Source organism: Quercus robur, chromosome 4 (genome assembly GCF_932294415.1).
Source record: "Quercus robur chromosome 4, dhQueRobu3.1, whole genome shotgun sequence".
In the NCBI taxonomy this organism is placed as follows: domain Eukaryota; kingdom Viridiplantae; phylum Streptophyta; class Magnoliopsida; order Fagales; family Fagaceae; genus Quercus; species Quercus robur.
Window position 1 is genome coordinate 18517969 of NC_065537.1, and position 130936 is coordinate 18648904.

The 130936-nt window shown below is 32.1% G+C and overlaps 4 protein-coding genes, 1 long non-coding RNA gene and 1 pseudogene across 15 annotated transcripts; 4 read left to right on the forward strand and 2 right to left on the reverse strand.

The window, feature by feature from the left end:
- Positions 1-597: 597 nt before the first annotated feature.
- LOC126720753 (BTB/POZ domain-containing protein At1g04390) lies at positions 598-11177 on the forward strand. 6 transcript variants are annotated; one of them, XM_050423549.1, is made up of 11 exons: positions 599-859; positions 1306-1462; positions 1719-1845; positions 2777-3284; positions 3375-3508; positions 3602-4044; positions 4250-5398; positions 6245-6397; positions 6884-7419; positions 9147-9270; positions 10808-11177. In XM_050423549.1, exons 3-9 carry the CDS (start codon positions 1747-1749, stop codon positions 7326-7328), a joined length of 2931 nt encoding a protein of 976 aa, XP_050279506.1. In that variant the 5' UTR covers positions 599-859; positions 1306-1462; positions 1719-1746; the 3' UTR covers positions 7329-7419; positions 9147-9270; positions 10808-11177. The 6 variants fall into 6 exon arrangements, with proteins under 6 accessions (XP_050279504.1, XP_050279505.1, XP_050279506.1 ...); XM_050423550.1 differs by having other exon boundaries at positions 749-859; positions 1377-1462; XM_050423546.1 differs by lacking the exon at positions 1306-1462.
- A 160-nt stretch (positions 11178-11337) lies between these two features.
- LOC126720755 (galactomannan galactosyltransferase 1-like) lies at positions 11338-13148 on the reverse strand. The gene has a single exon (XM_050423552.1). It carries the CDS (start codon positions 12908-12910, stop codon positions 11585-11587), a length of 1326 nt encoding a protein of 441 aa, XP_050279509.1. The 5' UTR covers positions 12911-13148; the 3' UTR covers positions 11338-11584.
- A 16913-nt stretch (positions 13149-30061) lies between these two features.
- Positions 30062-45359, reverse strand: LOC126720756 (protein PAT1 homolog). Of its 6 annotated transcripts, none has more exons than XR_007653637.1 (6): positions 44865-45359; positions 44142-44287; positions 39690-39746; positions 36825-36888; positions 30748-33026; positions 30062-30543 (listed from the first exon to the last, which is right to left on the reverse strand). XR_007653637.1 is itself a non-coding variant. In XM_050423553.1 (5 exons), exons 1-5 carry the CDS (start codon positions 44947-44949, stop codon positions 30907-30909), a joined length of 2472 nt encoding a protein of 823 aa, XP_050279510.1. In that variant the 5' UTR covers positions 44950-45359; the 3' UTR covers positions 30062-30906. The 6 variants fall into 6 exon arrangements, 2 of the variants coding, with proteins under 2 accessions (XP_050279510.1, XP_050279511.1); XR_007653636.1 differs by having other exon boundaries at positions 30062-30576; XR_007653635.1 differs by having other exon boundaries at positions 30671-33026.
- A 4382-nt stretch (positions 45360-49741) lies between these two features.
- LOC126724668 (U6atac minor spliceosomal RNA) lies at positions 49742-49854 on the forward strand (annotated as a pseudogene).
- Positions 49855-63287: 13433 nt separating this feature from the next.
- Positions 63288-79026, forward strand: LOC126720757 (uncharacterized). The gene is made up of 11 exons (XM_050423555.1): positions 63288-63616; positions 64590-64778; positions 64941-64994; positions 68413-68523; positions 70334-70396; positions 70552-70806; positions 71872-72018; positions 72105-72132; positions 74885-74955; positions 76637-76696; positions 78563-79026. The coding sequence occupies exons 1-11, from the start codon at positions 63398-63400 to the stop codon at positions 78629-78631; spliced, it is 1266 nt and encodes a 421-aa protein (XP_050279512.1). The 5' UTR covers positions 63288-63397; the 3' UTR covers positions 78632-79026.
- A 15490-nt stretch (positions 79027-94516) lies between these two features.
- LOC126720759 (uncharacterized) lies at positions 94517-95185 on the forward strand. Its single transcript, XR_007653638.1, has 2 exons — positions 94517-94664; positions 94814-95185. It is a non-coding gene; the product is annotated as an uncharacterized LOC126720759 (long non-coding RNA).
- Positions 95186-130936: the final 35751 nt, after the last annotated feature.

The following is a 130936-nucleotide window of genomic DNA, read 5'->3' on the forward strand; positions in this document are numbered from 1 at the left end:
CTTTTGAAGACTTACTGTGGTTCACTTCATCTATAAATAGACAGACTTTGAAGACAAAAGACAAATCCAAATTCTCTAAGGTTCTAGTTCTCAAGTTTAGCTAACTATTTATTTTAATTCAAAGATTAAAAAAAAAAAATTACAATTTCTCTTACGAAATTTAAAACTATAACCTCTTATTCATATCCTATGAGGTAATTCATTTAGTACTCCTTTTTTTTTTAATCGTTTTATTACTTATATAATTTGATTTTTGCATATGATTTTGATTTATTTGTTTAGGGGAAAAAAAGAAAAAGAGCCTCTAAGCACTTATGTTAGTGCGTGCTTAGAGGCTAGTGTGTGTGATAAGGTTTTCTAAGGGTGATTTTGACTCCTCTCCCATTGTAACTATCCCATGTAACTATTGAACTTTTCTTTTTAATGAGATTTTTATTTTTTATTTTTTACAACAATCATATTCTACCAATTGGATAGTCCATTTTTATATATATATTAAAAAAAAAAGATAGTCCATGAAAAACAATTATGAAATTTGTTATTTACCCAAACTTATTCATACCCTATACCTTATTTGTTTCCACACGAGGCATGACAAGTACAAATGATTTGCCCTCAAAATTCATATTCCCCTCTCTCTCTCTCCTCTCCCTCTCCCATTTATAACCAAATTCTTGAAAAACCCAGTTCTTCTTTCTTGAAACTTTAAACCCATTACAAAAACAAAGCAAAAAGTTAAAAAAATGAGATCATCATCGTCTAAACATGGTCATGGGGCATCAGAGAACAATCGCAGTATCAGTGGTCACATGTACACTCTTCATCAGCGTCTCTACCATGCTCTCAATCTTGGTACCAGGTGCTCAACCCCCTTCAATTTTCTTTTTTGCTTTCTTCTTTCCTTTTTTAGAATACCCATTTTAAGCTTTCTTTTGCAAATGGGTCAGTGTTTGTTTCCTATTCTCAAAGCTTCAAGAATTCTGATATGTAAAAGAAACTGTTAATAGTTGAACAAAATTACACTGTTTGAATTGTAAAGAATAAAGAAAAGAAAGAAATCTATGGAAATTACATTGTTAATCTTTATGAATGTTTGAATTTCATTAATTTGTTGCAAAATTGAGTGATTGGCTCAGATGGGTATCTGTTATTTCCAAAGTTGTAGTCTTTAGAGGCTTCAAGGAGTCTGTAACTGTAAACAATATTTTGCTTTGGTTTATGAGCTCAAAGGAATATGATAACAAATGAGGTTGAAGTATGGCACAAGTATTTGTTGTGGGGTTTACTGATATGTTTCTATTGTAGTTCACCAATTGATAGTCTGTGTTAGAGATAATGGGTCATGTTCTGAATGTGGAAGTAACTATGGTCTCTAGCCTAGATGCCTCATGGGCAGAGCGGAGCGGAGTTTGGAGGCACTACACTGCTCACTCCTGTGGATGTAGGCACAGTGCCAAATCATGTAAATATCTGTGTTAATTTTCTCTCTTTTGTTCACTGACATTGCTAAGATATGAAATCTGCAACAGTTAGTTTATGATACTGGGCTTGACTTTCATGGTTATAGATGGTCATTTTACCATCTCGGGTTTGGTTGATTTTTTCATTTCCAGTTTTTCAATTTATAATTTTTTTTCCCCTTTCAAAATATCTATGTAATTCTGAATGACATTCTTGATGACATTTGTCTACTTCTGCAATCCTTTGTGCATTGGCAGATCTTATGATGACAAGACGAGGAAATGGATGTGCACAGATATTGAGGTGCAAAGACATGTGGTTCGCTCAATTGCTGCATTTCTTGATTCTATTTCTGGAGATACACTACACCATCCACTTGTAAAGGTATTCACATTTATCCACATTTAAAACATTTGATGGTAAACACGGTGTTTTGTTTGAATCTCTGTGCTTATGGATAATTCATAGTAATTGTTTTTACCTTTTGATTAATTTTGAGTATTGAAATCTTGTTTTAGTATTTTGTATTCTATAACTATATAATGGTAAACTAAAGCATAAGCTCTCACATTATCACAATTTTGAAGCTGTTGAAAATGTACACTTTGTATTTACTTCAATGGTGCTGCATATGCATGTATGAAGTCTTTATGTTGTTCTTATACCCTTTTGTTTATTTATTTTTTATTAGTAAAGAATCTATTATGGTAAATGTCTTATTTTATCAACACAAAAAAAAAAAGTATGGTAAATGTTTTAAAATTATCCCTAACAGTTTGTTTGGCATTACAATTTTATAATCCCTGATGTATACTTCCTGTATACTCAGGTGACACTTCTTTTTAAAATTTTAATATATTTTTCTTTACTTATAAAAATAAAAATAAAATATAATTCAATAAACAAAATGGATGCAGAAATATGGTATATGGACATTAACAAATTTATTTGTAACTAGAAAATATATCTTGGCTTTTTTTAGGAAGGTTGATAGTGTGTTTCCAAAAAAAGTCAACAGAGAAAAAATGAAGATAGAAGAAAAAAGAAGACAAAGAAAGAGAAAGACATATATGATATCTATAAACACGACATGACTCATTTAAATATAATAAAAATGAAAGTCTCACTGCTCACTCATGTTGTTGTTGTTAAGGAGTATGATATATATGAACACGATATGACTCATTTATCAAGGTCTCAAAAGCCAGGTCACCACAAATTTATTCTTATTTGATATGATGGGCTTGGGGTTTCTGCCAGATAATTTAAGTTATTCTTAAAGTATTTACATTCATATTTTGTGGTCCAATTCCAGGATTCAGTTGCTGATATGGTTGGGGCATTGGTATGGATTCTTCATTTTAAAAATGGAGCCATACTAAATATAGCAGCAAAAGTGGTAGTAAAGTTGGTTAATGTTTTACCCAGTTCAGTAATGCAGCCTTATTTGTTAGATCTTGTTCATCCTCTCTCATCCTTGTTATCTTTACAACAAGTAGAAGTGGCTGTATCATGTGCTACTGCTTTGAACCTGATTCTGTCAAACCAGAGTTCTAAAAGCGAGAAAGCAATTTGGGGGATTTTGAAAAAAACAGAAACTGTTGCTCATATTGTAAGCAACATACATGATTTTTCTGGACGCATAATACCAAGTGAATATTTCCAAGAGATGGCTTCACTTTTGAGTACAATATTGAGGCGGTGGCCTCCATCTAGGTATCCTGTTTGGAGTGATGTTAAATTGATGAAAGCTTTAGAGTCTATACACACAACACCAGATTCGTCTATTAAAGTTGCAGTTTTGAAGTTGTATTCTGCTTTAGGTAATGATACTTGTAATTTTAAATTTCATCCTTTTCCATTTATTAGTTTTGAAATTTGTAGTTTTGAAATTTTCATATTCTATTTACCAGCTTTATGTGGTAGTGCTGCCATGTATCTTATAGAAAATGGAGAAGCACTATTGCAGATGATGGTGCAATGCATGGACAGATCACACCCTCATTCTGTTCGGGTGGAGGGATTTAGACTTGCCCAATGTTTAGTGGTAATATCTGTAATTTTTTCTTCTTGCAAGACATGTTACTGAGATACTTACATCTTTATGATGTACACTTATTTTGTTTCATTTTTTGGTCAGAGAAATGAAGAAACGTGTTTGAAAGTGATGAGCTTTTGTTGTGAGCCTTTTGTTAAAGCCATAATGTGTGGGATCAGCCAACAGAGATCTCTTTCTGGAAAGGCTGCTGACGATCAAGTTTCTTTATTAGTGGAGGCATGCTGTTTGGCTCTGATAACTCGTTGGGCAGGGGAACATCACATTTATTTTTGGAAACAAGGGATTGACGGAGTCCTTCTTGGTCTTCTCTCAAAAGATTTTCACAAGAACTCATATCAAGAATTTGTGTCATTGGAACAGCAAATTTCCATAGCGCAGGAGATTCTCAGTGCCAATTATCTTCTTGTTTTGAGGGGATATGTCTGGGATATTCTTGGATGGCTTGCAACACACTGTGGGGAAGATTTCAATCCCAAAATATTTAGAAATGAACTCTATCTCGACATCCTTATTACATGTGCATGGTAATTTCCCCACATTAAAATTCATTAATTTTACTCAGATTAGATTTTTGCCCTTAATTTATGATGCCTTCTTTTCTCCTTGTCTTTTGGGATGAAGATATTGTTTAACGTTTGGTGTTTTACCATTTGTTTATTCACCTCTATTGTTTGGGACTTTGGATGCTTATTAATTTTTCTGATTTCTGTTCTTTTTGCTTCTTAATAGCTTGGCATTTGTGGATGCTATTTACAAATGGCGCCAAGTATGCCAAAACAATGATGTTGATACTTTCAAAAGTGAGTCTGCGTCAAGGGCAGTTCTGATGATGATTTATTCTCCCAGCAAGTACATTGCCTCAAAAGCCAGAGTTATACTATCTGAAATATTAAAGCCAAATGGCAAGGAGTATTTGATACATATATTACGTACCCTAAATTATACAGCCTCTCAGAGGAACATTGGAATGCCAAATATACTTAAACTTGTCATTAACTTGATAGGTTTGACTTGTTATTGTGGTCTGCCACAATATCGGAGGCGTCTTATCAAAAGTAAAGGGATAGAGACACTAATGGTCCTTGTAAAATGCCGCTTGGACAATGACATCCACATAAAAAGGCAGAGCTTTGCTCTTCATTTGCATAATAAATTCCATGATAGGAGTTGTTGCTGGGTTTGTACAGAAGAGTGGGAAGGTGGGGACGTTCCTTTGCTCTATAGTTTGTGGGGGCTAGCTGAGTTGCTGCACAATTCTGGTTCCATAAGAAATAACCTCAACATATTTGCTGATGAGATGACATATACTGAAACTGAACTAGTTAGCAAACTCCAGGAGATATGCATTCACACATCTTCTCCTGGACTCAGATGGTATGCTGCTTATGTCCTTAGTTACTTTGGAGTGTATGGTTTTCCAAGTAAACTGGGGAAAAGGATTGGGAAAGCACTTAATGAGAAGGAATATGCAGATATGCAACTCATTCTTACAAAGGGACAGTCTTTGAGTGTCCATGGTGTTGTTTTTGCAGTTCGATGTTCAGCTCTGCTGCCTCCTAAAGGACTGCCTATTAATGAGAAAATGTGTGATGGTTCTTCAATAAAAGACTTTACAGAGAAGGTGCATGGAGAGTTCCAAAAAGAAATTCGTTTATCTGCTCATGTTGATCACGATGCACTGATGAAGTTGTTGGAATATGTTTACTTGGGATATGCACAAGGGGGAGAGGAACTTGTGAAGAAGTTGAAAACTCTTGCTAAACGTTGTAATCTACAGCCTCTATTACAACTGCTTTGTAGAAAACATCTGAAGTGGTGCACTCCCTTCCCTAGCTCTGATCTTTCTCTGGCTCTTGGTCCAGCTGGATTTCAGTTCTCGTATGATTTTCTCACTGATCTTTTGGTTGGGGACATCTTGATTTTGCTCCTTAACAGCATTTCTTTTTATCTGGGTAACCCTGGCACTAACTGAATTTTACAAGGAGTTTGATGCTGGACAATATCAAACGGGGGATAAAGGGGAAAATTGAACAAGAGGGAAAATGATAAACCCTAAGAATCAGCACTTAGGGGCTTGCCTGGAATCAAAACCATTGAAAGAAAATTTAGGCATCAGCACCTAAAAGTGTTTGACATCAGCACCAAGGAAGGGGCAAACACATTCTCAACTCATATAATTCTTATTCAAATTCTAATGTCCATCACAATTACAAGAGCGTTAGTTTAATAGGGTTTTAGGGATTACACTATTATGAAAAATATCTAATTATATGCTATAAAATCCTCAACATTAAAGCCTAATTCAAAATTCAAAATAAAAGCAAAAATAATTTCAAATTCAAAATTAAAATCATAAATGATTTTGCTGCTCCCTGCATCAGAGTTTAGTTGAGGTCAACCCTCAGGTGGCCTACATATACTGTTTTGCCTCCTTGTTTTTCAATTAAAAAGCTCTCTGGATTGACAATGCAACTGTGGAACATCTGCCTGATGGATAACTGAATGCGGCTGAATATTTTGGCTGTAGTGATTGACTACCAGTTGTGTTCAGTTACCATATTGAATCATTTATAATGTGCAGTTTCTTTCATATCCTAGTGAAGTGAATCATTAGTATTTAGTAGGCTCTTGTTGATTAATAAGATATTTAATTGAATTTTTCCATTGCCACTATTTCATTTTTCTAAAAAGTAGGGGTTCTAATTAACTTTATTCTAATTTCAGGGACATCATCTTGGAAGCTAAAGTAACTGAACTGATGTGCTGGACATGCAGTTTTTGCTCTCTATCAGAGCCACATATACATGTTCACAAAGTTATATTGTCTTCAAGCTGTGATTATATGCGGGCTTTGTTTCAGTCAGGAATGAAGGAGAGGTGAATAGATGTTCATACTCTTTTTTTTTTTTTTTTTGGTGGATAAATGATGTTCATATTCTGTTAATTTATAGTCTTTCAAGGAAGGGAGTTAATGAAAATCCCTCTGCAGATTTTTACTAATGTTATTTTTCATATTCTGGTTGTGATGCGGATTATTAGTTTGTGTCAGGTATTATCTTGTTAGGGTACTTTAAGTATGTTAAGTATGTGTAACTTTTCTTTTTCTTTTTTCCTTTCCTTTGATGTTGAGGGTGTGGGGATGGGAAGGTGGGGGCAGCGGGTACTGTGTTTTTCTTGTATTTGATTTGATGTTGTTGTGTTTTGGAACATCCCTTAATGAATAAATACATGTGATTGATTCTTTTTTTTTATTTTAACACTAAGTGACAACAGATACTTCTCTTTTCTTAAGTTTTGTTATTCCTTTTCTATCTCTGTTCCTATTATTGGTCCCCTCCCTCAAGACATATTTTATGTGTGCAGCCATTTGGGAACCTTTAAGGTCCCTGTTAGTTGGGAAGCATTGGTGAAATTAGTGAACTGGTTCTATTCTAATGCGCTGTCAAGTCCTCCCTCTGGATGTTTATGGGATTATATGGAAACTGAAGAAAAGTTGTACAAGCTGCGACCATATGTAGAGCTTTGTTGGCTTGCTGAGTTCTGGTTTTTGGAAGATCTTAAGGAAGACTGTTCAAATGTCATTGTTTCTTGTCTTGATTCTGCCAGACCCTTGTCTATTAAAATAATCCAAATTGCTGCTGAATTTTCACTGTGGAAGTTGGCTGAAGTTGCAGCTAATTACATTGCTCCATTTTATCGCCAACTACGTGATGCTGGTGAACTTGAAGCATTGGATGATATGCTAGTCGACATGGTTCGTGTTGCTTCTGTTAGACTTTCTCAAGAGGGTGGTAGTAACTCTAGGTGATCTTGTCTGCTTTCAGATAATTTAAGGATTGGAGTGTTGACAGCAGTGTGGTTTGATGCTATTGAGAGCCTAAAATGTGAAGGGATGTCAGGTATGCTTTATATATATGTGTGTGTGTGTGTGTGTGTGTTGTTTTATTGATTATTATTACAGGCAGGTTCCTCTATGGTCAATATAAGGCTTGGCCTTTTTGGTGTAGGCCTTATATATATATATATATATGGTTTAACCTCTCAAATGTTCATATTTTCTTCTTGGTAGAATTCATCCCATAATTCTTAATTATGTAATCCTCATTTATTTGCCACCTAAAGCCATTATTAATTATAGAATTCATCCCATAACTATGTAATCCTCATTTATTAATTATCTATCAAAAAGGCCATTACTGAAAATTTCCCCATTCCTCCACCTCCTATCTTTGGAGGGCATAATCTGCAACTCTGGGGTGCAATAAAGCAAGCCAGTGCGGAGTATATGAGACTTCCTTCTTTAACTTTTGTATAGTTTGCTCCGGGGTACGCATTTTGATGTGCAAAGTAGTGGTTGTTGTTGTTGTTGTTGTGTTTTTTTTTTTTTTTTTTTTTTTCTTTTAAATAGTTGTGGTTGATGCATCTTTTTATTTCAAGAATGTGGGAATCAAGTTCTTCAATTTATGTATCTCTATAAGATTGCAAAAGTTATGATCAACTCAGTTTTTAAAAATTGTTTGTAAAGTTGCTAAGCATTACCCATTTATATTAGGAGATTTCTACACTGGTGCCTAAACAAACTATTGATTTAGGAGTTGTGAGTTTCTCTCTCATACTTCAATTTAATCAGCTGTGTATGTCATTATTGTCAAACCTTTACTTGTAGCAGAATTGCTACTGTGCTGGCCTCTTTTGTCTGTTTTTACACATTCATTGCAAGTTGGTTCTTTTTTTCTTTTTGGGTGGTTGTGAAGGATTGGGATTGTCTAACTCATGTTTTTTTGTCTAAAAGATGATAATCTGAGAAGAAAATGTTGAGAAAAACTTCCAGATTTTGTTAAAGTTGTGGATTTCTTTGGTTTCAGAAAAATAGGATACATTATTTTGTTTTGATGTTTTCAGGGCATGTTGGCATTCAATGGTGTTTGTCTTCCTTTTTTTTTTTTTTCTTTTTTTTTTTGGCGGCCTTGCTGGAAACTGTTGATCATATGGTACCTGAATACACACACTCTTAATTTCTGTTATCCTTAAACACTACGAAATTATTTATTGTACTGGGGCGAGGAACTATTCATCCCATTTAGCCATTTTGATGCGGGAAAGTCTACCAGAAAGTCAGAAAAAAACTATTTTAATTTTAGTTTTATTTCTTTTTGGACATCAATTTTATTTATAGTTTAGGCCCTTCTATTAATTAGGTTAATTACTATTTTTATTATAAGTCTAGGGTATTTTTGTAAAAAGGCAATTAGGATTTTCCTACGCCAGTTAGAATTAGGTTTTAGTGTTCCTATATGAGTGAAGTATCATACTTCTATCAAAGAGAGACAATTTTAATGTATAAAATATTTATGTTGAAATTGTCTCCATGGTCTAGTGCCTACTCCAAGTGGTTTTATATTCGCTTGGTGTTAACTCCAATCAAGCCAAGGTTCTGAATCCTAGGTCTATCCTTTATTTTTCTGTCTTTTGATTTTGTGTTGAATTGTTCTGGCTTGTCCTGCATCACATTACCTGTTTGATCTTGGTTTCTCCCTTTCTTCTCAGTACTTCAACAAAGTCCTAACTCCTGGGTTACAGTTACAGAGAAACTTATTCTCTCCCTTTTCTATGTTTAACCATGCAGATCTTCCCATTGAACTTGAACAAGATGGAAGAGAATTTCTGGAATCAGATAAAAATTCTCAATCACCACATCAGATTTGTTTTCATCATCTGCCATCAGATTGAAGCTCTCAATCTCTAAATCAGTTGAGTAGTTTTTTCAATTTTACTTCTTCAGTGAGATTTCTTAGAAAAAAACCTATGATTTTTTTGTTTATAACTTGATCGATGTCCTCCAAACTGGCACTTCCTCATGACGAATCTTCACCATCAGTGTTGAAAATATTACTCAAGATATGAATGAGAAGACGTGTTTTTTTTACTTTCCTTATGATTGTCTAGATTAAACTAAGGATAGGATTCATATGAAGCTATTCAATATGTTGCTCATTTGTACCATGGAATGGGAGGCTGGTTTGTCTCCTCTCCTTTTTCTTTGCTGCAAGACCTATAATTCCTCTTACTTCCCTGACCATACATGCTTTATAACAAGTAAATAAAGGTAGGCAAAATCCCCATGTACTTGGGTCTCTTTATTCATTAATAAAGTTATGTCATTTATCAAAAACTAAAAAAAGGGAGGAAAAATACCAAAATAAACAGGACTGTTATACTATTTGCACCCCTTTTGGTTCCAAGAAGTTACCTTTTCTTTTATTTCATGATAGAGTTACTTCTAGTTATTGTTTTTATTAACATGCTAATATAAAACTGTAACTAGAAGGAACTAACATTTCTATTGGGCTATTTGCTTGCAATCATTGGTGTTTTGGACTATGTAAATTCTACGTCAATCAACAATTCTGTTGACTTTTCAATAGAAGAACCCAATTAGACTAATATAGCTCTTTCAATATTTGTATGAATCAAATTATCAAGCGTTAAAATTTTTTAAGAAAATATTTCTTCATATCCCGCAATAATTGTTATTCATATGTTATCCGTTTTTAACAACTTTGCTACATTTTCTATAACTATACTAGTTTTTCTATAGAATTATTTTAGTATTAGATTTAATTCTGTTAATTTTTTTTCTTATAATGCTCTGGGTTCTTTAGGTATTTCAGATACATTATAGTTGTTGGGGATAGATTGTATACATAGAGACATATATATATATATATATATATATAAATGCATGCATATGAACATTCACACCAAATCTTTAACTTAAAGCCAGATTTATGGTTCAGGATTTTAAATTTCTATACCAGAAACAAGAAAAGAACAAATCTTGTAGAATCATAGGGTCACGGAGATTCTAAGTTCTGTATGCCTACTGATTTTGTTAAGTTTCATAAAGCATACTTCATGGCTTTTAAAATTCATTTTGTAACCTGAAATTAGACTCCTTTTGCAGTTTTGATGCACTACTGTGTGAGTGTCTCTCTTTTTAACTCTACACACACACAGATACATGTGCACACGCACAAACGCAAGTGTTCATTTTAGTAAATCTGTCTCATGTTTTTTGTCTTATGCAATATGCTTTGGACCATTGGAATAAATTTTTTCCGCTGTTCAGGTAGACAATCTCCAACATCAAAAGCTATGGATTGAAATATATTGAATCAAAATGGATGGCATAAATTTTTTAGGCACTCCTACCTTTCTTTTCGGCATGATTAAGTATTTGTTTATTTTCAGAAGTTGCAGTGTTTGATATAAACATTTTGTGGGCAGGTAATAACAAAGATCCCTTTCTTGCACATAAACAGCTGGGTTAACTAATAGAAGTGGACTCCATCATCTCAACTGCAGCCAAAAATCCGCAAAGGATTGGAATGTTTCAAATGGACCCTAGACATTGTATAAATGGATAGCTTCTGAAGTTAAAAAGGTTATACTTGCGACAAATTCAAGATGAGTGTACAGCAGTGCTTTAGGCATCAAAATAGATGAGTAATATGAATATACAGTGGCTGATAGTATAATGTATAGCAGCACTTTGGAGAGAGAAATGCCCAAAGTTTTGAGGGTTGTGAAAAATCTGTTCTTGATGTGAAAGCTTTCATTCCCCAATCTTTTATTAAGTGGGTGAATGCTTCTGGTCTCTTTTCTCTTGCCAATATGCTTGAGATGCTTGATAGTTGTATTTTTAGTACTTAACGCTGGTGTACCTTTTGTATACATCTTGTGTACATGGACTACACCCCTTCGCAATTAATCAATGAAATATTTACCTATAAAAAAAAAAAAATAAATAAATAAACTGTATACGAAGATCTTTTCACCACAGTTCAGTGATGTTCTCACTTGATTGATTGGGTGTGAATTGTAGTTGCTGCAACTGGCTAGCTAAGCTAATGCCAATACAGCTTTTGTGACTTATACTGCTTGCTGCTATAAAAACATGGGCCACAAATTATGTTACAATCTTTCCCTATAATGTGGTTGACATTATTACAAACATCCTAGGAAAACGAAACAATAGAAAGTGCAAACATCCATCTTGTTCATTCAAGCAAGGAGATCAAGCTCCTGGGGAGTCACAAGTGAATTCAGAAGGTCTGGATGCACGACACCAAATCTACGAAGCACTTGATTATCTGCGAAATTCAAAGCCTTCTGCATTCCTTTCACACAAGCATCTCCTTTATACATAGGATTGTGTTCTCCACTGCATGGTTGGCACCCGGTGAAGTGAGTAACAAATGGCCTTCTCCAGGTACTATTATTTAGGCCTGCATCTTCAAGATACTGCTCTGTCAGTGCACCATGGCACTCACTATCCACCTCTGCATGTTGCCGCCTCAACCTGTGCGCCCGTCTCTCCATCTTCATGTACCTGCTGGTCAAATTGTCTAGCTTATCCACTATTGCCAACCAGTATGCACTCAGAGCATACTTATTCTCCAGGTATATCTTGTCTGCCCATTTTTCATGCTGTTTCAGAATAAGATATATCAATGCTGCTTGATCATCTGACCCAGGAAACATCTTGTCTTTTAAGATTGATTTCTGGACCTGGCCCCACTTATAAAAGTCAGGGCTCTGTGGGCCCATGCTGGTCCACACATGCATGAAGTCCATGGACCATTGGCAATTCCTGATCAAAAACACCCCTGCATTGAGACCTGTCCAGCTTTTCTTCTCATAGATCTCACGTGGCCAACCATCCACAATCAGGTTGTGGTTTTTGTACTTTTCTAATGGGACCGTGAACTCCATGTCAGTGAACACTGCATCGGAGTCAATCCACCAGATCCACTCGGCCTCCGGGTGAGCCATCATGGCAGCTTTGATGACCGGGTACTTGGCCCAATAGCTATTCAATTTAGGATGAAGCAAAAGGTTGTTGTATAAGATGTCATAGCCATGAAGTCTGCAGTAATCAACTTTGTTCTTGAACATCCTCAAAAGCAAATGATCTCCAACCGGGTTTTTACATGGGGACGGTTGTGATCCAGTCAACATCAGGATTCTCCTGTGCGCACCAGCATTGAACGAGGGGTGATGCCTTAGCCACTCTTTTCTTTTCTTGTCCCAGTCTTTCATGGGTGTCTCCATATTGTAGCTGAGATTAGGGTCATCATAGAAAGTAGTATCAGGAGGGTCATGGCACTGGTTAAGGCCCTGAGAGTTTGTGAACCTTGTTTTGGATATGATGTTTTCAAGACTAAGGTCAGGGTCTAACATGGACAATAGGGACCAAACCAGAGTAAGAAGCAAGGATACACCACAAAAATAGACAAACCCATTAATGATTAAAATTGAGGGTTTGTTTTGGGCTGCACGTTTTGAAGTTGGAGATCTTTGAGATTGAAACGGATGTGGTACCCCCATTATCAAGAAAAGTTTCTTTGCTCTATGCGGGAGTGTGGTTGTTTTACTACTAGTAATAGAAGAGAATAGAGATAGCTTTTTTGTGCTTTTTGATTCTGATTTTCTGGGAAATTGAGCCTAGTAGAAGAGAGAGCTTGTCAATTCTAAAGAGAGATTGAAAAATTCTTGATTTATCCTGAAGTTAAGCAGAAAATACGGGCGAAGAAAGATGCTTTGATTGGCGTAACTGGTATCAAAAGTTGTCTATTATGAAGACTTATACGCACAAGTTTGAATAATTAGGTGGCATTCCATTTTGTTCAGCTCAAATCCGCATCGCGTGTCTTCTTGACTTTTGCGCTTATCTACTACATGACTTCTATAGCCAATTAGACAACTTTGGGGCCTCCTCACGTTTTTAATAGATTACATTTTTAATCTTTGTAAATAAAAAATATTATAATTGAATAAGTATTACTATTCATAAGCTGGTAAAAGATGATATATAAAGAAAAATTATATTTTTGAAAATATATTAATTTTAAAATCTATTACAACTATTTTAAAAATGAATAAATATTCCTCAATTTGAAAAATAGCTATTACAACCAAGTTATTACAACTTTTTTTAAAAAAAAATGAATAAGTATTCTTTTTAAATAATAGCTATACAACTAAGCTTTTCATATGTAACAACTTATGAATATTACTATTTTTAATGTAATCTTCATTCAGTGTATCAAATGTGTTCTTAGTAAATACTAATCTTCTATCCATATTTGTGTTCTATTTTATGATCCACTAATTAATTTTTGCCATATATTCATTTGACTTTCCTTATAAAATAACCAAAGTTAAAAATGGAAAAAAAAAATCAATACTATTTTTTTTCGACTTTAACATTTTTTTGGAAAATAAATCACTTTCTAAAAAATCTTTTCTAAAAATCTTATCTCATTTTTCTATGTTTGGTAGATACCTTAAAATAAGTTACATAAGATAGAATTGTTAAAACAACTTTAACAACTCTATCTCATATCAAGCTAAATAAAGGAAATTAAAAAATAGTTTTCATTTGAACCATTTCTTTTTATACTACCAAATATAGTAAAATACAAAAAATTATCTTCATATAAAGCTTAATATTGAAATAAACAATGCGTTAAATTAGGAAGTTGTCATTGAAAGAATATTATTTTTTGGGAGATGCTACGTCTACAACATTTTTACAACAAATCACAGGTGGTTAGTTGTTATTGGTTCAAATTTGAAATTAACACTAAGATTACTTTTTTGCCCTAATAATAACAACCAGTAACAACCTGTCACTTAAGATTTGTTGTAAAAATGTTGTAGACATATCATTTCTCATTATGTTTGTTTTGTTTTAATACTGATATCACGTTTATTATGTACCAATCAAATAAAAATACAGCAACAATCAAAAACAATAATAAATTGTGAATAATATTAACTAATGCCATCACTTATTTTTAACATAAGAAGATTCAATTTAGCAGATTATTGGTGGATTTGAAATGGTGTACTCGTTGAGATCCGCAATGACTTTTTTGTCTTTTGATTTATTTTTTTTTCTTTTGTTTGATGAGATCCACAATGACTTTGTAGCAAGGATTATATATCTTTTTTCCCCAAAAGAGTGTGAAGCATGGACCTTGATTTACGTAATCTGAGTGAGCATTTATTATGGCCCTTGTTTTAAGTAATTTTGATATAGTATTCTGAACCCTGCACATGCTGCTTTTAATCGATGTGCTTACCGTTAATGAATTTATTACTTGACTCGTGATTCGAGCAACTAGTGAAGTGATGCCAATCTACTCTTCTTTCTTCTTTTCTTTTCTTTTTCTTTTTCTTTTTTCTTTTTAAGAAAAAACCAAATTTTGAACAAAAGATGAGGTTTGGAAGTTCATTTTCATACTTTTCCAAGTGAACTTTTGTTTAAAATTTTAGGAAAAATATACCTGAAACTTGAACTTTTTTTTTAGTCAATTTAGTATATAAATTTTGATCCTATATAGTAAATAGACACCTTAACTTTTTCTTTCACATATTTAGAGTGCGTTTAGGAAGCGCGTTTTGCGCTTCCTAGACGCACATTTGCGTTTCAGAATTTTTTTTTTTTTTTTTCCTAGTCGTAACTTTTTGACTTTTCTTCTATGAATAGTGTTTTAGTGCACTATTCATGGGTCTCACAAACTATACTTTTCAGCAACTTTTTCATTAAAAATGAGTCTCACGGTACTACTTACACATTTAAAAATTATTTTACTACAGTATTTTTCATTTTTCAGTTTTCAGCTGTATCCAAATGGACCCTTAGTATATAAACTTTTATATTGTAGTAAAAAGACCCCCTTAACTTTTTTTTTGTGTGTGGCCAATTTAAACTCTCTTTTTTCACCAAATCATTAAAAAGTAATGAAAATGAAGGGGTTTTATTGGAACATCATAAAAGTTCTTTTTATTGGCTAAAATAAAAGTTAAGGGGTTTATTTTTTACTGTGCTAAAATTTACGTTCTAAATTAGTTAAAATAAAAATTCAAGTGGTGTAAGTGAAATTACTCAAACGTCTATAGGATGTCAGAGTATTTTACCCCAAAATTTATGAAGATTTTTGTCCGGCTTTAATGCCAAAGTCAAACGTCAAATAGTCAGTTTTTAATGTAACCTAAAAAATTTGTACTAAACCGTCCAAGAACGAAGAGGAAGAAACTCTACTGTAAAGCAATATTTTCTTCTACTTTTACATCAAAAATGTAAGACAACAAAAATAGTAAAATCCATTGTTTATTGGTTATAATTGCAAAGAAAACGATTTACTTAATTTTCTAATATCTTATGCAAAAAAAAAAAAAAAAAATTGTTATCGATGTCAAGATCTATTGCTAATTTGAGGTTTGGATAGACTTCATTTAAGAATGCCGCCGACCCTAGAATTAATAAGAAAACTAGTGCTTCAAATTAGTGAATAAATTGAAACAAAACAAGTGCTTCAACAAATTAGAGTTTTCAATGGAGCCGGTGAACCACACGGGGAAGGAAGGAAGAGATTAGCAGCATTCCAGCCAGCATACTTTTTTCCTAGCCAAGAATTTGTACATTCTTGAGTTGCCAACCATTCATAAGTTTTTCCTCATTTTTGGATAGCCCAAAAAAAAGCCAAAGATCAATAATCAATGTCAGGTGAAGCTAGAACCTAAAAGGCTATTGGGTTTCGATCTATGCCGTTCATGAGTAGGTTTTTTTTTTTTTTTTTTAAATCAAAAAATAAAGAGTGGATTTTGTTTTTCTTTACCAAAAAAATACACTTGGTGAGATAAGGATCAATGATACTTTTGAAACACATTATGTTAACACTTGGTTTTTATTTTTCCCCCCATCAAAGTCTCAATAAAATTTTTAGATATTAACAAATGCAAGGATTTTTAATGAGTTATATTACAGAAATTTAGGGTACAGATCCTATAGACAAATGCTCTAAGCTTTTTATCACACCAAAAGATATAAATATGGCTGTAAACAAGCCAAGTCAAATATTAAATGTTCAAACTTGTTCATTTCATTTTTTTGGAACATGAGCCGAGCTTGAACTTATTATCATACAAGATTTTATATTCAAGCTTGGCTCATTTTCTTGTCAAGTAAGCTTGAGCTTATTCACAAGCTACTTAATTAACTTATTTTTTTCCTATATGGTGTAAAATCATGACTAAAATGTTTTACCTTTACATAATTTTATAAATTTTGACTATGAATAGACTATTTATATCATTAATTAGTAGGTTACAAATAATAATTTAATATCGTATGAATCTATTGACAAACTTATACAATCCAATTTCAATTCTATATAAATACAATTTTAGACAAGTATACATATAAAAATATAATATTATATATAGTTAAATTGAGCTCTCATGTTCACGAGCTTGTTCATGTATACATTATTTTGTTTGAGCTTAGCTTGTTTAATAATCGAGCCTAAACTTAGTGCTTGAACTTGGCTTATTTTCTAAACAAACGAACATAAACAAACTTTTTTTTTTCGAGCCAAGCTCAAGCTAATTGTTCATAAACAACTTAGTTTATTTACAGCCCTAGATAGAGAAATGTTATTTCATTCTAACCAACTTGATGCTTTAAAATTTTTATATTGGTCTAACTAGGAAGAAAACCTTTTGGTGGTTTTTATTTTATTCAGCATGGTCATGACCTTTTGGATGGTTAATATATATTATGTTTCCTTTTTTTTTTTTTTTTTTGAGATCCAAACGATAGAATTGCATTAATACGGTAAAGAAATACATACAAAGGTGGGCCCAGGGAGGTGCCCAAAACAGAAATGGCTACAGTAAATTATGGAAACATAACACATGCAAGCACAGTGAAACAAAACGTAGAAGCCTAGTCTTGTCCCTGAGTGTCCATGAACCTCTGATACTCTTCAAGCAGTCCACAGGGTTTGCTAACTTAACTGGTCTAATATATATATATATATATATATATATATAGTAAATCCTACTCTTTTAAATGAGTATATGAAATATTCGGCAACAAAACAATTGACAACATTCAAATTAACAGAAAAATAAGGTGTCCAATTCATTTGAGTAATTTATAAAAACTGCTTACCATTAGGGAACTTGGTTCATTTTTCAAAGTAATAAGCATGGTCTCCACATAAGGTGAAAGACAAAGCAAGCTGTCCAGCAACTCTGGTAATAAGCCTCTTGATAGTGATATCAATTCAACTTGTAGATGCTTGAGATCTAACAATGGAGGAAGTAAGCTATTCCTCAACTCTTGGGGGAAAATTAATTTCTGAAGATATCACAAACAGAAAAGAATGTTATTTGCAAGGAGTATAAAAGATGAATAACTAGTATATTAATTATAGATATAATAGAACAGAATTAACAAACATAATATGCATAATGAATGAAATTCTAAAAACGAAATACCTCATCATCTGAAATTAACGATAACGTTTAGAAATGGCCAAAATATATAACCCAAAAGTTCTTCAAATTCATGTCCCACTCATCACTTGTGGGAGAATCTACACACAATGAAAGCTTTGAATGAGCTCAACTCGAACATAGCAAGGTAATCACTGGAAAGAAAGTTCCTGGATGTATCTTATAATCGAATGCAATTAGCTTTGGAGCCTCAATCTCAGCCTTCACAAGTTCGTCACAGTTAAGCAACGTAAAGCTCTTAAGCTGTTGATGACATATCTTAATTTCTTTCAGAAATCCGCTGCTGATTGACAGATTTTCAAGTAAAAGTAGTTTGGAGACAAGATCTTCAAGCCAGTCATCTGTAATGGTTTTGTTATGTAAAACTAAATTCTTCAAACTCTTACCATCAAGGTATCGACAATATTGATTTCAGAAGAGCTAGTTGTGTTGAAAAGTGAGAAAGATTGCAAGTTGAATGCATCAATCATAATATTCTCTAATCCTTCACAACCCCAGAGCTTTATAGTTTTAAGCTTGGCACTTGAAACAGGGCCGGCTCTACTATAGAAAACGATGCGGTTGCCTTAGGCTCCAAGTAGAAAAAAGACCCCCAAAATTTTAACCAATGGAGTAATTTTATTTTTATTGTAAAAGTATTAATTAAGCTCAAATATTAGCCAATAAATAAAATAGTATTTTTTTTGCCAATTTGATGGGTACTCTTGTGCAAATCTTGTGGGTGGATGGGTTTTCTTGAGTTAAACCGGTGGTGGTGACTGATGGGTTGTGATATAAGATTATTTTTTTCATTTTAGGTCACACCAAACACTTGAAAATGTTTTCAACTGAAAACATTTTACAACGAAACAAAAAGTGTAGAATTACATCTCTAGCCTTTTCAATGCAATGTTTTCTTCTTGGATACTATGGAGCTTATTTGCCAAAATAAAACTGCAATATACCTTTCCAAACCAACCACATTTTATAAACATCATTAAAGTGGTTAGTGTAGGTGTAAAAGTCATATAAGCTACAACTAAATGAGTAATTCATTTTGAGAATTTGGTGCAAATAGTCCCTCTTTTACACCCTCCAATGCCAAAATTTCTCTAACCAATAAATAAGACATGCAACACACGATCATTCCCTTTAAATACCTAAAATGAAACTACCTAAAATCTTGTAGCTCAACGGGCACCTCCTACATCAATCCTTACACCATCAAGGATTTTCCAACTCCATTAGCTAACAGGTTTTCAAAATTCTTGGTCTAATGGTTGAGAGCCTTGTAGCTCAATCGCCATCGTCCAAAGTTCCAATCCTTCTACCTCATCTACCAAAATATCAAGGGACAAAAAAATCAACTAATGAAAAACCTAACACCCACAATTGAAGAGTTGAGCCTCCTGTCTAGGGTGGTAAATTTCCCTCTCCCCACTCCATTTCACACTGCACGGGTTTTCCTCACTCCACAAAAGTGATAGGACGAGGATAGGGCAAGATTGTTTCCCCACACCCTGGGGTTGACCAGGGCTAAGTTTAGGCTTTTTAGCCCACCCTATTCTGCTCTATTAATGATATAAAAAAAACTTAGTTTGTATTTCTAAATATTTAAATGCATGAATATTAAGAGTTTTTTTTTTGTGATATTTCTTATTAAATACTTTGGATAATATTATTCAATCCTTACTAAAAATTAGTTTGATTTGATATAATAAATTTAATTGTAATTTCAAATATATTTATATTAATGAAACAACTTTTATAATAATAAAAAAAATGTTAATAGGTGTGAGGCAAGGTGTGACAGAATAGCAGAAAGTAAAATGTTGAGGGAAGGGGCAGAAAAGACGAGGTAAGAAAAAGCCAAGCGAGACAGGGGTGAAAGCTCCATCATTTGACCCGACCCTCCCCCTTTGCAAACTAAATCGTGATATGGCCAACTCACATGGAATAAATTATAATTTACCCTAATTTACCCTAATTTACCCAGCTTTGAAAACAAAGCCAACACAACTTTACATGCTTTTTCTTGAAAACTAAAGCATATTGCATCACCCACATTTGTCTTCTATGCCTATGAGAGAATTACCAATGCCCTCTCAAAGTGATCATCTCACCTCTTCCTCGAGAAATAATCTCCCAAGCCTCTAAAATACTTTATTAAGATCAAACTATTAAATGACACGATTGGAGGGGACTACCACAAGAAACCAGAAAGCCCAAGTATGACTTGGAGCCCAATGATCCCTTTTTGGGCCTGGGCCTATGGACGTACCCATGATTTGTTGGACATAATGCTGAGCACTTGGGCCAAACAAGATCCCATTCTGCCAAGACATAAAAAGGAACCAACCCAGCACCTCTTGTTGAAACTGCTCAAGCGGAACCAACGTCCATCTGACCGAAGGAACATGCTCAACATACCAATAGAGAGCTTCAAGACTTTGGCAACCGAGCTCCGACCAAACTCGATAAATGTGTCCAAAAAAAAAAAGGTCCACCTGCTAACTTATCCCCTCAGTCACTTGACTCACTTGAATGGGATGATTAAGGTGTCAAAATTCCCCACTTCATGGGGAACTACCCATCAAACCTACCAAGGTATGCATTGCAAACCTTTAGCCATTTCTGTTTGTCTTTGCATAAATGAAAAGAGAATTAAGAGATAAACCAACAATGAGTGTAAAGTCATTTACATAGTTAGCCATTTAAGAGATATCAACTCCAAAATTTAGTCAATAAATGCTCACTGGTGAACATCCGAAAAAATCCTGAATACCATTTCCAGCAATTTTGACTTGTAAGAAAGATGATCTTCCAGCTCTGTCTCCTCCTTTGACATATGTCTTCATTGAGGCTGCAAAACAAGATAAGCATTAGATTGCAACACATTTCTTGTTCCAGTAAAGTTAGTCTGTATTATTCATCATAAAACCAAGGAACTTTCTTAGCTTATCCAACAAAGTTATGTGCAAAGAGATCATGGTGAAGAAAGAAATGCTAACAAACCACAATGTTCCTTGAAGATAAAAACAAAGGTTGAAGAAATTGACAAGCAGAATCCTACTAGATTATACTGTAACAAGTAACTAGAATTCTAAAACAACACTTAGGAGCAGTTAAAGATCACAGGTGAAAACTGAAAACAGCATTTAAGAGCAGAGTACAACTGAAACTGGCAGCCAATAAAACATAGTTAGAAAAAAATGAATGCATGAAATATAGAATGTCTGAAAACTGTACGAATTTACTGTGTGATTCCTGGAGTCATTTTCTCACAGACAATGAGACAATATACTTTTTGTGGTGCCACTCCTAGAATTTTCGTTTTCAAAAGTATAAATAAATAAACAAAGCATTTGGTTATAATGTATTGTCTCAAGCTTTAATTGTATACCTAAGAGTGAAAATTGGCTAATAATTTCATGAACTCCTCCCTCATACTCTGTTGGATCACCTCCATCTGTCTATCACAATCAGCGCGCTCTACCTCCACCTGTTTAAGCCTCTCAGCACGCTCTGCTGCCAACTGCCTCCGCAGCTCCTGAACCTGGGCATTGAGCTCATCATTCCGCCTTCGTGTCTCAGCTGATATGCGAGTCAGTGCATCAAGCTCAGCACGTAAGTGCTCCACGGAAGTAGAAGGCCTTGCCATATATTCCTGCTCATAGACATGGCCTGATCTTGAACCTACAATTGACTGGAATATTTCATCCTGCTCATCAACAGGTAAAGCTCGGTTTTCAGCAACTTCCATCTCATTGATCCTGCAACTGAACTCCTCCTGTACTAGAGACATGAATGCATACTTCTTGAGAACTGAAATACAAAAATATGTTAACTCAAGATAATGCTATACATGCAAAAGGTAAATGTAATATACATACATATATGCATTTGGAGGTCTCATCAATCCATTTCCCTTTCGGACAATGGGTCAACAACCATAGTTCAGGATTGGCGGGCTCCTGCTGAGTCTCTAGAGCCTGCTGTGTTGTAAAACAAATGCAATCACATTAGTATCTCTTGACAACAATGATGAGCAAAAACAATTATACAATTTCTACAGTTTATAATTACAAAATCTGAAAATTTTCATAGCTAAATTGTGCAAATGCTTTGCTGCAACATCGTTTTTGGGATACCTGCTTACTCTTGTCCTCTGCATCTCTTTTACTAATAGTCTGAAATAAACATATTTCGTTACATATAGCGATCAAAAAACTCAAAACCTTTTATGTAATAATATATTGCATTTTATTTTTTACCTTTAATTTCTCTGATCCAAGAAACGAGATTAGATGTTGCCATTCCTCAATATCAATCTCCTTGGGCTTATGTTGAAGGCACTCATTTTCATCTTTGCATATTGCTGATAAGATACCCTTCAAGCCACTATGTCTAGCCGTAATGCTAAAAAACAAGAGTGAACTTCATGTTTATAGCATCAACAAAAATAGACCAAAAAATCACATACCATGCTGCCATACTCTCTATATGCAGCACATACCACTAAAAATAATAATACTAACAACATGAATTAATATAATTTTCCCGTTTGAGTAAATTTAAGGTTGTAGAATGACTGAATACCACTTCCTATCTAGCACAAATACAAATACGATACATGGTACAACATGATACGTAATATGGTAACACGGCATTTCTTGAAAAACCAGAATGCAATACGGAGAGGATATAACAATTAATTAATTAATTAATATTTATTTTTAGGAATATATCGTTTATATTTGGAATAACTTATGTTTATTTTGGATTTAAAAATATGTAACAACAATGAAATGTTTAGAAATATATCTAAAATTAATTTAAAGACAATAAAATATTGTTACAAAAAAAAGAGTTCGTTCAAATAAACTAAACACTCATAAAAAGAGTTCAAATAAACAACATTCAACATCAAAATAGAACAACTGAATTAAAAAATGATTATTTTTTTCTTTGTGAGTGTGTACTTGACATGTTTGTTTCTGTGTCGGATACATGTCGTGTTAGATATGTGTCTGACAATAGTGTCCAACACTAGTACGTTGGCAATTTTGCCGTGTCCGTGCTTCCTAGACTATTTCTCCAATATGAACAAGATTGACATAAAGAAAGAGAGGTTGAGGGCATTTTTTTAATCTCTAACAATGACATCAGAATTATTACAAAATCAATAGAACTACATATTTTATCAACAAAGATAAAACCAGTTGAGACAACCAATCACACAATGTCAACAGAAAATTCACTTCCTATCACATTTTTACATTCAAATTTATGAATAACGGCCCTACTGCATTGTAATCTCAACTGATTCTGACCTTCCTTCTAGTTCCCTGTTGGTCAACTTGCTCATAGTTGCATCAAACTATTACACCTTAACCCGTTTTCACAGCAATACAATAAAAGTCTCGGATTCACCTGCAAGTTCAGGTAACATTAGTAGATTAATCTACGAAAAAAAAAAACCCATTATATTAAAATTGTTCATGAAACCATTTATCTATGTGCTATTAATTATTTCATGAATCTCAAAGTTTCAGCTACCAAAACAAACATATAATTCAATAACAATATAACACACTAATTTATGTCATTATTACTCCACAACCAATTCAATAGTCACCAAAAATAGAAATACAAACAAATATAAAAGAAAAATCACCAAAAAAAAAATTTTCTAGAAATTTTTAAAAAGAAATAGAAAAACAAAAGGTTTCTGAGAAGTTGTAGGATTGTGAATTTTCTGTTATTCTATTCCAGGGAAACAAACAGAAAATAGGGTGCATGGAATTCGAAACTGTTACCAGCTATTCGAACTCGGATGGAAGAAAGAATGGAATTAGGGTTTAAGAGAGAGAGAAAGAGAAGCGCGGGAAAGGGAAGAGTCACGATAGCCAAACAATAAGAGTTGGAGTCGGCGGAATAAAATTTGAGACTTCAATATTATATATAGGGCTTTTTTATTAATATTTAAATATAAATTAAAATAATATTTTTTCAGATTTTATACTATAATAATAATAAAACTTTTTATTTAAAATATAAAATTATTACTTAAGATTTTGTATTTAGATTTTACCGATTGAGATTCTATAACAGTTTTTCATAAGCAAATTGATATTTTTATAGTTTACATTTATTATAAATTAAATATATTGATAAATAAAATAAACACTATTTATTATACAAAATTAATACTTTATGACAGGAAGAAAATAAATTTTAAACCAATGTAATTTTATCAAAAAACACTATTGTAACACGTAAATTATAGAATCGCGAATAATCCCAACCTACCTAAGGAAAGATGGATTGAGCACATAATGCGATAAATCAATACTAACCAAACAGGATTAATTTCATGTTGAGAATTAAATGTCATGGTTCAAATAAATAAAAAATAACAAAAAAGGATGAAAATGTATTATTAAAAAAAAAAAGTTTTTACCTTAGGCAATGCAATCAGGAACAAACTCAGGATTTTAAGCTAGCGGAAGCTAGAGTATAAAGAAAAAAAAAATCCAAATAAGCATCCATATGGTATTAAAAAATTATAAATACATAAAATCGCTGTTTTTAAATACATTAAGATGCAATCTAATGATGTACGAAAATCAATAGGCTGGAATGCTTATGACTACAATGATGGCTTTAGGACCTGAAAGGAAAGAAAAGACTGTTAAGGGTGACCAGTGTGACCTGGTCAAGGACCCTCCGACAATTAAGTTAGTTTTCTCACTAGAGCACAAAGGTGGGAAATTGTGAATAGTTGAACTTACCTCAGGTGAATGGGACTTTCTCCTCTTATAGAGAGTTAGAAGTGGGTCGACTTGTTTGGATCCACCACCATCATGGGTGATGTGTGTGGTTAATGGAAAAAATGGAGATAATGGGGTACATGGGGCGAATTACAGGGAATCCTCTCCACGTTTTAGGAGTAGTGCATCATGGTCTAATTATATAGAACCTTTTGAGAAGTTCTCATAGAATTCACTAAGTGTCATCTAGTCGTCCATGCCCTTGTGTCATGGACGACTATCCTGAGATTGAATGGTCTTGTTATCAATGGACAGGTACTATTCATGCACATGGCATCATTGTTGGGCTTCTCTCTTCTTAAGGTTTTCTGGACGTGGTTAGGTCATGGACGACTACCTTGGATGAGCATACCTTAGATTGATCTCCATCACAATCATTTACCAACAAAGAAAAAAACAAAAACAAAATAATGTTTTTTTTTTAAATACTAGATTCGCTAGGATTTTTTTTTTTTTTTTTTTTTTTTTTTTTTTTTTAAGTTTAAGCATTCATAGTAGTGGTGTTAAAAATTTTAACTTTTAGCACCTCAAAAAGCTACTTTATCTATTTTACCATCTTACTTTACAATACACCCAATATCAAATGTTCTATTTTTTTTATTACTTCATTTAAAATAATATAAACAACTCATTAAAATAATAAATGAAGAAAGAGAATTTAAATATTTTAATTTAAGGAAGAGATATAATCTTAATAAAATATTTTATTTTATTTTTAACAACTTACTACCGTCAACTGGTTTTATAGTTTACTGTAGTTGCAAAAAAATTAGCTTTAGTTTCTCCAATAACACATGATTTTTTGGTTCTTTGATGGTAAATAGTTTTTTTGCTAAAATACAATCACCATTATAAATGTTTTTATTGTTTTTGTTAAGTTTTTGGGTTGGATAGTTGCTATTTTGGTTAAGCTAGTTAGGCTAATTAGGGAGAATGGGAACTAAGATTTTGGATAGAGGGCCCAACTACAAAAATAAAAAAATAAAATATATATATATATAATAACTATAAATAAATAATTTGGACCCAAGGGGGCTCGGGCCCCCACCTGGGTCTGTCCCTGAATGCAATACATGGTGAAAGAAAGTTGGAATCTAATTTTCAATTTCGAAAACGAGAAAAAGAGGGAGAGAGAGAAAGATTTCTTGATGAGCAGTCCTCTAAGAGATTAGGTGGCAAATGTCATTTATTTGTCGAGAAAATAGTAATAAACATTAAAATTTCAAGCTGCTAAGGGAAAGTGGTTGTCAATAATGTCTTCTTTTTTTTGGAAATATTTTGGTTTCAATTGAATTGAATTTTTATTAGCTCACAATTTTGGGGCTTTGTTAGACTGGGAGAAAGATTGTATAACACGTCTATGTTCTTTTTTTTGTTAAAAAAAAATTTTAAAAAAAAATAATCAATTATATGCTAACTAGAAGCCTTTGTTTTGTTGGCCTTTTCTAAATGGGGGTCTTAGGCCAAGGCTTAAAGCCAACTCTGGTTTGTCTTCTTTTTTGAGCAACAAGTTTCAACTTTCAATTCATTGTAACGAATGTGGTTCATGCAATAGAATCGTGATTGGAGTTTTATATATATTTCAAATAGGGGAAGGGAATTTGAAGCTAAAGTCTCCATAGAAAACATCATAAGATGGTAGCTGATTTATTGATTATTGATGTTGCGATTATAGTTTTAGTGGTTTGAGAAAGCTATAAAAATATTGATGAATTATTTTACGAAAATAGATTCATATGCATCCTAGATTCTTTCTTAAATAACAAAAGACAATTTTTTCTCAAAACTTTTTTATATGACAAGTTACAATTTTTTTTTTTATTTAGAATATGACAACTTATAATTGATAGACAAGAAAAGTGATTATAATGGTTAGTGAGTCTATATAACAATAATATAGACTTATTTTATATAATCTCATGTAAATTTTGTTGTTATTTAATAAAAAATCTAGGATGCATACGAATCTACTCACGTAAATTGTTTCATCATATTTTCTATTAATCAAAATATGACTTGTATTTTATTTTTATTTTTCTTAATTCTAAGACGATGGCTTTTAATTTCACTCATATTGTTCTAATTTCAAAGGCAACTTTTTTAGAATGTTTGACACAATTTCGGCCAATTAATTTTTGCAACATACTTTACTAGATTGTCGCTAGTGTTGCCAACAGATTCAAAAACATACCCTATCTTATATCGGATAGTCAAAGCACTTTTATTCTAAGACGCTTTATCACAAATAACCTATTGTTTATTAGGTGCAAGGCTTTGATTTAGTGGCGAGAGTGAGAGAAACAATTGTTTTTATCTAGTAAAGAACAAGGATAAAGTCTCTGATGATTGTATAAAAGATTTGAGATTCAATTTCCGCTTATACCAAAAACTGATTGGTGTCTTGGTCTGATGATAAAAAACTATCATCAGGAACAGACGTCATAGGTTGAAACTCTCTAAAAAAAAAGGGTATATGCATAATAGTGCTCTAATTTTCAATTATTCATTTCATTGCACTTCCTCTTCTTCTTGGCTAAATTGTGACAGTTAGTTTTCTTTTGTATGGAATTTTGATACCTAGCACAAATAATTGTTAGTTGCAAATTAATTTTCAACATTGTTGGCATTTAAGGTGATTTACAAATAAGAGAAATAGGTGGCTCTTGTCATGGAATATATTTTATCAGTAATATATTCGACCATGTTAAATGGTAAGCATAAAGGGTATATTAAACCTATTAAACAGCTGAGACAGGTTGATCCGCTATCAAACTATATATTCCTTATTTTCTTATTATTTCAGAGGGTCACACTGCATTGATCAATCAAGCTAATAATAGAGCTAACTCAACACATTTTGTGCCAGATGCAACAATTTTAAGTGAAGCCTTTTATGAAAAGTTATTAATTTTTTCCAATATCTCATGGTATTACTTTTTTTTTTTTTTTTTTTTTTTTTTTTTGGAGAAACTCTCAATGGTATTACTTGTTGAACACTTCTTTGTAAAAAAGCCATCTATTTTTTTTTTTTTTTTAACAATTTTAGCCTTGATTGAATTGGTTTCTTTGTACTAATACCACTAAAATCATGCAAAAATCAAGAAGTATTAACCATGTCATGTTAAATGTCTTCATGCAGAATATGGCCACATTTCTATATAAAAAAAATTTCTTATGCGTAGATATTTTAAATATAAAATAGGGGAAAAAGCATTTTTTTTCCCCCTTTATATTTGAAATAGACCAATTTTTCCCTCTATGTTTGGTGAATGAGTAAATACCCTCAATTTGTTACTTTCTCAATTAAATCTAAAGAAATTGTTTAAAGAAATTATTAGTTGTACATCGCAGGGAAGAGAAAAAGTTGAAAATTATATTATTATTTTTTTAGATTGTATTTGTTATGATTGTAATTTCATTGGATTTAACTGAAAAATTAACGGATTTGAGGTATTTCTATTTCCCAAACATAGAGGGGGAAATTGGTTGGTTTGAAAAATAAGAGGAAAAATTGTGAACCACCCTAAACATAGAAGGGGAAAAATGTTTTTTCCCCAATAAAATAACAAGTTTTAAAAACTTGTAAATTCTAAATAATGAAATTTCTATTAAATATCTCAATTCAATTTCAAATAGATTCTTTTCAAAACCTTACTCAAATTCACGGTCCACAAAAATAGGGTTGACTCGACACATTTTAGGGCTAGACGCAAATATAAAATTTATCATTATTTAATAATTTACAAGCAATATATAAATTAAAAATTAACAAAAGTGTATGAAGAGGTCTTGAGCCATGCAGGCCTACATCCCAACTTGGGCTTCAGGACAAGATAGGCTAAACACGACCACAACTAAAAAAACAATAAAGAAAAGGTAGAAAGGCTGCCATGAAAACACTAATCCATTCATTGGTTGGCCATTAAAGATTTAATCTTGAAGTCTACTAAAGTTATTGAGGACTACTAACAAGCTAATACTTGCACGCGGATCTGGCTTTTGTCCAATGGCCAGTGCCACTAGACACGTTGAATTGCAGACACGTGTCCATATCCTAACAGATCCAGTGGCCACTAGCCACTGGACAAAAGCTAAATCCCTTGCATGCAAACGACAAACACAACATCAAATCAAAATGAAATTTCAAATCAAAATTCTCAGTCTTTAACTCTTATTATAATCTTATAAACATGTCTTCCATATTTAAAGCTATTTAGTTTCAGGGGACCACTTTGCCGACCACAACTCTCTCCACACTTCAAAATTGAAGTCTTTTCGTTTCAGAGTTCAGTTCCAAAACTTTCTCTAATCTATCACTCTCACTTTCTCTGATCTTTCTCAAATCCCCAACCCTATCCTCCTTGCTGCCGCCATCGCCAAGTTAGGCCCCATCACCGCCACCAACCATAGCCTCCTTCCCGATGTCGCCCAATTAGCTCTATGCCGCCATCGCTAATTCAAAGTTATCATTGCACTCGCCATCCTCTACTTGAAATTGTAGTCTTGAAACTTTTATTTGTGCAGTTTAATGGTAGGTCCGTAGAAAATTTTAATTAAAAAAAAAAAAAAATTGTACTGATGGATGTGTTGGTGGTGGGAAAAGGAGTGGTGATGGTGCTGCCGGTTTAGTCTTCTCTTTTTTTTTTTTTTTTGGTCTCATAGATTTGGGGTTTTTGGTTTGGATTTTATATTCTCTATTCTGGTTTTTTAAGAAGACTCTTCTAGGTTTTATTTTTGAAAAGATTGTTTTGGGTTTTGAAATCTATGTTGTTGTGCTTGAGACCCGAAATTACCCGACCGACTCCGACTCGCTCAACTGATGACCCGTGCCATCAAGTTCAACCCAAACATTCGGTCGGCCGTGGATCTATTTTCCGTTCACCCAATTCAATCGGGTCGGATGCGGGTTAGACCCCAATCTGATCCGACCCGTGGACAATCCTATTTAAAACTGTATTTTCACATAAAGAGAGATATTGTGTTGCACTCAAAAACCTCAATGGGGTTCAGGGTTAGGTGTGATGAGACCAGAACTGTCTGACTTACTACTACAAAACTAAAAAGCATCTTTGGCTGACTGAAACTGTGAACTTCCATAACAGCCCCAATGTAACTGCTGTAGCAATGCATTGACCAAGGCAATTGACAAAAACAGTGAGTGCCCATGTCATAGATGCATTATACAAGATAGTACAACCCAGAACCACTAGACGGGTCTCTTTGAAGATGGTTTAAAGTAACACCACAATATATGCTTTATTCTGGTTATTACATACTAACAGATGGCTTCAATATCTTTGTCAAAACATAACTTTGCATACCAGTAATAAGCACAAACTAGAACAATAACACTGTGGAAGAGCAAATATAAAAGCAATTTATTGACTAAAGTGCAAAACCCAAACCACAACTTAAACGGCTGACCTAGTACGGTCAGACCAATAAGGTAGACGAACGTAAAACTAGCCTGTAAAAGATTTATACAACTTGAGAAAGTACTAAAAAAAAAAAAACAGGAGAACAAACAGAATACAAAAACAGGTTTGAAGGAAGACCAAGAGAAAGTATGAATCATTACAGGTTTTGTTTTCCAATTCAGAAAGATCCCATAATCAACCAATCACCCATTATCACAGGCTGTCTTCAGCACAGAAACCTACTCCAACCATCAGCTCCATACTCGAGCACCATTTCCAACCAGGAATAGCATGCACCCTCTTACATATTGATGTGAACATAAAACAAATCCCACATCCTTGTTTATAATAGTAAAGGAAGATGGGACATCGACCTGTACCTAAACCTGTACATAGTAACTTCCTACAACTCTAATATCACCTGGACCACAACAGAGCATAAAAATAAGCTCTCCTGTCAATTTAAAAAAAAAAAAAAAAAAAAATAGAAAGCGTGAGTGAGAAAATATCAGCAGAGAGTTGACATAAAACACCAAGGGCCTGCTTACTAGTTTTCTGAAAGCACCAGTATGGAATGATGTGGTAAAAACAATTAAACACTAGCCATAAGGGACTACACTCTCACAAGCAGATGGTCTTCATGCTTCCACCTGATGCACTGCTGCCATGTGAAAAATGTGTTGCATGGAAACATGAGAGAAAAAGATCTCTGGACCCATGCATGACTATCCTTTTTTAAGATTAAGTCCCCCATTGGCTCTACTAGATATCCAAGCAGCTTCCATCAACTCAACACTGACTCAGAATTCATGTGACCACCAGTACTTCCCCCACCATTACTGTTAAATCCACCTATAGGCATAGAGCGCTGTGCGAATTCCCACAGTAGCTTTTTTTGGTGCTCATCAGTGTGAGGAAGACTTGCACGCAACAGCTCAACTGGCATTTCCTTACTAATAGCTCTTGCTGCATCTGACCCAATAGCAGCCATAGGGGTTTGTGCTTGCATAAGCCAGGAATCATATTTATTTATGCAGTACTTAGTGAGAAGGGCAAAGAATTCATCAAATGAAGCTTGCCAAAGTGACCGATTAGTTATATTATAGTTGCTAGCAGCACGAGGATCAGTTAAGAGTTCAGTTGCCCTCTCAAGAACAGATTTTAGAATCAGGGAAGCCCCATCTCCAGCTAAGCTTCCAAGAGGACGGAGTGGGGGCTGCTCAGAGGAACAAACTACTGCTGCTAGACAGGCACTGATTGCACTAAGATCCATGCTACGTACACACAGTGAAACAACCTTTGCAAGATTATTTGCTGTTTCTGCTGCTGCTGGATCAGATGGAAGGCCACCAAATAAGAACCTTAAATGACGGAAAATTGCCATGCAGACTATTCGCAAGAGCTCACCACCTGGAAGGAGAAGCTGAAGATACCTTGCAAGGAGCTTACGCCCCTTGGGAAGAGAAACCAATCGTAAGAACACAAAATCATCCTTATGAGCAAGCCCAACAGTATTGCCATCTTTGCTAAGTGGATCAACCAGTTGAAGCGATGCTGCCAGCCCTTCCAGCAGGACTTGCCGCCTCCGTCTCAACTGGGCTCCACCGTCTTGAAGCTGATTGAACTGTAAGAAACGGTCAATATCATCTACATCAAGAAGAAGACAAAGGCCATCCTCAATTGTGACTCTAGCTGCAAGCATCGGCTCTTGCTCCAGGGGCTTCTCCAAAGCTTTTTGCTCAGTGCCACCAGCAACAGATGAATTTGGAGGGTCAACTTCAAGAAGTGGGCGAGGCCTACGAATTGAAGAAAATGGAACTCTCCCAAGAGCATCAACTTGGAGAAAAGCATGTGGCTCGGCATTAGCACGGGCTCGAGGAGGAAGATCCCTCAGTTGATTTGGGCAGAAATGATGTCTAAGCTTTGCCCCAGCAGATTTTCTAGCAAGACAAGCCTGGTGATAATAGTCATCTACATATGGATCATTACTGTGTGTTGCCGCAAGCTGCATTCTAAGGATACTCTCTATCTCATCAGATGTCATATACTTTGATCTAAACTGCGGCCACCCAATATCACTCTTATGGCTACTGGTATCAAAACCCTGTTGGGAAAACCGGAGATTCTGTCTCCCTTTCTGAGCTGATTTCGGTCTTTGATCTCTTAGATCAGACATTCCAAGCATTGCTTCAAACTTGCTCATTAAGGGCGGGCCTGGAGAAAGATGGGGATTAAATAGGTGTGATTGAAACCCCGATAAATGGCCAAATGATGGCTGAACAGGGTGGTGCATCCTATGCTGCTGTGGCTGTGGTTGTGCCATTACTTGTGGTGGCATTAACCCATTCTGATGAGGTAACCGTTGTTGCAACAAATTGTTCACGAGGCTGGAATGGTCTCCAGGATAAAAGTTGGACTGGTTAACCCATTGATTTGGTGGTCGGCTACTCATAGAGGGACCATGACTAAACTGAGACATATTTCCACCAAAATTTGAACCATGGTGTAAACCAGTCAACTGAAGCTGAGAATTAGAGAAGGGAGACAAATTTGACGAAGATAATGCCATCTCAGGTCCACCAGCAAGATATGGCATATTCGGGTGGCCTGAGGGGTGGTTTGGTGAAGCCTGAGGAGACATGCCACCAGGGGGAGGAAATGACGTAAAAGAAGATTTTGGCACTAGAATTGGCTCGCTGGAGAAATGTTGGTGGTGTTGGTGGTGCTGCTGTTGTTGCTGCTCAGGGTATGAAGATGTTCTGTACAAAGACTTCGATTCTGCAAGGCGTCCAGATGGCTGCGACGACCATCGTTTGCCGTCCTGAGTGTTTTCGGGGTCAAATACTTGTGGATCCAACCAGTAAGGAAAATCATCCCCTTGTGCCCATTCAGCAACAGATGAACCTGAAAAGAAAGGCCACACACGGAAAAAAGAAAATTCAATTGACAAAGCCACTTGGAAGAAAAAAGTCATATTGTCACATAGAAGAAACTTTAATTTTTGCCAAAAGGAGAGGAAACAGGTCCCATTCTTCTGATTTAAAAGCTCGAGTACCCACCAATTGGCTCAACCAATAATTTTTAGCCCCTTGAAATGGTCAGCAAAGATGGATGGGATGGAGTTAAGTCGTGTTAATAGATATATTTTTAAAATTGGTAAGTTACAATCAAACCCAATGGGTCTTGAACCCATGGCCTCACCCTCCATCCCATTATTATGGGAGGAGGAAGTGCCAATTGAGCTAAGCTCATTGGAAAAAGTTAAATAGATTACAAAGTGCGATGAGCTACATCTTAGTGTGGTTAATCTGTTTCAATAAGATATCAGCCAAAATGTTTAACCGCCAGCAATAAGCAGAATAATTGTTCAGGGTTCATTTTCAAGCAGCAGTGAGATTGCACCAATAGTTTTGTTCCAGCATACAGCCAGTTCATCAATCCTAGATCCAACTGTTTGGTACAACAAAAATAATAATAACCAACCTTAGTCCAAAAATTTTTGGATCGGCTATGGATTCTCAACAAACCAATCCAGTAGCCACACATATTCACACTTTGTTACCTCCAGATCTAACTGTTGGTAAAAACAAATTTGGTTTGATATCAATTTTATAAGAAGTTGACTAAACCTAATGTTAGTTGGACATTTGAGTGGAAGCTTTGAATGTTAATATTACATAGTAGGACACGAGCCAAACGTGCATTGTCATTATAGCATGCTAATAATGTACAAATACATTTTTTTATATTGCATGCAGCAGACATAAGTAAACATTTCTCTCATACAATCATGATGGCTTTGCTCTAATGGAAAAAAATAAAAATAAATAACAAATTGTTAATAATAGCCATAAACTTTTTTTTTTTTTTAAATCCTACTAATTCAGAATGTAAAAGCGTCAATGTCACAAAATGAACATAAGACGTGGACACAATTACATACATACTTGACTCACAAAGCCATTGTCCCTATTTGGGAATGGGTACAGATTCCACTTCATCTAGGGCACATGCTTTGGAAACTTTGCTTATTTGCTTTGGCTTTAGACAATTTGGAAAGAGCAGATAAATAAATAAAAAGACAATAAAGCAAGTGGAAGTGAATGCAGAAACATCAGTGTAAGTCTATCTCCCTGAGAGCTTTATGGGTTTTTTGCATCTCTATTTAGAGAGCACTTCATCATTGGCTTTCTTAGGAATTCACAGGCTAACTAGGAGCTTTTAAAAAAAATTTACTGTTTTGCATGAGGAGCTATTCATTGGCACTATTAATGTATTCCCCGCTATTTTTTTATTGGCAAATTACACACCCAGTGGTTCTTGAACCCATCTCACCCTCCATCTTGCTATTATAAAGGGAGGAAAGACCATTTGAGCTAGGGCTCATTGGCATGTTTCCTGCTCTTTTCAGCTCTAGTCCAATTATTACCATCTAAATCATGTTTCTATATTTAAAATATGGTACATATTGGTCCCAAAACTGAGAAAAGAAAAAAACCAATTCTGGGCAGCATATTTCTCATATTCACATACATGCAAAATGGGTAAGCTGAAACCATACATTTTCAGTCAAAGTGCAACTTTCCAGCCAAATTCTTTTGAAGGCCTTTATTTCAAATCATGCTATGTATGTGCAGAACACGAACACTGGACTAGATAAAGAACAAGTTACAACAAAATTTCTTAACAAGGAAAGCCATTAACACAGTACTAGGTATCAGTCATTGAAGGATGTTAGCAAATGTGGATGGCAACAGCAAAAGTAGCAACAGAGCCAGCAGTGCTGACAGAAGCAGCAGTGACATGGTGGCAGCATGGTACTGGCAAGAAGTAAAGATATCTCAATCAAGACTAAACCCTTGCAGCCTCCAGCCTACTGGTACAGCCCATACTTGGGCAGGCTTTGAATAGATATCTCAAGGTTGCCAAGGCTGGTAGAAACTTCAGGCTTTAGGTCAGACATTGGTATAACAAATAAAGCATTAAAGCCTAGACCACCTTTGTTTACTTTTATTTGTATGCCCCCACCCTAATCACCGCTTCGTTTCAACCAACTTTTTTTCTTGCTGCAAGCATAGCCTTGCCCCTTAATTACCCCCCAACACCCCCCCCCCCCCCCCCCACAAACAAAAAAAGGAAAAAAAATACACACACTAAGATGCACTAAATCAACTGACATGGTTGAGATGCCAACTTGCCAATCCGACTCGGACTTCACTTGATCTACTATAATTTTAATTTTCTTTTGTACCTTTATTTTAAATACATAAAACATTTTTCTCTTAGAGCCCTTACATATATTCAACAATTACCTCCAGTTTGTCATAAAAATAATGTATGTTTTTTATATCACTTACCATGCTAACTACAGGTTTTTATACAATTACCTTCAATTGTATCACAGGTTTTTATTAGACTACAATCATCACTTAACATGCTAACTACAGAATGATCCTACCAATGTAAGAATTATCTCCCAATAGTATTCCTGTTTCTATCCGCCAGGGTGCAGCATAGTGATGGGAGGCTTGGGATGAGCTGTAGACCCAAGCATCCTTGGTTCTAGCAGGTGGGATTATGTATCCATGCTTTATTCCCCAAGAGTGGGTCCAAACTCCAAAGGGCCCTACGGTGGTGAGGTTCCACGTAATTCAAATATAAATATATATATATATATATATATTGATAGTCTTCCGGTTTTGATAAGTAAACTACCAATAGTCTTCAATAACAAAATAGTTAGGACCTGTCAGATTTACTTGATATAATTTAATACTTTCCACTTGAGTCAGGGAAGTTTCATTTTCATTATTACTTCCCAGCCTTCTTGGACTAGAACTTCCCGATATGTATTGGAATTGTTTGGTGAAAATGCATTTTCCCATTTAAAGAAAATCCCAAGTTGACAACAATATGACCAAACATTACAGGGGGATAGAGGACATCAACCAGCAAATGATTGATACCAACCAATAGTTCACAATGCTTCCACCAAAGTTCACCACACGCATGAAAATGGGAGCAAAATGCATTGACCACTATTTTTAACAAGCAAATATCCAAATACATTATCAACAAACTCCCAAAATTTTTACGGTTCAAATGATAGCCTAGGATAGTGGCATCCTTTGTGATTCCCTGTGTCAAAGGTTCAAACCCCAACCCCCCAAACTATTTACCTATCAAGAAGAAGGATAAACTCCCACAATTTTTTTTCTGATATGTAAAACTTCCACAAATTAACTCTAACCCTAAGCAACTGAATCTATATTATTGTATAACTCAAGTATAATGTTGTGACTTCAACTTGTAAGTCCTCCAAGTTCCAAGTGCATTTAATGATATTCAGCAAAACCAGAGGTTAAATGCTTTACCCAGAGTTCTGTGTTCCATCTAATGGCACAGACCAACAATAAATTATATCAAGGATCTCCCTAATTATATTTGTACCTATCCAGCTACCAATAAACGCTACCTTATTCATATAATGGTAATTGCAACGTTATAAGAACAAAAAGTTACATAGATTGAAAGAAGTCAGAAGAAGGTGAGAACAAATAAGAAGTTCCTATGACTTATGCCCAATTATATTACTCAAAAAGAGAGAAAAAGATGTGAGGATTCCTAAATAACCAAGTTTGACAAAAAATTCAAATTTTACCAGTAGTTAACAACATAAGATTCTGCAACTATTGAGCTCACCTTCTCTGGATCCCCTATCACCAATAACTCCTGTGCTTCTTGGTCCACTAACAGCCTTGTTCAACTGAAGCATAGAAGAAACTAGGGTCATACATACCAAGACTCATCATATAACAATGCAGGGTAAAAGATAAACCAAATTATAAGAAGGCAATATTATCATCATTTTGAACATAATACAAAATTACCCTATAGACACAAACATCCCACCACTAAGTTTACATGTAAACCAAATGCTAAAAGAATAAAAATCAACTCATACTTTTTTCTTAAAACTAAGTTACATATAAACCAAATGCTAAAAGAAAACTAAGTTACATGTAAACCAAATCCTAAAAGAATATAAATCAACTCTACTTTTTTCTTAAAAGTAACCATTTCCGATGTATTCTTTGCAACATGTTACAGTCAGGATACAGTCTTAATATTACATACACCACTATGGTATACATAACATTCTAACCCATATATTCATTACCACAATGGAACTGGAGGTAATGGGGGAAAGCAACTGGTATGGGAGTTTTTATTGGTGACTTACACATGCACATGGTCTTTAACTCTCAGACCCATAACCTTACCCTCCACATAGCTTACATAGGGAGGAGGTGCCATTTAAACTAGAGCTCATTGGCGCAAGCGGTATGCAGTAGATCCTAAGCACCCCCCCCCCCCTTTTTGTTAAAAATAACACGAGTGACTTGAACTTAACCTCAACCTCTTCACACCCTCTTCCAAGCTCTTACATGAGAAGGAGGTGCTATTTGAGCTAGAGCTCACTGGAAAGGTGGAAGTTGACAAAGAATGGGGATTTGACATCTGCTCGTTTTATCATAAGTTGCGAGATTCTTCTTCCGTTGTCTTTCCTTGGAAAGGTATTTGGAAGGTTAAGGTACCCCAATGTGTTTCTTTCTTTGTTGAATGGTGCATTAGGTTTTGTCGTTGTGGCGAGACAATGGACCATTTGATGCTACATTGTGAGAAGGCTCATTGGTTGTGGAGCTTTGTCTTCAGAACTTTTGGGATTTCATGGTTCTATCAAGATCGGTTTTAGACTTTTTGGTTGGTGGAATTGGCTGGTGAAGCACACGTCTAACATTTGGAACTTAGTTCCGCTGTGTATGATGTGGTGTATTTGGAGGGGGTATTAGGGCTGTCCACGGGTCGGTCTGGGTGGGGTTTGTGCCCAACCCGCAACCGACCCGATCAGATCGGGTGGAGAAGTTTCATACCCGCCGCAGACCGCAAAAAGCCACCAGTCGAGTCAGATTGGGCTCGGGTGGGTGGCGGTCGGCTTTGATTTCGATCGAAATATAAAGATCAAACACGTAAGTTTGATTCCTGAAGAAAAAAATCAACAGATCTACAACCCAAAGAGAAGATCTACAAACCCAAAGAACAAATCCACAAATCCAAAGAACAAAAATCCAAAGAACATCCACAAATCCAAAGAACAAAAACCCAAAGAACAAATCCACAAATCCATAGATAACCGAACCTAAGAGATGAAATAGAAAGATTGAATCTAAGAGATGGAGGTGAAGACGAGCTAGGACGTTGCGGACGAAGAGCGAAGGTCGACGACGAAGAGCTTAGATCAACGTCGAAGAGGCAGAGATCGACAATGGAGAGGCAAAGATCGACGATGAGCAGGATTGGCGAAGGGTAAACATCGGCAAAGAGCAAAGATCATGAGACTGAGAGGAGAGAGTGAGTAAGAACTAAGAGTGAGAGGATGATTTTGGAAAGTAAAGACTCAGACCTTTAAACCCATTTATATGGTGGTCAGGTCAGGTGGCTCGGGTATTGGAGGAAGAGACCCACACCCAATCCGCCAGAATCGGTTTTGAAAAGTAAGGACCCACTGCCGACCGCCAGAGTAGTCGGATCGGGCGGCAAACGGTTGGGTCCAGTCGGTTTGGCTAGGTGGGTCGGATCTGCGGGTTGTCTAGACAGCCCTAGGGAGCATAATCAGTGGACTTTTGAGGACTTGGACAGATCCAATGACCAATTGCTTGCTTCATTTAGTGGTTCTGTTTTTGACTGGTCTAGGGCTTGGGGACTCACATCTAGCGATTCTCTCCTTTTGTTCCTTAGTTCTCTTCTTCTTTGTAATTAATTTCCTTCTTCATTCTTTTTCTTTTCTCATTTTTGTAACCTTTGATTTGCTTTGAGCCCTTTTTGCATAAAGCAGCTCTTTTTTTTTAGTTGAGTTGACATAAAGCAGCTTTTTGAATATATATCTTTCTTACTCATTAAAAAAGAAAAAAAAAAGTGGTCCAAGGACCCAAGGATATGTGTGTAAAAGACATGTTGGAGGATTAAGAAAACCAATAAAGAAAAATGTCCCGCTTAGCTATGGAAATTATTTGACAGGATAATCTACAAGTGAAGTCTTTTTTTATTTTTCTGAGGAAAAATCCAAAAAAAAAAAAAAAAAAAAGGTTCACAAGCATAACCATAACCATAACTACAGATCATGAAATGTAATCAGTTTTAGGAGTCTGCCTTAGACTTAAAAAATATATCATCCAATTCCTAATCTGCTTGCTCTCACCTAAAAGAGCTTCGCTAGAAATTAAATATCCAACCTACTAGTTGACTTATTAGCAAAAGAAGATAAGGGATTCTGTATCTCAAATTGCAAAAGGTGAGACAGGCATCCTATATTCAGAGAAACCTGCAAAGGTTCCACGAGACTAATCTCCAGGCAGAGGCAGTCTCTGACAGTTTCAAACTCAGCTTTTTCCAAATAGATACACAGTAATATAAATCTTTAAGCCACTTCATATCATAAGTTTATAAATATAAAAAGTTACACTCTTCAGTACCAGCATGACCATTATCAATATCCAGTAATCTCACCTTTGAGAAAGTACTAGCAAGATCATCAATATCAGACAGAGATCGTAAATCCTCACCCTGCAAATCAGGACAGATGAGTCAGTTCCCTTGAATTTTTGCACTTAAAACAATAGTTATTAAAAATTACATATCTAATTACTAGACCACTAATGCAAATGGTTCAAGGCCAAAAGAGTAAACCAAAAAAATCAATTTTTTGCAATACACGAGATTGTGCTTCTTTCAAGAACTGGTTAATCATATAAAGACGCATGTATAACTAAACACCTCATCAGAGAAAGATGAATATTAAAACTACTCTAAAATAGTTTCTACCTCAATCCAGTGCATGTTCACCAAAATGCATGTTAGAAGCTCAAATGTTGCCATTGTTATTCACATAAAACTAACATGTTTTTTGGTTGAGATGAAAGGAGAGGGAAAGAGGGAATAGGAAAAGGCATGGAAGTAAGGGTATTTCCCTAATTTAATCAGAATAAAATAGAAGGAAACAAAATGTTGGACCCCCTCTCTTCCAATATCCACCAAAACCATTTCCCAAATCTCCATAACCATTTCCCTAGCAATGCTTGATTAAAACACACAAGCCTCCTGACCCCTAAACCACCAACCTCAATAGGTGAACAAACCTTATTCCATGCCACCAAAGCCCCCCACAAGAAATTCCTCCGAATTCTTTCTAGTCTATCAGCCACAGAATTAAGTGATAAAAAGAGATTAGTAGTATGTTGGAAGACTTGACAAGGTACTCTTCAACAAAGTGAGTCTACCTCCCTTTCATAAGTGAAGTCTCTTCCACTTGGAGGGTTTCTGAATTTCCATTCCATCTTCTCCAAAATGGGATTCCAAATGGAAGTTGCCTTAAAGGAGCAATCTAAGATCTTCCTACCTCCAACAAAAGAATTTTGAGCCTTACAAATGAGTTTGTCTAATATCACCCTCAATCTAGTAGCCAACACCTTAGACAACAACTTATACACGCTTCCCACTAAGCTGATAGGCTGCCAGAAATCTTTGATGTTTAAAGGATTATGTTTCTTGGGGATTATGGCTAGGAAAGAGGCATTTAGAGACTTCTCAAAAACACAATGTCAGTGGAAATGCTCAAAAAAAGAGTCATAACATCCCCTTCCACCACCCTCCAACTTTTTTGAAAGAAAGCCATAGTGAACCCATCTAGATCAGGAGCTTTATCACCCTCCATCTCCCTCAACATCTGAATGACCTCATCTTTAGAAAACTCTCTTTCAGGCGTATGCCTCTCTTCTTCCTCATTAGATGTAAAATCCAACCCATCTACAGTAAGGCACCAAGTTTCCGTCTCCTCATATAATTCTTGATAAAATTGGCTTGTATAATTCTTGATAAAATTGCTCCACCTGAATATGCACTTTCCGCGTCCTCATAAAACAAATTATCCAAATCAATGCCTCTAACATGATTAGCCCTTCTACAGGAGTTAGCTAATCTATGAAAGAAATGAGTATTGTTATCTCCCACTTTCAACCACAATGCATGGGACTTTTGTCTCCAAGAAATCTACTCCAAAGATGCCAACCGATCAATTTCAATTTAAGCCGAGTTCTATGGGTTTTTTCCTTATGCGAGAGACCCTATGACTCTTCTCTAGCATCCAAACCCAATAACTCAGTCAATAAGCTCTTATTCCAAAAAGCCAAATCCCCAATTTCTTCTTTATTCCACTTCTTCAGATCTTCTTTAAGTGCCTTTAATTTTTTAGCAAGAATAAAACTTGGTGAGCCTGTGAAGTGATAACCATTCCACCACTGTTAAAATCTCCCCACAAAAGCCTCTGCTGTAAACCACATATTTTCCAATTTGAACACTAAACCACCCCCCCCCCCCCAACTAATACCATGGTTTTTAACAAACCAGATCAGCTGGTTCAACTGGGAACCAGACCCATTTTTCAGTTCTTTGACTAGTCTGGTTTTTAAAACCAGGACTAAAACCACCAACTACCACCAGAAGAGGACAAAATCTGAAACAACACGTGGAAGAACCCTCTGAATGACATCTATAAAATGATCTTCCCAATCGACTACTACCAAATTCCAATCAGTTCTGGACGTAGATGGTGGATCAGAATCCCTAAACCATGTATAGAATGCCCCTTCCAAAGGTAAGTCAACCAAATTATTATTCTCAATGAAATTTAAGAATGCACACATGGTTGAGCTATAAGAGTCACAGCCAAGTCGCTCACCCAAATATCTTATTATGTTAAAATCCCCAATCAAACACCAATGCATGACCCACCTAGAGCACACCCTTTCAAGCTCCTCCCACAATGCGCCCCTGTGACTATCCTCATTAGGACCATACACTCCCACGCAAGCCCATTCAAAACCATCCACTACACCCTTCAATAACACTAACTGAAAATCGGCCTACAACAACATCAACCTTCTCAAAATCCCTTCTGTCCCAAACAAACAAAACACCCCCTCCTGTGTGATCAGCATCTAAAACAGCCCACACAACAAAAAGGCTACACCATAAGCTCCTAAGTCCTAACAATAGCAAGATTCAAAGAATCCAGTTTAGTTTCTTGGAAGCAAACAATATCACACTTCCACTCTGTGTAAATTCTTTACAACAACCCTATAAAGGGGATTATTCAACCCCTTAACATTCCATGATAATAATCTCAAACTCGTGCATAATCACTAACTGAACCCAACACACTGGTAGAGCCTCTTCCCCTACTACCTCAAGTGTAATGCCCATCATAATTAACTACAGAGATCAGCCCTTTTAGCTCCCTAATCCCCTTTTTCCCCGAATTAACAGGTCGCCAAGGAATACCAGATTTTTCTAAATCAACCCATTCTTGCTCAAGCAGCCAAAAAGAGCTAACTATTTTGCCTCCTGCTTCACAATTGGAAAACCCACAAATTTACAAAAACCTTTCATTTTCCAGGACACCCATTCCGAAGGCTCTAACTCAGCCTCCACAAGTTTCACCCTCTTCAACATCCTCTACCAATACAACCTCCATATTTTCCTTAGGATCCCACTGGTAAAAGGTGCACAATCCAAAGTCCCATACTCCTCCTCACAAGAGTGCTCAACATTATCACAGTCACTATTGTCCACTAGAAGAAACAGTAACTCAGAATCCTGTTGAATAGGCCCAAAGCGACGGTCACAATAGCAGTGGCAAAAAAAAAATTCTTCAGGCTATACTTATCTGATCATTCATTGTAGACATGTTCAAGTCAAAATCCCCACTGGTTCTTATTTCCCATTCATTCATAGCATACATTTACCAATATTCCAAATAATGAAATTTGAAGCTAATACAGAAGAAATCATACAGTGATTCCCAAAATATTGAATGAAGTATAGCAAATTAATTTGAGAAAAATGCATATCATAGATTAATAAGCAAACTCTAATGCCAAGAGGCAAGCCTTCTATTGCACTAATCACCTCAATGAACATCTATTGCACTAATCACCTCAATGAACACACAGATCTTTGAAGATTGACATGCATCTAGGCAAAACAGCCTCACATGAGCAGAGAGAGGCACTTAGGCTTAATCTGGTGCAGCACAAAGGCTTCATGGCTTCATCAGTGCCTCGCTCAGCATGGGCTCTTAAAAAATCTAGCCAGCTATAAATAACTATGGTCTTATTCAAATAATATTTGTATGAGCAAAACTTCTAAATTCTTTCACCCCACCAACAAAAAGAAGAGAGAACAAATCATCCTAAGAAAGTAATATTACATATAAAAAAAGCTAAGAATATAGTATTAAAAACACTTTGTTATAGAAAGTAGAGGACAAAACCTCCGGTAAACAGGATGCATCCACAAAGTTCACTAAAGAATTACAACATAGAGGAACACTATTTTAGATGTCAAACTCCCACACAAAAAATATCATAGATGGCCTTTGCAATGAAGAATTACGATTTTTTTATAGATAATAACTACCATTGACATGGAGAAAATACTATGTACACAAGGTGTACACTTGAATTACATAAAAGAGAGAATATATAACCTACAAGTAAATTTGCATCACTATTTTCCAAAGTGTGGGATTACTAGAAAAATGATCTCAAAAACAGGAATTTCAACTCAACAAATGAGACTTCCAACTCCAATAAAGGTGAGTGTTCCTTTTCTTCCATGTTGCCACATTAAGCCTATGGAATCCAAATTCCTTTCAAAAGAATTTCCAGGTTTACCAAATCAATTCCTTCATACAAGAAGCGACCCCACAACACCCTTAAGCATCACTCAATTGAAGGGGGAAAAAACGGATGTAAACTCTAAACCAAATAAATATCAAAACAAACTTACATTCCAAATGAACAGTTTCCAAGGTAACATTCAATCATCCAATACCATAAATAGAAGGTAACAAGAGAGAGAATATTCAAGGGGAGAGAGGTAAAGAAAAAAAAATTATTTCACCTCTTCTCGATCATACAGAAATTCCTCCTCCTCTATACCAGCCACAGGCAACATATCCTCTTCTTCTTCCAACCCGCCTAACTCAACTTCCTCAACAACATCTTTGCCAAAAAATGCATACTGTGATGCATCAAATAATGTACCTCCTGCATCACAGACAAATTCAAGTAAAAGACACATCAATTCTCCAAACTCTCGTTCAAAAAAATAACCTCCAAATATAAGAAAGAAATTTACAAATGCAATTAATTATTCACAATGATAGAACAATACACAAACCACATATGCGTATACAGTAGGGAAATCAGAAATTCTTTTAACCAATTTTTTCAATACAAACATGTTCCAATTTTCCCAAAACATAACAAAAATGTTTTGCTAACAAACACAGAAAAACACAAAACTGTTAAAACCCAAAACCCGCTGTCACATTCACTTAACAACAAAAATAAAATTCAAGTTGACCATGAATTAACAGTTTATACAAACAACATATGGCGTAACACAAAACATAGCCAGAAACTCAAAAACCCACCAAACTGAACCTTAAACTGACATTTGACTTGAACTATATTTTAAGATCCTCATTTAAAACATACCCAAATAATTAAACAACCAAACAGACAATTAATCTAAGCCAAACCAGATCTAATAAAAACCCAAGATAACAAAAAAAAAAAAAAAAAAGGCAGAACTTGAAACTGAAAAACATGAAAGCAAAACCTGAAGGATTGTTGTCTCCATGTTGATTAAGATCTTGAGGGTTGGGGGGCTCTTCAATACCACCCCCAATACCAAACCCATCCATACCCACAAAATTTTCTTTCTTTCTTTCTTTCTTTCTTTCTTTTTTTTTTTCTTTTGAACTATAAATCAAAACCCAGAAACTGAAAAACCCTGAGAACAACTAAATCTACAAATGAAAGGAATTAAAGTAAGAATTTTTCTAGGAATCTGAAAACGGTATAAATGGAAACCCTTCACAGTGAAAAAAAAAAATATGGGTTTTTTTTTGCTTAACGCTAACAAGGCAGAAGAGAAGATCTGCGAAGTGAAATTGAGTACTACAGTTATTTGTGAGAGAGAGAGAGAGAGGGGAACCCTAGAGAGATAACGATAGTGATATTATTGATAGGAGAATAAAGAATAGAAGTTGGACGGTGGAGAGGAGAGAGATTGAGAGAGAGAAAGAGGGAGATGAAATATTGTTGCCAAAAAAAAAAAGGGTGCAGTTGTTGTTGTTGTTAATTTGTTTCTTGTTGTGAGTAGTGATAGGGTTTACAAACTTTTTTTTTTTTTTTCTATTTAGGATTGTTGATAGAGAAATGCTACGTCACACTATTTTTCAAGATATATTTTAAGTGACAAGTTATTATTAATAGATAAATAAATAATTTCAGTTATGGGTTCAAATTAGAATCAGTAACAATTTATTACCTAGAATTTATTGAAAAAATTGTTGTGAACTTAGCATGGATCTAGATAAATCTCATGCAATACTCTGCGAATCTACCATGTTTTGCATATGATTCAAGGCTTTTTGAAAGACCGAGATGAAAAATTAAAACTTAATTTTACATCTCAACCATTAGAAAATTAAAGAGTTACTCTTTTTATATCATTGGATAGAAGTTTTCATCATCCCATGCATACCTAGCCTAGGGTATTGCATACGATCTAGAGATAAGTTTATCATTCACCTCACTTTTATCGCACACTAATTATAATCATAATAAAAGTCTTGTGTTCAAAATTCTTACCCATCATTTTGGGCAACCTCAATAGATTTTTCCTAGTAATTACTTTGTGTATGTGGGCATTCAATTACTTTGTGTATGTGGGCATTCAAGATTACACGTAGGTGGCAAAATAGAAGTGTTTAAAAATAATTGTGTCCTGGCGTCCTGCACTTCTTCGGGTGTTGGTCGCTTTTTTGTGCAACAAGTTTAAAAGGAACAAAAAAGAAGTTGAAAAGAAGAGGAGAGGACTCTCCTTCTTCTTCTTTTTTTCTTTTTTGTTTTAAATTTTTTGACTTGTATATTTGTTTATTTGGTTGGCTTTTTTTAGTTTCTCTTTTTTCTTTTTCTTTTTTTCATCCTTTGGGTTCTTTTACTGCCTTTTTCTCTTTTTTAAAAAAAATGGGTTCTTTTTTTTAATATTTTATTGAAGGGTTGTATTTATTAATTTGGTTTTGTCAAAAGGAGACGTGTCAAAGAAAAAGAGACCACAATGGGATTAGAAGGGTATCTTAGGAGGATGATGTAAGGTTTTTCTTCATCAAATGGTTTTCTTTCATGGGATTGGAGGAGGAAAAGAAGGTATATGCTTTTGGGATTTTTAGTATTCTTCATTTTAATTTTTTTTAGTCAATTTTAATCTTTAGAAAGAAAAGCTTAAGAAATTTTTTTTCATACGGTCATAAAGATTAGACCTTGTTAACATGTCTAACTACTAATTTTTTCAGGGTTCGGGTTGACTTGCTTGAGTATGTGTCAGTGTGAGGCATAGTAAGGGCATTTTCAAGTCAACTTGAAAATCAATTTCAAATTGACCAAGATTTTTAGTTAGGCCAAACATTAAAAATTGGGAATATATTATACGTTGAAACGAACTTGAACCCAATAGCCAGCATGTTACACCACACGGGATATGGCTTAATGGTAGGAGTTCTTGTTCTACACCTAGAGAGAAGCGATTCAAGCGATAATTAGGCACGTGTCATACACATGATATTATCCATTGTTGTCACGTGGCGTGGGTCAATGAGCCCACACCGGAGACTTCCTTTTTTTTCATTCAGCAAAAATAAAAATAAAAAACAAATAGCCTGCATGTTACCAAAAAAAAAAAAAAAATGGTATGATTTGAACCAAAGTTAAATCAAACTGGAATGTAACCCAACTTGACTCGCTCATCATGGCTTTAATATAAAGTTTTGGAGTAATTATTTTATACTTCCCTTCCTTGAAGGGAAATGACACTATCCTAAATTTGAAGGGAAAAAACACTTTCTCTCTTGAGAAACAATTGACCAAATTTTGTTAAATTAATATTAAAAATGTTCCAAATTTTTATTATTATTATTACATAAAATTTGAGTTTAGAAGTCATGGTTGCACCAAATGACTACTCTCACTAATTAGTAAATTAATTTTGTATTATTTATTAGGATATATTTCCTCAAATTAAATGATAAATTTAACAATTGTTTAATTTAGGTAAAATAGTATCATTCAAATTTCAACAAATTTAAATTCTATTCAAACTAAAATTTTAATATAAAAAATTTCTAAACTTAGATCTCACACAACAGCTCACGTTTTCTTTCTCAAAAAGAAAATCCACGTTTTGACTAAAGATAAAACTTTATCATCTAAGTTTTACAAATTTAAAATCTACTCCAGCTAAAAGTTGGGCTTAGAAGCCGTAGTTGCAACTAGTAGCTACTCTCACTAATTAGTAAATTAATTTTATATTATTTATTATGATATATTTCCTCAAATTGAAGAATAAATTTAACAATTGTTTAATTTAGGTAAAATTGTATCATCTAACTTTCAACAAATTTAAATTCTATTCAAACTAAAATTCTTTTATAAAAAATTTCTAAACGTAGATCTCACGCAACAACTGACGTTTTCTTTCTCAAAAAGAAAATCCACGTTTTGACTAAGGATAAAACTTTATCATCTGAGTTTAACAAATTTAAATTCTACCCCAACTAAAAGTCTATTATCAACATTTTAAGAACAATTAATTAGTAAATTAATTTTATATTATTTTCATTTTGACTAAGAATAAAACTTTAGCATCTAGGTTTCTTCTTCAACTAAAAGTCTATTATCAACATTTTAAGAATAATTAATTAGTAAATTAAATTTATATTATTTGATAGGATATATTTCCTAAAATTAAAGGATAATATTTAATAACAGTTTAATTTAAACAAAACTTTATCATATAAATTTCAAAAAATTAAAATTATATTCAAACTAAAAGTCTATTATCAAAATTTTCTAAACTTAAATCCCACACAACTCACATTTTTGTTTTTGTTTTTTTTCTCAAGTTGCATCTTATTAAATTAATATTTTATTAGGATATTAAGCTACAAGGCTCTTGACTAAAAGATTTTATTCAAACTTTATAAAAATTTTCTAAACTTAAAAAATCTCACGCAACTCATGTTTTTGTTTTTTGTTTTTTTCTCAAGTTGCATCTTATTATATCAATATTTTATTAAGATATTAAGTTACAAGGCTTAACTAAGTGGTTCTATTCAAACTAAAAGTCTATTACCAAAATTTTCTAAACTTAAATCGCATACAACTCACGTTTTTGTTTTTTTCCTCAAGTTTTATCTTATTAAATTAATATTTTAGTAGGATATTAAGCTACAAGGCTCTTGACTAAGGAATTCTATTCGAACTAAAAATCTATTATCAAATTTTTCTAAACTTAAATCCCACATAATCCACATTTTTGTTTTTATTTTTTTTCCTCAATTTGCATCTTATTAAATTAATGTTTTATTACAATATATATATTCAACCATGATTTTTCAATACCATCTCTCTTAACCAATATGCTAGAGGAATTTTACTATAAATAGCAAAACAGTGGACAACCATTTAAGTTCTTGGTTCTCTTATGTAAGATTTTAATTTTTTTTATTCTCAATTTTTGAACTCTTTTGTGCATGTTTTGATTTTGGGTTTGGGTTATTGTATTTAATTTATGAGTGTGTTGATTTTTTTAATTAGACTATCACTAGGAAAAAATCGGTATTGAGAACTATTTTATTTATCATTGTTTGTGCTAGTTAGAGCATAAATTAAACATAACCTAAATAGGAATGATCAAACTCATACATTAACACAAAGTACAAAGATAATTTTAAAATATAAAAAATAGATAAACACTAACAAAGTCTAAACTCTAAAAAATTAGAACTTAAAGTAACTTTTTATTAAAATTATTTACCTATTTTATAATTTATAATTACTATTTATTTAATAATTTAGTTTTAATTAATTTTTAAAAAATTTAAGTTACATATAAATCTTCATCAAGTCATGACTCGTGCATCGCACAAGAATAATACTAGTTTTAGATGAAAATTCAAATAATATTACTTGTCAACATGACAACTAATGAAAATTCTTTAAAAATTACTTTTAAGTAATATGACTAGGACTATCATGAAGCTCAGTTTTTTGTTAAATCATAATTTAAAATTATGATAGATTAATAAAATTAATTAAAATAAATAACACAATTGCGTTTCTTTTTTAAAAAAAAATTCAAAATTTAGAAATAGCATTCACATGTATTGAAACTTTGGCAATAGGGTGATATCTTAGTAGAATTTCCTTCTTCTATTTTTTTTTTTTTTTTTTTTTTTTGGGCCAATCAAGATATTCAGGAAGCACTCGGTTATTCTCATGGGTATTTGTAGTCCTCATATACCGTACATTGTGAGAAATATTTTAGATGACCCTAATATGCTTGCTAGAAATTTTAAACCCTCACATATACCTCGTAAGGTCTTAGAAACCATATAAATCCATTGGGATTAAAATATAATTAACTTAGTGATAGTGTTCGTGGAAAGGAGAGATGTTTGGCATCTTCCCCGACAAGGGTGAGAATAGCCTTCAAGCTTACCTGTTACCTACATATCCGGATAATTACATTAGTGATAGAACTTTGTCTCTGCTGTATAATTCATGCCTATGAGATATCCACCACAACAGGTTCATATATATATTATAGACTGTTCTATAAAAATATAATAAATAAAAAATGCTTCAAATTGGTTTATCCTCATGCTTGTGGCCTCAATGAACATTGAAGTGGATTGTCCTTGTGTGTTTGGTCTTGATGAAAGTTAAAATGGGTTATCCTTGTGCATGGGTGAAATTCTTGTGCTAGCTCTATAGAGCAAGTCTCTTATTGATATGTGGGACTTACAGGTGTAGAATCAACATCCTTAGGAGAGACCTGTTCCATGGCAAGGAGACATGAGATACTTCAACGTGTATACAATCTCAATCTTAGGGCCGACTCAACAACTTTGGGGCCTTAGACGAAAATTTTAAGTGGGGCCTTTTTTATATTTAAATATTAATCAAATAATATATATTGAATTTTTTTATTTAAAATCTATTTTTCTTGCTTTTTGATATGCAAAATTGCTAATTATGTTTTTGTATTTAAGTTCTTCTAGCATTTCTTTTTCAATTGATAATATAACTAATTCACTTAATCTTTCTTGTGACATAGTAGACCTTAAATAAGATTTTATTAATTTTAATTTTGAATTTTTGAACAATTTATAATTAAAAATGATAATTTAACTAAAAATAAAATTTAAAGTATAGAAAAATAGAACCTAGTTATTGCAATTTTTCTAAAGTCATGGCCACTTTAAAGCATAAACCTACACAAATAAAAATTAATTTCTTACATGATTCAATAAATTAGTGTCACTATAATATAAATGAGTTGATATGATACACATCAAATTATTGATTGGTATGATTATTTATAATAATTGATAAAGTAAAAAAACGTGTTGTCCTATGACAGTGGGCTGTGCAGCTTATGCAACCTGTGCAGTGTGCAGTGTGCAACTGTGCAGTGTGTAGTGTGCAACTGTGCAGCCTGTGCTCGCACTGCATAGTTGCACACTGCATAGGCTGCAATGGGGCCTTTTTAATGCATTTTATTGACCAATAAAAGTACTTAAAATTTTTTTAATTAAAATATATAGATAAATATATTATATATATAATTTTTTTTTTACAAGTAGGGGCCTTCTTTTATTTGGGAGTCTTAGGCGATTGCATCAATTGCATCACCTATTGAGCCAGTCCTGCTCAATCTCAATAAAAGTCCACACTCATTGAACCGAAGTTGTGGGAGTGGCTAGCCTCTGGACTAGTTATGGTCTTGGAACAAGTATTAGCATTGCATTATTTTATTCATTTTACATAAAAAATTATTTGCTAAGTTACAAATCACATCAAGGCAAATATGAAAAAGTCTCGGGACAAAAGATCAACTCAAATAAGACTACCCTTTTTTCAATAAGATTGTGTATGATATCACAAAAGAGCTATTAAAAAATCTTCTTGGAGTTTTGAAGATTAAAGAGTACAAAAAATATTTGGGTTGCCTGCAATGGAAGGGAGGAGAAAAATGGTGAGTCTAAATTATATAAAGGATAGGGTTTGGGGGAAATTGCAAGGATGGAAGGAAAAGCTCTTTTTCACAATTCGAAAATGAAGTTTTGTTGAAGGCCATGGTTCAAGCTATTCCTACTTTTGCTATGAGTTGCTTCAAACTGCCTATAGGTCTATTTCAAGATATTGAGATGCTTATTCGAAAATTTTGGTAAGATCAAAGGGGTGAAAGAACGAAGATTCATTGGAAGAAATGGAAAGTCTTATGCCAACCAAAATTGGAAGGGGGATTAGGCTTTAAAGACTTATGCAAGTCCAATGAAGCAATGCTGGCCAAGCAAGTTTGGCATCTAATTCACGACACAGATTCCTTATTTTATAGAGTATTCCAGGCAAAATACTTTCCAAATATTTTCATTTTTGAAGCAAAGTCTGCCTCAAGTTCGTTTGCATGGAAAAATATTTTGCACTCTAGAAAAATTATTGCAAAAGAGGCTCGTTTGAGAATTGGAGATGGTAAGTCCATTGGTATTTTTCTTGATTATTGGCTTTTAAATTCTGCAGAAGGTAGAGTGGTTTCTCCCCCAAATTTACTGTCACCCGAAGCCAATGTTGACACTCTCATTGATTCTCTCATGGGTTGGTGGAATTCTCATCTCATTGATCTATGTTTTTATCCCCCCGTAGCTCAACATATCAAATCTTTGCCCCTACGTTCCACTCCACAACCTGACATCCTCATCTGGCCGAAGGAAAATTCTGGAAATTACACGGTGAAATCCGGATACAGGCCACTCATGGAGTCCTTTACTCTTGAATCAGACAAACCAATAATTTCTACTGCTCAGAAGAAATTTTGGAAGCAAATATGGAAACTAAAAACTCCAGGTAAGATAAAGCACTTCCTGTGGAAATCATATACCAACTCTTTGCCCATTAGAGAGAATCTGGTGAGGAGGACCATCCTTCATGATCCCATTTGTCAGTTATGTTCCAATGAACTCGAATCGGTATTACATGCTTTGTGGAGTTGTGAGAAAGTGCAACATGTATGGAATACAGATTTTGGTTGGGTAGACAGAGCAAAAGCTGCTTCGGGCCCTTTCTCAGATTTGGTTCAACTAGTTCAGGAAAAACCTTAGGCAGTCCCCCTCTTCGCAGTGATAGCTTGGTCTCTATGGTACCATAGAAACAAGATTGCAAGCTTTGCAAAGGAGTATCTTTGGGGCTTTAAGCCAGTAAATCCCACAATGGCAGATGAGTTATGCATAAAAAATGGTGTCCCCTTCCCTCAAATTCTATCAAGACAAACTTTGACGGCGCTATGTTTGACGAATCAAATGAAGTTGGTCTTAAGAGTAATCATTCATAACTCTGCAGGTGAAGTCATGGCTACCTTGTTAGAAAATATAAAAAGGCCACCATCAGTTGTGACATTGGAGTTACTGGCAGCTAGGAAAGTTGCAATTTTTGTCCACGAATCAGGATTCCATCAGCCTTCTTTTGAAGGAGATTCTAAGATTGCGATTAACTCTTTACAGAGTAAAGCGATATGTCTTATGTAAGCTTATTACAAACCTTTTCCTTCTCTCATGTTGTTAGGGAAGGAGGGTCATCAAATAGCTCATGGCTCATAGTCCGACCAGAAACCCGACGGCCCATGAGGCTAATGGGTGGCCCAACCCGTTTTTTATTGAGACCCATGGGTAGCCCACTAGCTGAGTGGGTCAGGCCGTGGGCTAGTTTTTATGCCCATGGGTACCCGGTGGGCTAGCCCAGAAGCCCAGCTGATTAGCCCAGCCCGTTGCCCAGCCCAATAACTCATAATTCATAACAAAAATATATAGGAGGTGTATGAATGATTGATCTTGAAATATTATAGAAGAATTCCTTAAGAGAACTCCCTCAACCACTAAGATACTTAAAGTAATTGTGTTAAATTTAGTTTACTAAATATTTTTTTTTTTAGTAGTCTAGCAAATTTGAATTAACCATTTGACATTTTTTTTTATTAAAGATAAAAATAAAAAACTATTCAAAGCCTTAATAAAAATTTTAAATAGGTTTCTGTCAACAAAATAAAAAATTATATAGATTTGACTATAAAAAAAAAATTGTAATTAAGTATTAAATTCTTTGATTCTTTCCTTTATAAAAATAGATTGATTATTCCCTTATAAAAATTGATTCTTTCCTTATAAAAATAATAAAATAATATGCTAACACAAGCCCATGGCTAACCCATTTGGTCCAACCTGATAGCCCAGCTCGCTAAAGACAAAATGGGCATTGCCCATGGACAAGGTCATAGGTTGGAGTTTTCTCTTTTAGCCCAACCCGACCCAGCCCGTTAACTAGTTGATAGCCCATAATGCCCAGCCCACTGTGCCCATGGGCTAAGTAAAAATGGGCTGGCCCGACCCGACCCGGCCCATTGACGACCCTAACGCCTTAGCCTAGAAAGCAAGGCTTCTATTTCACCCAATTTAATTTCTAATGCGTCCGCTGATTTACCAATTATTTGAATAATATGGAAGCAATTATTTTTTTCTCAAAAAAAGAAAAAATCCTTTATATTGGCCCAAAATTAAATTTTGCCTTGTAAGTTTCAATTTAATCATTTTAGTCATCCAACTTTATTGTTATTCAATGTAATCCACTTGTTTAAATCTATCAAATTGTATTGTTAGCATGCTAAAATGATGTCATTTAACTATTTTGTGAGCTTCTTAGATAATAAAAAAATTAAATAAACAAATATAAAATTATTTTTTAGGGATAATTTAGAGCTTTTAGCCGTTTGGAACTATTTATTGATTATGTTATTCCACAACCAAAACTTTTATTTATTAATTAAGTACATTATTCGACAGTATCACTATTACTATTCTCTTAAAATAATTAAAATTTTGGCATTATCCACTTGAAATTATCTAATGTTCAAACTAATGCAATTTAATCTTTCAATTAAATTGTAATTAATTGTTTAAATTTCTTATACAGTCATAATAAAATCTTACAACATGTTCACAACTAATCAAGTTGTTAACCCAGCCTAGCTAAATAAAATAAATAATAATGTTGTTTTGATTTGTAGTGAGTTCCAATATGATCTTTATTATTTTAGTTTTAACTAAAGTGGGTTGACAACTAATGTTATGAAAATGTCGTAAGATTTTGAGTCTATGATAATTATGTTGTTTTTTTATTTTTTTTAAAAACCTATGATCTAAGCATTGTTTTGCACACACAAAAATCACAAATTAATCATTGATTGCACAATCACAACTTGTGATGTAAATTTTGAGGTCAAGGTCATTTATGAAATTTTAACCCATATAAAATTATCATTTTATCCTTAGTGCTAAAAAGTTTCTATTTTTAATTTTTTATTAGTCGCTAACCCGTGCGATGCACGGAAAATTTATAATGCTAAAAGGTTAGCACATCAAATGCTTTTATGTCAATTTTGCAAGAAAAATAATTTGAGTGCTAATTCAAAAAAATTTATTATCTCACAAAGACATATACCTAATTCTTAATTTGGGTAGGCCAACCAAGGTTGAAAGTAAAATATATATACATAGTGTGATTGTCATGTAAATATAATTGATATAAAATATAGTTATTACTCCAATGTCACCAATCACAACAATACAAAGAAAAGTATATAGCTTGCAAATTCAAGAATACTATATTTTCCTATAGAAACTGGTAATAGAAATAGAAATAGCTATCATCTGAAGCTTAGATAACACATTACCAACGTAAATCCCTACAATATGTTATATATGTAAAGCTTTTATATATATATATATATATATATATATTTTATCAAACTATTTACAATTACATACTAAACTTAGGCAAGAAAAAGAAAAAGTAAAGAGAAGTTCATAAGCAAAATAAAAATCACCAAGAAATTATTAGCTCGTGAATCCCCACTCTTGATCACTTTCTCTCTAAAGTCTATAGTCTAAACCTCTCACACTAAATATCGAATATATGTTTTGTTATGAATCGAAGTAGTTTATAATATATTCTTTATAGAAAGCTTCAAGTATCTTCCCAACCAAATTGAAAGCATAAAAGTTAAATAAGGAATAGGAAGGGAACCTGAGTCTCACGATTCTTTGCTGCCACAATAGCCAAAGAGCTCGCTCAAACAGTGACTTTTATATGAGTGGTGTCTCCCTTTGTTAATCTTTTAGTGTGTCATGTTTTGTGGAGGAAGAACGTTGTATATAGGAAAACTAATTAGGCTAAACACCATTAGAGAGTGTTAAGCCGCTAAGATAATTGCTAGGGTTTTGAGATAGGAAGAGAAAAGTCCTAAATGTTTGTCTCTCTTAACTCCAATTATTAGCCTAGGCCTCACCAGTTATATTATTGCTAAGGTTTATTGAACAAAAATAATTTTATATAAATAAAATAATAATTTTATTTATTGTGCTGACGGAGAAAATTGTGAGAGTTTCAGAGGTTTCGGTTTTATATATATAGATTATGAAGGATTGTGATAGTTACAAAATGAATATTTACACATCAACTATCACAAAAATATGCCATTTTAACATATATAAAAGTTAATTTATTATTTTAGCACACCTTTTACAGTTCACCTTGCATCATATCTTATATTCTTCAATTCAATACATTAAAATAATATATTCAACGCATTAAAATAATAGTAACTCAATCTTAGCTCAATACAAAACACAACCCAGTGGTAGTGGCCACCAACCAACAACCACCACATTCTCCACAAACCAAAACACAAAAAAGCCAACAACCACCACTGACAAATAGACCCACCACCTGAAGAACCTAGCAACCACCACCCACAACCTAGCCACCATGATCCACAACCAAGGTTGTCAAAATCGGGATTCTACATAGGATTGTTAAAGGAAGATGGAGTCGTAGATCGTAGGATTGGATCGTGAATCCTAAGATCCTATATATTTTCATATTTAAAGCAAAAAACGCATTTATAATGACTTTGTATGTTGAATAATCACGTAAATTATAAATCCATCCATAAAAAAAAAACTAAGATTTGCATCATATGATGTAATTTTCATGTCATACATCGCTAAGTCTATACTAACGAAACAAATATATTTAAGTTTTGACCCAATGTTTCTAAAAAGTTTAATATATGTTTAATTAGCAACCAAATACCAAAATATTTATCAAAACATATGGAAAATATTTTCCAAGTTCAAAGTTCCAAGTTCGAAATCCAAAATAAGTTAGCAAATGAAAACTAGCTAACTACGATATGAAATTCAAAAGCAAGATGAATATTAAGGTGAAGTAAACATTTAATTATTCCCATTCTAAGGTTCTAATAACCACCGTCCTAAATTCCTAATCATCATCATCCATTTCATCATCTATGTAGACATTATATATTTGTATACTAGAACTGCAAAAGACATCAAGATACAATTTCACACTCAACTATTCAAGTTATACCACTCAACAACAATTAAAGAGCAAGCTCAAAAAAAATCAATCAATCAATATACAAATACAAGCATAGCTGATAAAATTATATTATAAAAATTATTTTAGTAATATTAGAACACAAATTAGCATATTGATCAAACAAATTTAACGACATTATAGCTTAAAAGGCAACAAAGCTAATTCAAATTCTTCATTAGAAATGATGAAGCATTCCTTCATTTTGATTATAAGTGAACTAGAAATTAGAAAACATTTGCTTAGGTTAACATAATTTTTAAAAATAAAAAAATAAAAAAGTCATACCATCACAACATGAAAAATAAAAACCTTCAAAGCTTCATCAAAACCAAAAATTTATCCCATAAAAAAAAACCAAAAATTTATGTTTTTGGTAGGATCAGTAGAATCCCATACAATCCTGCATATGATTCTACCATTTTTACGATCCTAGTATGATCCTAAATGTTTTAGTGAGGTGAGATCGTAAAATTGTGCGATCCTACGATCCAGATCGCGATTTTGACAACCATGTCCACAGCCACCATCGATGGAGACTCACACCTAAAGAAACCCAACAACCACCATTCACAGCCCAAAAAATTCGATCCACAATCCAGCCACCAAGATCCACCCCACAACCACCACAAACAAAGATCCATTCCTAAAAAACCTAGCAACCACCATTCATAGTCTAGAGAAGCCAATCTACAACCAATCACCACCGATAAAGAGACCCACAACCAAAAGAAACCGAGCAACCATCGGCACCACCACAATCTACCACCACCATCGAAGATAGAGGGGGACAAGAGAGGAGAGGTGCCTGCAAAAGAGATAAGAAAGGAGAGAGGAGATATAAATGTGTGAGAGAGAAAAGAGATTTGATATTTTCTTAGTGAGGTGGATGCATGGCGTGGTGTAGGGAGGTGGTTGGCTTGGTGAGGTGGAGGCATGAGAGAGGAAGAGAGGAGATGCTAGGTGAGAGTGAGAGGAAGAGGAAGAGAGTCTAATTTTCTCAAAGCAAATGGTAGAGAAAAGTGTAAAGTAGGTGAGAGGAGAGAGAGATAACTAGAATAAAAAATTAATTTTTCTTTTTAGCATTTGTGTCCGTACCCTTCTAAATTCAAAATGAAACTATTCATCCATGCCAAAAATTTTGGCATTTAAAACATCTCATGTGAGAAGTTTTTTACAGTCTGATGTGTCAAATGTCAAATATTTGACATTTGACACATCTGATGCTAAGAGCATTAACATTAGATGTTGTATAAATATGATATTTTCACACACCAAAACACTTATTTTATTATTTTAACACACCATTTTACAGTTCACTTTACATCACATATTATATTTTTCAATTCTATACATTAAAATAATATATAAAAATATTAAAATAACATTAAAAAAAACCATCAATATAAAAAATACAAAATAAAAACCCACTCCATACACAAACACAACTAGTAACAAACCCACCACCATACACAGCACAGCCCGCCATCACTACCCATAGGTACAACCCACCACCACCAACAAAAATCCACCAACCGCCACCACCACCCAATACTACTATAAAAAAAATCCCCAAAATCAACACAAAACTATCCCAAAAAAAAAAATGAAGAGATGAATCAACTTCATTTATACAACCCAATATACAGAGAGAAATGAGAGAAAAGAGCTTGAAAAAGAACCAACTCACCCATAGTCACAATCACATGGAATCCACGAAAAAAAAAAAAAAAAAAAAAAAAAAAAAAAAAACAGAGGGAGATCAGAATGAGAGATCTCAACGGCGACAGCCAATCTTAATGGCAACGGCTTAGGTGGAGAAAAAAAAAAAAAGACAGAGAGGGAGAGTGACAGGGAAAAAAAAAAGAGATAGAGAAGGCGCAAAGAAAGTAACAGAAAAAAAAGAAAAAAGGGGAAAAAAAGAAAGAAAAAGGGAGAGGTGGAGGTTCTGGAGAAGAAAGAAGAAGAAAAAAAGGAAGATAAGTGAGAAGATGAAGTGATAGGAGGAGAAAAAAAGAAGAAAAAGAAAGAGAGAGAAGAAAGAAAGTCATAAATGAAGAGAGAGAAAAGGAATAAAAAACTATTTTTTTAGCATATTTGTCCATACCGTTCCAAAGATGGAACAGTACTATTCATATGTGCTAAGTATTATGACATATAGAACATCTCATGTGAGGGATTTTTTGGTGTTTGGTGTGCCAAATGCCAAATATTTGGCATTTGACACACCTAATGAGAATGCTCTTAATGCTCTTATTAGTAGTAGGAGTACCTTAACGAGTGGCATTGTGAACACGCTAAGGAAACTAAAGACAAATCTCACTTGCATAAATACCCTTTAAATTGAGAATGGCCTAACTCCCTAGCTAATAACATTATAAAATTCAACCTTAGCCCAATATGCTAAGTAATAACTAATGTGATCCCAATAATGCTATGCTACTTATGGAGAAAATATTTCACAACTATCGTAGTGATAAGCTGTGAATGATAGATAATAAAGTGAAAAATATAATAAATATGACAAAGTTTATAGTTTGAAGAAAAACCCTTTAAACTTTTCCTATATCTTTTTATTAAATGTGAATTTTGACAAATTCACCATTAGATTGCATTTTATTATTATATTCTCTATGCTTGCAAAATTTTAAAAATATTAAAGATCAATAGCTAATTAGCTATGTTATCAATCAGGGATGCTATCTTCGAAAGTGACTCGCATGCTGTCTAACTTACACTCACGAGCTCCACTCCCACCCACGCTTCAATTGTCAACATCATTGCCAACACTCACCACAAGATGCATGGATTCAGTACTTTTAATTTTTCACATGTTAAAAGACAGGGTAATAGACCAACGCATCTCCTAGCAAGTTTTGCTAAAGGAATTGATTCTTATGTAACTTGGTTAGAGGAAACTCCCTCCTTTATTGAGTCCTCTACATTAAATGACGCTATGTATTTGTCTTCACTTCAATAAAATTGACGTATTTCTTATCCAAAAAAAAAAAAAAAGTTTAAATTTTAAGTTTTTATTGTCTTAAATTATGCATAAAAAATAAATTTATGATTCAAAGAGTAAATAATATCCGATTTAAATAGGGGCGGCAAAATCAACCCAAACCCATTTTCCCACCCAAACTCACCCAATTATTAATTGGGTTAAATGGGTATTAACCCAATTAAACCCAATTAACATTAATGTTTATTAGGTTCTAATTGGGTACCCAATTAGACCCAATTATGATCCAACTATTATTTTTACAAATCACCCAACTCTAAAATGCACCAAAACCACTAAAATGATCAAAATACCCCCTTAATCTAAAAAATGACCAAAATAACATCTAAACCTAAAAATGACCAAAATACCCCTAAAACCTAAAAAAGGACCAAAATACCCCCTTAAACCTAAAAACGACCAAAATACCCCTAAAACCTAAAAAATGACCAAAATACCCCTTAAACCTAAAAAATGACCAAAGTACTCAAAAAAAAAAAAACCAAAACAACCCAAAACCTACAAAATGACCAAAAATATCATCGAAACCCAAAAAATGACCAAAATACCCTCGAACCCCAAAAAATGACTAAAATACCCTCGAAACCTAAAAATTACCCAAAAAACCCCAAAACCCAAAAAACAACCAAAATACCCCCAAAACCTAAAAATGACCAAAATAACCCCAAAACCCATAAAATGACCAAAATACCCCCGAAACCCAAAAAAAGACCAAAATACCCCCCAAAACCTAAAAATTACCAAAAATACCCCCCAAAACCTAAAAAATTACCAAAATACCCTCGAAACCTAAAAATTACCAAAATACTCCTGAAATCCAAAAAATGACCAAAATACCTCCAAAACCTAAAAATTACCAAAATCCCTCTGAAACCTAAAAAATGGCCAAAATAACCCCAAAGCCTAAAAAATGACCAAAATAACCCCAAAACCTAAAAAATTACCAAAATACCCTCGAAACCTAAAAAATGACAAAAATACCCTTGAAACCTAAAAAATGGCCAAAATAACCCCAAAGCCTAAAAATTGATCAAAATAGTCTAGAAACCTAAAAATGACCAAAATACCCCCTAAAACTATAAAATGACCAAAATACCCCCTAAACCTAAAAAATTACCTGAATACCCATGAAACCTAAAAAATGACCAAAATATCCTCAAACCTATAAAGTGACGAAAATACCCCTAAACCTTTGAAATGACCCAAATAAACCCAAAACCTCTAAAATGGCCACAAATAACCTGAAACCTCTAAAATTACCAAAAATACCCTGAAACCCCTAAAACGACCAAAATACCTCTAAACGTATAAAACGACCAAAATACCCCTCAAAATATCTAAAATGACCAACATACCACTAATCCTATAAGATGAACAAAATACACCCGAAGCCTCTAAAATTACCAAAATAGGGGTTTGGGGTATTTTGGATGTTTCAAGGGTATTTTCGTTAAATTAAAGGTTCTAAGAGTATTTCAGTCATTTTGTAGGTTTTGAGGGAATGTCACTAATTTTTTAGGTTTTAGGGGTGTTTTGTTAACTTTAAGATTTTAGGGCCATTTTTTGTAATTTTCTAGGTTTTGGAGGTCATTTAATAACTTTTTAGGTTTTGGGAATATTTCAATCATTCTTTAGGTTTTCGAGGTATCTTAGTCATTTTTAGGTTTAGGGGGTATTTTGGCCATTTTTTATGTTTAGGGAGTATTTTGGTCATTTTTTAGTTTTAGGGGGGATTTGGGTAATTTTTTTTAGGTTTAGGGTGTATTTTTATCGAATTATAGGTTTGAGGGGCATTTTTGTCATTTTATAGGTTTCGGGGTATTTTGGTCATTTTTTAGGTTTTGAGGATATTTTGGTCATTTTAAGGTTTAGGGGTTATTTTGGTCATATTTAGGTTTTAGGGGTACTTTGGTCATTTTTAAGGTTTCAAGGGGTATTTTAGTTAATTTTTAGGTTTCAAGGATATTTCGATCTTTTTTAGGTTTTGAGAGTATTTTGATCATTTTTTGGTTTCTAGGTTATTTTGGTCAATTTTTAGGCTTTGAAGTGATTTTGGCCATTTTTAAGGTTTCAAGGGTATTTTGGTCATTTTTAGGTTTCAGAGTTATTTTGGTTAATTTTTAGGCTTCAAGATTATTTTGGTAATTTTTTAGGTTTTGAGGGTATTTTGGACATTTTTTTTGGGTTTTGGGGGTATTTTGGTCATTTTTAGGTTTCGGGGGTATTTTGGTCATTTTTTGGGCTTTAGGGGTATTTTGTCATTTTTTATGTTTCGAGGGTATTTTAGTAATTTTTTTGTTTCGGGGGTATTTTGGTCATTTTATGGATTTTGGAGGTATTTTGGTAATTTTTAGGTTTCAGGGATATTTTGGTCATTTTTTGGATTCCTGGGGGTATTTGGTCATTTTGTACGTTTTGTGATTATTTTGGTAATTTTTAGGTTTTAGGGATATTTTGGTCATTTTTTGGGTTCTGGGGGTACTTTGATCATTTTGTAGGTTTCGTGATTATTTTGGTAATTTTTAGGTTTTAAGGGTATTTTGGTAATTTTTTAGGTTTTAGGGATATTTTGGTCATTTTTTGGGTTTTGGTGGTATTTTGGTAATTTTTGGTTTCGGGGGTATTTTGGTTATTTTTTGGGTTTCAAGGGTATTTTGGTCTTTTTTTGGGTTTCGGGGGGTATTTTGGCCATTTTTTAGGTTTCAGGGGGTATTTTAGTAAATTTTAGGTTTCGAGGGTATGTTGGTCATTTTTTGGGTTTTGGGGGTATTTTGGTAATTTTTTTGGGTTTCAGGGATATTTTGGTAATTTTTTGGGTTTCAGGGGTATTTTGGTAATTTTTTGGGTTTCGGGTTTATTTTGGTTATTTTTTGGGTTTCGAGGATGTTTTAGTAATTTTTAGGTTTCAGGGGTATTTTGGTCATCTTTTAGGTTTCGGGGGTATTTTGGTCATTTTTTTGGATTTTGGGGGTATTTTGGTCATTTTTTTTTGAAGATTTTAGAGTACTTTGGTCATTTTTATTTTAGTGGCATTTTGGTAATTTTGATAATTGGGTAATTGGGTGGGTTGGGGTTTACCCATAATAATTGGGTTGGGTTAGATTTGGATTAGAAGCAATTAGTTAAATGAGTTTTAATGGGTAAATGAGTTTTATATACCCAACCCAATTATACCCACCCCAAATCCACCCATTTGCCACCCTTAGATTTAAACGAAATTTATGAAATTTAACAGGTGTATTAAGAACTTAAAAAATATAATATTCACTTTTTAGAATTTAAAAAAAAAAATGCGATCATGTTAATTGTTCAGTGGAAAATTGAGGATTTCTCCCCCAAACTTTGACAACTTTACAAAAACCGGACACCTCAAAACTTATACGGAGGAATCGCAGGGTTTAAACCGTAGAAAAGGGTCATTTCGCAGGGTTTAAACCGTAGACAATTTGCAACCCCAAATCCAAGAGCGTGGCCCTCCTTTCCCTCTATTTTTCCAGAGAGATAGATAGATAGATAAACCTCTCTCCTCTCTCTCTCTCTCTCTCTGTAGCAAAACAATGGCGAGAGCAGCGTGCCTTCACCTTGTTCCGGCACTGGTGAATCCATTGAAGTCATCATCTCTGTCAAGAAACCACTCTCTCCTCCTTCTAGCAGAGAGGTGTCACTCTCTTCAGCGGCGGCAATTCTCTTCCTCAGCCTCCAAAATAAGCATGAGCCTTAGAGCCGGCATCGTTGGCCTCCCCAATGTCGGCAAATCCACTCTCTTCAACGCCGTCGTAAGCCCCTTCTCGCTCTCTCTCTCTACAATCAACATGTATATATGCATGTGTTCAGTGATGGAGTCAGGGTTTTAGTCCAAGAATTTAGTACAGACAATGGAAATGTTACAAAATGCAATGGAAATGTTAGCTCTAGTTAGTTTCAGTTTACTCAATTGGTTTCAACAATTTTTGATAATTTGAAATCTTATTAGCTAACCCATAAGAGAAAAAAGAAGATTTTTGGTAATTTGAAATTGTTGCTAGAAAATTTCTCTGCATATTTTGATTTATTGATGTAGTCTTAGATCTAAGACAAACCAATGTTCACGACATTCTAAATTTATAATGTCAGGACTAGAGTTATGTTTTGATGGGGTTTTGCTGTAACAAACTAACGTATGCACGGAGCTAATGAAGTCGTTCTTATGGTCACTTTATATGACTTCTTGCTTTCTTTTTGATAAGTAAGAATAGTTTTATTGAAAAAAAAAAAGACTACTTCGTGCAAAAAGCGCACAAAGTAGCCAAAAGAATTATTATGTACAAAACAATAGTGACTATAAAAACTAGAATGGAATGTCTAAGTTGTGAAACCACAAGCATGAGACCAATCAAGCAAAGTGCCTACAAATGAGGCTAGGAGCTGATCCCTCGTATTCTCCGTATCCTCAAATGTATGACATAACGGGCCCAATTTCCAAATATCAGGCAAATCTTTTCCCATCCAGCTCCTCCACCCAAACAAAAGATCAATCACTCTCTCTGGTAAGACCCAAGAGATCGCAAAAGATCTAAAAACAAATCTCCACAACTGTTGGGCCTTCCAGCTTTTACATTGTACACTTTAGCTACTTGTTTGTTCTTGTATTGTTACTTTATTGATCAAGTTGCTTGATGATTAATATTGAAGTTCTGGGTATTATCTATGTTCATAATCGGTGTTTTGAGGAATACATAATATTACCATATAGTTATTTTTTATGTGTAGGTTGAGAATGGAAAGGCTCAAGCTGCTAATTTCCCTTTTTGCACAATAGAGCCAAATGTAGGGATTGTTGCAGTTCCAGATCAGCGGCTTCAAGTACTTTCTGATCTTAGCAAATCTAAACGAGCGGTCCCAGCATCCATAGAGTTTGTGGATATTGCTGGGCTTGTCAAGGGTGCCAGTCAAGGCGAGGTGACATACTTTGTCTTTTACCAGTTCTAGTTTGCTTTTGGTGTCATCCAATATTCTATGTTGATTTTTTCTTTTTTGGTATGACCATTTTCTGTCTTTTATATTTTACTGCAATTAGCTTGTTATGCATCAACTCATTCTTTTTAAAATTTCTCATTCCAGGGTTTGGGTAATAAATTTTTATCACACATTCGTGAAGTGGACTCCATACTTCAGGTTTTTGCCTTTTATAACACATTCATATTCATTTATGGATTTATCATCTTTGTTTTCCTCTACTTATAATAAAAGAGTTATCTTTGTTTTCCTCAGCATTTTTTTATTTAACGAATTTGTCATGTTGCATAACATCAATTTTTGCAATAATTTGATGTAGGAACAAAGTTCTGGAATTACAATACAGGATAACATCAATTTTTCTGAACTTTATCTTCTTTTAGCATAATTTCACCTTGGACAATCTTTTGCCTAAGCTGCTCGACTTTTTATTTGTTATTTGTTATTTATGTTGATATTGATAGTGTTTACGCTCTGCTACCACGAGTCATCTTTGCTATTGAAGTCATATACTTAAATTTTTTTTCTTAAACTATGGGCCATAAGATCTTTAGTGATGCTTAAAGCAGGTATCATGTGCTTAAAGGAGGGGTGCAAGTTCTATTTGGTTCAAATGGCTGTGATCTTTACAGAAATAAACATAAAAGTTAGTAGAAGGATGTTTTCTTCTATGATAGCTGACTTGGTTAAATCATTTTGGCCTTCCCGGGAGTCATGTCACCTTTTGAAAAAGAAAAACGCCAGTAGTAGGCTAGTAGCTATCCAATCATGAAGTGTCTTCAAATAGTAGTAGCTTTTTCTCTGAAGTTGTTTTCCCACAATCTTCAAAACTACAAATATTATGTTCTCTCCAAATATACCACTTGATGCATAAAGGAGGCATTCTATATGTTTGTTCATGGTGCCTACCGAACCTTCCTTTCCAAAAGTAAATAAATCCACCACCTGTTTAGGCATGATCCAATGCAACCCAATATCTGTAGGATCCTATCAAGTTTGCTGTTGCCGCCGCCTCTGCTGCTGCTGCTGCCAAGGAGGAAGAGAAGAAGGAAGAGCCTGCTGAAGAGTCGGATGATGACATGGGTTTTAGTTTATTTGACTAAAACACGATAATGGTGTTTATTTCCTGATGGTTTTACATTAGAAAGTTTTTTTTTTTTTTTTTTTTTGGGAGAATTTTTAAGTTAATATGCCATTTTACTTAGACTTGCAAAATATTTCCTCCAGTTGAGGGAAATTATTAATTTGGATGTCGTTTTGCAGTTTTTTTTTTTTTTAAAAACCTATTAAAAAAAAAAAAAACTCTCTCCCTTTTGTTGAAATCCTCAACTATTTAGTGATGTAGGCCAATTAAAAAAAAAAAAAGAAAAGAAAAAGGGAACAACATGACAGCCCTAGGCTTCACCACCTAAGGCTGCTTGGAATTACCACCAAGATAGAGAGAAAAAAAATATCAATTCCATATTATTCATCAAATTCAATAATGAAATAATGTTTCCTCTAGGGCCTTTGAACAGGGTCCCAAATTTCATTGAATAAGGAAGGGAAATCAAACCTAATTAAGGTAACAACTGAATCCTTTAAAAACCCTCAAAATAAAATAAATTTCAAATCTCATAATTAGGACCAATGGAATCAATCAACATTAATTTGGTGTCCGCACAATGTCAAGTGGGTGATGAATCCAGCAATGTAAATTTATCCTACTTCTAGATTTTAAAATAAGACATTAATGATGTTGTCCCGGAAAATTCCTAGGAGGCTTTGGTATGACTGTTAAAGAAGGAGGAAAGAGGGGGCCAGAGGGGGATGGGACTGATGTTGGGATGGAATGGCCTTTCTATCTTTAGAATGGATTTTCAAAGAGGAAAAACACAAGATTATTTGCTTCTGCAAGAAAGAAAAAGAGACATGAAGAGCCTGGCATATTGCATCAAGAAAGGGGGAAAAAAAGAGAAAAATAAAATGCCTGGCTTTGGACTTGTCTAATCAATTTGAAGCTTGTGACATATCTTAGAAGAACGTTTCTCAAAATCTTTTGCTACTTAGATGTCATATGATACAAATGGGTGTTGATACTTGGAGGTAAAGGCCGGTGCCGATGAAACTTTCTGCGTAGTGGGAAAAAGACAATTGGTTTGAACTTGGTTTTGACTACATAGGCATGAGTATAGTTGTAATTGGTGCAGTGTGATTGGCTTTTTGCCTTTTTTTTTTTTTTTGCACTGCACTGACCTCATTGATGAGACATTTTCTAAGCCACTCCATTTAAGGCACTGTGCCTACAGGTTGATGTTATCAGCTTGGGTCAAACGGTCAGTGTGGTCTGGTTGGTTGTGCCAATTAGGTATTGGGCTGGTTTGTTTTACACATGTAAAACCTTCCAAATCAAAATTAAAACCTGAAAAAACTATAATTTTGAACAAAACAACCCATCAATCCTCCTAATCACAATCTTTCAATCCAAAATCCCTAAAAATTCTTTAATTTCCTCAACAACCCTTTACCCACATAAGCTAATAGGCCCAATCAAACACCAACTCACTATTGTAATTTGAAATAGGCAAAATCCAAATACACTGCCAGTGTTGCTTCAATTCTCTACATATGGGTCATTCGAAACCACCACTAGCACCAATTATGCCTAACTAAAACACCCACACAACTCAGTAGTCAGCTTAACACCACAACCTAGCTCTGCCTCACCAGAACCAAAACCTGCAAGACTACCAACAAATCACAACTAAACAGAAAAAACCCCCAAAATTTTCTATGTAGAAATTAGGAACCCTCATGCCAATGAGCTCTAGCTCAATTGACACTTCCTCCCCTTGCAAGTGCTAGGTGAAGTGTGAGGTCGTGGGTTCAAGACCCACTAGATGCGTGTGTAACTTATCAATAAAAAAAAAAAAAAAAGGAAAGAAAGTAGAAACCCTTACCTGTGTGAACTTGAGGGAAATGAGATGGAATGATGTATATCTAGATTGAGGGACAAAGGTGGTGAGGAGAGATGAGGTCTAGGTGGAGGTAGTAGATTTGGCTGGAGCAAGCAACAATAGTGGTGAGGAGAGACAAGATTTGGGGCTGTGGTTGCAAAGTTAAATGTCAGATTGAAATTGCAAGGCATGGTGGAAGCTAGGGGATGCAGTTGGGTCAGGTTATCAGGTGACAGATGCCTAGACTCTATATTTGACCGATATAGATTGGATTTGACAGTTCCTGACCCACTTCTGGCCAAAGTAATAGATAAAACTGACTGCGCCTTATTGGGATGGGTCAAATCGATCAGTTTTGTCAGGTTGGGTGGATCCATGAACAGCCCTAGGATGGATATTCTATTTTTCAGTGGACTAGGGTGTCACTCTTTTATCTTGTTGTTAACTATTAGTCAATTATTTTTACTCATCGAAAATTTTCATGTTAGAAATCGGTGCAAGCAATGTTTTGAGAATATCCCAACTTTGTTAAGGGTAAGGTGGTGCTATTAGTACACTTGTAATTTAATTTATTAAGATGGTGCTTTTTGTTACTACATATCTGTTTTATGTTATAAATGGCCTAATGATTATTCTTTCAGGTTGTACGCTGTTTTGAGGATAATGACATTGTTCATGTGAATGGGAAAGTCAATCCAAAATCTGATATCGAAGTTATAAACTTAGAGCTTGTTTTCTCAGATTTGGACCAGGTATTGCTAATTATAGCTTGTTCTACATGTGCCTCTTTGACGTAAAATCAGGAGCTATCTCATCAAACTTACTAAAATCATTTTGTGGACAGTATCATGTTGAATTTGATCTCAATTTCTTGTTTCCTGGTATTACTATGATTTGACTGGTACCAGCTACAATGTATATACACAGTTTGGTTAAATGATATGCTTCCTTGTTTTACACATCATGTTTTTTTGGTTTCTTCTTCCTTTTTCCCCCTTAGAAATATTATTCGTTTGCATGATTTTACTGTTATGGTCATACGGTTTTCATTTCATGCAGGAGATCTCCAAGATTCCTCAATATTTGTGGAACTTGAACTAATTGCAGCTTATAAGTGGTCCTGCCTTTGTTTTGACATTTCTTACTAGCTGTCCAAAGCTTGTAGATTATGGAAAAAAAGATAGCTGTCACAAAGACCTATAATTATATAGGAATTGTTAAACTTATTTTCTTATTGCCTCTTTTGGGAAGGCCAAACACTTGTTTATAAAATGCACCTACAGTTCAGGCAACTTGGCTTGGTCTATTTTACCGTTACATTAAGGTAAAATTAAGCAGCATTTGTACTTCCACATTGGTTCCCCCTTTTTAATAGGTGTTGAACGATGATGCTTTTATTCCTAATGGCCCCCCTTTTTTAAAACTCCCTGCATGTATGGATCTCTCGTAATCTTGTATGGATCCTAGTGATGCGTCTTCTTGTTATATTGTGCCATCCTAGGTAAAGCCTCATCATAGTGGTATTGAAGTCCTCAGTACAAAACCCAGTTTATAGCTAACACTAACTGACAACACAGAGAGAGAGAGAGAGCCTGAGAGAGCAGCAGCTTCAAAAGTTATAAGCATTGGGGATGATCTGATACACCCTATCCAACTTTTTAGCCGCCATGTCATCGGCCTCCCTCTTGTTATTCCAAGTGAACAAGCTACCAATAAAAAGATAGCCTGTTAGTCAGCCTTACAAAGACACTTTTTGAAGTCTTCATCTTAACAGTTATAGTTATGACCTATTTTTTCACTAGGATCTCTAATACTATAAAAATCCCTGGTAAGAACCCACGGCATAGTTCCAACTTGTCACTTGAAGGTAATGATATCCAATCATAACTTCTTCCTATGTGTAAACCTCCCTTCATAACTTCTTCCTGATCAGACACTCATTTTTTCAATTTTCTAATTATTAGCTCCTTTCCAACAAACCCAAATCCTCCCCAAGTCACTCCACACATAATTGTCAGCCATTTCCCAACTTGGAATAATACTTTCCTTCACTATTAATATTTACCTGGTTAACCTTAGTTTGAATTAAACACAGCAGGCATATGTTACAACTTTTCACTAAAAGTACTAATAAAGCCTTTTATGTCAGTGCCCATCCCATAAATCTTCTTTACTTGGTTGCAGTTCATAGATGAAATTGTCAGAGAAATTTTTGTTCAGATAACTAATAGTTTAAGTCAGTTCATTTTAATGGATTGAACATTGTTTCTAATAGTTTTCCTATTACCACATAACTGTTTTCTGATATCAAACGTTTCATTTTCTGATGCATTGCTTGGTGCAACAACTCCAGGGTTTGTATACTTAGATGGGGTATTAATCCCTCAATTGCCTTTTGCCTTCAAGAACATTGCTTGAAAGTTTTTTCTTTTATTTAGTGAACAGACATTCCTTGTTCTGATCATCTTTATGGGCTCTTAGTTGTCATTAATCATATGTTAATAGCTCAGAAGGGTGAGGTGAACTGATAGAACTAAATTGTATCCTTTACAAGAAGTGCAGATTGAGAAAAGAATGGAGAAACTCAAGAAAGGCAAGGCGAAGGATTCACAATCTAAAGTAAAGGTAAGATGATCTTCCATTCTTCCAAGTTAAAATACAAGTATTAGTAGCTTGTTATCATTTTCAACCTTTCCTAACCCCCACCAAATTCTTTTCCTTTCTCGCCTTCTGTATTTTGAAATATGTTAACCTAAAGTGTTTCAATTTTTTTTTCCTAGGAAGAAGCAGAGAAGTCTGCCTTGGAAAAGATTCAGCAGGCACTTATGGATGGAAAACCAGCACGATCAGTAACTTTGACAGAGTTTGAAAAGGATGCTATAAAGCATCTTTGCTTGTTAACAATGAAACCAATCATCTATGTTGCCAATGTTGCTGAGACTGAGCTAGCTGAGCCTGAAAATAATCCTCATGTCAAAGAAGTGATGAATGTTGCATCAGAATTACAATCTGGACTGGTGTCAATCTCAGCACAGGTCTGTTGGCTACTTCTGAACAGAAACCTTTACAATTTTAACTTGTAATAGTTCTCTCAGCTTGGGCATCTGAGCATGTGGGTGGGCTTGTGCATGCATGAGCTAGGGTATGGGGATTGAATGCATCTTCTGCTAATGTTTCATTTGTTTTGTATTAAAAAAAATTTCAAATGTAAAATGTTTTCAACTGAAAACATTTTTGTTTTTGGTGTTTGGGGGTGTTCTTGAAAATGCTTTGAAAATCATTTTTGGTGTTTGTTTTGTTGTAAAATAAAAAACTTTTCTGTGATCTCACAACCCACCAAATCTAAGCACAAACCACCAAATTGACACATACGTGACCAAATCCATCTCATCAACCACTCAAAAAATGGGGAAGCCAAAAAAAGATCTGTTGTGAACCCAAATCGGGAAGCATGAAAAATCAAGATCAACATTGGTGTTGGCACTAACCTAGATCAGCTTGGGCGTTTGCATTGTGATGGGCGGTAGATTGATTGATTGGCGGTGCGTTTGTGTTCTCAGTGGGTGGCAGATCGAAGGAAGCTTCACCATGTGGGGCGGGCTCTCGATTGTGGCTGACCCATGGAACTTGATCATGGCCAGTGCAGCCACCGATGGCTTCCTCTCCATGTGGCAGGGACTCAGCTCGTTCAGATTGGAAAGAGAGAAGGTTGGGGGCGGGGGGTGGATTTTGTTGCAAGACAGCCAGGGTTGGGGTGGGGGGTGTGTGCAAGCTCAATAATTTGGAAAATATTTTAGTGGAAAAATTTTGGTAAAATATTCTACAAATTTTTACAAAGGACTTTCCTGTCAATGGAAATCATTTTCAGATTTGAGCAGATTTTGCAATAAAACAGACACCTGAAAATGCAGATTTTACAATAAAACAAACACCTGAAATGAGAAAGATGTTTTTTCGGAAAACATTTTACTACCAACAAAAGGAGTGTGAGATAAAATGTTTGTCTTTTTAATTGTTTTGATAAACCCTGTGCTGATCTTGGTCTTCCTTATCTTAACTATGACATCAGGCAAGTAAACTAATGACTTTTTTACTTGCAGGTTGAGTCAGAGCTTACTGAACTTCCATATGAAGAAAGGATAGAGTATTTAAAATCTCTTGGTGTCAGTGAAAGTGGTCTTGGAAACCTAATTAGGGCAACTTATAGCCTTTTAGGGATGCGTACATACTTCACTTCTGGCGAGAAGGTACGAAGATAAGTTTGGGAAGAGTTTTTTGAATGTTATTCATTTTATATATTAAAAATTTCTTTTTTAATAATTGTTTTGTGCAGGAAACAAAAGCATGGACCATACTTTCAGGTTAGCTTTTGTTCTGCTGGATGTCAAAATGTTGTACAATGATGATAAATTCCTTTTAGTGGCCCTTGAATTACTCCAAACAAGCACGAACATTTGTCTCAAGAATTGGTCAGATATGAAAGAGAACTTATCAAAAGAGAATTACTATGACCAATAGTTCTCTCAGAGATTTTTTTTCCCTTTTGGTGGCTTTCTTTCTTCATATGGGAGACATCCTATATTTTTGGATAAGTAATAATGATTTTCATTAATAAAATGCAAAAGGGTGCTACCATAGTACACAAGATGCATGCAAGAGTATAGACCAGAGAGTAAAACTTAGATACAATACCTTAAGGTGCAATGCATTAGGTTCCCTAATTAAATTCAACCATATATTTGTATTGAATTTAATTGTCCTTGAAAATGATAACATTGTTTGTGTTTTATTGGATAATGCAACCAAGTATTTGAATTTAATTGGAGAACCTAATGTAATGTAGTACTATACCTAAGTTTTTCCCTAAACCAAATGTATAAAGTACGGGAAAAAAAAGGTAATTTCTAAAGTTCAGCATGTCTAGAAATCAAGAAAACTTGTGGAGAGGCCTTAGTCCACTCATGGAGAGGCCTTAGGACTAGATGCTTCAATCTCTTTACCTTTTTTTTTTTTATCTTCTCTCAAACGTGTTTTTCATGATCTAAGGAAAAAACTAGCCATATTCACAATATACTCCAAAAGTATTAGTTACATTTTGGCATGACCATTGGTGTGGGGAATCACCACTAGCTGTCAGTTATCTAGATTTGTTTCGATTTTGTAGAAATAAGAAGGCAAGTGTGGCTGAGCTTTTGAAGTTCACTAATGGGGTCCTTTTTTGGGATGGAAGCTTCTTTAGGGATTGTCATGTTCAGGATTTGGAGGCTGTGTCAAGCTTCATGGTTACTATATATGGCTCATTAGTAAGGGGGTTTGGGGAGGACAAAATGTGTTGGAAAACAAATAGAAGTAAGGGATTTAAGGTTAAAGATTATTATAGTCTTCTAGTGGGTGCTATTGATAGTTGTTGGCCATGGAAAAGCATTTGGCAACAGAAGATCCCTGCTAGAGTAGCTTTCTTTGTCTGGACTGCTGCTTTGGGAAAATGCTTGACAGTTGACAATTTGAGAAAAAGGAAGATTTGGATATTGGATTGGTGTTATATGAGTAAGTGTAATGGTGAATCAGTTGACCATCTTTTTCTTCATTGTCTGGTTCTTAGGGATTTGTGGTCTATGGTTTTGGTCTATTTGGAGTAAGTTGGGTTATGCCACAATCAGTTATCAGACTTCTAGCTTGCTGGCTAGGCCGGTTTGGTTGTCATCGAAATGGGAATATATGGAGAATCATTCCCCATTGCTTAATGTGGTGTCTTTGGAAGGAGAGAAATAGTAGATGTTTTGAAGATATTGAGAGATCCATACCCAACCTTAAGCTTTTTTTCTTTAGAACTTTATTGGATTGGCTGTCTGTTTTGCAAAACCAATCATTCTCTTCTCTTCTCATTTTTCTTGATTCTTGTAATTTTTATTCTTGATTGTTGACCCCGTACACTCCCTGTGTACTAGGGTGTCATTTTTTATTTATTTTTATTTTTTATTTTTATTTTTTTATATCAATAAAGTTTATTACTTATAAAAAAAAATTGCTTATATAGTCCAAATTGACCAAGTACCTTTTTGATGTGGGACTTAGCACAAGCCCACACAATGCCTTCATAGTTCAAATCCACACAATCCGGGATATCACAATACGCTGTACCTTCTCTCCAAATATGATACATCAAACATATAGGAATGACTGTCAAAATTTCAATTCCTTCTTGTTTACCCAACCTTCCTTTCCAACACTCCAAAAGCCTAATCATCATTCTCAGCGTCACCCTTTTAATCCCAAACAAACAGAACTCTAAGTCCCACCGTTCACGAGCAATGGTACATTGTAAAAGTAAATGATCCATTGAAATCCCCATCTGCCTTGCACATACTCTTTTTATTTTATTTTATTTATTTATTTATTTATTTATTTTAAATATAACTTCAGGTTTTATTAGAAAAATAAAAGGGAATAACACAAAGGATGAGTCAAAGCCCTTTCCAAAGAAAACAGATTGCAACGCAAGAAAGTCAATAAAATTGACGAAAGACATAGGTGGGATGCTGGCTAGAGTATGCATCCAATCAAAACCAGTTCATGATCACTATCTCTTGTAAGAGTCTTTCAATTGCCACTGTTCATATGAGAAAAGCCACTCTTGGTGAAGCTTTAGTTCTCCATATGCTTCTCCAAGGAAACGATTTTTTGCACACCCCCCCCCAGCGGTCTTTCAAATTCAAAGCTTTATAATAAGTTTTGACTTGAAAACCCCAGCTTGTTTATGGAAGCCAAATCATCTTATCCTCTTCCATTGAGTTAATACAAACAATGTATAGATCCTATAAAATCCAAACCATAGACTCAAGCTTCCAATGATGTCAAGATCAGAGTAAAAGTGGGTTTAAATGAATGCCACCATTTGTCCATTCTAAATAATCTGGCACCTTTGCATCTCTATCCCTTGCTATGTTATAAAATTCAGGTTATGCATCCTTAAGAAAAGTGTCTCTACACCAAAGTCCTATGTTGCGATTGGATAAACTGGAGATGGCTTAAACAATGTATATTGAACTCTTTATTCATATCTTTGCTGTCGTGGTCAGATTGTCGTCTGATTTTCGTTCTTTATTTATTTAGGAATGACTGCACCTCAAGCTGCTGGAGTTATCCACTCAGACTTTGAGAAAGGTTTCATTCGAGCTGAGACTGTAAGTATCAGAAGTAGAAGTTTTAACTACCTATGTTTAAATATGTTTCAGTTTGTTGCTTTTTTTTTTTTTTTTTTTGGTTAAAAAAAAAAAAGAATTGTATGAAATAATAATATATGGTCAACTTAAACAAGCATGAAAATTCTTTGGCATCTCTCTTAAAAATTTAACACTTAAATTTCAGTAATTTTCCAAGGGGAAATTTAGTGGCCACAGAATCTTGATTCTAGAAATATCATATCTTTTTTGTTTTAGTGACATGGAACTTATCTTCTGAGTCAAATACAATCAGCTGCAGAACTTTAGGTATATAGTGATTCAGATTGCAGAGGACCATGAAAAGAAGAGAGAATTAAACTTTATTGACCATTAGTATGATTTCAGGGATGGATTTCTCTACTTTATAAAAATCAAGAGACTTTAGAGTAAGGTAATAACTGCAGGATTATAAACACTTTAGTCTTTTCAATTTGACCCAGCAGCTAGGTAGCCGGTGTTTGGCTTTCATTTAAGGGGTGTGGTTACTAGTTTTGGCCAAATTCAGTGGCTCTTGACTGGTCCAAGTCTTAGCTCTTGCTTGCTTGCCTAAGGTCATTTTCTTTACATATGATGTATTCTTGTAATTGACAGAATGAGCAGTTCTTTTGGTTCCTTGTAGTGCTTTAATGTGGTGTGATGCCAAGACCCTACCTAGTGTGATTTTCAGTTCTTTCTAAAAGAAGAGAAAAAGTTATTCTATTCTTGCTGTGATGTAGCCTCTCACAAACAGTCCAGCCCCAAATTCAAGCAAAAGCTTAGCCTTTTCTCACTTATTATAGAATCTTAACCTTGTAACTTACACCAACCTCAAAGATCATTATTTTCCTTATGTTTTTATGCTGATTTAAAGATCATGCATTGGATTTTTCTGTCAGACTTGATGTCCATAGCTTTTGTTTCATGGCTGCGCTATAGTGTTTTTAGCCTGTCACTCTCATTTGTGATACAAACAAGTTTGTTTGACTGGAAACTATTGCGTTATGTTTTTGTTGATATTTTTTCTTCGACATGTACAAGAGGTACAAAACTGGTAACAAGATCATTATGTATCCAAAAAAAACTAGAAACAAGTTCATATAGAAAATTGTACAAAGTGCTATGCCACTGCCACCCACACAGACTTGCATTGTTATTACCTAGAAGAGTGCTAGTACAGACATTGGGTAAACACAATGTTCTATCATGTCTTTAGTAGGAAAGTTGTCCCATTCCACAAAAATATCTTCATGAAATGAAATTATACACAGCTATGTCTATGGAGGTACTGTAGTTTGAATGGAAAGAAATCTTACTCTTTCAGATTAATACTAAAGCTATTCACTTTAACTGAGCAATATTTGATTACTACATCTTCATATTATAGATCTACTAAAAGTGTGTTGCAAACTGCACATATATTTCTTTCTTATTTTTCTTACAATAGCTATGATAAAAAAAATAATAATAATATATCAATTTTTTCTCAGTTAACCAGTAGGCACTCTAGAATTTGACTGCTTATCCATGGGCAAATGGAATATTTCAATTGTTTATTGAAGTATCTGCAAATGTTCTAGGGTCAAAAACTATCATCCTTTCCTGGCATATTATTTTTGCCCAATATCTGGTAATATGTGTAATGATGACCTGACTGATTTATCAGGTGGCTTATGATGATTTTGTTGCTGCTGGTTCACTTGCTGCTGCAAGGGAGAAAGGACTTGTGAGTTGGTTGCTTTAATATGAACATTTACCTTTTTTGTTGGTTAATAAATTCATAAGACAAGACAAAAAGAAAACTTCTTTCTGAGGTTCTGATACTCATCGTGTTTAGTATTGCATAAATTGGATATCATCTGTAAATGATGGGTTTTATTTGGAGTCTGTTGATTCACAATTCAAAATGAATTACTAGCTAATGAATAGAATTAAAAGACACATGAAACTGCATTAGCTTCAGTACTGTACAAAATCACATGCTAACATGTGAGAATGAGATCATCCAAGGATCAATAGTTTTTGGCTGAGAGCTATACTTGGGGGAGAGATATATCTTCTGTTTGATCAAGTTTATATATATCTGCCTAGGAAAATATTACAGAATTTCCATATCTGGGAAAAGTTAGAAATTAGACAAGTTTGTGAAAACATTTTGTGTTGATATTTTCATATGTTTGGACTAGTTGTGAATTCCAGTGTGTTCAACAAGTAATCTACCTAGGAGGAAAAGTGAATTTTGTAATGAATCCAGTAGTCATGTTAATATTATGAAAGATCTATGACCCCTATAGTTGTTAAATGTGTTGGGAATGTACACGAATTCCCAGATCTATGAGATGAAAAAAATAGAAAGAAAAAATTACTCACACAAAAGGCAATCAAACTTGACACAAGAAATTAAGTGGTTCGGCAATTTGCCTACGTCCACGGAGTTGCAGTGGTTTCACTATTTTTAGGGAAATTATATAAAATGTGGCATTACAATTTTCTCCAACTCAACACCCCAAACCCTAATTTGAAAAAACGGTATATACAATAGATTCACAATGGGCTAAAAATGGGCCAAAAAGTTTCTGGCTTGGGCCTATAAGCCCAGGTTCCCATTCTATGGACTAAGCCTCAGAAAATCTCCCATTAAAAATCGTAATACTTTTTTATCAGATCGGGTTATAATCCGGATCAAACATAAATTAGGTTCCACATGGCCCAACACTTTTATATCGGGGGGCAGTGGATGATTTCTTCGGAATTGTTATTGCTACTTCTATGCACCAACTGAATAAACAATTTTGTCTCCTCACTTATTGACCCATTGTTGGTACTAGATGTGTGCATTAGTAGATGGAATAGAAGTTATTGTTAAAACAGAAACCCAAGGATTATGTTCAGAACTTGAAAGTCAGAAAACAAATTTTTCTGACTTGAAGATGCTTGTGTGGAAGGCTGCATTGAGACTTTAGTCTTCTGTAGATTTTGTTGATTATTTATATTTAAATATTTCTCTTTCCTTTTCTCTCTTCTTGGCATTAAAGTTGCCGTTGTAAAACTTCAATAATTTAGAAGGTGCCGGCTTGCCTGGTTGCTAAAGCCTCTAGTTTTTCTGTTGTTGTATCAAAGAGTCAGGATTGAGTCTTGTCTTCACCCTAGTTGCCAAAGCTCTCTTTTTTTGGTGGGGGAGGGGATGGTTGTTGTGGATGAGACCAGCCTTTGGACCAAAAATAGAGAGCTTCAATGATTTCTTGTTGTTTTCACTGCTGGGTTATTGTTCCTCTCGTACTCATCACTGTCTCCAATTTCCAGGTGATTGGAGATAGAAATCTGTTCCTTCAGCCTTCCAATTCAGAGATCTTCCTCGAACATTTTATAATAAAAAGATGACTTTATACCTACCAACATTAAAAAAAAAAAAAAATTCATTGATTGAAACATGCATGACATATGGTATGTATGTACGGTGAGTATGTGAGGGTTACCGGTAACAAGGGCTTTGCAATTTGTAGAACATGGCATGCACACACACACATTAGAAGATAGAAAAAAAGAACTCTCCAATACCATACTGATTAGCTGTGTTATTTTGATATTGCAGTTGCGATCTGAGGGTAAAGATTACATTGTACAAGAAGGAGATGTAATGCTGTTTCGTTTCAATGTATAACGACTGTATTATTGTGGCTGAAATTATTTGGTTATTCCTCAACCCAACAAGCTGGCCAGTGATCCAGGTTATGGTTCATTAAAAATTTTGGTGGCCCGAGAATTCATACAATGATCAAAGTGCTGACCAATATGGTGGATTATTCTTTCACTTGTATGCAAGAAACTCGATAGTAGTTCTTGTAGAGTAAATATTTGAGTTGATTTTATTTCAAGGTTACGCAATTAGGAAATTGAACATATTAGAGAAAAAGAAAAGGAAACTAGAAAAAGGAAAATCAAAGTGAAGTCAGTGTATCTTTGGTTTTTATCAACCTTGAGGGGCATAATTAGTTTCTATTACAATAATTTCTTCTGTGAGAATAAATTCGAACCTCTTTCTTCTGTTTGTGAGAATTCCTTTTGATTTCTGGTGTACTTTGAAGCTGTATTGCATTTTTTTTCTCATTGCTTCTTGTTCTTCCACTTGCAGTTGTGCTCATTCTTTTGGGAAGATTCTAAGTGATTTGACAATATACCCCAATAATTACATAATTGTCTATGATTAAGCATGCTATAGGGACACTAATCACACTCAATAATACAATGATCTAGCTGGCTCGTCCCAGACCAAATGTGAACGTGTTGCTAAAATTTGACAAAAGCGTGGAATTACCTATTGGACTATGATTGCAAGTTTGCAACCAATCATTTGAGGAAGGACTATGCTTTACTCTCCTTGAAGAAACTATGTTTTTTGACCGTAAACCGCAAACCAAAAGATTATTAGAATTAGATAAGAGGATTCTAATATTGAACAAGTTGAAGATCAGATTTCATTTTCTTTACTGATTGGATATGGTTTGTGTTTGATGTTGTTTTCTCATGGGTCAGGGGTCTTATCTTTGCCCTGTTTTAACTCTTCATTGATGTGATTGATGATGCATTTTCTTCTAAGCAAGTGAGAATCCTAGCTGTTTTCACTTGGAAGCAAAGTTGATACAAACCTCATTTGATTTTCCTAAAAGCATACCATGTCCTAGCAGTCTCTGCTGGTGGAGGGGTCCCCTTGTGCTTATTTATTTGATAATGATGGAACAGGTTTTCACACTGATGCAAAGGGGTCCCCGGAGATTTGGAAGTATTTTCCATCACACTTCATAACACAACTTGGTGGGCTACATGAGTTTGATGTATCAAATTCCAATCACTTCCTGACCTTCACTGTCCTTTGAAAAAGCTGCATGTTCTTCCTAATTAATCTATCCAATCAATCCTTAGCCTTAGGCATTAGTCCTTTTGATTTTGATTTTTTATTTTGGGTGAATACTGGAATTCATAAATAAAAGTCAGGTGCAAATAATCTTAGGATAACAAACACTTTGGCCTACACCAAAAGGGCAGGTACAATACAATACAAAACAAAACTATCATTTGAACTACTTGCTTTCGCTAATAGACCTAACGCAATGATTTCTTTTGATTGGTTTTAAAATGAGAAGACACAAAGATTTTTTCTGTGTGTTAAGTAATTTGAAGGAGGGAGAGTGGCCAAGGCCTATTAAATATAATGCAATGGTCTTAAAAATTAATCTTAAAATTATTTCAAATAAATAAAAAGCAAGACATGTGTAATGTATATAATGTAAATTCTATCGTGGGTTTCAGTTAGCTTAATTGGTAAAGTTTCCGATGGTTGTAAAAGAGAATTGGGATTCAATTTCTGTCTACACCAAAAACTGATTAGTGTCTTGGTCTAATAATAAATAGCTATTATTAGGAGTGGACGCCATAAGTTAAAACTCTCAAAAAAATAATGTAAATTCTATAAGATGATTGTGTGAAATAAAATTAAAGATTAATATAATGTCGCTTCACTTTTAAAATATTAAATTCTTATGGTCAATTGTAACGTCTAACAATCAATGCAATTGCCAATGACCTTAGATTAGGTGGCACATTATTATTATTTTTTTCAATGAAAAATTCTAGGGTTTGATTCTCCACCCCTAACTTAATACAGGCGGATTAAAATAAAATTATAGCAGAAGTTCACCTACTTGGTTGAGTTCATACTAAGTGTGTCAAGTCACATTTATATATATATATATATAGAGAGAGAGAGAGAGATAAGTTTAAGTTTAAGTTGCATCTAGTGTAACATTTTGTTGAGAGGAATACTAAGAATATTACAAATTAACGTGTCAATTTTTAAGCACAATATTAAAAAAAAAGTTGTTAAATAGTTTATTTATTATATTGTTAATGTAACACCAATTACCCTCATTACCATGTCAATTTGTAGTTTTTTTTTTTTTTTTTTTGTAAAATTGGTAATAACTTTAACACATTCTTTTTGTTAATATTACATCTTTTTTTTTTTTGAAAAATTAATATTACAGCATTTAATTTTAATTCTTTTATTGAGTTAATATTTCAAAAATTACACTGTTGTATTACACATTCTATTTATACTTAACATACATGTCAATTTTTATTTAATTTGAATGTTATTTACTTTCTGACTCATAAACACATATTTTATATTCTATATGTAATTTTAAAATAAGTAAAACTTGAAATTAAAAATTTATATATGGGATCATTATAAATTTAAAAATTGGTCATAATAGAATGTTTGGACACTTAAATTTTCCAATCAAATAACTCATTGGAAAATATTAATCAGCTGCCAAATTCACAACATGGGAATCCTATGGTCCATCACAAACTGCCATTGCCTTTTATATTCATGATCTAAGAGTTCAAATAAATGACAGAAGCTTCTTTAAATGGTTCTGAAACTTTTATTCTTATTCTTACTTTCACCAAAAAAAACTTTTATTCTTATACCACACTGTGCTCCTACTGGTTCTTATGACAAATTTTTTTCCAATTTTTTTTTTTCTAGATTTTTGTTTGTGTCAGGTTATTGCTCCCTCTCCTTTCCTTTTTTAATCATACACTTTATGTCCATCTCTCGCTCCAATTAAATGATCTTATTCTGCTCCTTCATAGAAAGGGAAAACATACTACTTGTAAAAATGGGCAATATTCTACCAATCTATCCGATCATAACCAAACAAAATAAGGAGAATTGTTACGATCATAACATTTTTATAATACTTTCACAGTAAATCTTAGATGGTAAATTGCTACTACTTCTAATTTGAATCCCCATTAAAATGACTTTATTACCTATTAATATCAACCTGTAACAACTAACCATTTAAGATTTATTGTGAACCACCGCACACCCTTGGTGCGATGGTCACTCTACAAGTTTAAGTGCTTGTTGGGTGTGGGGGGCAACGGCCGGGGTTCAATTCTCCAGGAATGAGTTTAACACACATATACACTTAGATTAAGTTAGAGTAGAAATTCTATCTTGTATAAAAAAAATAGAAAATAAAAATTATTATGAAAGTACTATAAAAATGTTGTAAACTTAGTATTTCTCCAAAATAAAAGCTCCACACTAATCTCAGTTATCATGTCTATTTTAGCATTGTAAAGATTTATACCTCCATCTTAGAATGAGGATGCCGTTAATTTATATCCTATCATTTGACAAAAAATATAAATAAAAACCAGTAACTACGATTCCAGACCAGCAAAAAAAAAAAAAAAACCTTCTTGTTAGTAAGGTATTTGGATAAGTCTTAGTAGTAGTATTTAGGTAGTGTGAATCCTCTTAATGCCAATAATAACAATTTGTACAAATCTTATCCATCCAGAAGAAAATGGACAAACTCTTGAATTTTGATTGATAGGACAATAACACAAACAGAAAGTGCTGTGGCTGAGCTTGGTTCCCGGGTCTCTCCAAACTTAGCAAGAACCGTTGTCGTCAGTTGTCACGTTTACTCATCTCAGCACATTTGGCATCAAGTCGCATCGGTATGACAGTGTTGCTTTTGTCATGCATGATAAATTGATAATAAGGTTATAACCAAGCAATTATAATGCCCAATATCACTTCATGTTGATTAGCTAGCTTTATTATCATAGTCTATTTCAAATATTAATCCAGCCATGAGCCAATAAAACTTTTACAACGTTGGTTCCAGTTAACTCAATTGATAAAATTTTGTTAACTAAAAGATTTGGAAGGATTGCCTACATCTAAAACCAATTGGTGTCTTAGCATGACGATAAAGAATAATCATAATGTAAACCTTATTTATATATTTAATTCATTCCAAGGAACTACAAATTTTACTATATAATGTTTATAAACAATGTGTTACCAACAAAAAAAAAATAATTAAGGTATTATTATATTCAAGGATGGAGCCACTCTCTGACTTTGGGGGGTGGGGGGAGGGGTTGCAATGGCTCCCAACTTAAAAAAAAATATACGGTACTAATTTTAGCAATTTTATTATATAAAAAATTACACTTTACCCCTTTTTAACAATATTACTGATTATTTTAAGAGTAAAGTTATAGCCATAAACTTTTCTATAACATTTTTATAAATTGTTGAGGTAGCGAGTTTTTATTGGTTTGTATTTAGATCCAAAACTTATACCAGTTTTTTAATTACCAATAACCAGTTACCATATCAGCAATTTATTTAAAAGTTTTAAACTTTAGCATTCTTCTCCTTTTGAAGACCATAAAAAAAATATGTATAGATCTAAAATCTAAAACGAAATATATAAGCTCAAAAAAACTAGCTCAGCAACAAAAATTACCAATAGTAAAGGCAAAAAAAAAAAAAAAAAAAAAAAGCCCAATCAATCAAGGACAAAGTTTAGTTACAAAATTGGTTGAAGCCTAAACTTACCCAATAAAATAAATATTACTATATATTTTGAAAATATAACCGTTGAATTACATGTTCTTTATGCTTATAATACACATGTCAAATTTTGTGTCAATAAGATATTATTTACTATATGATTTATAAACTTATATTTTATGCATAATTTTAAACTACAAAAACTTGCAATTTAAACAATTTATTGATGACATAACTATTAATCTTGAATTTTCTAGAAAGTTTGCAAGCATAGAGGATATAAGAAGAATATATAATCTATCGGTGGATTTGTCAAAATTCATCTCCAATAAAAAGACATTAAGTAATGTTGTAATCTTAGGCTACGATCAATTTTGTAGTTAAATTTTGTCCATCAATCAATTTATTTTTACCCAGGAATAGACGCAGACATCAATGTCAAAGAGACAACGACACACCCCAAAAAAAAAAAAAAAAAATCTCAGCGATTAAGTAGTAATAGAGCCGGTGACTGAAATCGCTATTCACAACCAGCAACAGAGCCATCCCCTAACTCCAAGTCCTGACTCCGTCATTGATTATATTTGGTTGTCAAATTAGTTTGTAAAAATAATGTAATAAGTTTGTAATATTTTTAGTATTTTCCAAGTGATAATTTCAATCCCAATATTAGCATATACCGATAAGCGAATAGTAATTTACTGGATTTTGTACGAATTGCCAACGATATAAGCCAGCCACAACTCAAGCTAGAAGCCTAGAACTAACAACTAGAAACTAACTGAGCTGTAGATGCTCTTGTTAAAAATGGTTGCAGATAAGCAGAAAATTTTGTAATCCTTCGTAATAAGTCATAACCCACTTATGGATGAATATTTTATTTGAGAATTAGATACTCAGTTACTTCAAGTCTTCAACTATTAATGTATCTTACCATTGAATATGGGATCTAAGCTTTCATTTTATCCTACAAAAAAAAATTAATTAGTGTTTTGATTTAATGATAAAAATCAATCATGATGGAGTGAACACCATAGATACGATATACTATCGTATTAATAAAAAATATAAAAGGTTAAAGTTTGACTACAAACATAGTTAGCTAATGGCAATAATTCTTACTAAAAAAATTAACATGACTATATATTTTGAAATCTAACCGTTAGATTACATGTTCTTTATGTTTTTGATGCAGATGTCAAATTTTGTGTCAATCGAATATTTATTATTCGATCTATACACTTTTTTTTATGCATAATTTTTTATTATAAAAACTTGAAATTTAAACATTTAATTGTTAACATAACTATTGATTTTTGATCTTTTAGAGATTTTGCAAGCATATATGATATAAAAAGAAAATGTAATCCAATTGTAGTTATTGATTACAATCAAGTTTGTAGTCAAATTTTGTTCAAACATAAAATAAAATAAAGAATTAGATACCTTTTATATAAGTTCTACCGGCTTACTTTAGTTCTGGCCCTTTGAAGGAATATATGAATTTCCCGTTTACCCAAAAAATAAAGAAAGAAATAATAAAGCCAAGCTAGAGCTAAGCTAATAGTTGGTACTTGGTACATGGGCAGCAAGTCAAAATCAACCTTCTTAACAAAATAAAATTAAAAAAAAAAAAAAAAAACCTTCTTAATAAAATCAAGCCTGAGCTGATCATTAATAAGTTGGTTACCTAGTTATACTTTAATTTGCTTCTTGGTGTCAATAAAAGTTTCCGAATAATTTTTGAATTTTTGAGAGGTGATAGGATTTTGGCGGAACTAGGAATTTGTCCTTAAAGGAATCGAAAAAAAAAATGATGATTAAGTAAATTTTTCTTTATATACATATATTCCTACCATGTATAATAACTAATAAGTATAAAATAGTATTGTAAACACAACTCAAAATATAAATTAAGAATTTAATTGCATTAGTATAATTTCATGAAGTTAAATTAGTTTAAGTAATTGATATATACAACTCATCACAAATATGATTATACTTCTATTCAAATGAATATGAGGAAGTGAGTTCTAGTTAGTTCAACTGGTGAAATCTTTGATAGTTGAATAAGAGATATATGATTCAATTCCTGACTATACCAAAAACCGATTGATATCTTAGTTTGATGATAAAAACCTATCATTAGAAGCAGACGCTATAAGTTGAAACTCTAAAAAAAAAATATATATATATATATATATATGAGTAAACTTAAATTTTCATATAAAAATCATATAATTTAACATTAATATTACATATATATATCTTAATTAATTAAGATTTGAAGACCATAAATATATATACTTAATGATTAAAAAAAAGTCTTGGAACCATATATGTATATAACAATGTCTATTTAAGATTTTTAAAAATATCTCTACCCTTAAGTGGCTCTGCCATTGCTCAAATAAGAAAGTCTGTAGTATACTTGATCAATTTGGACAACAAACTAAGGTTGGAGTTATAACTCAGTCATATTGCCACACTCTATAATGTCGGATGTCTAGGGTTTGAATCCCCCTCCCACTATTTACTACCAAAAAAAAAAAAAAAAAAACACTAAGTAACAAACCAAACTATTTAATTACAAGAAATGATACGTTTATAACATTTTTACAACAAATTATATGTGACAAGTTGTTATTGTTTTAATTTGAATCCACAACTTAAATTAATTTTTTGTCCATCCGTAATAGGCAATAACAACTTGCCACTTATGATTTGTTGTGAAAGTATTGTGAATATGTTGTGGACATATCATTTTCTTTAATTATACTACCTAAGTTCCAAAAGTCCCTTATCAAAAAAATAAAAATAAAAATAATACTACCTAACCTAAGTCATTAATAGTTCCAAAAGCTTAACTCAAATAATTAGGAAACATATGGGAGTAATTACTCAAATCTATTAAATTGGATTTAGTTATGGATCATCTAAATTGACTAATCGGGAATGGCAATTTATATATATATATATATATATATATTTTATTACATCATTTAATTTTAATATTTTTATTTAGCTAATGTTTTGAAAATTGCATTGTTGTATTACACATTCTATTCATACTTAACATGCATACCAAATTTTATTTAATTTGGATGTAATTTACTTTCTGACCCATTAAAAAATATTTTATATTCTATATGTAATTTGAAAATAAATTAAATTTGAAATTAAAAAAATTTATATATGAGATCGTTATAATTTAAAAATTGGTCATAATAGAAATTTTGGACACTTAATCATTGGAAAATATTAATAAGCTGCCAAAAGTACAAGGAAAAAAAATACATTAGCAAAGATAATTAGGGAAAATAAGATGTCATACATGGAGCCTAAAATTAGTCATATACATGTTAGATTATCAATTAAGAGTCCGTTGATTAAAGCAGTTAATAAAGTCCATTGAGAACTTCCAATTATACCAATTTAGGATTTGTTATAAATCATCGTAATCTTTCCAATGTCTTGCTAAATACCGGGGCGACACGATGAAATTTGAGAACTAAGGAATCTAAATTAAGGCTTTTAAAATTTTTAAATATTACTTAAATAATATTTTTTACTTAAAATTTATTTCTTTAAAACAAGAAAATACTAATTTAATTTTTGTGTAAAGTAACACAATACAAGTAAAAGAAACCGTATCTATTTGATCAATCAACCAAATACTAAAAAAATTATAATGAAATTATATTTTTGATATCTCTAAATAATTTTAATTATAAATTTATTTGGTGCTTTTCTTTTCTAATTTTTTTTATTACAATTACTATATATATACACATACCCACACACATAGAGCAACATAGAAATCAAGGAGATAACATAAATAAACATTTTGTTTCTTCCCATTCAAATAACTTAATATTTTTATATTTATGTTTATGTTTTACTTTTTTTAACAAATAATTATTAAATTTATTTTTCAAACTATAATTAATATTTATTATTAAAGATTAAAATATATTCAATTACAAGACAAATTTAACACATTTTTAATTAGTTTCGAATGACTATCAAAACTACATGGAAAAAAATACGTTAGCAAATATAATTAGGAAAAATAGGATGTCATACAAGGAACCTAAAATTAGTCATATACATATTAGATTATCAATTTAGAGTCCGTTGATTAAAACAGTTGACAAAGTCAGCAGAATACTTCCAATCTATGCTAATTTGAGATTTGCTATAAATCATCGTACTATTTTCAATGTCTTGCTAAATATAGGGCTACTTGATGAAATTTGAGGACTAATGAATCTAAATTGACACTTTTTAAAATTTTAAATATTACTTAAATAATTTTTTTTTACTTAATTTTTTTAAAACACAAAATTACTAATTTAATTTTGTGTAAAATAATTATAAATAATTTTAATTATAAATAATTTTAATTATAAATTTATTTGGTGCTTGCTTTTTCTAAAATTTGTTTTTGTTACATTTACTATATATACACACACACATAGAGCAACATAAAAATCAAGGAGGTAATATAAATAAACAGTTTGTTTCATTCAATTCAATTAACGTATATATTTATGTTTATGTTTTACTTTTTTAAACAAATAATTATTTAATTTCTTTTTCAAACTATAATTAATATTTATTATTAAAGATTAATATATAATCAATTACAAGACAAATTTAACACATTTTTAGTTAGTCTTGAATGACTATCAAAAGTACATGGAAAAAAAAAACACGTTAGCAAATATAATTAGGAAAAATAGGATGTTGTACAAGGAACCTAAAATCAGTCATATACATATTAGATTATCAATTTAGAGTCTGTTGATTAAAGCAGTTGACAAAGTCTGCAGAGAAATTTAATTTGTACTAATTTGGGATTTACTATAAATTATCGTACTCTTTCAAATGTCTTGCTAAATATAGGGGCGACTCGATAAAATTTGAGGACTAAAGAATCTAAATTGAAGTTTTTAAAATTTTTAAATATTACTTAAATAATATTTTTTTACTTAAAATTTATTTTTTAAAAACACGAAATTACTAATTTAATTTTTACGTAAAGTAATACAATACAACTAAAAGAAACCATATCTACTAAATTAATCAACCAAATAATAGAAAATTATAATGAAATTATATTTTTGATATTTCTAAAGAATTTTAATTATAAATTTATTTGATCCTTCTTCTTTTTTTTTTTTTTTTTTTTTTTTTTTTTTTTGGGTTACATTTACTATACATACACTGAGCAACATAGAAATCAATGAGGTAATATAAATAAACAGTTTGTTTCATTCAATCAAAATAAATTATTATGTTTATGTTTATATTTTAATTTTTAAACAAATAATTTTTAAACTTTTTTTCAAACTATAATTGATATTACTTATTAAAGTTTAACATATAATCAATTACAAGACAAATTTAACACAGTTCTATTTAGTTTCGAATGAGTGTCAAAAATATAAGGAAAAAAAAAATATGTTAGCAAAGATAATTAGGAAAATAGGATGTCATACAAGGATCCTAAAATCAATCATATACATATTAGATTATCAAGAGTCCATTGATTAAAGAAGTTGACAAAGACAACAACTAAAATTACGAAGAGCTTCCAATCCATACTAATTTGGGATATGTTATAAATTATCGTACTCTTTCCAATGGTTTGCTAAATACAGGGTTGACTCGATGAAATTCGAAGACAAAGGAATCTAAATTGAGACTTTTTATATTTTTAAATATTACTTAAATAATATTTTTTTTACTTAAATTTTTTTTTTAAATTCAAAATTACTAATTTAATTTTTGTTTAAAGTGACACAATACAACTAAAAGAAATTGTATCTATTACATTAATCAACAAAATACTAGAAAATTATAATAAAATTATATTTTCGATATCTCTAAATAATATTAATTATAAATTTATTTGATGCACACAAGATCCTGATTAAGTTTATCTAAAAAAAATGGCATAGTAGCGTAAACTTTCACATCATTGTCTCACGGATACCATGGATGGAAATTACGATTCCAGCACAGCTGAATCTAAAGGAACTGGTATACCTACACCGGTTTGAGTGTAACCCTATTCTTCTTGTCATGATCGCAGTTGCTAAGCTTTGAAAGAAACAAGTAGAGAGATATAGAGAGAAGGAGCATATTGTAAAAGCTATTTAGCGTAGGCTAGAGATATGCTAAAATATAATTGTGTTAAAAAAATTGAAGGGAATTGCAAATAATGGGTATTAATTTGAAGGGTTTGAATAGCTGATGGAATTGCTAGGAAAGTGAAAGAGTCAAGAGAGGGAGGCTGAACTAAAGTGAGACTTTACGGTATTTTACTCAATTGGAGAGAGAGAGAGAGAGAGAGAGAGAGAGAGAGAGAGAGAGAGAGAGAGAGAGAGAGAGAGAGAGAGAGAGAGAGAGAGAGAGAGAGAGAGAGAGAGAGGTGCAAGTTGAAAAAAATAAAAATAAAAAGGAGAAATCTCATGTTTTTCTGCATAAGATCTTTAGTTATATATATTTTAAGTAATATTACACCACTCAATATTTTATAATAGGATGTAAATTTTGAAAAATCTACCATTGGATTACACTATCTTCATATATGCAAAATTTCGAGGTGATCGAATATCAATAACCATGTTATCAGTCAATTGTTTAAATTTGAGTTTTTGTAATTTAAAATAATGCATAAAAATGAGTTTATGGATGAAATGGTAAATAACATCCGATTAGCATGAAAATTGGCATATATCTTAAGAACATATAGAACATGCAATCCAACGGTAAGATTTCTAAAATATGAAGTCGATAACAAGTTATTGGATAGTATAACATGTTATTGGATAGTATAACATTGCAATCCAACGGTAAGATTTCCAAAATATGAAATCAATAACAAGTTATTGGGTAGTGTAACTCTAAGCAATGTTATACCACTCAATATTTTTTAATTGGATATGAATTTTGACAAATCAACTATTGGATTACATTATCTTTGTATATTCTCCATGTTTGCAAAGTTTCAAAGTAATCAATAATCAATAACCATGTCATCATTCAATTGTTTAAATTCAAGTTTTTGTAGTTTACAATATTGCATAAAATATGAGTTTATAGATCGAATAGTAAATAATATCTGATTGGTATAAAAATTAGCACGCATATTAAAAACACATAGAATATGCAATCCAATGGTGAGATTTTCAAAATATGAATTCAATAACAAGTTATTGGGTGGTGTAACATTACTTAGAGTTACACCAGGTATAACTTGAATCCAACCCATTTATACATATATACACACACTTTTCTCTCTTCAAATTTTTTCTACCTTCTTTTTAAAGATAATTTAGACAAAAGACATAGGGGACGGAGAGGGAGGGAGTGAAAATTTTTCTACATTTTAAATTTCTTCTCTATTCTTTGTTTTCCATCTTATAATACAAATATCTAATGCTTCTAACATATATTGAGTGATAAAATATATATCTACATTTTGATTCACTTTTTAAAGGTAATTAAATTTTTTTTTTTGTTGAACCAAGTTTTTATTGATATCTCATATCACAAGCTATTGCAAAATCTACTATAACATTTTAAAACTCATTCCTTACTCCATATTTCCTTGGAAATTGATCACTTATTTTCCCAACCTGACTATCAAGGCTTCCCAACGTGCATGTATGTGTACATGTACTATTTCATAAAATAAAATAAAATGTAAAAATTTGTTCTAATATATATATTTATATGTTTCAGTTGTGTTAAATTCTTTGATTCATGGACTAATTCTATTGTAGTCTTTAAAAATTTTATACACTCTTCTACTAGGTTAAGATATTTGCGATAAGGTATATGGTAGATATTATTGGAACCAGTCAACTTCATTCTAAAAGTGCATCTAACCAATGGTCCTACGAAACATATTGTTTTTTTGTCTATGCAGCGAAAAAGAAGAAGAAGAAGAAGAAGAAAGGTTTTTCTGTTTTTAAATCTTTGGAAACCCCTATGCAATGTCAATTTTCATTTGCCTTCACAAACCACTTTTAAACCATCACATTCTTTTTACTGTTGGAGCTTGATTTGTGCTTTTTCTTAGTGTTGGTCCTTTTCCCCATCAAGAGCTCTTATTGCTTTGTTATGCCAGGCTTGTCAGCCAAAGTTAGCCACAGCAATTGGTCAACCTTATCCATAGCATTCTTAATTCAAAAGAAAATGACGAATGAAGAGTAAAAAAAAAATCATTTGTTGCATCACTTTCTCCCTATCCCTAACTTTCCACAAAATCCAAATGCTCATTAAATTTTCATTATTCTGATGATTTGTATCTTTTAACCTTGAGTTGCATCAATTAATATTCATCTTGCTTAGTACTATATATAGTTTTTCTCAATCTTATGTGTATGTGCCGCTCGACCTGGAATTACAGCACTCTCATTTTCAGCTCTTTTAGTCACCCGTTAGCTCTAAAACAATTTCTCTTCTTGTTTTTGCATCACCTTTGTGTTGATTCTTTAAATTTACTTAAAAGTATAATTAGTTATTAGTTGTATTTTAAAAACATAATTAAAAAAATAAATACATATGAATAAGCCAAAATATATATATATATATATATATATCAAAAGCGCTGCATCCAAACATTTTATAATTTAGCTTTTGGGGGTTTTAGTTAATTCATTTGGTAAAATTTTAGATGGTTGAATAAGAGATTTGAAATTTAATCTCCACCTACACTAAAAACCAATTGGTATCTTGGTTTGATGATAAATAGCACAATAATTAGAAGTAGACGCTATATGTTAAAATTTTATAAATAAATAAAAAATCTAGCTTTTGGTTTATTTTATGATTTATAATTTCTTTTTTTAAAAAGCTTTAAAATGTTGCATATAGACTAAGAAACTTAAAAATTCAAGTATCTTGTAACTTAACTAAAACATCATAGTATTTTTAACAAAAATGTTCAAATTCAAATCCACTCACTCGTTATAATTATCAAATTGATATTAAAAAAAATTTAATAAAAAAAGGGAAACCAAACATACACTTGAGCCTACTCTTATCCAATAGTTTTTTACACGTTGGATATGACATGATCTTATCCATTACATAAATATATTAAAATGTGAAAAGGGAATTAGGGACTCCCCATGCCTAGGTTGTATTGTATTTGTATGTATGTATATATTTACAGACATGCCTTTTTTGCGCAATCGGCGCAAACCGCTGTCGTCGACTATGGTTTTTCCTAAATTTACAAAACTCTTATTGGATACCAAAACCAAAATTGAGGAGAACCCATGTGGAAGGGTTTGGCTTTGTGACAAAATCTCCACGTGCATAGAATTTTTCACTGGACCATTGAAGACGAAGCATTTCGTCAAGCTTCCATACTTGTGGGACACCATTCTCTCGTGGCCTTTTCTCACTGATAGTACATACTCTGATATACAAATACAAGTTGCACCCTTTACTATATATATACTTTTTATTATCTCATCGATCTTCATCACAGAATGATGTGTTTTCAAGAATTATTTCCCTCAAATCCGTGACTACAAGATAGACTGAGCAAATCTTTTGTATATACTGCAGGATATATAGAACTAGCTAGACTATATATGTCATGTCATTATAACAAATTCAAAAGTTGAATTTCAAATCACATAACATAAATTTCTACTATGTGGTAAAACTTTTTCCCTGTTTTAGATAAGAATAACTTATCGTTAAAAGTCGCCAAAAAAGTCTTTGTGATTTAAACAAAGTTGTTGTCAAAGCATGGAAAGGCAGAGCAAGTAGAGGATTCTTATAAGTTCTCATTAACGTGGTACAGCTGGGTTACATTAAAAACTTTAAATTAGGTTTTACTGTAAGAACCGAAAAAAACAATCTAGAATGAAGACTGTTTCCGGCATATTTTAGCTTTGAAAAAGCCAGCCTTGAATTTATTTTCTCTGAAATATAGCTGTGTCAATTGACTGAGTACATCTTGTGGCTATTAAGTCAAGTTCTTAATTGCTTGTAAGTTAAAAACTGATAGTGTCCTTGCAATATAGTTATTACAAGATCTAGTACAATACAAATTCCAGTATCTAATACAATGAACCAAATATTTTCCAAAGTGATGCAAGAAATGTCATTTTCACATGTGTACTGTTTTATAGCTAAACATGTGGTTCTAATTTGGTTGATTGGTAAAATTTCTCATCATCATCGAATTAAAGGATTAGATTCAAATTTCACTTACATTAAAAATAAAGTTATTGATGTTTTGACTTGACGGTGAAAAATAATCATAATAAAATATTATAGGTCATATATTTTCGAATCTTATTGTGTTTATACAAAGTAATGAATGATATAAATGAAAGAGACGGCATTTTTTTATTATTATTATTTATTTACAAGATAAAATTTTTACTATAGATGTGTAACTTCCTCTTGGAGATTTGAATCTCGGCTCCCTCCCAAGCTAAACTTCTTATATACTTACCCAAAAAATAGGAAGTTACCCAAAACGAAACTGCCTCTTAATTGAGTTATTAATGTTTATATTGTCACTCTACCAAACCCTTTGCAATCTTGGTTTGCTAAACTTCTTATATACTTACCCAAAAAATAGGAAGTTACCCAAAACGAAACTGCCTCTTAATTGAGTTATTAATGTTTATATTGTCACTCTACCAAACCATTTGCAATCTTGGTTTCTCTCCTGTGACTGGGTCAAGTGATGAGTCAAGCAGGCACCGATTGGACTCACCAATCCGAGCCTTAATTGACTTGGGAGATAGAAAAAACAATGGGCTCGTACTATGGGTGCCTGACTAGTTACAGTAGCTTATGTATGTCAGTTTGTGCGTGACTGCGTGTAAAAGCCCCCACCATGAATTTATCAAATTAAAAAGATGACTTGTTTTTGTCACTTAAACAATTGTCCGGTTGTAAAATAGACCCCACAATTTTTCTAGCACCGGAAAACAACGACCTTGCACCCACTCTCTCTTACCCTTTTAAGTACTCCACACTTTGTGAGTGTAAATTAAGTCTCCTCCTCTCTAATTCTCTCTCTCTCTCTCTATCTCTCTCTCTCTCTCTCTCTCTCTAAAAAAAAAATGAAGAAGATCAATATGATACTTAGGAAGTGCAAGAGCTTGTCAAGGCAACTAGGGAGATCTTCATCATATAGTAGCCTAAGGTCCAAATCCTCAAGAGATGAATTATGGGGTGGTGGTGGTGGTGGTGACCACATGCAAGATCATGATCATGAGCACCATGAAACTATATTCGTGGGAAGCACAAGAAAGAGGTACGTTATTAGCTCCAAGTATTTAAGCCATCCTCTTATAAATGCTCTAATAGACAAGACCAATAAGCAAAAAGCAGGAGAGGAGAACAATAATATTTTGGTGGTTAAGTGTGAAGTTGTTTTATTTGACCATCTTTTGTGGATGTTAGAGAATGCGGACCCAAATCTTAGCTCTGAGTCCTTGGAAGAATTGGCTGAGCTCTATCTTTCTTGATGAGGCCCATGCAACTATAGCCTATATCTCAAGGTCCGGTCTGGTCAGAAAGAAAGAAAGCTTAATGGATATTCATGTTAGGTTGTGACTGCATCTGAGAACTTGTAATGGTTCAAATTTTCATTCTTCCATGGTGCAATTATATGTCATTCTTATTATTGATATCTGTCCTAACTCGATCTTTGGAATCGATGGACCCACTGCTTGATGAATGAATATCATGAAATGGGTTATTCATCATTGTATTAATGGTTTTTTTTTTGGTTGTTGATAGGAATTGTATTAATGGTTTTTTGTTTTGGTTTTATTTCATTATATTCTTTATCCTTACTTTTAAATTAATAATAAAGTTTACTTAAGCAGCTAAATTTTCATGTCTCACCATATTGGTAATGCATTTTTAATTTTGTTGAACAAGTTGGTGTATTAGACACACTACCTTTCTCTTTGAATCAACTACAAATTTTAGAGGCAGTCCTCTTTTATCAAATCCATCTATACCTCTAAGTTGAAAACCCTAGATCTCTCTCTTATCAATGAGAGAGAGAGGGGAAAGAGAAAACATAGTGATGGGATAATCACAAATGAGTGGCACACTTGATCCTTAATCAAGCTTTATGAAGTGGAAATGAGTTATTCGAATTTTTTCTTACCTTCTGTTGGTAGCACAATAGCATATATTCACTTATCCAGAAAAAGGTATAATAATAGAATATATGCTAGAGGATTTGAAGCATAGAAGGTCTCCGGCTGGCTCTTCCAAAGTCCAAACGCCAACCCTAGAAGCATGGTATATTAGTGTGTGTGGAAGGTTTGTACAATAACCATGATATTATCATTAAAGAGAAAATATTTTGGTAGCAATGATATTTATTACTTTGAACTTCCAATCAATTTGGTCATTATCGTTAAATCACTTTTATTTTTGTGTGCATTTTCATGCGCTTTCTCCAAATACCAAAAAAAAAAAAAAAAAAAAATCAAATTTATTAATCTCCAATTCTGGAAGACACAAATATCAATTCAGAAACTAAAACAAATCCTTATTTGAATCTAGAATTACTACTATTTGAAAATAGTAGGCACCAAATTAAGAGCAAATTAAAAATAGCATGGACCAATTTGATTGCAACCAAAATATAGGGACCAAATTAACTAGAAAATGAAAATAAAAAAGACTGAATTGAATGCAACTAAAATGACCATGCAGACATCAAATTGACAGTAACCCTAATATATAAGAATGAAAATGGTATTTTGCCTACTATTAATTTATTATTATTGAGCTCTTATGGGCTTGTATTGGTTATGTTTCTTTATTATACGGGCGGGCCATGATGGGCTCTTAATACGTGTTTTTGTGAGTTTATAAGGTTTACTGTTCTGAAATGTGTAGGTGATGGGATCTTAATGCGTTTTGAGTTTAAGGTTTACTGTTCCGAAATTAGGCCCATAAAGAGAAAAAGTATGAACTTTCGTATTCATTTAAAATGATTCAATTTCGACATTTTGAAGTTGTTGTATGATAGGATAGCTTCACTATCAATGTTATTAACTACATCTTTTTCAATATAGACAATTAAGCAATCATTAAACTACTGATCTCCCTTTCAATTACCAACATTTTCCCTAAATAAGTAACAACTTAAACAATATGCATTACCTTTTTGAAAAAATGCATCACATAAATCCAACATATTTGGCTAAAAGACTAAAGCAAGTACTAACAGATTAGCCATTTGAAAAAAAAAAAATGCATTTTTTAATAATAAAAAAATAGCGATTTTAAAATATGCCATTTAAAAACACAATTTAAAAAACACAACTTAAACGTTTGATTTGGGCTTTTAGGCTAATTTGTTTATTTGGGCAATTTTTGAAAATGCTATGTTCACAATATTTTTGCAACACTTACACAACAAAGCCTAAGTGGTAAGTTTTTACTAGTTATAATTTGAACATACTACTGAAATTATTTTTTTATCCACTAGTAACAACTTGCTACTTAGGAATTATTGCGAAAATGTTATGAAAATGTTGTGAACATATAGCATTTCTCGCAATTTTTGGTTAAACATTCAACAGGCCAAAATTTCAGAAAAGTTGAATTTAAATTTTAACAGGCTCAAATTTTTATTTGAGGTGTTCAAATCTTTTTAGGGTGGTCAAGCTTTTTTTTTACTAGGTGGTCAACAACCCATATTTATTTAAAATTCAATTTTTTTTAAGGTATATTAAAAAAAAATTCAAGTCAGGATGGTCACGTCACCCCTATTACATATAAAACAAAAGTTCAAACAGGATTTATCAAAGAATATAAGTTTTGAAAAAAATTGTGGGTAAGTCATTGGAAAACAAATAATACATCCAAAATTAACAATGTCAATTGTAAAAGAAAATAATGCAAATAAAAAAATAAGGATGATAAATAAATAAATATATATATATATATATATAAATATTACATAAACCCCACACTCACGTGCAAAAGAGGTGGGGGTGTCTTCAAAAATTATGGCAGCAAAGAGTGGGTAAGATGCTTAAAATGTGGGACGTGTTTATCAAGAAAGAAGAAGAGAGTGGGTCTGTAGCAAATAGTCTCTTGCTATGTTCAAACAACTTAGCTATTAGCTACAACCCGCAACACGTCACATAGACAAAGGAAAACAAAAATGGAAAACGTGAAAGAAGGATTGCCATATGTCTTTTGCAGTTTCAACTTCTCTATAAATTGAGATGACCAAAACATTTGAAATGGTGGGCACGAAGAAGGATTCAAGAAGTCAAAAGAGAGTAGAGAGTCAAGAAGGTTTTAGCTAGTACACAGCAGACCAGACTAGACAAATTACACGGAGAGAAGTTAGGGAAAAAAAAAAAAGTTTTACCAAGTTAATAAGCGGACATAAGTCACAGAGGGCTTCACGAAGATAAAAAAATAAATAAAGAGAAGTTGAAAAAAGGCTTGTGCTTTCCAATTTACCGAAGCAATAGGTTTGTATTGTATGGGGCTTCACAAGTCCTATTGTTCTGTAGCCCTCTCTCTCCTCTTTCCAAAACTGAACTTTTGTAGATTCGGATTTCATGAAGAGTTACTAACTCCATACATGGAATCTGGAATCCTTGACTCCCTCAGCAGATCTTATTAGAAAATTACCAAGTAAATTTTTTTGCCAAACTTCTATCCAATGACTTCTATCCAATAATTTTTTTGCCAAACTTATTAAACAAATCAATGGAGTCCTTGATTCTACTACAATTAATTTTATAGAATTTTTTACGCCACCACATCAAACAATTAAATAAAGTCCTTGACTCTACCATTTCAAATAATTCAATGGAGACCACTGCACACCTTGGTGCGATAGTCATTTCACAAGTATTAAGTACTTGTAGAGTGTAAGGGGCAAGAGCCGAGATTCAAGACTTCAGGAGTGAGCTTTACACAGATATACACTTAAATTAAGTTAGAGTAGAATGTTTATCTTATAAAAAAAAAAAAAAAAAAAAATTCAATGGAGTCCTTGATTCCATCAATTTAAACAATGGAGTCCTTGACTCCATTATTTAAACAAATCAATAGAGTTCTTGACTCTACCAATTTAAACAATTTGGAGTTCTTGACTCCACCAATTTAAAATAATATGTTTCAATGGAGTCCTTGACTCCCTAAATTATTTTAAATAGAGTGGAGTTTCTAATTCCTTCAAATTAATTTAATGGAGTATATAATTCCAATATGATTAATTCACTTGGATTCCTAATTCCTCAACCAAAATTTGAGTTTCTAATTCCCAAAATAAAATGATCAAAAAATTGGTTTGAGAGAAATTTCCAATTCCAAGTCTCGAAATATTATCGTAAAAATAAAATTGCTTCAAAGGAATTTTCAATCCCTCAATTAAATTTAGGAACTTCCATCAAAATATCATTATTTGTTAAAATTCCTACAAAGAGCCAAATGAAAGAAAGGACATTTTTTTAGACATTCAATTTCTCAATAAAGAGTGCCGTTTGTTCAATTTCCACAAGAACATGGGTCCTTAATTCATCCTTGAGATTAAAATAAATTTTCATCCAAAAACAAAATTAAGTCAATGCTTAAATAAATACCAAGCATTTGACTTAAATGTCCATAATTTAAAGTGGACAAAATCATATTTGAGGATTTTAAATCTAAAACCTCAACTTAAGAACTACAAATTAGCTTGATCCCCACCAAGGGTATATATGCAACCTAAATGCATTATTGGGTGTAGTCACAAATAAATAAAAATACATATCCCCTCAAACAGAAAATAAACTTATGTGCGAAGACGACATGGTTGGAATCTAAGGGATTTCCCTTGAAACAAAGTGTTATGATTAAGAGATACATTATCTGGAATGGGCACTACTCACATCAATAAAACTCATATGCCCAAATGCCTATAGGTGAAATTATGTTTGATGGATTTTATTTCAACACAAATATTTTTGTCAAACAACAAATGTAATAGGAGAGAACCTATGGTGCCCAATGTCTCATTCACTGATACAAAGGTTAGGCTAAAGCACATGTTCATAATCCAATTTGGCATATTTGCTAAGTTTCTCACAAAAAAACAAATCGGTTATCTCATAAATTTTTGTATTGTGAACTCTTGGAGTATACTTCAAAACTGAGATAAAAACCAATTATATTTCAAATTGGATTTTAATTTTGATATAATTTTATGCCATATGTCTAGTCTAATTACCTTAATTTTGCTACCAACATAGGGAGCCGTACATTCATTTTTCTTGGCTCAGTTGCCAACCGTGGGAACACTAATTGTTGTGATTGAAGGACATCATTTCATTATAACAAGGTGGCCGATCACTGAAGAACTTAAATTTGACTGAGAATGCCCAAGACTCAGAGAGAATGAGGCTTATAATTTTACACTTAATCCAGTATCCCTTAACCATACACGAAAGTTCTAAAAAACAAATACCCAAAAGTGGAAGAAATACTCTAAACACCTTTCCAAAAAATAGAGGGAAGCAATCTTTGCAAAAAATTTAATCAAAATCCTTTGTGTGTCCTGATCATTTACGATACAAAAGGATTTTACAGTTTTTTTTCTCCAAAACCCCAATTTGTGTCTTGTACAAGTTTATGTTTATGTTTATATATATATATATATAAAGTCAAAGATAAAAGAAAATCCAATTAGACTATAAAATTGAAGTCCAATTTTATGCTATATGTCAAATCAATTTCTTACTTTTGGTGCAATTATTTATGTTTTATCACTCATTGGAACAATCAAGGATTTTGTTAGTTTTATATTAAAGGTGAAACCACTTTTATATATATATATATATATATATATAAAAGAGTTTTATGTCATATTGAACTTTTAGTTTTAACTTTTATATACTTTGAGACAACTCATTTATTTTATTTTGTTTTTTGTTTTTTAATTTAAAGAACCTTATCATTTGAAAGAGGGTGTATTGTTTTGAATTTGAATAAATATAATTCAACTATAATTTCTTTTAAAAGTAAACTATAAATTGGCAAGAATATGATCAAATGAGAAATAACAATGAAGTAATACTAATAAACTACACCATATTGCTAGAGCTATAACTATGTGATATCAAATCTAAGATGCTGACGACACAATAGACGAGTAAGTTGATACCAAGTGTCGCTATACTTTAAATGGGTTTCAATTTTTGCTAACATTCCATCTCATTTGTAAAATTTTGAATGTATAATACTTTCAACCTATTCAAAATTATTTTAAGTTCATTTAAATTAATTATTCTAAAACTATTTTTAGCACAATAGCATATATTCACCCATCGAGAAAAAGGTATAATAATATAATAGATCCTAGAGGATGTAGCTCTTCCAAACACCAACCCTAGAAGCATGGTATGTATATTAGTGTTCGTGTGTGTGTTGGGGGGGGGGGGGTGGTGGTGGAGCTTTGTCCCTACATTTTAGGGTCATTGTCAATTTTTTAAATACATTTTGGTAGTAGTCAATTTAGTCCTAGTTATTTACAATTTCTAATCGATTTGGACTCTTCCGTTAAATCACAACTTTTCTTGCGCTTTCTTGACAAGCAAACACAAATCAAATTTACTAATCTCTAACTCCAGTAGACACAAATATCAACTCAGCAGCTAAAACAAACCCATATTTGGACCTAGAATAACTGTATTAAAACTAATATGGACCAAATCAACTATAAATTGAAAATAACAAAGACCAATTTGATTGCTACCAAAATGTAAGGATCAAATTGATTGAAGATTGAAAATAGCATGGGTTAAATTGACTGTTACCAAAATGTAAAAACCAAATTGATAGTAGGGACAAAAAATGGTATTTGTGCTTATTATGAATTTATTATGGGTAAACTGCATATTTGGCCCCTAAACTTTAAGCTATATGTCAATTTGGTCCATAACCTTTCAAATGTGTCAATTTGGTCCCCAACTTTTTGATTTTGTATCAAAATGGTCCCTAACGTTAATTAATGGATGGAAATGTTGACATAGCTAATGGTCAAAACAAAAGAATTAATCTGCTATTGCCACCTATACTAACATGTCAACATAACCTTAAATTTTTTTTTTTTTTTTTTTGTTATAATTTTTAAACAATCAGATAAGTGAGTGATAGTGAGGAAAATTTTGGGATCAAAATCCCTAACTCATGACTATTGAAAAATTCGTTAGGGATTTTAGCCAAGGACCCAAGCCATGAAGGCAACACTCCAGAAAAGGAGTTCAATCCAAAGTAGGCAACTTCCAACTGGCCCAATAAGCCAACTTGTAGGGCAAAGAGCCATGAAAATTGCTGTTTTTGAAAGATAAATGAGGGAAGAATGATAGGTTTCCCACTTGTGGAGCAATGGTTCCTATAATACCCATGTGAGAAAGGTTCAAGGTAGTTACTCTAAGGTGTTTGGCACCGCAAGAGAACACAATCCAGTTGCAATCAGAGGTAGAGGTAGACCAATTGCTTGAAAAGGTTTTGTTAGGGCCATCGGTAATATAGGCTTCGAGAGAAAGAAGAGCTAATTAGTCTGTGGTGATGTTGGTTTTTACTATCATAGTTAAGCTAGCCATAAAATTAGTGCAATAGATACAACACAAAAAATAAGAAAAAGACAGGAATCTCCATGAGTTTCTATCTGTAAGTAGGTTGAGATGTGAGGCTAGATATATGTACAAAACAAGTGTGGCTGAAAGATGTGAATTTATATAAATGGAGAAATCAACTTTTTAATCCCAAATTTTTCTTCACAAGCTTTGTTAATAACTTATCTGATTGTTTTTACTAAAAAATTTAATTTAAGTTAAGGTTATTTGACATGTTAGTATAGGTGGCAATTAATGTGGCAAAAAACTAATTTTTTTTTGTTTTGGCCGTTCGCCATGTTAGCATTTTTCATCCATTACTTAATTCCATGGACCATTTGACACAACATCAAAATATTAAGGACCAAATTGACACATTTAAAATGTTAATGACCATATTACATATAATGTAAAGGTTAGGGACTAAATATGTAATTTATCCATTTAGTATTATTATTGAGCTCTTATGTGCTAATATTGGTTATGTTTCTTTAATCTTTAGGCAAAAACGCCAACTTGGTCTTTACATTTTGGTAACAGTTAATTTGGTCCATGTTATTTTTAACTTGTAATAAATTTGATCCTTACTATTAACTCACTAATGGAAAATGTTTACGTGGCAAACAGTTTGCATGGTTAGCACACATGTGACTAATAAAATAGTTTAAAAAAATATTTAATTGTTATTAAAAAAAGCCACATCAACAAATTCTTGTCAAAAATGATCATATCATTAAATCATTGACCTGTGTTTTATGTTGTAAAATGCAAAAACCATGTCACTATGAAAGATTGGAACCTTAATTATTTAATAAGATTGTAAGTGTTTTAAGAACTAGGATTACTCAACAAAAATTAACGTTGCTTTGCACCTGTGGTTAGAAATTTGTTCATGTGTAGAAATCGAACCTTTATGATTAAAGTTATGAGATACCAAAGCAAATACAACATCAAAATTAAAACCTTATATCTTCTTGATTTACCTTTTTCTCACCACCCAAACATAAAATTTACCATAAAACTAAAATCCATCGCAACCCAAAGCAAACACAACAACCCAAATCCTTCACAACCCAAATCCACTCATGGTGCTATCGAACTGCTCGTGGGTACGAATTTGATTGCAGTGGTGCTCGTGCTCTGTTGCTATCGCAAACCCATACAACAAAACCCCCATCACTCTTAATCGTAACCTTCCAAGCAAAACTGAAGCAATCCCTACTTACCTCCATTGCTTAAAGGGAGAGCACAGATGAGAGAAAACAAAAATAGGAGAAAAGGAGAAAGAAATTAACTGAGAAATTTTGTGGTGTGGGTTGAAGATTGAAGGGTAGAAAAGATTAGACCTGCGTTGTTTTGTATGATTTGATTTTTGGGGATTTGGGTTGGAAAGAGATAGTTGATTTACAGACCTATCTTGTTGAGGAAGGGCCAACCAAAATAAGCAAACTGAGAGATGGCCATGGAGGTGGTGACCAACAGGTCACAAAAGTTCAAGAATTTTTTTCCTGTCTCTAGGTTGTTGTGTTTGGTTACCAAGAAAGTTCAAGAAAGTTGAAAAAAAATTAATTCTTTAAATTCATCCAAAAATTTAATTTAATTTTTCTGACATGGATTTTTTATTGTTAAAATTGCTTATGTGGCTTTTTTAGTAACAATCAAATATTATTTTAGTAGCCACATGTGTGCTAACCGTGCAAACTGTTTACTATGTAGAGTGTAGACATTTTTCATCAGTGAGTTGTAAGGACCAAATTGACTGTAAGTTGAAAATAACAATAATAAAATTGATTGCTACCAAAATGTAGAGACCAAATTGACTATAATCTCAAAATATAGGGACTAAAATGGTGTTTTTGCCTAATCTTTATTATTTGGGGTGGGCCATGACGGGCTCTTAATATATGTTTTTATATGAGTTTAAGGTTTACTGTGCAGAAGTTTATGGGCGATGGGATCTTAATGTGTTTTATGAGTTTTTTTTTTTTTTTTTTTTTTTTTGAAAACTATAGTAAACCCACTTGTAGTTAGGTCCATTTTCACTTTACCTACCTGTGGTTTCAAACTTAACACTTTACCCACCTGAACTTCAATCTGTTTTCTCTTTGTTACCCATCTCACCCTCAGACATTAGAGAAACATCTTTTTTAATACAAATCTAAACATAATACGGATAAAAAACACGAACCATTGAAACTCTTCCCCATGAGCCCTAGAAACATGAGAAACCCCATCTGAACAAAGACGTAGAGCTTCATGAAGTGGGTGAAAAGTTGGGTTTTTTAAGCCTCTTGGTGGTTCTATTGCAGTGAAATTTTGGATTTAATATATTCATTGTCCATAATTTTAGTTTCACTAGCTTTTTTTCAAGTGGGTTTTAAATATTTTTTTGAATGATTCATTTCACTGTAAAGGCTCTGATAATGGGATTTGTTTCAAGGACTAGATTGCCATGGCTTTTGGTGGTCTTATTGATGTAGTGATTTTTGTTCACTTGTGGTGGGGGTAGTGTTTGGATTTTGAGAAAATGGGTTGTGCTAACTCCAAAATTTATAAAAAAAAGCTCTGCGTCTCTGTAAAGAACGGAAGAGATTCATCAAGCAGGCCATTGATTCAAGGTATGCTCTAGCAGCTTCTCACGTCTCTTACACAAAGTCCAAAAGGTAGGAAAAAAACTGATTAAAAAATCCAAATCCACAATTGAAATTCTACGGAAGATTGATTTTTTGGGTTCTGGGTATTCATTGAATTTCCATAATTATTGTCTTTCCATTTCTGGGTAGTATCAAAAAATCACCAATAATTCATTGTTTCGTATTTGGGTACTATCGAAAACCACATGAAAATAGGATTTTGACTTCTGGGTATTTGCTAAAATCCAGTTTTTTGGATCTAGAATACTCGGAATTCAATGATGGCAAAGAAATCAGGGTCATTGGATTACTGGAGGAATTACTTTAGGACAGCGAACTCAGACATTTTCGAGATAATCGACCATGCGATTATGGTGGCGACTTCGGATTGTCCGAAGGAGTTCAAATTAAGGAGAGATCGAATAGCTGAGAGGCTTTTCTTTTGTAAATTTTCTCAGTGTTTGGGTTGTGATAGGGTGGAGTTGCCTGTGCCTTGTGGTGGTGGTGAAGACGATGAGACAGAAGAAGAAGATGACAGTGATGGAGGTTGTAAGAGTAGTGGTTTTGAAAGAGGTGGGTGTGAATTTGAGCCAGGTTGGAGTAAGGAGAGCAAGAATAGCTGTTTATTTGTGTGCTATTCCTCCGCTTTGTTTTCATAGAAGTTCTTAAAGCAATTAACAACCTTAACTTTTTAATTTTTGTTATGTTTATTTTCTCCTAAAAATATGTTTTTCTAACATTACAAGGAGAGTTGAGTAACAAATCTTTAACGGAAGTTATCTCAGGTAGATAAAGTATTAAGTTTTAAACCACATGTAAGTAAAGTGAAAACAGGCCTAACCACATGTGGGTTTACTGTAATTTTTTTTTTCTGTAAACAATAATACTTATTAGAACATATAAGAAAATAGTAATACTGGTATTTTAAATCAAATTTATAATACATTACATAATCAGAATTCAACTACAAAAGAGTCTAACCTTTGTAAAGTTAGTTGTAGATTGGGATTATAAACCGTGCATACTAGATACATACAACCAATATGGGATAAACATCCCTATTTTTTTAGTAAAAAATAATATTTATTAGAATATACATGAAAATAGTAATACTCGTATTTTAAACCAAATTTATAGTACATTACATAACCAGAATATAACTACAAAAGAGTCTAACATTTATAATTGTAGACAAGGGTTATAAATAGTGAACACTAAACACACGCAACCAATATAAGATAAATATCTTTATTTATTTTTTAAGTAATCAATAATACTTATTTTTTATTTTAAGGATTACTGTTCCGAAATTGGGCTCATAAAGAGAACAACTATGAACTTCCGTATTCAATTAAATTGATTCTCATTTTGGACCTTCTGTCCGAATCCATTAACAATTTTTTTTTTCTTTACAATTAAAATTTGATTGAAACATTCGTAAAATACACTATTCAATAGATCTTGTTATTTGATAAGGTATTATTAAAAAAAATAAAAATAAAAAGGTTTAAACACTCCATTTTTTACTAATATATATTTTTTTAGAGAGTTCAGGGGTTCAATTTTCAATTACACTAAAAGTTGACTGGTGTTTTTGTTTGATGATAAAGAGCACAATTATCAAAAACAGACATCATAGGTTGGAACTCTATAAAAAAATAATTTTAAAATATTTTAAAATATTTAAAGTCCATCTAAGTTACTTATTCTAAAACTATTTTTAGCACAATAGCATATATTCACCTGCCGAGAAAAAGGTATAATAATAGAATAGATCCTAGAAAAAGGTATTATTTTAAACACTCCAGATCATTTTGTTTAATTAAAATTAGATTGAAACATTTGTAAAATACACCATTCAATAGATCTTTGTTATTTGAAGAGGTATTATTAAAAAAATATAAAAATTTTAAACACTCTATTTATTTATTTATTTATTTTACAGAGATCTAGAATTCAATCTTCACTTACACTAAAAACCGATTGGTGTCTTGATTTGATGATAAAGAGTCCAATTATCAGAAGTAGACGTTGTAGGTTAAAACTCTTTAATAATAATAATAAATTAAAAAAAAAAAAAAAAAAAAACCTTCATTTACTAATAGATTTAGATGAAAGGACCATATTATCTCATTTAGACAAAACCAGAACAAAAATTAAACCTTAGTTGACAGTTGAAATAAAATTTAAAAAACTAAATTGAATTATAACCTAAAAATAAAAATGGCATACCCACGAAGCAGTATTGCTGGTGTGAGACCTTGTGGGCAGCCTCTTGATGCCAATATGCACTCAAATATTTATTTTAAATCCAATTGATCCTAAATATACTAACAGCACTACACATTTAATTTTAATTTATGCTTTTAAAAATGAATTCTTAATTGGAAATTGGAAATTAATTGTTGATGGTCAAATAATTTAAGCAGTTGGGGTTGCAATAGAACAATTTATACATCAAGATCCGGATTTCAATTTTTTTTTTTTTTTTTTTTTACTTTCCTTTGTGGATGTTAATCCGGATTCACTATATTGATGGTGAAAATTGCTTCTCTTGAATTTGAAATGACACTTTTGGCTGTGAAACAATATATTCATCTACATGTTGATTTGTTAGAATAAGTTGATAAATTGTTGCACTTATTACCTATTTTTTTAAGATTTTCTCTCATCTCCCCGTGTGTGTATTAAAAATACTTAGTATTCTCAAAAAAAAAAAAAAAAATGGTTTCATTCCTAATTCATGCAACGCCTCTGCTCTACATGCATGATAAGAGTGTATTGAAAGAGATCACTTTTTTTTTTTTTACTTTACATATTTTAGTTATTTTTGTTAGGACATGTGAAACTTGTTAGAACATATGTTATGTAATATTGACTAATCCTTTGACAAAACACACTTTACTTGTAATTGGATAGATCTAGGATGGGTTTAGTACTTTAAGGAACAAGAGTTCAAGTCTAGTATTAAAGCCGCGCAAAATTGTCCAAGAAATAAGTGAAGAAGTGATGTTCATTAAAGCTCGATAGATATCTCAACAAATAATATCTATCAAGGTTTAATGTTTAATTCTCGACAACTCTCGACAGAAGCTGTATCTATCAAGAATTACAAAATTCAAATTTTCAGATCTGTTTTTCACGCATATCCAAGTTATTTGTATAGGGTTTCTTTTCTCACAACCCTAGACATATATAAGGATTATTTTAAAGGTCGTCAAAGGTGATGCAACTTGATGCAAAGTGATTACTCATGCATATTGTGACCGGAGACAATTTGCCCTAATTCATATTTCTCTTGTAGAAGCTGCAGCGTCTTTGCGCCAAGAGTTTTGTAACCAAGGAACTTCTTGATATTCATCGTTTGGATGAACTAAAGAACTTTGCAGCCAACATCTTCCTTAAGTTGGTGTGTTAGTCATGTACTTGGATCCGTGCATTGATTGATTAGTCACGTACAGGGAGCCATGCATTGAAAGGAGAGATTATCACTACATTACAAGTCCAATTGTGTATTGGAGTAAGAGTTCAACAGTAGGTTGGTATTAGGTACTGAGATTTCTTTTACTTGTAACCGCTTGTTTTGATAATAGTAGATTCTCGAGAGTAGTGACCTTAAATTTACTCGGTAGAGTTTTGCCTCGGTGGTTTTCCCCATTCGTAAACAAATCACCTGTGTCAAATTTATTTTCCACTGCATTTAATTTAGTTGGTGATTTGTTTGTGCTACCACGCTTATTGCATGAAATTGAATCTAATTAATTAACTTGGCTAATTAATTGATTAATTTACCAAAGGGGTCAATACATTCTTGGCCTTTCAATTTTGGTAACGAATTCATTTGACATGACGATTGAAAACAATTAATTTTTCATTAGTACATATTGATAGATTAAAAAAAAAGTTTAAAAATTTGAAATCCGGATGAATTCATTTGTTTTGGGAGAGAACAAAAGGGCCACTTTTGCATAGAAGAATTAAAAATATTTGAATTAGGATAAATTGTGGATTTCTTATATGTATAAATTGTTCCACTGTAACCACAAATACTTAATTTATTTAGCTATTAAAAAAAAAAATTCTCAATTTCCTTCTGATAACTATGTATATGACTATATGGAACACTCGTGTATAATTTTTGAAATTAAAAAATCAATCTAAATTTTTTTTAAAGGAAAAAAAAAAAACCTATAAGTGTATACCATGTTTTATGTTAGATCTAAACTTTTAATTTTGTTAATTAAAGTCTCAAATTTATGAATTTGTATACCATGTACATCTCCGTTTTTCATTTCTATTATTCGGGATAGTAAGAGATCATATCAAAGCTAAAAACAATTATGGGATTTGATAGTATAGTAGAAAGATTTATATATTTCTTTGTACCGCACCTAGGGACAGAACCAAGATTCAAACTTAGGGGGGCCAAAGTTCTTTATTCAAGAATTTTATAAAGTAAGAATATTAATAATAGAGGTTGACAACGATACTTTATTAGCATTAATTTTTGTATTTTTATTTTTAAATCAATAATAGATATTTATAATTAAGAGTTTTGTAAGTCAATTGGCACGTCTTGATATTTTCAAGGTCTGACTAAGGTTAGACCAATTCTTTATTCTATCAACATTATAATTTTTTTTTTAACAATCTATTTATTCTTTTCACATAATTCTATACCTAATAACTTCATAATACTATATATAAACGGTTCTAAAACAAAAACAAAAACTATAGTTAAAAGTTCAAATCCATGTCTAGTATTACAATAATAAAACAACTAAAATAATGGTTAATCAACATCATGCAATAATATTCAGCAAAAAAAAAAAAGGTGAGACAATTATTGGTGTCTTGGTTAAGGATTTTTTTTTTTTTTTTTTTAAATAATTACTTGGTTAAGGTTGAGGTAGCATAAAGATGTGAGATCTATTCCTTTGAAAAATTGCCATTTTGAAAAAAATAGTAAAAAAAGAAAAGAAAAAATAGATCTCTTAAACAATCACATGATAATGAACGGTAACTTTGAGTCTTCAGCTATGTAAATAATAAAGTTTTTCCTATCACTACATTAATTTAGCTAAAGCACAAAGTTTATTACCAATAAACTAATCACACACATGCTTCGGTGGCAGTTTAGGTAAGGCACAAAACAGTAGATTGTTGTTGTTTCACATATGTATTACATTTATGCATGCATGCCAAGTGTGTCCCAAAGTTGTCTCTATGACTATAGGGACACTAATTGGTGTGTGGACGGAGTGACACTAATTGGTGTGTGGATGGAGTGATTAGCAGCATAAGAATTGTCTCTGTGACTATGGGGTGGAGTCATTTGAGAAGGACAAAGAACTCTCAAATGAGAGGTAGAAATTGGGTAAAAATTATTGGGTTTTTGTGATTTGTTTTGCTAGGATTTATAATTGATTTGTTATAATTTTTTTTACTTAGACCGTGTCCAAAGATTTTTTTTTTTTTTTATTATTATCTAAATATGTGAATTATCCAGATTTGTAAATTGTCCAAATGTTTAGCTAAATGTTTTTCTTGATATTCTTGGGACAACTAGACAAGGGATGATTTGATAATTTTTTTCATTTTTGGTTTCATGGGTCAACTTGTAAATTTTTTAGGAGAGGGGGGCCAAGTATATTAATTTTAGAGCTAAAAGTAAATTTTTTATGCTAATATATATACTAGGAAATTTTTTTTCAAAGGTTGGGGGGGGGGCATGGCCCCCCTCAGCCCCAAGGTAGTTCCGTCCCTAACTGCACCTCTTTTATATATATATATATATATATATATATATATGGCCTCCCTCAGCCCCAAGAGAGTTCCGTCCCTGACTGCACCTCTTTTATATTTATATATATATATATATATATATTTATTTTGTAATTGTTGTATATAAATCTGTAATTTATAAAGAATTAAGATCAAACAAGGTGATATTTCTTTGCCTGATTATCAACTGCATCTGCATGCAACCTCATCTTTAATTTTAGTCTAGAAAAATGGTTTCATTACACATCATTGATTTTGATTTGAATTCTCGTGGAACTAAACAATATCAATAATTCATAATCGCACAAGATCAAACTCAATGATGTAGTTGCATTTTAATTGTTAAAAATTGGGGGACCATGACAAGTCATTTTGACTGTTTAGACATCAAGAATTGTTTTATGTGAAGTGATTGAAGATATCTATATATTTATATATCTATATATATAATAATAGGTAAAACTGAAAGAAAATCCAATTAAATTTCAAATTGGAATTCAATTACAGTCTAATTTTGTGCCACGTGTCCCATCTAATCTAAGTTTTTAAATTTTTGTACCAAGTGAGTTAATTCAATGTAAAAATTGGATTTCAATTAAAGTTTAATTTTGCGACATGTGTCCCATCTAATCTAAGTTTATTAATTTTGTACCAAATGAGTTAATTTAGTGTAAAAAATAAGGGGTCCAATATAAGTAAACCATAAAAAACATAATTTTTGAATGATTTTATATTTATGAGCCCTTTTTTTTGGAAAAACTAAAAACAATTCAAGTTTATAAGTCATATATATATATATATATAAAGATAAAGTTAAGAAAAAATCCGATTAGATTTTAAATTAGAATTCAATTAGAGTCTAATTTTGCGTTATGTGTCCCATCTAATCAAAAAATTTAAATTTTTGAACCAAGTTAGTTAGTTTATTTTAAAAATTGGATTTCAATTAGAGTTTAACTTTACGGCATGTGTTCTATCTAATTGAATTTTTTTAATTTTTATGCCAAATGAGTTAATTTAGAGTAGAAAATGAGGAGTCCAATATAAATAAACCATAAATAACATAATCATATATCTATATATAAATTTAGAGGAAGAGAGAGTTTGAATGATTTTATATTTATGAGCCTTTTTTTATAACTAAAAACAATTCAAATTTATAAGTAATCTATCTATCTATCTGTCTATATATATATACACACACATTAATAGGTAAAGTTTAAAGAAAATCCAATTAGATTTTACAATTGAAGTCCAATTTTGCGCCATGTGTCCTAAATTATTTATTTTTAGAGAGAGTTTTATTTCTTAATTTTGGAATCAAATGTGGAACCATGTCATAAATATTCATTAAAGTGAGTTATTGTGTACAAAAACCAAAGAGTGTAGAATTAATGAACATAAAAATATTTTAAAAAATGGATGATTTACATTTTCTTAAATGAACGATTTACATTTTCTACCTAATAACATTCTTACAAGACTTTTTAAAAAGGTAAAAAAAAAAATGACTATTAATAATATTTAAATTATATATGTAAGATTATTGTACTATGCATCTTAATGTGTATCTTTTAAGTATATCCATGCATATGCATGGGGTTACAACTTAGTCTATATATATAATAATAGGTGAAGCTGAGAGAAACTCAAATTAGAATTTCAAATTAGATTTCTAATTTTGCGCCATGTGTCCTAAATTATTTATTCTTAAAGAGTTTTATTTCTTAGTTTTAGAATCAAATGTGGGATCACATCATAAATATTCATCCAAGTGAGTTATTAAGTACAAAAACCAAAGAGTCTAGAATAAATGAATCGTTAAAAAAAAGTGTTTTAAAATAATTTTAAAAAAATTGATAATTTACATTTTATACCTAATAATATCCTTACAAAATTTTTTAAAGAGTTAACAAAATATAAAAATGATTATTAATAATATTTAAATTATATATATAGGAATTATATTATGCATCTTATTGTATATTTTTAAGTTTATCTATGTATATGCATAAAGTTACAAGCTAGGAGAATCTTTGGTTTCATGGAAGTCTAAAAAATAGTCCATAGTCTCCAGATCTTTTGCAAAGGTAGAATACAGGGCTATGGCTGTGACAGTTTGTGAAATAACTTGGCTACTAGCATTGTTGAAGGATCTTGAGGTTTATCATCCATGACTAGAAATGCTTTTCAGTGATAATCAAGCAGCAATATACATAGGGGAGAATCCAGTATTTCACGAAAGGACTAAACACATTGAAATTTACTGTCACTTTGTTAAGGACAAGGTGCAAGATAGAGTGATTAAGTTGTTTTACACTTCTACTCACACTCGATTGGCAGATTTACTCGTAAAGGCACTTAGTGCTCAACAATTAGCTTCTTTGCTTATCAGGATGAGCATCATCAATATCCATGGTTCTGGTGCTCATCTTGAGGGGGGATGTGAAGATGTGAAATGCAAAGATGCTAAATCCAAAGATGGTAGAAGTCAAAAGAAGAAGAGAGAAGTTAGTGCAGTGAAGTGTAGTGCACTAGTGTGGTAAAGTGCATAGACTGCTGCATATACGATATAAGGAGTTGCCTAACTGCAAGACCTGTTGTGTATTGATTGTACTACATGTACTTTATAGAAGATTAGTTATTTATGTACAGTGATTAATACTCGTGCCATAACTGATTACCTCATAATGTGCAAATTAGTTTTCCTTTTCTGTTGCTATATATATAGGACCTCTTGTACAGGTTTTTTTTTCTTTTTTTCTTTTTTTTTTCATTCATTGAATAATAACAAAAATCATTCTAGAAACTTCTCTCTGTTTTTCTCTCTAAGCTTTCATGCTTTTCTTTCTCTGTTAGCTTTCAAGCTTTTCTTTCTTTGTTCTCTATGTTCAAATCTTACACATGTAGCTCTTCTTGGCTATCTTCTCAAAGGAAGCAACAATTTTCTCTCTCCTCTTTAGCTATCTCCCAAGCAAAAATCTATTTTTTCTCTCTTGGTTTCACATTTTATATTCTCTCTCCCCATAGGGAGGACCCTTCAGCCAAAGCATTGTCTATTTATAAGACTTCTTTTCCTATTCCTATTCCTTCTGGCACAAGGAATACATTACTTTTTTAATAAGGAATAAACTTTTCTTTCTCACCAAAGAATAGTCTTTCTTTCCACACCAAGGAAACCCAAATTAATATTTACTTTTTCAACTAGGAAACCCAATTAACATTCCAAGTCATAATTGGAATTGAGGCAATTTCCCAACAAAATATGCATTGGTGGTGGAGAGTATAACTTCAACATTCTATTGAACACTTTAGGGATGATTGATTTTATGAACTGAAAATTTCTCATTCGCAAATTTACGCACCAAACACTTCACTTGTTTTGCCATGAAAATGTCAACAAAAAGTCAAATGTCTTTCTGTTTTATATTATATAGATATAGATGTAAATAGATTATCTCAATTTAATAAGATTTAAAATTATGGTAAAAAAAAAATTGCATTCCTTCCTCTTTCTATAAGAAGGCTATTCATCCACAAATTCAATCATTCTAGCCTAACCCTATATTTACATCATTTGCTTATAAGCTCGATAACTATTGAGTCCATCATTTTATAATGGTTATATTTGGAAGGATTCTTTCTATTTGTGTTGAAATAGGCAAAGTTACAAAGATTATTTCATGGTTAAGATGTATTTTTGACAATTTTAAAGATATATGCCATGATAATGAATGGTAACTGATATTATATATGTGGAAATATGCACTTTTTAATTTTTTTAAAATTAAACATTTGTTGAAAAATAACTCCTATTATTTTTTTTTTACCAAAAATTTCAATTAATTTTAAAGCAATATAGGATTGATTGAATTCAATAAGGAGTCTAGTACATATTAATCCCAAATTCCCAATTAATAATTTTGTTCCATGTATTTTATTCCAAGTTGCAACTAAAAAAATATAGAAAATGATTAGGTGGCTAGGTTAGTTAAAAATTACATGATTGTGAATTTATTAAGTTTTCATTTGTCTAATAATTAAGTTTTATCTTATAAGAACTTGATGTGGGAAAAGAAAAAGTATCCCAATTTTACTATCATGATAATATGGAAAATTCTCTTCCAAATTTGTCAAATATTTCATATCAAAACAAAGTTGAAAAAAATGAGTTTATTTAAAATAAGGCATACTATTAAATCTATCCTCCCCAAACTATCGAATTATTATTATTATTATAAAGGAACACTATGTAGAGAGAAAAGAACAATAAAAAATAATAGAATAGATAAAATTTGAAGAAATTAAAGTTACAAAACTAAATTGAAAATTAGGCAAAATTAGAGTATGTAATTTTAATTTAGCCTATAAAAAATTATATTGTATATGGATAAGAATATGTAAATGTTTATGTTTATGTTTATAAACTATTTATTTAAATATCGTATGAAAATTTTGGTTTTCTCTCTATGATTTTTATTTTGTATATAAATTTGAAATTTGATAATTATGGAATTTATTGTTATTGTGCTTTTATGTAAAGCTATTATATATATATATATATATAGATAGATATTTATTATGATTGTATTTATACATTGAACTATCTATTTTATCATTTAATTGAGAGTTTAAATAAAAAATAAAATTTAAGTCTAATTGAAAAATATACATGTAAAATTGTGAGCACATAAAATCTTATATGACAAAATATTTTGAGGTCAACCCAAAGTCAAATGTTTTCGGTTTTATAAATATTATAGATTAGATTAGGTTATGTGTATAAATCTTTTATAAAAAATAATATATTACCTACAATTTGTTAGCTCACTTTCAAATTGTAATGATTAATAACTCACAAACCATAGCACTTTGCTAACAATAATTATTCAAATTAGTTCTAGTGATAATATCGCTTGAATTTGGATTGATAGAGTTCTCTTGTCTGTTTATATTTTTCATAATGGAATTGAATAAAGCTAAAAGTTTAAATATATCTATTATATATAATGGGTCAAATTCGTGTGTGTGTATGTGTGACACTTAAAATGGGTAATTAGGAAACTCAATTACTAATTTTTAGTAAGTCAGGATGTTTTGTGTTTTTTGTTTTTGGTTCAAAGTTAATGGCCTTGGATTGATATCATTAACAAGAGAGTCAAGAATAAAAACAAAAAAGGCGTGTAGATATATCTATTATGAATATAGTTTTCCACTACTAATTTTATATGAAGAGAGAAAAACAAATATAAAATTATTTCTTCTCTTCACTTGAATTTGATCATTTCTATATGAAAAAAAATTATAAAAGGTACAATGACGGTGGTAATGTCATTGGTTCGATCATTGCAGGTCTTATAATCGAGATATTAGGGACTTGGACTTGCATAATTACTGCTGACGTCCTATGGATCATGTCCATTATTGGAGACTCTCCAGTAATGATGGTTATTTCTCATTCAATGTTAACGCTGACTACTCCATTGTTTCTTTTTGAAGAACTACCTAAAATTAAAGGAGCACTCATTGTTATAATATTCAAAAGAATAATGTTAGAGATACAAACTTTTTTACAAAAAGTTTTACAAATTAATTTTGCTGATATGTTGAGTGGTTATTAGTACATAAAAAAATGATGTTAATGGTGGGCGTAGTTGAAAACCAATAAAAAGTTGTTCACATCAACAGTTTGTAAAAATATTGTGAAATAGTTTGTGACTGTAGCATTACTCTATTCAAAATCTCAATTGCATTTGGAGCAGTATTAAAATTAAAATTAGATGGTGTAATTTCAATTTAGCATATAAAAAATTTAATGTAGATTTATATTTATATGTATATGTGTGTATATATATATATATATATGTTTATGTATATGTATATGTTTATATTAATGTTTATGAAGTTTTTATTAAAAAAAGAAACGATATGTGCTATATATATATATATATATATGAGAGAAACTCAAATTAGAATTCCAAATTAGAGTTTCAATTTTGCATCATGTGTCCTAAATTATTTATTCTTAAAGAATTTTATTTCTTAATTTTAGAATCAAATGTGGTACCAAATCATAAATATTTATCCAAGTGAGTTATTAAGTACAAAAATCAAAGAGTTTAAAATAAATGAATTCTAGGGAAAAAAAAAGTGTTTCACAATAATTTTTTTTTTTTAAATAGACAATTTACATTTTTTACCTAATAATATCCTTACAAAATTTTTTAAAGAGTTAACAAAATATAAAAATGACTATCAATGGTATTTAAATTATATATATATGACTTATATTATGCATCTTATTATATATTTTTAAGTGTATCCGTGCATATACATGGGGTTACAAGCTAACCCTAATTATATTAGGTGTGGGAATTTTATGGACCCTAGAAAATGAGAAGCCTACTAAATTAATTTGCTCTGCTAACACAAATGGAAACAACGTAGGTACTACACCAAATTGTCATTTGCGTCTCGTTTTTCAGACATTTCTTTCACAAAATAATTTCATACATTCGTTTGTAGACATTTAAAATTATCTTATTATTCCATGGCTTTGTTAACTTAGGCTAATATGAGAATTTTCAAACAAATATGAAAAGAAAAAAAAATTATGAAAAATGATATTTCTATAACATTTTTATAACAAATTAATTTCAGGTGACATACTGTTATTGATGAATAAAAAAGCAATAGTAATTGTAGTTTAAATTTAAAACCAATAACGACTTGCCACTTAAATTAATTCGTTGTAGAAATGTTATAAATATAATATTAGTCTTAGATAATACCATCCTCTCTCAGTTGAGATTTGTATAAAGGCAGGATAAATACATTTCCTCTCATACAGTAACTTATTTGTTGCATTTATAACTTCAATAAAACTATCATTTTCTGAAATATTTAAGAAGCATCATTTCAAAAAAAACCTTAAAAAATGGCCAAACAAACTAATGTACCACATCCAGTTTGAACAGATTACCTCACAATCGGCCACTATCCAGATTTTTTTTTTTTTTTTTGAAGCATATATATTATAATTTATAGATAAAAAAATAAGTAGCAAAAAGTAAGGATTATTATTGAAATTATTACTCATTGCATCAACAAACCCAGTATGGAACATGTATGTCGCTTAGCTTCATGTACTTAATAATTTCAATACTAATCCTAATGTTATTTGACTATAGCAATAGCAATAGGTACCATTTTATAATCATAAGAGAATCAAAGATCAGGAATCTTCATTGTACGTACCATCAGATATCACCGTCCATGGAAAGGCCTAGTTTGAAATAAAAGTTAAAAGAGACTAAAATTGAATTATAACTTAAAAAAATAAAATAACATGCCACGAAGCCGTATTGCTGGTGTGAATGTGATGATACCTTGTGGGGCCAGCCTCTTGTCGCTAATATGCTACTCAAATATTTATTTAAATCCAGTTGATCCTAACAGCATTACACGTTTAATTTTAATTTTTGCTTTTAAAAATGAATTCTTGATGGCAATCTTACTTGTTCATAACAAGAGGTAATTGGAAATTAATTGCTAATAGTCAAATAATTTAAGCAGCTAAATAAAACAATTTTTTTTAAATGAATAATTTATTAATACTCCTACAAGTAAAGATTTAACTCTATTGGTTATAATTTGGGAGCCTTCTTGCACTTTTCTTTTAGAATCAAATCATAATAAATATTATTAAGAAACTGGTAAATCAACAACAATAGTACTAGCAATGTCTGGAAGAACAAACTTCATTCAAACTAAAAGCAAAAAAGAAGATCTTGCTCTCTTCTAGTTAAGGTATGTGCAACAACATTACTTTGTCTAATAGAAAGAAAGAAGGAACGTTCTGTAGAAAAAGAGCTGACAAAAGATAGTGTCTTGAATTAAATGACCAAAGGCAGAAGAAGACATAACACTATGTCGCAAGGAGTTTATAACAAACTCAAAGTCACCTTCAAAAAAAGATTGATTAAAACTCATTTCACAAACAAAAAGAATTGCTCTTCTAGCTACTAAGGACTCGAGAATATCCATTGATGATGGCATTGAGATTTGTTTTTCTAAAAGAGCTCCCATAACTTCACCATCTAAGTTTTGAATTACCGCTCCAATACTGGCTTCATTAGATTCCTCAAACAAAGCTCCATCATTGTTTTAAGAGAACTCAAAGGAATTGCCTAAAGGGCCTAAAAAAAGGGTTGGTTTGTGCCACTACATCCAGGGATCCCACCTTACACTCAAACCTGGTGGCTCGGTTGATTGCATCAAGGTGATTTAGATAATTACCTCACTTGCCTATATTGTAGAGACGACCTTAGCTAAATAATTTAGAACAACCCACCAAAATATAGTATTCCTAAATACTAACAATAGTTCTTTTAGTTCCTAAAAATAAATAAATAAACAATTCTTTTCATCAAATCCAACAATTTGGTGTGGAAACTATATGATAAAACTATTGTTGGCTCAATAGTAATATGACTACTCAAATTTTAAAATTCTATTAGAACTTCAGGAGAAATTGTTTCAGAAACTTCCCTAACTTCAATAATTCTTCCCTGGTAAGAGAAAAAAAAAATTAAGTCATTGAAAACTCATTTCAAACAATTTATATCTCATTCTAGCTCAAGTCCATTTAAATCTAATTCTAAACTATTTAAAATTAATTTAAACTTTCTAACTTAAAATTATTACTTTTAAGCATGAAATTGAAGCAAATATTATGACAAATGATGTTCAACTTATACCCCAAAAAATTTAAATTTTTTTTTTATAATATCAAACTATTATTTTATTGAACTGCTATTGATTATTTGTTAATCTTTAATAAATAATAACATTATACTTTCAAAAAATAATTAACTAATTATTTTTCTAAAAATTTAAAACATAAACATATATATTACATATCAAACGATATAAATTAAATATATTTTTTGTTTCGATTTTGTATTTTACACATACATGCTCGCTATAAACATAGGCGAGTAGTTTTAAGAATTAAGAAAAATGTTGCAACTTGCGACTAGAGCAGTTATGCAACATGAGACATATAATAGGAGGGAACCTATGGTGCCCAATATTTCATTCACTAATACAAAGGTTAGGTTGAAACACATGTTCATAGTCCAATTTGACATAGTTGCTAAGGCAGTCACAAATCAACAAATTGGTTATCCCATAAAATTTTGTATTGTGAATTTTTGGAGTAGTATACTTCAAACCCACAAAATAAATTAATGAGTATACTTCAAAACTGATAGAAAAATCATTTAGATTTCAAATTGAACTTCAATTGTGATTTAATTTTATTCCATTTGTTCAGTCTAATTACCTTAATATCACTAACCACCTTTAAATTCTTTGGACTTATTGCCAACCGAAAAAACGCTAATCGACGTGACTAAAGGACACCATTCCTATATAAGAGAGTGTTGATAAATGCAGAATTTCAAACTAACAAACTTCCCCTGGCCTTGAGAAAGAGAGAGGCTCATAATTTTACACTTCATACAATATCCCACAACCATTCACGAAGGCCTCTAAAAAACAATTACCCCAAAAGCTACATGAAAGAAAGACTCTTAACAACACCTATCCAAAAAATGAGTCAAGCAAACTTCCAAAAAAATTTAATCACAACCCTTCTTATGAGCAATACGCCATTTGGGTTTTTTTTAGAAACCCTAATGTCTGTAATGTGTGACTTGTACACGTTTGAAAGTGTACATATATATATAAGCTTTTGTTTATATCAATTAATACAACTTTGAAGAGGTTTTTACTTGAATAGATCATATCATGCATAAAATATATTAACTAAACAATATAATCTTTGACTTTAGAAAGATGTATATTGGTCAAAACTAAGCATCCATGGATCCAATGAGCTTTTCGTTATATCAATTAATACAACTTTGAAGAGGTTTTTACTTGAATAGATCATATTTTGCATAAAATATATTAACTAAACAATATAATCTTTTACTTGACAAAGATATATATTGGTCAATACTAAACGTCCATGGATCCAACGACCTTGTGTCCACTAGTTTCCTTAAAAAGAAGATAGATCCCAATATAACAGATAGTAGAAATGACACAATGTTGAACAAGGTTAACTATCGAGCCGACAATCTAGCCCACTTGACTATCCCAACTCTCAGTCCCTAAAACTCCAATGAATAGATTAAATAATTTGTGTTGTTGGATATCGATTCCAAACAGACTGAATAGAATACACTCAAATTTTCTAAAAAATCTAATAGTCAACGAAAAGTTTGAGTCTCTCAATTTGATCTTATCAGATTGATTATCCTCTTTTAGAATTATTTGGCAATCTAATTAATTTATTCTAGGTCTTATAAATAGTATAGTTATTAATAAGTAATAATTGTTCTATTTCTTTTAAGAGTGTCCACTATATATACTAACCAACATGCTTTTATATAGATTAACCCATGCATGTAAAGGGTTTAAGAAATGTTTCAATTAAATTAGCTTAGCAGCCGTGACAAATTTGAAATCCCTTTTCTTGGGTGAAAACTAGTCTAATATATAATAATATAAAAGCGAAACATTTGAGTTTTTATTTGATCTCAAGAAAGTTTGTTACATAAGTTTTAAAGCTCTTACAATTTTCTACATCATTATTTTTATTTAATTTGATTTATTATTTAGTATAATTTAAAGTCTCAAAGAAAATCTGAATCATTCCCCAAACCCTAAACCTCATGCTATCTCTCCCCTTCCATAAAAAATAAAAATAAAAAAACCTAACATGACCCATTTCAAACATTTCCTTTTGTCTTTTCCAATGAATTTAAAATTTTTGGGTAGTATCAAGCAATTATCATTTACATTTAATTATTTGTTAATCTTTAACAATAAATAAAATTATACTTTCAAAAAAATTCTTAATTAATTATAAGTCTAAAAACGCAAAACATAAACATTAATGTAAACATAAATTTATAGTTTAAGCACCAAAATATATAAATTAAATAATTTTTATGTTCATTTCATACTTACACAATTTTTTATTTTACACATAAATGTTTGCTCCAAAAGCAGGCTAGAGGTTTTAGGAATTAAAGAAAAAAAAATGTTGCAGCTAGATCAATTCTACAGCATGATGCATGTCAAAATGTGAAATTTTCAAATGAAAAAAAAAAAGGTGGTTACATATAGTAAATAAAAAAGTCTAAACAATATTTATCAAAAAGTATAAGTTTTGAACAAATTTGTTGGTAAGTCATCGGAAAACAAATAATACACATCATCTCCAAAAATAAAAAAGTCAATTGTAAAAGAAAATAATGCAAATAAAAATACAATGATGATAAATATATATGTTCCCAAATTTCTGTCCAGTGACTTCTCAAATATCAATAGAGTCCTTGACTCCACTAATTAAACAAATCAATGGAGTCCTTGACTCTACTACTTCAATTAATTCAAGGGAATCCTTAACTTAAGTCTACCATTTCAATTAATTCAATAGAATCCTCGACTCCACCACATCAAATAATTAAATAGAGTCTTTGACTCTACCATTTCAAATAATTCAATGGAGTCCTTGATTCCACCAATTTCAACAATGGAGTCCTTGACTCCACCAATTTAAAATAATATGTTTCAATGGAGTCCTTGACTCCCTAAATTATTTTAAATAGAGTGGAGTTTCTAATTCCTTCAAATTAATTTAATGGAGTATATAATTCCAATATGATTAATTCACTTGATTTTCTAATTCCTGAACCAAAATTTGAGTTTCTAATTCCCAAAATAAAATGAACAAAAAATTGGTTTGAGATAAATTTCCAATTCCCAATCTCTAAAAATGACCGTAAAAATAAAATTGCTTCAAAAGAATTTTCAATCCCACAATCAAATTTAGGAACTTCCATCAAAATATCATTACTTGTTAAAATTCCTACAAAGAACCAAATGAAATAAAGGAAAAATTTTTAGACATTCAATTTCTCAATAAGTAGAGCCTTTTGCTCAATTTCCACAAAAACATGGGTCCTTAATTCATCCTTGTGATTAAAATAAATTCTCACCCAAAAACAAAATTAAGTCAGTGCTTAATTAAATACCAAGCATTTGACTTAAATGTCCATCATTTAGAGTGGGCAAAATAATATTTGAGGATTTTAAATTTAAAACCTCAACTTAAGAACAACAATTGGCTTGATCCCCGCCAAGGGTATGTATGCAACCTAAATGCATTATTAGGTGCAGCCACAAATAAATCAAAATACATATCCCCTCAAACACAAAAAATAAATGTATGTATGAAGATGACAAGGTTGGAATCAGAGGGAATAATTTTCTTTGAAATAAGGGATTGTGATTAAGAGATACGTTATCTTGAATGGGCATTACTCAAATCAATAAAACTCATACACCCAAATGCCATTAGGTGAAATTATGTTTGATGGATTTTATTTCAACAAAAATATTTTTGTCAAACAACAAATATAATAGGAGAGAACCTATGGTGCCCAATGTCTCGTTCACTGATACAAATGTTAGGCTAAAGCACATGTTCATAATCCAATTTGGCATATTTGCTAAGTTTCTCGTAAATCAGCAAATCAGTTATCTGATAAATTTTTGTATTGTGAACTCTTGAAGTATAGTTCAAAATTGAGATAAAATCTAATTATATTTTAAATTGGATTTCAATTAATTTTGATATAATTTTATGCCATATGTCTAGTCTAATTACCTTAATTTTGCTACCAACTTAGAAAGCCATACATTCATTTTTCTTGGCTCAGTTGCCAACTATGGAAATACTAATTGTTGTGATTGAAGGACATCATTCCATTATAACAAGGTGACTGATCACTAAAGAACTTAAATTTCACCCAAAATGCCAAAGACTCAAAGAGAATGAGGCTTATAATTTTACACTTCATCCAGTATCCCTTGACCATACACGAAAGTCTTTGAAAAACAAATACCCAAAAAAGACTTGTGGAAGAAATACTCTAAACACCTTTCCGAAAAATAGAGGCAAATAATCTTTGTAAAAAATTTAATCAAAATCCTATGTGTATCCGGATCATTTACAATACAAAAGGTTGTTTTTTGTTTTTTGTTTTTTTTTTTCAGAGCCCCAATTTGTTTCTTGTACAAGATTATGCTTATGTTTATTTTTTTTAATTTTTTTAAATAATTATTTTAGATTTTTTTTTAAAGTATAATTATATATATTAAAAGCCAAAGTTAAGAAAAAATCTAGTTAGATTATAAAATTAAAGTCAAATTTTGTGCTATATGTCAAATCAATTTCTTACTTTTGGTGCAGCAACTTATCTTTTATCACTTATCGGAACAATAAAGGATTTTGTTAGTTTTTTATTAAAGGTGACACCACTTTCAATAAGATTTTATATATATATATATATATATATATAAAATTTTAAGTCATATTGAACTTTTAGTTTTAACATTTATTTACTTTGAGACAACTCATTTTTTTAATTTGATATTTTTTTTATATTTAAAGAACCTTATCATTTGAAAGAGGGAGTATTGTTTTGAGTTTGAATTAAGATAATTCAACAATAATTTCTTTTTAAAAATAAATTATAAATTGGCAAGAGTATGATCAGATGAGAAATAACAATGAAGTATACTAATAAACTACACCATATTGCTAGAGCTATAAATATGTGATATCAAATCTGAGATGCCGACCGCACAATAGACAAATAAGTTGATACCAAGGGTCACTATACTTTAAAGGGGTTTCAATTTGTGCTAACATTCCATCTCATTTGTAAAATTTTGAACGTATAATACTTTCAACCTATTCAAAATTATTTTAAGCCCAACTAAATTACTTAATCTAAAACTATTTTTAGCACAATAGCACATATCCTCCTGTTGTAAAAAAGGTATAATAATAGAATAGATCCTAGAGGATGTAGCTCTTCCAAACACCAACCCTAGAAGCATGGTATGTATATTAAAATTATTTTTAGCACAATAGCATATATTCACCTGTTGAGGAAAAAGGTATAATAATAGAATAGATCCTAGAGGATGTAGCTCTTCCAAATGCCAACCCTAGAAGCATGGTATGTATATTAGTTTTCGTGTGTTTGGGGTGTGGGGGTGAGCTTTGTCCCTACATTTTATGGTCATTGTTAATTTGATTAATACATTTTGGTAGTAGTCAATTTGGTCCTAGTTATTTTCAACTTTTAATCAATTTGGTTTCTACCATTAAGAGTCCATTTGGATACAACTTATTTTATTGAAAACTGAAAATTGAAAATACTGTAGCAAAATAATTTTTAAATGTGTAAATAGTACCGTGGGACCCATTTTTAATATATTTTTTTTAATAAAGTGATTGTGAGTCTCGTGAATAGTGCAAGAATAGTGCACAGTGTAATCCACGTACATGAATAGTGTAGGTTACTGTTTATAAGCCTAAATGCACTGTTCATGTCCCATGAACAGTGCAAGAGGTGCTTAAAGAAAAAAAAAAAACATGAAATCATCCGTATCCAAACTGTGCCTAAATCACAACTTTTCTTGCACTTTCTTGAAAACCAAACACAAATCAAATTTACTAATCTCTAGCTCTGGTAGGGCACAAATATCAACTCAACAGCTAAAACAAACCCAGATTTGGACCTAGAATAACTGTATTGAAACTTATATGGACCAAATTAACCGTAAGTTGAAAATTATAAATAAATAAAAAACCATTTTGACTGCTACCAAAATGTAAGGATCAAATTGACTAAAAGTTGAAAATAGCATGGATCAAATTGACTGTTATCAAAATGTAAAAACCGAATTGACAATAAAGACAAAAAATGGTATTTTTGCTTATTATGAATGTATTATTATTGAGCTCTTATGTGCTAATATTGGTTATGTTTCTTTAATCTTTATTTATGAGGTGGTCCATGACGGGCTCTTAATATATGTTTTTATAGGAGTTTAAGGTTTACTTTTTGGAATTTTATGGGTGATGGGATCTAATTGTGCTTTTATGAGTTTAAGGATTACTGTTCGGAAATTAGGCTCATAAAGAGAATAACTATGAACTTCCGTATTCAATTAGAGTGATTCTCATTTTGGACATTCTTTCCGAATCCATTAACAATTTTATTTTTTTAATTAAAATTTGATTGAAAGATTCGTAAAATACACCATTCAATAGATCTTGTTATTTGATAAAGTATTATTATAAAAAAAATAAAAATAAAAAGGTTTAAACACTTCATTTACTGATTTTTTATTATAAAGATCTATGGTACAATCCTTGATTACACAATTATCAAAAGCGGATGTCATAAATTGAAACTCTATAAAAAAAATATTAAAAAAAAAAAAAACTTCATTTACTAATAAATTTAGATGAAAGGACCGTATTATCTCATTTAGGAGAAATTATAGCGTCCTTTGGTGGACCACGTTATTTGTCCACCATTCCACTAAAAAACTTTTATTTGTTTAAAATTGCTGAGTCAGTAATTAATTTCTATTTAAAAAAAATTTATAACTAACAATTTCAAACATGTGGAAGTTTTTTTGTAGAATAGTGGACCACATCATTTGTCCACCATGTAGATCTTATAATTTCTCTTCATTTAGACAAAACCAGAACAAAAATTAAACCTTAGTTGACAGTTGAAATAAAATTTAAAAAACTAAAAAGAAAATGGCAACCCACGAAGCAGTATTGGTGGTGTGAGAACTTGTGGGCATCCTCTTGATGCCAATAGCTACTCAAATATTTATTTTTAAATCCAATTGATCCTAAATATACTAACAGCACTACACATTTAATTTTAATTTATGCTTTTAAAAATGAATTCTTAATTGGGAGTTGGAAATTGGAAATTAATTGTTAATGGTCAAATAATTTAAGCAGTTGGGGTTGCAATAGAACAATTTATATATCAAGATCCGGATTTCAAGTGGATGTTAATCCGGATTTTCACTATATTGGTTCTCTTGAATTTGAGATGACACTTTTGGCTGTGAAACGATATATTCGTCTGCATGTTGATATGTTAGAATAAGTTGATAAATTGTTGCACCTATTACCTATTTTCAGAAGTTGGTTTCATGCCAAGTTCATGCAACGCCTCTGCTCTACATAATAAGAGTGTATAGAAAGGGATCACTTTTTCTTTTTTTTTTACTTTACATATTTTAGTTATTTTGGTAACGAATTCATTTGACATGATGATTGAAAACAATTAATTTTTCATTAGTACATATTTATAGATAAAAAAAAACAAAGTTAAAAATTGAAATCCGGATGAATTCATTTTTTTGGGAGAGAACAAAAGGGCCACTTTTGCATAGAAGAATTAAAAAGATTCGAATTTGGATAAATTGTGGATTTCTTATATGTATAAATTGTTCCATTGTAACCACAAATACTTAATTTATTTAGCTATTAGCAAAAAATTACCAATTGCCTTCTGATAACTATGTATATGGAACACTCTTACTTATAATTTTTGAAATTAAAAATCAATCTAAAATTTAAAATAAAAAAAGGAAAATTACCTAGAAAAACCTAAAGTGTACACCATGTTTCATATCAGATCTAAACTTTTAATTTTGTTAATTAAAGTTTCAAATTTATGAAATTATATCTAAATAAGAAAATTGCACATCGTCCTTTTTCATCTCTATTATTCAGGGCAGTAAGAGAGCATATTAAAGCAAAAGGCCATTATGGGATTTGATAGTATGGTAGAAAGATTTATATATTTCTTTGTACCACACTTATTATATTATTGTTATTGTGGTATATAAATCTTTAATTTATAAAGAATTTAAGATCAAACAAGGTAATATTTTTATGAATTATGCTTCAACATTTGAATAACACAAGAGCATCATTCAAATACTAGCATACTTAGATCCTAATTATCATGGCAACCTCACAACAAAACATGTTAATTTAAACATATTAACAACACTATAACAATAAAATAACACTAAACTATACTTGTATATAAATCAAATAAAAAGAAGAAGGGGGAAAGTTCTCTAGATCTTTAAAGGAGTGAGGTAATTAAATTTTCAATCGCAATTCGAGACTTAGGAAGATCAAATGCACAATGACTTTTCATTTTTGCTTTTCTCTAGAGCTATGGGGAAGTGGGGTGCTTCAGAGTGAGATTGTTCCCTCTACTTATAGTAAAGTGAGAATGCTCTAAAAGGGGTAGGCGGGTTGGCTTGGGTTTGGTAGAAGTGAAGAGCAAGCAAAGAGACGAAAATAGAAAAATAAATGGAGTCAAAGGGGTTAAAGAGATCAGCACTTGAACCCAGTGATGATCATGATTCTTGTATTTCAAAAAAAAAAATCATGATTCTTGCCTTTTTCTGCTCTTGCGTGAATGTTTTTCAAGATTTTTACCAATTTTCAGCCAAATTTATTCTATTTTATCATTAATGGCCTCAATTATCATTAAACTTCCCCTTTTAAAGGGAAATTTCAACAATAATCGAGGGATCATTATTGTTTGATCACCTGATTATCAAATGCATACAACCTCATCATTATTTTTTATTCAAATCCTCATGAAACCAATCAAAATCAATAATTCATAATTGCACAGGATCAAACTCAATCATGTAGTTGCATTTTAATTGTTAAAAAACAGGGCCCATGACATGTCATTTTAACTGTCAAGACTTCAAGAATTGTTTTATGTGAAGTGATTGGAGATACAGCGGTCAAAATTAAAATTTACCCCTCGAGATGTAAAATTATCATTACCCCTCAACGGAGGTTATATTATATGCAAGTTTTAAAATGGAATGTCTATAATGGAATGATCCACTAAGTAACCCAACATTTTAACCATTTCCGATCTCTGATCAACAAACACCCCTAAAACGCCAATCATTTTATTTGGTCAAATAAAAAATTAGGAGCTATAAATGTTAATGGGTTGTTCGCTTGACAAAACTTATAATCTTAAAAAATGTTAATTCTTAAGAGTTTGAACTCTTAAGAATTTAAATTCCTTATAAAATATTTGACTTTTCAGTATATAAAATATAAAGCCAACTACTATAAAGACTATCGGTGAAAATAGATAAACCCCTCTCTCACTCTCTCATATTTTTTGCAATTTCAAAATTTTGTTGGTGTCCTTTATGCGCTTTCAAAAACAAGCTTAGAATGACAAAACATGAAACTTTATTTGCGATTGAACAGGTTCTTCTGAAACTTTATTTTATTGTTATGAAACTTTTGTTTTATAATTGCGATTTCAAAAACAATAAAATAGGCCACACACAAAAGTTTCATATTTGCAATTTCTATAGTGTTAATTAACCTATCATGACTGGATTACACAAGCAGTCACAAGAAAATTCAAAAATAAAGGAGGTGATATATAGAGTTTGAAAGACAGCCACAAGTAGATAAAGTGGATTTAAATCTTCTAGATTTTCTAAAGTGCTCTACTAATAAATTTTTTATATCCTAACCATACTTTTATGATTTAAATAAATCTATTAGTAGAAGACCCTAGAAAATCTAGAGGATCTGAATCCAGATAAAGAAAATATAGTTGGAAACAATTCAAAACCTACTAAGAAGATAAACACTAGAAGATATATATATTAGATGAAATGTATAGGATTCAAACTTGTAAACTTATATGTAAATATGCCTATTTATCACTTGTAAATTTATTTAAATTACAGACATCTTGATCTTGTAAATTGTAAAGTTCAATTTATACGTCAAATAAAAGTCACCTTGGTACGATTGACAAACCAAAGTTTCTCAAATATTTTCACATAGCCTGTTTTATGCGCTGCTTTTCTTTCTTCTCTCTTTGGTTGTTTTGTTTATTTATTTATTTATTTATTATTTATTTATTATTTTTTTAATTGTGTTCCTTTATGTGCTACTTTACATAGGGTAATATGGGATAGTCTATTGGAGTAATTTACGTTATTGGGATGGTTTTGTTATCATCTTGGGAAAAACTAAGATTGGGAAAAGGTAAAACCATCTCAATTCTTATCGTTCATATTTAATCTTTCTTTAAATTATCATCTTGTTCAATCTAAGCTTTTGTATATTATTTACATTTTATTTATCAACTTCCCATTTTCTTGTTAGTTTTTTAATTGCATTGTGATTTGTTTTTTTAGATATGGAATCAAATACACTTGATTCTCAAGGTCATTCTAAACAAAAGTGAACTTCCGTTGAATATTTGAAACTAGTGGAGGCTTTGGTAGAATATCACCATAAAAGTGAAGGTAACCCTAAAAATAAGCTTAAGCCCGAATATTTGAAAGTCTTGGAAGGAAAGCATTCCCCTAAATTACCTAATGCTAGGTTAAGAGCAAAACTAGACATTGAATCAAGATTGAGGACTTTGAAAAGATTGAGTATTTTACCATTATTCAAGTAAGATTGTATTTTGTTGGTCAAATTTTACAATTGTGGGACACTTGATTGAAGACCCACAAGATTTTTTGAAAGACCAACTGATTACTAATGTAGCTACTTCTAAATTTAATATAATAAAATGAAAGCAATTTTATTTGTGGGTTTGTTGGAGGCACTCCATTCCGGATTGGGTTTATTAATCTAATCCTTATCAAAAGTGTATTTGTAATTTTATAATAATCGTATTTTAGAAATTTTGATTTAAAATGTTTTTATTTTATTGTCCTTAGAGTTTTAATCTTGTGCTGTCACTAAATAAATGAATAGTAATAAGTATTATATTACAGCATCTTATATTTTATATAATACATATTTTTATTCTTATATAATCACTATTATAGTTTAATAAACACATCCTAAATATACTCTTTTTTTTTTTTTTCTTTTTTTTATTGCCATCACTAAGTGCACCTTATCCATGCATTGTGCCATCAACGTAATAGCCAAGCTGTATATATATATATATATATATATATACATATAAAATATGTGATACCAAATGCATGTTTGTCACGTGTTCTAATCCCCTCAAATTATTGTGCCTAACTGTGGACAAGACAAGAGGCCTACTGTACGAACTGCCCGACTCCACACATTAAATTGGTCTTTATTTATTTTTCTCAAAAAAAAAATGGTTTTTATTTTTTTAAATTTTATTTATTTATTATAACATCTTACTTAAATTTTAAAGAGTAAACGAAGTTCAAAGAACCTACTAACCTAGTAATAAACTAATAATGACATTTTTTTGTACTATGTCATGAATGTGATTCGATGTTTGAATTCTACCCGCTCCCCTCTAGTTTTTTCTATCTATAAAAAATAATTTTAAAAAAGCTAAAATTATTTTAAATTTTACTTAAAAAAATTTATAAATTGTGATAAGAGTATGATGGTGCCATTTAAACATGACAGTAAATTAAAAGTGACGTTAAAAATATTACAAATTTTACTACACAGATCTTACAAACTGATATGTTACTAATTAAAATACAATACAAATATCATTTATTAGATTGTTTAAGCCTAG

What these genes read in the sequence shown, in the direction of transcription:
- LOC126720753 (XM_050423547.1), top strand. Translation starts at nt 744, where the DNA reads ATGAGATCATCATCGTCTAAACATGGTCATGGGGCATCAGAGAACAAT. An exon ending in GAAGTTGTATTCTGCTTTAG is followed by an intron (nt 3,285 to 3,374) that starts GTAATGATACTT and finishes TCTATTTACCAG; the next exon opens with CTTTATGTGGTAGTGCTGCC. An exon ending in CAGTCAGGAATGAAGGAGAG is followed by an intron (nt 6,398 to 6,883) that starts GTGAATAGATGT and finishes TTATGTGTGCAG; the next exon opens with CCATTTGGGAACCTTTAAGG.
- LOC126720755 (XM_050423552.1), bottom strand. Translation starts at nt 12,910, where the DNA reads ATGGGGGTACCACATCCGTTTCAATCTCAAAGATCTCCAACTTCAAAA.
- LOC126720756 (XM_050423553.1), bottom strand. Translation starts at nt 44,949, where the DNA reads ATGGATGGGTTTGGTATTGGGGGTGGTATTGAAGAGCCCCCCAACCCT. An exon ending in TGGAGACAACAATCCTTCAG is followed by an intron (nt 44,288 to 44,864) that starts GTTTTGCTTTCA and finishes TCTGTGATGCAG; the next exon opens with GAGGTACATTATTTGATGCA. An exon ending in TTGCTAGTACTTTCTCAAAG is followed by an intron (nt 36,889 to 39,689) that starts GTGAGATTACTG and finishes TCTATGCTTCAG; the next exon opens with TTGAACAAGGCTGTTAGTGG.
- LOC126720757 (XM_050423555.1), top strand. Translation starts at nt 63,398, where the DNA reads ATGGCGAGAGCAGCGTGCCTTCACCTTGTTCCGGCACTGGTGAATCCA. An exon ending in AGGGTGCCAGTCAAGGCGAG is followed by an intron (nt 64,779 to 64,940) that starts GTGACATACTTT and finishes TTCTCATTCCAG; the next exon opens with GGTTTGGGTAATAAATTTTT. An exon ending in ACTTCACTTCTGGCGAGAAG is followed by an intron (nt 72,019 to 72,104) that starts GTACGAAGATAA and finishes TGTTTTGTGCAG; the next exon opens with GAAACAAAAGCATGGACCAT.